Source organism: Cydia splendana, chromosome 12 (assembly GCF_910591565.1).
Source record: "Cydia splendana chromosome 12, ilCydSple1.2, whole genome shotgun sequence".
In the NCBI taxonomy this organism is placed as follows: domain Eukaryota; kingdom Metazoa; phylum Arthropoda; class Insecta; order Lepidoptera; family Tortricidae; genus Cydia; species Cydia splendana.
Genome location: NC_085971.1, coordinates 4671596 through 4815774, shown reverse-complemented (window position 1 = coordinate 4815774; position 144179 = coordinate 4671596). Strand labels below are relative to the sequence as shown.

Here is a 144179-nt window from a genome sequence, read left to right as displayed (position 1 = left end):
GAGGGAAGCAGAAGACAATACGATCGATCACTCAAATCGTCTTTCGTTACCGGCTGCTCACAAATTGCATGTATCAGCTCCGTTTAGCGCTCGCTTAGAGCGATGAGAACAAAAGTGGAGGTTGCTCTAATTGATGACCTCTCGCCGTAGACGTAGGCGGCAAACGGTGGCTCTTTAATAGACACTGAGGGCCTACCGCGAACCACATTCAACGTGTGGCCTTCCTGCCACACTTACGTACGAATTTACTAGTACAACAGAGAGGCAACACGTCGAACGTGGTTCGCGGTAGGCCAGACCCTCTGCTCATTGTGTTTTTTGGCGATATGGCGGACATAGGTGTTATCAGAAATCGTTGTAGGTTCAAGAGTTCTTCCGATTTATTTTAGGTTAGTTCCATACAGATACATTAGATATACTGAAAACGCTCAAATTCAGTTATGATTAGAATCCGATATGAGAGGACAGGGCTTACGATGCATTAAGTTCACTGGTTCGCGGTTAGTCTGTCTGTGTGTGTGATGACGGTGGCAATTCCAGCCGTAGATATCTTCATCTTTTTCTTTTATTTTCTATATTTTATCACGTAAAGCAACGCGATCGTAGTATGCCTATTGGTGTTTCCGGATGATGTATATCTTTGTATGATCGTGTGAGAACCCTGCTCGTGATCTAATGCCGGTGGAAGCCACACACCGCGGCGTTTAGCCATACTGACGTTTACCCCCTCAATGAAAACTGGGTCAGTATTCAATGGAAAGTCAGCAAAGTCATTTCTATACAGAGTAAATAACTTTGCTGACTGTCTGGCTGAAAACCTGTTTTTATATCCCAGATTTGATTATAATTTTTTTAGTTTATATTTAATTTTGTTTTAATCTTTATTTATGTTTTTAATCATGAGGATGATGCTGACTCACCCAAATACTAAAATTGTAACGGTTTACCGTTATTTCCAATTAAAATTCTACAAAATAAGAAATAAACTTAAACCTAAATATAACTATAAACTACTATAATACACATTTCATACTTATTATCAAAAAAAATATACACAAAAACCTTGAAAACTAATATATACAAAATAAATCTACGAACAAACAGAATTGACGACTGCATTTGCTATTAGGTAAAACTAGATGCGAATACAAAGGACTACGTCACCCGGCTCGCGATAAGCGATGTGAACCGGCCAGCTAATGAGACACATACGCGTCCGAGACATTGCTACCACGGCTTTGACAGCGAGAGGTCAAATCGACTAAATTCAAAGATACAATTTTACAGTCATGATGTGACAAATTTTTAATATGGTGTAAAATTTATTCTAATATTAAATGTGTTAAGTTCCAGTATTTCCCCAAATAGGGTGAGTGTTTTGAATATTTTGTAGTTTTAAGAGAAAGGTAACTTTCATAGTAGTAAATTAAGGAATCATTTTCTTCTTGCCATCACATTTTCATTTAGTTCTTTCTGGGTACATTTGGCTATCACTATCTGCTTATTAACTGTAATTTTCCTATAAAAATAACGCTGGAAATAACAAGCTTCTCGAACCTTCTGGAAATATGAGTCTACCCACTTTATAAAAATCTTGTAGATTATAATCAAAGTTAGGCTTAATTCTAATTTAAATGTATAAAATTACATGCCAAATTGTAGTTGACATGCATTAATAAAGCTTTTAGTTGTAGAAGTACATTTAGTAAATTTAACTTCACTTTCTTCTTTGTTTTAAATTTAAAATGATGATTCTACTTGTGACTGCCACATCATTGATCACCTTTTAATTCTTTGGGGTTCACTACACCAGCCTACTTTCTCATTAGCGCATTAATTTGGCCTAAAATCCGGATGTCGCAGTCACTTGTACAAAATTGGACTTTTCTTGAAATGGCCATTTTTACCGGAATTCCAGGGACCAAGTCTGGGGTTGGAGTCGGAACCTACCAACCTGAATTCGCATGCTCCGCTTCGTTCCGGAAGGTTCCCGTGCTGGATCCGGAACCCTTTTTTTTGAAGACGGCCACCTCCAAGTTCGACGTTCTGCGACGTAGTGCAGGGAAGTGACCCCTATCAAGGACTCGTTTCACCACTGTTAATTGCCAGCTCAGAAAAGATCCACGACCTTGTCTTTCCTTTAGTTTTTTTTATTTTTTTAAAATTATATTTCGTAAAATTTACTCTGGTTAGTTTTCTTTCGTCTCATTCTGCAATCTACCTACTTCATGCGACGCTAAACGTCACAAAATGACACAGTGATTTCCACAATTGTATGTATGACTGATCTGTCATTTTAGTACAATATTGTTACAAAAGTAGGATAATTGGCTTGGAAAACTGACCAATCGTAAAATTTATGACGTTTATATGAAAGTACACTCCTTCACTTTTTTCTGTTCAAATCGTTGCAAAGTAGCTTACACGGAGTCTATGTACATACATTAACTACTATGACACGTCTCACTGACGCTATTTTGACCCATGTTTTCATTTTCCAGTCGACTCTTGTTATTTCAATGGTGGATTCCAGTAAAACTGTCAGAATTTAGTGCCCCAAATACCTTTTTCCAGCCCTTTCGGCGTACGAGACGTCAATTTGCAATCGTTTAGGAGCTTTTTACGCTCCAAACCGCAACTGACGGTCCACTCTTATTGGATATTACTAACCTTCTTACCGTTTCTAAAACACTTAACAATCCATTATGATGCTTAGCACAATGTAATAAGACACGGTTATGATTTACGTGGTTGTAGCGTCAAAATTGTTTTTAAATGAGTTAACACCGGCAGATTTGCGGTTGGATAAGTGCAATTCTGGTTTGATTAGCATCACTTTGACGCTTAGGTCTTAAAGAATAAGACACATCGTATTTTTAAGGGTCGGCGCAATGGGTGAATGTGTAAGTTTGTTGAAAATATATACGATAGACGTGTAATAGCAGGTAATTGTCATCAGTGGGCTCGCCCTCGTTCTCGTACAATTTATGACTATATTTTGGTCACGACCTTAAAGTAATCGTTCAGGATCGTCTCCAAAGGCATCACGATTGGTTTGATTTGTTGCCGCTCGATACCCTTGTTTTATTAAAGTTTAGTTAAAGGGCAAATTAGAACTGATGGAACGATTCATAGCCGAGTATGGTTAGGTTAATCTGTTACAATAGATTGTTCAGCTAGACTCTCATAGCAGGCACATATTGTAGTGTTTACTCCAGTAAAGAGTTGTGATACACTGTCGTCATTAGATAAGTGTATATAACAGGTGTAGTTTCTGTGGATAATTTTGTCTGTGTTTGATGGCATCTCTAGCAATGTCTTTTTATGTTTTATTTTTGAGCATTTGGCCGCTACATTTTGAGCAAGAAAGGAAGTCCCCACAATTCCTCGAAGCTCGTGTGCAGACTGTAGGTCCCCCTAGGTAATCTGACAAATCACAGACACGAAGTATATTTTCCATGAGTTGTGAATGTGGTGCTAATTTTATGTTTGTGTTTCGAACGAGAAAGATAACTGGCCCAACGGACCGATCGTAACTGACGAGGGCGTAGAGCAGGGGAGCACAGAGGCCAGAGACTACACGATATTTTGCCTTAAGGATGACTCACACTATAGTCTGTATCTTGATTACACAGAGGCCTACTGCCACTATGGTCCACTAGTTCAACACGTACACGTACAGTCGACGTCAAAAATATGTTTACACTTTTGCACCTTACTCCTTTATAATAAGGCAAAAAGTGTAAACATATCTTCGGCGTCGACTGTACAAAAATAATGAAGTATCAATACCAATCTTCTTTTTGGTGTATCCTAAGATTGTTCTTCCTTTAATGATTTTTTTTCCTAAAACTGCAACACTCAATTAATTTTTCACGTGATAACGTCTTATAAATCGATGAACACCGGTAGCATGCACGAAAAAGTGTCACCTTGTGGACAGATTTCCATGGTAACGTAGTGGACAGATCTCCATGGTAACGTTACGGCCACGTTTTCTTATGACGTTATCACGCAAAATTATCGTCCGTAAACCGACTTTATAGACAACCATATTTTTTACAGCAGAATGAAGATATTCTAATCAGTGTTGGACCAAAGTTGGGAGGTATTATGGTACATGTATTTTCGATGTTCTCGGCAGAGCCCTCTGGTTTAGCGCGAAGATAAAGGGGCTCTCTGGCGCACCGTAGTCTAGATAGCATCTCATTACGGGCGATCTCGGCGACGCAATAATGCGAGCTATCCATCAGCGGGCACAGGCGGGTAAAGGACACGGCTTTCTCACTGCCCTTGCGCGCCACAGACTAAACCAGACGTTTCTTACGGCTCGGCCACCACATCGCGCGGCGGCGTCAGCGGCAAGCGGCGGCCATAGGTTAGAGCGGGACGCAGCGGTCGGACCTTTCGTTCCCACGTATGGTTGCCGCAGCCGCCGGTCGCACAAAGTCGTGGCCGGGCCGTTAAGAGGATAGTGGACGCGACCACTTCTGCATACAAACGTAGGCCCCATTTTCCTTCCTGGATATTACATTACATGACATTATGGAAAATATTTTTACGCGACTTCAGCTACTTTCGTCTTAAAGCATGTTTTTGTTGACACAGTTTTTGTTTTTTTTTCAAAATGGCGGAAAGCGGAGGTTCACGAGGTCTACAGCTCACAGAGCCACTAGTATACGAGTATATCATCAAGAGTATGCAAAAGTTGTGATTCATAAACGCGCTACAAGCCTCAATTAGTTAATAATCGTTTGTCTTTATCTGTCATTTTGACTTATGTATTTGTAAGAAAGGGATAAAACATAATTTAAGTAAATCAGGCCCTTAAAGTTTTATGAATAAGGGGGTTAGTCTACACAATACACATATAGTATGGGGCATAGTTATGATCAATATACAATAATTTTTGTAAAAATATTTTCCATAATATAATGTCAATATCCTGGGACGAAAATCGGGACTACGTTTGTGTGGCGAAGCCACCGGCCACTTGACTATCGTCTAACCCCCTTATTCATAAACGTTTACTATAGTTGACAAGCCGATAACAATCGTTTGTCCCTTTCCGATGTATTGGTATGATGGAAAGGGACAAACGATTATTATCGGCTTGTCAACTTTAGTAGACGATTATGAATAAGGGGGTTAATATCTAAGTACTGTGTATTGTCAGATAATGCACCATCCTTTATAAGCTGCGCCCGTCGCCTGAGGCAGGTCCCTGCGACAGATGAGGCTAAATCCTTTGTTGGCTGTCAACCGCCCGTCATTTGCGGTCAGAGGTCGGCCGCCATGCAAATTGCAGATGATGATTTGTGACCACTTGACAGCGCCTTAAGGTTTTGTTTACATTTTTATTGGGGCAGTGATGTATGTGGGTCTACGGAAATGCCCCTATTTATGCTATAGTCCCAGGGACTATAATTTTATATAATTATTTATTTATAACATTATTACATATTTAGTAGCGAGGGAGCGGAGGCTCATGATTTCACGTAAATTTATAGAAGTTATTAGACGCAGTCATGTAGTACGTAAACTTTCACTCCTCATGTTATTATCCTAGAAGTGGAAACACAAGTTTTTATGTGCCTACTAAAAGTACTAAATGTAAAATGAATTTAAAAAATATATTTATTTTTATGACAGTATTCCCAAATTAAATTGAAATAAGAGCTCCGTGAACAAAGTTTTGTACGGAGCTCTAAAAAAAATATTACAGTTCAAATATTTTAACGTTTCACAGTAAAATATTACAAATATAAAATATACTTACTATCTGCAATAATATACAGGATGATTCATGAGACGTGAGCAGGACTAATCCTGCACACTCAGTAACTGATAATTGATCGATCACCGTCGTATTTAGGAGAAACAACCACACTTTTTCCTATTTTTTAACTTTTTGATGAGAGCAAATTTAATTCTCAACAATCATGGTCACCCTACAGGACCTAATTAATAAACATAAAACCTCTTTAACCGTAATGGCATTTTGATTACGAAGAAAATAAACTGTCAAACTTGAGTGAGATACGAGTTTTCAAAAGTAACCAGACCGTGATGACAGTGATGACATTAAATTTGACACAGAATATCGGTAGTTTAGTATTCTAATTTTAGGGTGACCATGCATGTCGTAAAAAAATTAATAACTTTTTTTTTCAACACGACTAGAAAATTAACGTTAACCTCACTAATACAGATACGAAACAGTTGCTTATAATTAACGATATGCGCAGTGTTAGTCCTGCTCACGTCTCCTGAATCACCCTGTATACATCTAACAGCCCATCTGTCTCCCTTGATCAATTTTCTCAACAATTCCTTTTTAAGCGTCAAGTGTCGCTTGGTCGTGTTCTTCAGAATTTCGCTCCGAGTATGGGACGGAGACACTAAAAACTAATGTCTATCAGTTCGAAGGCAGATTAAATTGGAATCTGCCGGGGCCATAGTAGGACGAAAGGCTTGTATAACAAATTGCTATCGTCGATGAAAATGTCATATTAGGTAATTGTATTAAAAGTTTAAAGGGGATCGGACTTGGTGTACTCTAAAGGTGGCCACTGACGAGCCTTCCAACAGTCCAAATAGCGTGGCTGCAATCCAAAATCGGTCCGTGCATGTCAAAAACGTACAATGTTTAATATTAGAATGCCGTCCATTTGGATGAATCCATTGTAACTTCATCCATTTGGAAGGCTCGTCAGTGGCCTGCTTTAAAGTTCGTGTAAGTTCGTATGCCAAACACGCTATACACGGTGGCTAAAAAATAACTGCATTCCCGTTGCCAGGGACGTTTTGGGATTATACTGAGCAAGTTTTACTACGAGACCAAGCCCGAAATCGCGAAAAAAATGTATCCTCCCATAGAAAATGGACCAGCCAAAATGTATGAAGCAGTCAAATTTTTTTCGCGATTTCGGGGTTGGTCCCATAGTAAATGTTACTTAGTAATATAATCCCAAAACCTCCCTGGCAACGGGAATGTAGTTATTTTTTAGCCAGCCTGTATATTACAGACATAACGCTTCTGTTATCCTCTTTCTGTTCGGCTTCCTCAAATTAAATACATAAAATATCCAGATCCAGATGTTTTCAAAAAATATATTGACAATTTTTTCATACAGATACCTATTGTCAAATTTGTTTCACCCTAAACAATCAAATCGCTAAACGTAGCACTAATCGCTTCGAAATCATCACCGTGGGAAAATGGCAATAAATATCAAACTAAAACTGTGCGTTTGTGTGTTAATGGTCGTCTCCGTTAATTTAGTTATTATTGAACAATAGTGTACCGTTCACTATGACATTAATAGCCCCTTAATCGATCGAAACTGTACGTCCACCGTGTCTAAGGTAAGGACAATCAAACAATCAGAGAAAATAAGCCAATAATATGACGCGAATCATTAAGGGCCGAGAAATATAATTCCTAGGGAATTATAAATTTTTCGGTCGTTCGTGACACGATAGGCATATAAGCGGTATGATACGTAGTATGTTTTTTTTTTTCATTTATTAAAGTTCTAAACAATTAAATGAATCGCAGAGTTTCATGTTTCTTAACTGCTAAGCCAAAAATGGCTTGTATACAGCTAGAGTTCGGACTAAATGCACTACATAGGTATGTTATGAAATTGTACACATGTTACATTAAAGTTACGTTTTATAAAATATATTCATAATTACTAGATGATAACAGGTATTTTTTTACATCTTTAGTTGATTCAGGATTGGTTAGGTATAAATCTTGTAAATGTTTCGGAAGGGTGTTTAATATTTTTGGAAGCAAATAATAGTTGGTTCTCATGCCGTAGACATTTTTTGTTGGTGGTAATATAAATCGATGTGAGTTAGGTAAACCTCTTAACCTACTGTTACGATTGTATTCTTTTAAATCAGATATATCCTTGCAATTTTCTTTAAGCATTGCTAACTGGACTAGGTTTTGTACGGGAAGTACGTTACAAAATTGGAACAGGTGGGAATAGCCATCACTATTTTTGTTTTTATATTGTTGGGCACAATGGTTTTCAACAGTGTTTTCTGTAGGTTATATATTTTAGCAAGATTGGTTTTATATGATCTTCCGTAACTGTTAAGCCCATATCGTATTACCGATTCCGCCAGAGAGAGGTATAACATTCGTAAGGTGTTGTATGGTATCTTATGTCTTAAAATTGTTAGCCTTCCTAGGACAGATCTAAGTTTATTGCATACGTATTCAGTATGTGGCTGCCAATTGAACCGATAATCAATTAATAAACCAATGTACATATGTTCTTTCACAAAATCTATAGTAGGGCAGTCGCAGTTTATGTGTTGTATGTGTAGGCAACTGTGTGAGTGCGCCTTGATTACTGGAATGAAGGAAAATTTGTTATGTGAAGAACGTATGTGCATGGCTTTCGTTTTATCCGCATTTAGGACTAGGCCAACGTCATGTGACCACTTACAGATGGTGTCGAATATATCTTGAATTTTTTGTGAGGCAGTCTTTAGATCCCTATCCGCAACCACTATGCAAGTGTCATCGGCATTTAAACATTGTTTTATTACATAGGTTTATTATTCACGCATGCCATGGAATTTGCATACCAGAATTGTTCAAGCAAGGTAGTGTACCTACCTACCGCCGGGCATTAGATATCCTTCTTTGGGCATTTTGTTTGCGGTTTCACGTTGACGACGACGCAGCCGTAAGGTGCGAGGTTGCGTACACGCGTACAGTGAGTTTCGTAGTAATATTGCTGTATTTTGTTGTATTAACGACCGGTCTGGCCTAGTGGATAGTGACCCTGCCTGCGAAGCCGATGGTCCTGGGTTCGAATCCCAGTAAGGGCATTTATTTGTGTGATGAACACTAATATTTGTTCCTGAGTCATGGCTGTTTTCTATGTATATAAGTAGTATGTATTTATCTATATAAGTATGTATATCGTCGCCTAGCACCCATAGTACAAGCTTTGCTTAGTTTGGGGCCAGGTTGATCTGTGTAAGATGTCCCCTAATATTTATTTATTTATTTATTTATTTATTTTGGTTATCAAACTCCCGGTTGTGATGAATGTTTTTGGACTGTCAAAACGACTGGGTTATTTTAAATATTTAAAAGTAGTTGAAAGTAAAATTGGCACGTAAATGCTTTAGAGGTTATTCTTATTGTTAATAGTACACGGTGTCCTACTGCTAGGTGGAAATCGAGAGGAAAGGCCTAAATATGTATCTATGTCCTTCCTCTCGATTTCCACTCGTTGTCTCTTGAAGAAACTGAAAGCTTTCGTGATATAATTACAATGTAGGCTGTCCCATCAGGCCATCACACCACCTCAAACCAATGTGCAAAACTTAGTTAAATCGAATATCGGTAAAAGTAAGTAAAATTTACCTGTCAATATTTGATTACTAGCACCAAGAAGAAATGTGACGTTCCACGGCAAAAGGTACCTTATGGCGGCTGGCGCTTACGTCGCATAGCACAGCAATAATATTGGAGCGGCGTTAATAATAGCGTAAGCGCCAACCGCCATAAGGTACCTTTACCCGTGGGACGTCACAAATAAACTTTGTAAAAAAATGAACAATCTAATTTGGAGCTGCTATTTTTGGATTAATTGATACATGTGTTTATGATTGTGACCCCAAATAGAGGTAGTGATGAATGAACGAATAAAATATCTACCTACAGAAGTGGATGTTCAGAATGATGGTTCTTTTAATTGTAGTACGAATTAGGATGATGTGAAACGTGGGCGGAGTGTAGAAACTTATTTACGTATATGTAATTTATTCATGATTGATTTGTCGTAAAATGACGATTCTTTTTTTATGCTTGTGTCTTCTGTCAATATTTGCTTACTCGTATGATGAGGTAGTCTTTTATTAGTTTATTTCTCTCAAGTGTGAATAACAATTAAATTATAAGGCGGAGAATCCTATAAGTATATGCCTTGTTTATTTGACTTGGGTCAAGGCGGGAACAGTGGTTCACCGCAAACAATGGCTCAGTCGTCCAATTATCGCTACCTATACACTGTAGCACCCGTACGTGTTAGTGTTAGAATAACCATTGATTTTCCATTTAAATTTTTTCAATTACTGAATGTTTCTGTTTTATTAGCAATTTAGCAGGGAAGCAAAAAGCGTCTCCGGTTTTGAATTTAGGTTGAGTGAGACACTGTACCCGGCTATTTTTTTCCGAGTCACTGTTCCCTCCATGACCCTTCATGATTCTTTTGAGTACCTATAAGAGAAATATAATTTTTGATGTTAAATCAAAAAAAACATTGCGGTTAAATATTTTCAGGAGCAAAATAGTCAAAATACCTATAGTTCGACAACTCTCAACGTGCATTGAAGACAAATGTTTATTCTGCTTCACAAGCTCTGATAAAACAAGCTTACATAATTATTATTTATCTACGCATACAAAATACTGGTGTAGGTATCGCTTTAAACTGTTACTTCTAATCTAATGTAACTTTGGAAACCTCGACAACAGGAAGAGTTTATTGACCCGAAAAAGAAAAAAAACTTGCGTGTCATGAGTTTTCCTAAAACGTACGGTCGAAAAGCGATCTGTTTTATCAGTCAATTAGGGCACGTCATCGGCCTTCTCTGACAAATGGGGACCATTTCTCAAACTGAACGAGATCGCGCCGCGACCTCCGAACCCATCTATACATATATTTGTAAGTTAATTATTGTAATAGGGTTCGAGGCGAGGCGGTAAAAGGAGGTAAGATATTTTCTTTTTTCAGTTATTCATTTTTGAAGCTTGTAGTTGTATTATCTTGAATTTGGTTAAAATTATTATTTATCAGTGTTTTAGCTCTTGTTGTATGTGATTCATTGATGACCAATTTGTGTTCAGTGCGATAAGAAATAAATACGCGTTTGTACTCTGTAAAAAAGTGTTGTAAGTTTAAATAAATATATTTAAATAGGTACGTTTTAAAGCTTCAATCGCGGCCTGTGCAACACTACAAACAAATTGAAATAATTTCAATATCAAACACAAAAGCGATCATCTTACAAGATACTTCATTGCTATTTTTGGCAATAGTGTCCATCACGTCAAGCGTCCTTACTAAACGGTCAAGTTAATTCAGCTGTTCAATTAACAACTTTAAGACGTTTGCTTAATGTTCAATATTGTTTAGCTTAATTGTTATTTCACGGTTTAATTCGAAGACTCATCTATCGGTTTAGAAAAGGGGAGTATAGTACATTCATCTTCAAACGTACTTACTGCCTTTTACTTCTTTGGGGCAGTGACGTTAATTCTCAAGAACAATCATAACTGTCCAAGAATTAGTAAAATAACCGATCGATCTGCCATTTACCGACAAAACCGCATTTTATTGCGAGAAATGTATGCCGTGACTAAATACATGAATAATTCAAACAGCTAAACAAGATTTGCGATTTTTTTGTGCAATTTTAGAATTATAAAAATTCGACTTAGGCCATTTCGCCTTGGCCGAATGATCTATCTATCGACTGGGGTATAAATTTCACCGGCTTGATAGCTCAATTCAAAGACGATAGTCTCATGAATAAAAAATACATTAAGCCGATATAGTAAGATAAACAGTCCAGAGCTGTTATTCCAACCATTTAATGAGCATAATGCCACTTTTGAACCAGTATATCGAAAATTTTGAGATTCCTAACGATTATTTGTTACCAGAGGTCACGTATACTAGTTCTCCTGAGGCGGATAGCATCAGGAATTACTGCTCACCTCAGTGCGTTTAAACAATATTTACACAGAATTTACTAAATTGAATGAGTTTAGCCCTAAACATAACATAACACTAAATCAACACCCCCAATCACGTTTAAGTGAAGATTTAATGTTATGAAATTTATATTTTAAAGTATAAAATATTTTAAATATGTGAAATTTATAAATATAAAATATTTGTTAGCAGTAAAATATTGAAATTGAAAATCTACCTATATTTATGAATAAAACTACTGCAATGTCTTTTTAGACACAACCTAAGTCGTAGAAAGTAGAAGCTTCAAATTTAAAAACACATATTTTTTAAAGGTTGAGTAAAGGTGAACTAAGAAATTATTCCAGGATGGAGCTGAAGGGGGCAGGGAGTTGGAGCTGACCAAATATTACACAGCTACAATGTACAATGTATGCCCCCCTCCCCTCCGTTAGGCGTTCGGCGATATCAACTTGCCCCCCCTGGTCCATAGCTGGCGACGCTCTTGAAAATGGGGTCGAAAGTTTTAAACTCTTACGCCGATGAAGTCTCGTGCGGAAGCTACTCTCATAACTCATAATATGCAATATAACCGAATTTATCGCCAGTGCTACTTCCAAGGAACGTGTAATATGTCACTGATAATCTAATGAAGATGGAATCTACCTATGCGTCAAACAGTGTCAAAACAAGTTTCGATTGATCATGCTTGGCTGTTGTCAGTATCTTAAACTTTATTACTGACCAGTGACGACGTTTAAAACAAAACCAAACAGGCAGAGATTTTTTTTAAAGTAACTCTTATTACCCACAAAAACAGTTTTGATTTCAATGTTTTTAATTCGTAGATTGGATGTTTTGATATTATACCCGGATGCTGGTAGTAGCTGTAATGAGCTCGGGCTTCGGATCTAAATCTAATTAGATAATTGTTGCCTTGACCCCGTCATGTGTCAATCTGTTTGACAGTTCCGTGCTAGCTCAGAACATCTTGACATTTGGAGCGTGCTCGTGAGCTCACAATGGTTGAAAAACTAAAGCATCGTGTCATGAGTTATAAATGAAAGGGATAATACGTTAGTCATATAGTGTATATCAATAAAATTGTACAGACGCAGTCTGAACATACCTAGGTACAGGTATTTATCTTTACAAGCAAGTAACGCCTATAAATTGTATACGAGCAATGATTGTAACTATTAAGAATACGTAGCCGGTTAATTAATATTGATGAAATTGACAATCAAACATTGCCACTTACCCTGCTTTCACCTTACTTAATCAGGAGGATCGCGTATCATTAGTAGGTTTTCCTCAGTCACCTAAGAGCTCACGATCGTCGCTCTCAATAACTAGTACAACCCCAGTCGCCGTGGCCGAAACCGGCCAGGACAGGATGATGAAAGGGTTCAAAACGTCGGGATGCAGTATGAATTCAATTTACGCGATATAATCCGTTTCAATCGTTTTATTTCAAAATTAAAACTGTTAGTTATACTAAAGTAGGTTCTACATACATTTTTATACGATCACAATTGCCTTAAAATGTAGTAATTTAGTATCTATTTTTTTATTAGTCTTGAGTGTCCCACTCCTGGGCAAATGCCTTATTTTCTCCACTCGAGTCTGTCGTTGATATTTTCTCACCATTTCAGGTAGAAAGTCCAAGTCGTCACGTCATCTCCTTTTCGGTTACTATCCAATAGATTCTGTGTCCTCCAAAAATACCGTAACAGTATCAAAGTATAGTGTTATCATTATCATAAGCACGGAACTCTATCTGCTACGAGTATGAGAGCTGGCAGATAAGGACCACACACGGAGGGCCGGTGAAATGGTATAGACTGAACATCACCACAATCTAATATGGAATGAACAAATATAGCAGCACAACAATAACAAAAGAAAGAACAAATACCTATGGTGTAGTTTCCTTTGTTTCATTTGAAAAGGTTTAGTTTAGGTATTAGACTTTCAAGATTTAAAGTACTTAAAAACATTAAGTCTTAACGCATTTAATACTCTTATTCTTTAAGTCCCAAACACAATTTAAAATATTATTCTGCACAATGTCAAATATTCGTTCCGCAGAAACACATTTTGAAAAATAATTGCACGTATTGATGAATCCAACTTGTATGTGCGATTTTGTCTAAGTACATCTTGCTTGCTGAAACAATTTTCTTTCCTATGCAATTTCTTTCAATAACCATGGCAACTGTGTATGTTCAAGCAAAATAAATAAATTGAAATTTGAAATTGGTATATAATGCCATTATTCCGATAGGTAAGTAAATACTCCAGCCTTCGGGTGCATTAAACATTAACACCTCATATCGATAACAGCGGCTAAATGAACATCGTTTATGTTCGCGTCATAAATGCCTACTTTTCACAATTTCATTATAAAACTCGTTACACACACATTATTCAGCGTTGATTATTGTACGTATCTAAATGTCTATTAAAACTTTCCCATATCAACCAAACTATACGACCTCTTATCACATTTTGCATTCATTTGAAAATCATCTCTATGTATTATTACTAGAAGGTTTCTTTTTATTTCAATAGTTGAGGTAGATAAGAGTTAGATGAATTAGTGGATATAGTATACAGTTCATTAGTTGAGCGGTGAGTGACAGGTGTCTAGAATTATCGAAATCATAGTTCGTTAGGGTTCTGCCGGTAGCTTGTATGGTAGCTTCTCACGGCCCACCCATGGAAGGTTTTATCGATATCATGTGTATTTTTTAATGCACGTGTAGAAGGTTAAAATTAGTCGAATTGCAAAAAGAGATTGTTTTGCATGCATATTTATTTCGGACTAGCCTCTGCCCGCGACATCGTCTGCGTAGAGTGATGATGATGATTGATAAAAACTATGCTATGTACTTTCCCGGGCCTCAAACTATCCAAAATTTCATCTAATTAAATCAGTTCAGCGGTTTAAGCGTGAAGAGGTACCTAACACATACACAGACAGAATACCTACTCGTATTAGTAGGGAATCCCTACTAGGGACCTAGGGATGAGTGTAATGGTCTAATTAATCCCTTTGCAAATCCAGAAATAAGAAAGTATGTGTTCTAATTTACTAATACTGGGGGAATTAATAATTAATATAACTAGTAAAACGGAGGATTGAATCAGCCGAGCAAAACGGCGAGAGGAAAAAACATAGGTACAGCTAGCTGCAAAATTGCATGGCCACTTCATGAATAAATTCATTTATCGTAAACAAGTTGTGTTTTATACAAGTATATTTCAATTCACGAGCCTTATGGAAATCGAACCCCAGACCCCTTGACCCCCAGTCCACATATAAATCACGAATGGTGTGTAATTTGTTGTTAATTACTAATCAAGACGTTCGCCATGTGTTTATTACCGCGGATGCGAACGGTACACTCGTTTTATGGACCGCCATTATGTTGAGAATAGATTCGACTACGGTTTTCAATAAATTGTAAAATTAAAATCTTGATTTAATGATGATTTATAAATATGGTTGGATGATTCATAAAAGCATGACCTAGAAAGGCAGATTCTCTTGGGTCAAATAGATGGCAAGCGTGCGCCAGGAAAAGCACCCACGAGATGGTCTGATGTTGTGAAGAGGGTGGTTGGCGGCAACATGCAGTGTGTGGAGCACCACACTGTGGAGACGGATCACACATGGTCGCGATCCTCAGCAATAAGGGACCGAGGAAGAAGAAGATAAATATCGTTCGATGGACACTGAATATTGCAGATGTTCGAGAAAATTACTTACTTCAGGAGAAAATTCGAACCTTGTCCTACAAAAAACTCTATGAATTCTATCGGGTCTTAGATAACGTACCTATATGAAGTACAGTCGACGTCAAAGATATCTTTACACTTTTGCATCTTACTCCTTTGTAATAAGGCGAAAAATGTACTTAAACATATCTTGGACGTCGACTGTACCTCAATCTGTACTTAAATACTAATACGAGTATATGCAAACTTAGAGAAATTTGTCAAAACTTTCTAGTACTGGAAATCTTACTTTTTAATTTATTAATTTACATGGACGCGGACAAGTGGCTTAATACAATCAAAAGTTATTTTGCCTTTGGTAAGTGTTAACAGTAAATATGCCTGGCCCTCTATGATACAGGTAGTTAACGGGACGTTAATAGGTATGGCTTTTCTTTAAAAACTTCATTTTCCTAAAACGACTAAGCGGTAGAAAATAAGTTAAGCGAGGATTTTCACTTTTGAAACCTAAACTGCGGAATCCAAAAAGTAGGAAATGATCTGGACATTAGGTAATTTAAGAAGTTTTGAGAGGAAAACATGTTCGCCACAAAAATTATACGAAATTTATCGACAGAGTGTTGTCAGATCTTCATCTACATCTCAATGGTGTATTTGAATACCAAAGTGACAATGAATTAGCTAAAATCCCGCTTGGAATTCTATAAATTCCTTCCCAACCTATAGCTATGAGGAACTTATTAGAATTAAAATATATGGTAACGTAAACGAATGACATGGATTTTATTAAAAACATCGAGAGCTAGACGCTTAATAAAATCGACAGATTTTATCGAAAAACGTAATCTGAGCATTATTCAACAGGTTATGTACAGAATATATGAACATCGGCACTAATTAAGTATAAAAACGGTAAAATATACAAACATTACACTGATATTAATCGGTGAAATGAAATGGCCGATTTGTTTATAAGATTAGACATAAAGATAATATTTCTTACAATTCATACTAATCTAGTTGAGTCACCTCGGTTAAAATTGGCAATAAATAATTATGATGTTCTCCGTTAAAATCAATAAAATAAATTAGAAAACTAGTTGTAATTTGATATAGTTACGACTACTTCAGAATTTATCTGAGCTCATCTAAGCTACTCGCGTGTTTTCTAAAACTATTTTAATTTTAATATGTATATTAATTTCATTTGCTCTGGATGGTTTAGAAAACTAATTAAGAAGACTCATTTCAAAATACATCTGTAGGCGTTTTTAGAATTTAAATGTGAATCGATTTTTAATAAACTTTGGACACAACTTTTTAAATATTTACTTATATTATAAGGGTCCTTATGCTTCAAGTACAATAAGGTCCTTTCCATCTGAAATTCCAAAAGAAATGGAAAGGCACATAATATGTGCCTTATAATATTATTATAAAACATGTCGGAGACAAACCAAATTGAACAGATTGAATCGAATTCAAATAATTTGTACTGAAATTCCAAAAGAAATGGAAAGGCACATATTATAAAACATGTCGGAGACAAAACAAATTGAACTGATTGAATCGAATTCAAATAATTTGTAGTACATATTTTCAATCACATTTAATTTTAGAGTCAACTCAACTACCCTACCCATAACTAAGCAAAGGAAATTAAAATCTATAACTGTCATAATTAGCTTACTTGGAAGAATTGAAAATTAAATCTGAAATTATAAATCGGTAGCCATCTGCACATCGTTTCATGTTTAATTATTATTTGTCTCGGTAGATACGAATTGGCGTATGTCCTAAACATTTAGCAGTTCATATAACCCTTTAGTTTCAAGGACCAAAATGAAAACTAGTTTTACGAATGGATATTGATAATATCATTGGTTGGTTGTAATAAAATTGGCACAGTAATTACAACTTAGCAAGTTTATTAGTCTTTAGCCCACCGTGTTTGTGTTTGTATAAGATTATATCTTGTGTTTACACTTTTTTTTACGAAATGCTTGTAGCAAATTGCGTGTGAATATTTTATTCGGGGTTATCGGTATTTAGATATCAGTAAGTAGAATTTACTAGTAGATTATTAAGAGCGCTTTCGCAGGAAAAGTCGAAATAATGCAAAATTGATGATATTCCTTGATGAATTCAGGATTTACGCTCATTATTAGAAACAATGAGTACTTGTTCCAGTAAAAGCGTCTTCTTATCTTTAGGATTTTCAATTAATAACTGCAATATGAGTAACGGTCGGTGTAAATTTCTTTGAAAATCATTGCAGGGCTACACACCTAGTCGAAACAGTACTGCTGGATAGGAAATTTTTGTGTTTCTACTTTCTTTCTTTGATTATAAATACTATCCTCATTCCTGCCCACAATAAACACAGTACGATCTCCGGAATCTTGTTAAGCAGCCCATTACGATTTCCTCTTCATTTTTTGTAATACACACCGGCTTTTTGCAGTTGTGCTGTTCTAAAATAATGAGTGGCCGCGATCGCGCGCGCAGCGGGCGCTGAATTATGGCGACAGAACGCGTAGATCACCCCGTAAGAGCCGTCGCACACGGCGACTTTTTGCCGCGATGCAGGCGCGATACAGTTGCGATGTAGCTGCGGGGCTATCGCGTTGCGCTGGTCGATCAAATCACCCACGTAGTTTGTATGGCTACTACAATGCCATTAGTGACATTTTTTGCCACTTTTGTGTTATTTCTAGTCAGGATCGCGAACACTTTCCATCCTTATAGGAGAAAAAGAGTTTTCAAAAAATTTCCATACATTTTTCAAACTTTCCATTTTGTTATCGCCATACAAAGAATATGGGGAAATGATAACACAATAGGAAAAAAAAGTCTGGGACATTTTTTTATCCCATTAGGATCGTAAGAGCTCGTGATTTTGAGTAGAAATAACACAAAAGTGGCAAAAAAGGTCACAATATATGAAAATAGCAAAAAATAAAAGAAACACTCATTAAGGTACATTATCCTTTTGCCTGCATCTCACTAATGGTTGCATGGCACCTTCAACCTTATTTAATGCAGCAGTGCTGACTTTCCTGCAATAGGATAAACGACTACAATTGTCAATCTTGAGGAAAAGGACATCTAACAAATTCAAGCATTTTTGAAAGAATATAAACCCGCTTGTTTTTAAGTTACAACCTTTCTTACTCCTAACTGAGATGAACATAACAAAATTAACTATACACATTAAATATTTTATTTCGGGTCACTCACGTATTTTAAGTCGAAGATCCTCGAAGAAGAAGCTCCGCGTTATGGAGCGAAACATGTCGAGCAAACTTCGACTTAAAATACGTGAGTGACCCAGTTTATAAATATATACAGTGAAACCTGGTTAAGTGGGACCTGGATAAGTGAGAAACCTCTATAGCTGGGACTCATGGTGCGGTCCCGACACTTTAGCACTGAATTACCTCTGTTAGTGAGATAAAACGAACCTCTATAACTGGGATTAGTTGTTGTAATTTTATAGTCACATTTACCTCTATAATTGAGACAGTGTATTTTACCTCTTTTACTGAGACTATATTTATAAGATTACATTTTCCTAATTGCTTTTTTAGAATTTTATACGAATTACCTCTGTATCTGAGATAAGGTCAATCTATGACCTCTCTAACTTGGACTTTATTGATCTATTTCCGTATTCTTACTAACTCTTAGTCTATCCACAAATTCCGCATTTGCTTAATTGTGTCTAAACGACTTCAAGTTTCATTTAGTTACTTTATGTAGTTACAACTATCAAAACGAAAGCTGAAATCTTGATAAGTAACAAGAATAAACAAATTTTCATTTAATAAATTTCTAAGACGCAATGAAGTCCGTGTTGATTGAAAAAATCTATCCTTTGGAAAATCATTCAAAATAAATTCAAAGAAATATTAAACAGACTTAAAAAATATTTACGGACAAGGATTATTTTACCTAAACATTTAAAGATAATTACAAAATACCTTATTAACCACCTCTATAACTGAGATATATTCTCTATTCTCACCTCTATTAATGGGACCCTCTGTAAATGAGACAGAAATTTATTTGTACCTGGCTAACTGAGAACCTGGGTAAGTGGAATACCTCTTTAAGTGAGACAAATCTTCTCGTCCCTTGAAGTCTCACTTATCCAGGTTTCACTGTATATTTTTTTAGTAGCCTATATTGTGTCCCACTACTGTGCAAAAACCTCCCCTGTCTTTCGCCACTCGTCACGGCTTTGTGTATGCTCCCGCCAGTCGCCACAGAATGAGTCCAGGGGGCCGATTTTTGAATTTCGATCGCTCGATTTCGTCACTCGAAAGTCGGTGGAAAATGGCGAAATGCTAATTTTTGAAATACGAGCGATCTAAATTTGGAATCTAGTGGTATTAACCACTCGATTTCAATTATATTAGTAGAATTTAAGTGCCTAGTATTGGAGATATTATATTTAACGAAATACACGAAATCGAGTGATCGAAACTCAAAAATCGGCCCCCAGGTCGTTTCGCCATCTCATTTTTGGTCTGCCTCTGCCTCGGGTGATCTGTGGTGCCCATTCGGTCGCTATTTTGGCAGTTTATATTTATATACATATATTAATATGTATGTTTACATACGCGAGCTTGTGAAGGCCCTTTGCACCTCTGGGTTGCCATAGGACAACAACAACAATATGTATGTGTCTCACGGAAGTTTTGTTATTAAAACTAAACATACACCTTAAAATACAGACCAAATACAAAATTAAAGAAAAACTTTATATCAAGGTTGATTTTATTTAGAGAAGAACTCGTTTAACAAAATATTGACAGTTGACCGTCAGAAATGAAACTATTAATTAAAATTACCTTGAGGTTTGATGGAAACTTACAAGTTTGTAGATAAAGCAAGCTGACGACTATTCATAACATAAATATTATGGTCCTTGTAAAACAAGAGAAAATATTTCTAATAATTAAATAGAGTTAATTAAATTGGCATTCATTTACGATGGTATTTCCAGTAACAAGCTTTCCTGAAACAGGCACCTGACCAAGACGTAGGACGTATTGGTATCACAATTACATTTACTTAAATGTGATACCAATTTGATGTTAATATGAGTCAGCTATGCCAAGTATGAGCGCGCTAGTGAGAGCAATGAGCTAATTTTATAAATCTCCCTTTTATTTATGTATATGCCCTGTGTTTTAAATTTAATAATTCATTTGACAACGCTAGCGAATACACAACTGGGGTATAGCCATGATGCCAATCGTTTGTGCCGTAGCGAACGAAATGAATTTGTCTGTCGCACTTATACGGAGAAGTGATAGAGAGATTTTCTGCCCGATTCGAACTTTAATATACGTCAATTAATATATCTCGAAACGATATGGATTTGATGTGTCAGTGTCAAAAGTGACGTTTTTGTTTGAAGGAACGTCACATTTGACACTGACATATCAAATCCATATCGTTTTTAGATCTATTAACTGACGTATCTTATATTAAAGTTGAAAATGTTCGAATTGGGCCGTATATCTTCGCAACGGCGCAAACGATTGGCATCATGGCTACGCCCTCTGGACTGTAGGTATCTAAGTATCGCTAGCGTTTGCAATAGAGATATTACCTAGTTTCTACAAAACAGAAAACATACATAGATCACGACGTTAACAGTCGGCGTGTCTACTAACGCTGAATTACGTCGCTGGTGCGCAACGCCGGTTATTAAAACGTATTCGGTCGTAAGGGGAACGTTGTTGCGAACGTTTGGTGAGCGCGGGCGAGCGGTTGTCTCGCGATAGCCAACCGCCAACCGCCAACCGCCAACCGCCAACCGCCATCGTTGGCGGTTGGATATTGCGAGGCGACCGCTACACCCGCCTAGCATACAAGGGAGTTGAGATCGAGACCGACAGGCTGATTCGAACGTACGCTGACGTCACAATGGCGTCCAAATGATGTCATTTAGTTACCTTTCTTTTCGCTCGTACTTATACGTACATTTAATGGCGCGAGTGAGACGCGCGATAACTAAATGACACCATTCAGATATCATTCTGATGTGTACGTTCAAATTGGCCTGCGAGACTAAAGAAATACTTAATTGACAAGTTATTGCTTTATATCAGTGATGTACCGTCTATTGATTTGGCCGACTAGCCGACTAGCCGACTAATCGGGGCTCGGAAAATGGCCGGTTAGTCGGCCAGATCATTAATTTCGTATAAGTTCGGATGCACTTAAAGAACAATCGTTTTACCCCTTTCGTCGCGCTATTCATCATAATTAGGTATAAATAGTAACGCTCAAAAATAGAATAATCCTAAGGCTATATTTTATTCCACAAATCAGGCAAGAAAGCGATCACACGGTCAATAATTCGACAAAAGTTTTCGTACGCACCCTAAATAGGAATTTGGGTAAAATAGTCGGCGACTAGTCGGTACATTTGAATGTGGTTACTGACTACTGACTGACGTCTGACCGTAGGCGCAGTAAGCGTTATACAGCGACAGATATCAGTAGGAATATTATGGTTGCGCTTACATTGCGTAATAGGTATTCGAACTTACTTACCTACTTTTTAGAACCCGAATTTAGAATCCACAATGACAGAATGACAAAAGCGTGAACATAAGTAAGCCTGTTCAGAAGACATTAAATTACTTAAGTCTTATGAATCTTATGATCTAAGTCAAAGAAATTAAGAATTTTAAAGGTGACCTTAAGAAGTGTAAATAATGAACTTACGTCAGTCACTTTCTAATATAAGAATTCTTCTCTATTATGTTTTTAAAACTATAAAAGTACCTATATCAGTAGGTAAGGTTAGAATTAGAAGACTGAAACCAGTATCCCCTACCGGCTCGAACGAGACGAGCGCTCGCGAAGCGCGTACATTAGAAGCGCAGGTCGCGTTTGATAGGTAATTCTGTGAGCGGCGATCCTTGACCCGCAGGCGCGGGCGCATCTCCGCGACGGCCACAGTGACGCTGGAAGAGACAGTGCAAGCGAGTATAGTTGGAGTCTTTGTCGTTACAAAAATAGTGTGGGTTCGGACTTTACCCAAAAGGCTTGTGTAATACTAGGTATACCCAGGTAAACTTAAGTTTACTTAACCTTCTAGTATTGCTCGTAACATTCAAGTAAACCTAAGTTTACCAAATTAACCTTAGTTTTTTGGGTAAAGTCCGAAAATTAAATCAACTTTAATTTGAATTCAGCGTTTACCCGTATACTCTAGGTCTACTCGACGATATACCTACGACGAGAGGAACGCACTCACCTACAAATGCGACTCCAAAATTGTATAAAAAGTTGTGCATGACTGCACAAATTTTTATATAATTTTAGTCTATGGTTTTTTATACTGTTTTTGTCTATTTTATTGATTGACAGATTACATTTTGTTTTTCACCGAAACGAGTGTCTGTTATTTTAAGGTCTAGTATGTGTACTCGTGTAATAATTAATAAATATTTATATGATCATTGTCACAGTCGCGTTTCAGCGTTGTGTTTAGTAGACAAACGATTGAATTGCATTGTCAATGCTCGAGCGTACTTGCTCACCAGTGCAGGCCACATCCGTCCCAGATCTTTATATCCTTGGTCAGCAGCTCGTCGCCAGTGGAAGCGACTTGTGTAACAGTAGTGCACAACAACGCCGTGTTATAGGTCACGCCCAATCCTACAGCCTTGTTCGAAAACATGTATTTTCTAACAAACAACGTACCGTCACTATCAGATATATCTGAGCGGCTAAGGCGCTCACAAATATCTGAACACGCTTCTATTGTCAGGGCGTTAGATTAGAATGCGTGCTCAGATATTGTGAACACCTTGGACGCTCCGATATATCTGATGGCGACTGTAAATGCATAGATACAGGGTTGAATATATGACGTAGTTTCTTTGATTAAATTACGTAGTAGTTTTGGTAGTAGGTACCATTTTTTTTAATTTAATCGTGTAAACGTGTTTGAGAAGGCATAGCCATTAAATACTCGTAAGTAGGTAAGTATTTAAAAAAAATTGAGTCGGGTCTGGAAGGCAAAGCAATAATATTTAAATGGTCTTAAGACATAAATACATGTTAAAACTGCAATATAATTACTACCTAAACATGTCTAAATAAAGTAAAATATGTTACATAGACCGATATAAATTGGCTTTGAACATAATAATATACCTAGGTACAATAAAATTATGATATTTTATGATAAACCGAAAATAGTAATTTTGTTCAAGACACAAAAGTTTAACTGAAAATATCTGACCGATCGCAGAGTCGCATAAGACTAATCGCATAATATTTAATACATTTAATACGCGCGTACAATATTACTGCCTTGATCCCTTGACTCGCGCACGGGCCCCGACAGCCGTTAAAATGGATAATTGTATATAATTGATAGTATAATAAGGCCTATTTGTGATAATAATAATAATAATCGAGAAATATTATGATGTTGGGGATTAGATAGGCCTGGTGATTGGAAGTCAAGCGGTGACAAGATTATCGTTTTTTCGAGGGTTGATTAGGGAACAAACATACGTAGGTTTATAATAAAGGTAATTTCTATTTGTAATATTACCGTGGGCTTGCTATATTTTTGACATCTATTAGTAACAGAAAAATGACAAGACTTTTAAAGTGGTGGATGAAGTAATTAAAATCAAAGAAATTAATACAATTTTTTTATTACATAATATATCTAATTGTGAGTTCCTGTCATTGGCTCTACATATATCTATTTAAGATTCCATTGTTATTTAGTTAGCTGTTGGATCTACTTATGTAAAAAAAAGTGACAGTATTTTTCCTCAGCTGGTTTGATAGTGAAAATGGAATGAAATTAGTATTAGGTACCTTGGGTATCGATATCAATCTTCATATGGCATGTGATTTGAGCCAAAGTTTTGTTTTATTGTAAGTTATAAACAAGTTCATATATGTGCATTACTTATAATTATTGAAATATAATTTGCTTTGCACGAAGCTCTTGAACTTTTATGGCGAATCGGTGCAAATTGTATTTCGTCAGCTATCTTTCTTTATATGGAAATTTCCCACATCTCAAGACATTAAAATAAAAGCACTTGACAACTTTCTGTATACAGCAAGATCATTTGTAATTTCCGTTTTTAACATGCATATCTTAATGTTTCAAGTAATTTGGGTTTCGATTTGGTCTTTGCTGCTAATAATTGAACCAAATTAAATATGTAGGTATATCTTGTCAAGTGATATGCCTAATTTCCATTTTTACTTATTACAGTGTAAAAGAGGCTCTTAGTAAGTGTTTTAACCTCCTAAGTCCCTGCGTACATTTTTTTGTACATATTCCAAAATATATTTTGTACTTTAATTGTGTAACTAAGGGTTCCATTTTCAAAAACAAAACAATTGCTTCTGGGTGTCAGGAGGTTAAAAGCGGAGATACGCCGTGTCAGACAACACAAATCGACAAAAGATAATCTATCATCGTCCTTTAAGATTTATCAACCGATATGCACAATCTGTAGTTACAGAGAACTATATAAAAGAAGACGCATATTATTAGAGATGCCCCGAATAGTGGTATTGGCCGAATAGCGAATATTCGGCCCCTCTCTCGGCCGAAGCGCCGAATATTCGGCATGACATGCGAACATTTTGCCCTCCGGCCGTTTTGGCAAACAAGTTTCGCAACTAGTTGTTGAAAAAGAATAACATTTGTCCTACGTTTAGCTGACCTTAGCTGAAAGAGTCTAACGTACGAAACTTTCTTTTCAAAAAACATTTCCTTTACAACTTAACTAGACGGAGCCCCGCTTCGCGGGGCTCCTATTTCTGGGCGGTTTGCCCTTCGGGCATCTGAAGCTACCTAACGAACCTAACCTACCTACCTACCTAGGCTTTTTCCCCCAAAGTATACTATTTTCACGGACGTCACACTAAACTAATTCAATAGGTAGGTAGGTTAGGTTCGTTAGGTAGCTTCAGATGCCCGAAGGGCAAACCGCCCAGAAATAGGAGCCTCGCATAGCGGTCCGTCAACTCTCGGTAAGTAGGAAATGTTCTCGGAAATATTGATTTAAAATATTTCTACGTTCTAAGTGTCAGAGACCTATTCTTCAATGGCAACTGGATGTAAAACAGGAATATATTTTCTTCTTGGGCAACTAGTTGCGTAACAAGATTATTAATTCTTTTTCAACAACTGGTTGCGAAACTTGGTTGCCAAAACGGCCGGAGGGACATTTTGAGTCGCAATTATTATGAAAACTGTTCCCCAACAAAGCACAAGGTTTGCTAAGATATATTTTTTGTTGAACAGAATTAATGAAGATTCGGCCCCTCTCTCGGCCGAAGCGCCGAATATTCGGCATGACATGCGAACATTTTGAGTCGCAATTATTATGAAAACTGTTCGCCAACAAAGCACAAGGTTTGCTAAGATATATTTTTTGTTGAACAGAATTAATGAAGTAGATATTGTCAATCAAACCAGACCCATGAATAAAAATAAAATATTTTGTAATCAACAAATGCTCAAAAAAAGGTCTTCGTATTTAACAACTTTCCAAGAATACATTTTAAATATTAATTATACCTAGTTTTTGGTTATCTTTTATTGTGTAATTTTTCTTTTTAGGTACCTACCTAGGTAGGTGCAACAGATATTCGGTATTCGGCCGAATAGTAGGAACATTCGGCCGAATACCGAATGTTCGGTAAAGTGACCGAATAGGCCGAATAGGTACCTACCGAATATTTGCCGAATATTCGTGGCATCTCTACATATTATGCTCATACTTTGGTAATATCGACTGGATAGATGCGAACCTGTCTCTGTATTACCAACTTACCCAATTGAGATTAATTTACAAATTAGTGTTTAAGGACCTGTATATATTCATGATGATTTAAATTACTTTTTTTATTGTTGTTGATGTCCGAAATATATAAAATAAAATAAAAATATGGTTGTAAATATTATTGCTACGGTAAAGGTCGCTCTACTAATTTATCTCTTCAACCGACAGTTGTCCATGTTAGATTAGCATATCCGATATTGGGCACACACAGTAACTTGATCGGATGTTCACCCCGGTTCAACGTTCACCAGTCCATATCCTCCTAAGGCCCAATGTCCTACCTATAGTACCTCTTCAGTTCGATGAAATTTAAATTCTATTCAATTGGAACAGAGTCGCTTTTGCTTTGTTTCGTCAAATTATCCAACAACGAAAAGTCAACTCTATTTCTTACACTGTAGGTTCATATTTCAGTGGAAAATTTTGGATCTGTCATTTGTATGGCTGGACCTGGATATTTATATTTAGGAGGATATACCTGGTATTTACACTATAATTTATTAATAAGGATGAGTCACTTGGATTGGAAACTGAATAGATCATCCAATATGGCTATCGGAGCAGAAGCAGGACCCTATTCTAAATTATTAATAATAGTTGATAGTGCTCAGAGCATAAAAAGGTCAACAACGGCGTTGCATGAACAAGAGATTTCCTTTGGCAGGATTGGTCCTTAGGACCCAAGGATGGATTTAAGAAGTGGAGCCACCCAGATTTTTGAAGCAGGTGAGGGGGTGGGGGGGTTTTTAAGCGTCTGCGACGTCTGAGGTTATAATTCTTTAAGTTTAGGTTCTAAGTCAAGTTTAGTATCATTTTCGACTAAATGAAAGATGTAGACCTAGATTTCATCCAAATCGGTTCAGCGTTTATTGAGTTCCCATACAATCCTACACCTTACCTTTCATTTTTAAGTGATTATTTTTGGAATAAAAACTATCCTATGTTCTTCCCCGGGACTTAAACTATCTCTATACCAAATTTTATCTAAATCGGTTCAGCGGTTATTGAATCCCCATACAAATTACCACCTCCCTTTTTACACCTTTTAGGGATTATTTTTGAGATTAAAAGTATCCTATGTTCTTCCCTGGGACTCAAACCATCTCTATACCAAATTTCAACTAAATTGGTTCAGCAGTTTGAGCGTGAAGAGGAATAAAAAATAATGTATTTTTTTCATATTTTATGTGTTTTTACTTCGGAATGGTGCCGGAATGATATCATAAATGAATTTGGCATCCCCGATTTATACAAAAACGATACCAAACTTGGCCTAGTAACTAAAATGATATAGATATCAAGATAAAGTTGAGAGCCCCCGCCTTAAAAATTAACATCAAAAATCTCGGTGGCTCCACTTCTTAAATCCATCCTTGGGTCCTAAGGACCAATCCTGCCAAAGGAAATCTTTTCTTCATGCAACGCCGTCGTTTAGGGCTTCCACCCTCGACTATAATTAGGGCATGCTCCCGGGAATTCCCGAGACTGATTTTTCTCGAGAATTCCCGGGAACGGGCACTTTCAGCCAGTATCGGAACTGGAGACAAAATTCCCGGGAAATATCGAAATTTCGGGAAATTTATAAATGTTATGTTATATCGATTTATGTCTAATTGCGAATTGGCTACAAGCCGAAATTATGTTGTACATATATATATTTTTTCTATGACAATACTTTGTTCAACAGAGCAATGGTATAATATGGGTACGTTTTCTTCGACTGGTTACATTTGTAACCAATTAAGATCCAGTTTAAGTGACAGAGTTTAGATACGATCAGTTATTTACCCTCATATTACCAGCAAATGAGAGCTTTAATATGGGAGCAAGAGGAACAGCCACACGAATGGAACGTCGGTGTCATCTGTCCAGTCCACAAAAAAGGCTCGAAAAAGAGATGCTCAAACTATCGAGGAATCGCTTTACTCACTACAGCGTACAAAGTTTTGTCCAACGTACTGCTCAAGAGGCTGGAACCATATTCTGAAAGAATCCTTGGGGATTACCAATGTGGTATCCGCAGAAACCGCAGCACGACGGACCAGATTTGCTTGCTGCCAGATTATGCGGAAGAAGTGGGAGTACGCCCAAAGCGTTCACTCTTTGTTTGTGGACTTCACTAAGGCCTATGACAGCATAGATTAGGACGCTCTTTATGCCATTCTTGTAAACTTTAACATCCCTAGAAAACTATGTAGTAGCCATGATCACTACAGCAACAAAAGAGAGTAGGATGCGTGTGCGGTGAGCTGACCGAGGAATTCAAGGTGATGACCGGTCTACAGCAGGGAGATGCCTTATCACCCGTGCTCTTCAACTTAGCCCTTGAATATGTTGTCCGAAAAGTGTTAGCGTTGGACATAGGGCTGGAGATGAGCGGCAAGCACAAAGTGATAGGGTACGCCGACGACCTGGCTTTATTAGGGGAAAGCAGCGAAGAAGTAGTACAGGCAGCCAGTGTCTTGGAGCGAGAGGCCCCTAGGATAGGTCACAGGATTAACCAGTCAAAAACTGAATATATGAAGGGCTACAAAAATACACAAGTTCAGCGCAGAAGTCTCCATGTTGGGGGTACCGTCTACCATGTAGTTGACAAGTTCCGGTGTCTTGGGTGCACCATTACCGATACAAACACAAGGGAAGAGGAGATCAATATTCGCATCTAAAACGCCCTGCGATGCAGCGCAGCCCTCCATAAAGTGTTGATATCCAGGCTTCTCAGCAGAAATACTAAGTCAAGGATATATAAGGATCCGACCAATCCTTATGTATGGGTGCGAGGCCTGGACACTAACACAAAAAGAGGAAAGCTCCTGGTAGCGGAAAGAAAGATCTTTCGTAAGATCTCTGGGACCTATCAAGAGAGACAGCGGCACGTGGAGGATACGGAAGAACGTCGAAATCGAGGAGTTGGTGGCCGGACCCAATATCATCGGCGAAACGAAATCCCACAGACTTCGCTGGTTCGGTCACCTATTAAGAATGGGAGAGGATCGGGCTGCCAAGAGGGCGTACCTGGGAAGACCGACTGGTGGCCGCCCGGTAGGTCGGCCCAGGTACCGCCTGGGGAGACAGTGTGGAAGCGGATGTGCGTCAGCTTCAAGCCGATAATTGGCAGGAAACGGCGCAGGACCGGGAAAGTGGCGTGCTTTCGTTTCGGAGTTCGGAGGCCAAGACCCTCTTTGGGTCGCTGAGCCGTATTAGTTAGTTAGTTAGTTGATTCTTAGAAAACATCAGAATTTGAATATTGACATTTATTATAGATAGGTATATTTTAGTTAATATATCAACCGTTAAGTTTGATTTAGTTTAAAAACTAATAGAAATATTAATTAATCATTTGATTATAACCATTTCAATCAAAATAATAACTTTTTTAATTTTCCCGAAATTTCCCGATTTCCCGGGATTTCTCGGAACTGGTCCTGAGCCAATCCCGGGAAATTTGAAACCTTTCCCGAGACTGATATTGCATGCCCTAACTATAATATAGTGTATCTGAATTTGTGATAGTTCTGAATTTTAACATGGCGTCAGTTGAGAAAAAGGCTAAGTTAAGGTGTCTAAGTCATGAAGAGTTGTGCTAGTAACATTTGATTGATAACTGAAAATTAATATTTGTCTTATCTAGGTAAGTATGTTTTGTTCAAAACCTTGTTTAATTCAGTTCAATAAATCTAGCATTAAAATCATTTTTAGGTTTCTTAGCTTCGCATCAGGCGGTCTAGCATAAGTTGCGTACTCGCGCGCGAGTCCATACTTTAAGTCGCTGTATGGAGTCATGCTAGAAGCGCACACTTCTTTGCCACCCTCCTAATTTTTTTTTAATCGTTATCAGAAAATAGAGATTTTAGAACGACCCTGGATATTTTAGAATCTACGGTTCAACCTATGGTCAATTTAATCCATGCCGTACTCAAGGAGCCATAAAAGTGTAGTACACAATTCTTGTAGGCATTATTAATTTCGCACCAACTTATTACATTACTTATCCCGCTTTATTAATATTGCTGCCATAACTCTTGCGCACCTGAGACCTGCACCTTTGCTCTAGTCAGAACTAAAGGCCTTAACCACCTTTAAGTTTCATATGCATTTGTTGCCTTTTGGTTTTGAGCGACGGGCTAGGGTTCAGTGCACATGCGTGCTGGTGATAATAAATAAATAAATAACGTCGCACAGGACGGCCCTCTCTAGGATTCCTTGTCTCGGGAACAGTGTGCTTCCAAAGTGCAGGTCGTAAAATAGATTAAAGTTTTTGTGATACGTGTCTGAGGTGCAATTATAGTAACTAAATTTGTAGCCAAACGGTAAACATTGAAAAAGTTCATATTAAAATAGGTAAATATGTCTCATAAGGGCGTGAAGCCCTCTGTAAATGCGGATTCTAGTCCTGACCAAATCTTTAAGTTTTTCAATGGTTTCTATGTTTGTTTGATTATGCTAGAAATCGATACTCATATGCTTCATATTGAAGTAGCCAATGTTCCCTTGACAACTATTCGAAAAGGTAACAAGTGCCAGTGTATGAACAGTTAAGTATCTAACTCTCTTCCTATTCGATATGTGCTCGCACTGACCATGTGGTTTCATATTGTTTTTTAACAGGTCGGGACATCGCGATTCTGGTGACATAGCCGTACCTTAGGCCTTAAGGGACCCACTGATTAACAGTCCGCCGGACGGTATCGGCCTGTCAGTTAAAACAAAATTTTGACAGTTCCGAACAACTGACAGGCCGATACCGTCCGGCGGACTGTTAATCAGTGGGCCCCTTTAGGCGCATGTTCTATGACTTCTTGTATTTATTAGCAGCGCAGTACACCATAATTACAACCTACTCGTACTTACTCCTATTATCTCTATTTTACCAGCTCTGTGGTATAATCAACTTTTTTCTTTGTCAAAAATTTGCAATCAAGAAAGAACCCACTACAACTGTTAAGTTAATTTTTTCCGTAATTTTTAATAAACATACTTTAAATTTATGTTGAGTACTTTTAATTTGTAAATAAGTCTCTTCCAAAATATTGTAAATATTGGTAAGAAAATAGGAAATTATTAGATTTTTTAAAATTTGCTTTTAATTATGTAGGCTACAAACTTTTGAGAAATACTCAAGTACTCATTGGTAGATTCTACCGGTAATTGAATCCGTAACAAAAACTACTAGCAAATAGCAAAGGCCATATACTTCTCTTTAATTTTATTTTATTAGAATGCAATAGTCATAAATGATTTCAAGAGAATCGGCTTAGGACGCAGTTTTACATCGATAGCCTCCTGAAGTAATTTTATAGGTTACTTTTTTTGGCCGGGAATTTTTTACCATTTTTGGTATACTTCTTTGTGTATAGATTTTAAAATGTGATGATCATCACAGTTATTCTATTTAATTGGCTTAATTACATGAATGGTATGAAAAAATACAAAATCTCGAGTGCATCAATATTTTATTTTGTACGCTCCGCTACATCTCATTATTAAAACACGCTAACTACAATTATATTTACAAACAAACAAACAAGCCTATTGTCTCACAACAGTATTATATATGAGTATGTGTCTTGTGACTAATTTCACTACATTTGAGTACATTATCGAAGCTTCGCACGTAATATTGAGCAAATACAGGAATGTATTGTTCTAAAACATTACAAAGTTATTTTGGCCGGTGACGAAATTATTAACTAATATAATTACGTACTAATTTGAAGTCTACAATTCGATTACATCGATTGGCCACTGGCATAAATAAATTTGTATTGTTTTAACCCTTTTAACGAATACGTCATTTAGACCACCGCACGCGACATTGGGTCGCGTTAATGTTTACAAATCAATACTGCCTCAGACTAAGGTCTAAGGGTTAAGAGTTCCTATAGAATTTTTAGCACAGCATTTGGAATGTATAGTTGTACAAATAATATTTAAAATTGATTAAAAAAAACTTAAAAGTACGGATAGGATAGCTCACAATGCACCCGAAGTCTTCAAACTCACAAAAAACACTCCAAATTCTACTACAATTGAATAAATTATATTCGAATTATCCAAAAACATACGTAAGAATTTCCTTTTTACAAAAATAATGGAGCTGCCTCCATTTACATTATTAAAACCAACTAGTATTCTAAGCTTAGTTTACAAAATAATTTATTATTTACATTCGTTTTGTACAAACCGTTCGAGTACCAATAACATTTTAATTACTTACTACTTAAATTACGTATTTGGATAGACTCTTTCAAGCGATAACAATTTCACAAAACAACTGCCGTAAGTCTGGTCCTACTTATCTTTAAAATCACAATCCGATTTACTGGCCTTTAATTATTCACTGACGCTATTAAAGGTTACGACGGCACTAAAGGGTGAACCCTTCGAATCAGACTTTGGTGGTAAGGTCCAGAGGGTGGAGTTTAATCCTGTTGATTTCGGGGAATGTGACATCCTCATCCTCGCTGGCTGAGCCTGCGCCGCTGCCGGAGTGGTTGTCATCGTGATCGTGAGCTATCACTTCGCTATCGTCCGATCTTCGCCTCGCTGAGCTCGACCGCCCATCAGATTTCACGGATAAGTCCATTGGGTTTTCCTGTAAAGGAGATTCGCTTGTTCTCCGCTCAGCCGGAGGCGTAGGCACAAACTCTGCTTCAGGAATCACTTCTTCTTGGGGAGGCGGCTGCACTGACCGCTGTTGTTTCAAGATTTCATCCAAGAAGAAACGCTTAGATGAATCAGCGTTGTGGTCGTCAATTCTGACATCATTGTTGTTTTCCGCAGCTTGCCTCAAAGCTGCGTGGTCAAGCAGATGCCTTGAGTACAACGGGTGGAAACCTGGAGGGAACAGCAGGGGATGGTTAGCCGCGAACGGACTGAAAGGTGGCGGGGTAAGGAACGGCGAGTGGGGAAAGTGGGGCAAGGACATGTTGGCTAACGGCATGGGGATGAATGTGTCCCGGGGAGGCGTGAGTGGTCTTTCTTGTCTCTGCGTGATTCTATTTTTGTCGTCTAATTTAGGAGAAGAGCCACTGCGATGAGAATCGGGACTGCCGGAGCAGGGCGGCTTGTATTCATCCAGGCCTAGTAGAGCCAATTCTTCTTTTGTCCTCGGTCTGGCTAGTCCGGGAAATAGGTGAGGAGGGAAAGGCGGGGCTAAATGGTGGGGTGAATGTGGCACTCTGGGGGGCGATCTGGATTGCGCCGCTTGTTGCTGCTCTTGAAGGAGGCAATGGATCTTGAACCAGTTGGACCTCCTGCCGTATCTGGAGCCGGATTTGGACATGCCGACGAGGAGGCACTTGCGGAGCCGGCAGGCCTTGCACGCCGTCCTGTTCTTCTTGTTGATGACGCACTCGCCGTTATTTTTGCATTCCGTGATGGAGCCGAGGTTGTTGTACGATCGCCCGAAGAAGCTCTGAAAAGAAGAAACGCAGAGTTAGACAAACGACAAAAATTTGGTCATATACTTTGGGTGAAGTGGTATATATGATATCGTAAAATCTGTTGGAGTCTTTTTACTGTACTTTACATATAAGCAGAAATTAAATAAAATTTGCATTGCTCATCGCTTAACGGAGGTTTAGTACTTATGCAAGACGGTAACTATTGGATGAAAAGCCTGCAATTTATGAAATTATCGATGCTTTAAACCTATTACATCTTAAATATGATCCTATTAACTATTATTAAATCTACGAGTAAATATAACGATTATGTTTACGTGCATTTATTTTACAGTTGAGCATTGCCGGGTTTACGGCTTTTAACAGCAATGTTAAACTTGTCTTTATGACGATGAGATGCTATCTGGATTGCTACGTTTATTGATTTTGGAAACTAACTGCATACCAGCTCACAGGGTCAAAATATAATCAACCAATTTCTTAGCGCTCAATCGATTTCTAGCGATTCTTTTAGGAAAAAGTCATACATCAAGAACTAAATATATATCCTGGTCATAAAAATAGATAATTTTGAGATCAAATACCTTACTAGGACGTTGGAATTAAGTACGAGTGTGGTATAACAGTGTTGTGTGACAGTGTCTTAATTTTTTATCCATCCAGCCCTCGAACAAAGACTGTCACTTTAAAATTCTACTTATTCTATAACTTAGGTTCAAAAAGACAAAAAATACAACTGCACGATAAAGAAATTAAAAGTCCACCGAAGCCTGGCGACCTAAAGACACGTTTACACGGCCGGCTGCCCGTCGAGTAGCCCCGAGAGTGAAAATCCTAAGACGTCATTTCCCGTGGAAATGGGCCACGCTCCGGCGGTCACTTTGTTTCGACGACCTTGTGTTATGTAAGGCATGGCTACTGGTTCGGAAACGGTTTGGAATTAACAACATTGGGCCGTTTTTGGTTTAAGTATAGTCAGCAGACGCAGCGTCTATGTAGCGTATGGAACGAGGCTCCAAAAGCACGATTGATCTGCCAATTTTGAATACTTTTGCAACTAGAAGTAGAGATATGTCTCTACAGTTCGCGTTCAAAAATGTCTGCCACAATTTATTTATTTGCATATTTCTATACCAACCATATCTCTTTTTGTATTAGAGAATGGTTCAGATGCGTAGTCTCATCTGTTACTATTGATTAGATTGTACAGGTAATATTACATACATTACCTACATACCTATACGGGCCTGTTAGTCGTTTGGTGCTACATATATGACACATTTCTAATTTATTCATTCTGAGTCGAATATTTTATACCATCGTTACGAATTAAATATGATTCACTCATCATATGCATAACAGCGAATCAAGCTTAGAGCATTTAGACTTTAAGGCCCACTTGCACCATCGCACTAACCCGGGGTTAAGCGGTTAAACCATTAACCCAGTGTCAAATTGTACTGGTAACCATGGTAACTCCAGGTTTAACCGGTTTACCCCAGATAAGTGTATGGTGCAAGTGGCCCTAAGTATCCAAGACTTATTAGCCTAATTAGCAATAGGTTTAGATAAGTACAATGTAAGTATACATTTAATAATTTACATTATAATGTGTAATAATAAATTATAATGAGTGGCGGAAGAAAGGGGAGGCCTTTGCCCAGCAGTGGGACACAAAATAGGCTATAAAAAAAAATGTGTAATAAAAGATCACAAGGATAAAGTAATGTCTAAATGCTCTATACTTTTTAAAATCACATGATTTCCATTCCATTCGTACTAACATTTTATTAAGAAGATCCCACCGATTCGGTCAGTATAGCATTTATAGGCTAGCCTGTTGAAATAATCATAAATTGAATATAAATTACCTTACACTTGCATGTACCGAGCAAAACTTTCCCATCGTCACTTGACCTCTGGATGGCCAGGTCCAGTTAGGTACCGATAAAGTTCGAGAATTAATAATCTGGATTTAAAATAGGCTATCCTATAGACTAGTATGTATAATGATTTCACTTTAGTATGAAAAAAAAAATGTATATTATCAAATAATAAAAACTTTTTACAAAAAAAAGCAAACCGACTTCAAAAAGGATGAAATAAAATATTATCCTTTTTGAAGTCTATGCGTTACCAACTGATATGTTTGAAGTCGGTGCCAAGCCAAATTTTGAAGCATACCATGATTTTGGTGCGATTCGATAAGGATACCTACGTTGGATTGCCTTACACGACGACAATGAACGTACTTTCTGTAGGTACAGTCGACGTTAAAAATATGTAAATTTACACTTTTCGCCTTATTACAAAGGAGTAAGGTGCAAAAGTGTAAATATATCTTTGACGTCGATTGTATCTAAGAACACACCTCAGAACACACGATCAAACCTTCTTGGCGCAGTCTGTACCATGTTTGTCGGCACATTAGTGGAAATCCAATGCATTTTTTTTTTCGTCGGTTTTTTTAAAGAGCATTTCTTACTAATGCTCGAACAGTCTATAGCACGCAAGTGTGAGATTGGGACTGAGTAATTTCCCGTCCCTTATCCAGAGGACTACATTTCAAAATATAAAACAATTTAAGAAATTTACCTTCTTGCCAAATTTCACCTAAAGCGGTTCAGTTGTTTAGCCATGAAAAGGCGACAAAGAGGCAGACAAAATTACTTACACATTTGTAATAGTTATTAGTGCAGTTCTAATGGGATTTATAGCTATAAAGCTGATTATTTTGACTGGTATTGTTACTACTTGGCTTGGCACCGACTTCAAACATATCAGTTGGTAACGCATAGACTTCAAAAAGGATAATATTTTATTTCATCCTTTTTGAAGTCGGTTTGCTTTTTTTTGTAAAAAGTTTTTATTTTTCCATTTTTAGTTTTAACGCATTGTTAAGAGCGCGACGCATGAATGAAAAACAAGATCATGTTTAACACTAAATTCGTGTACCTATTACTTTAATAAATATGTATGTAATCAGGAATTTTCTCGAGTCCGTCTGGGAAATTATAATTCCTGTCACTACTACACTAAATCCATCCTCCGCCTCGCCACTGGCCCAATCCCTCAACGCCCCGATCACTCAACCTCACAGCACATCAACCCCTGATCCAGGAACCCCTCGACCCTGAACCAGGAATTGTATCGAGTCCGTCTGGGAAATTATAATTCCTGTCAACTAAATCCATCCGCCCGCCCCGCCACTGACCCAATCCCTCAGCCCCCCGATCACTCAACCTCACAGCACATCAACCCCTGATCCAGGAACCCCTCGATCCTGAACCAGCAACCCTTCAACCGCCATTCCCCGACCCGTTAATCTCTGACCCCTTAACTCCTAACCCTAACCCCCGATCAGTAGCCTTACCAGCTTACCACGAGTTTGACATTGATATATTCGCTAGCATGTGTGTAACTTACTTCCTATGCATCTCGCTCGTACTAACCTTAGTGTGAGCGAGATACATAAAAAGTTACATTTAGATGCATAAGACGTTAGCGAATATGTCAATGTCAAACTCGTGGTAAGGCTACAGTTGCAGTACATCAAATTGGTGGTTTTCGGAAGCAAATGCTCGAGTTACTTTAGAAAACCCCGAAATCACTTAACACGTGCCTTTAAAAATTGAGGAGTTCCCTCAATTCCTCGTGGATTCCATCATCAGACCAGAACCAAAAATAATACGGAAACACCTTGGAGGTAACTTCTTCCAAACAAAAAAAGAATTACTCAAATCGGATCACAGGTGCCAGAGTAATCGCTGAACATATTTACATTTAAAGAAATCATCATCATTATCATCAAAATAATCATCATCATCAGGTCTACTTCATCAAATTAGTGGTTTTCGAGAGAAAGTGCTCGAGTTACTTAAGAAAACGCCCAAAACACCATGCATGTGCCTTTAAAAATTGAGGAGTTCCCTCAATTCCTCATGGATCCCATCATCAGAACAGAACCAAATTAAAATGGGACCAACTCGGAAGTAGCTCCTTTCAAACAAAAAAAGAATTACTCAAATCGGACTACGGATGTCGGAGTAATCGGTGAACGTACATAGAAAAAAAAAAAAAAAAAAAATAGCCACAACCGAATACAGAACCTCCTCCTTCTATGAAATTGAAGTCGGTTAAAAAGGTGTGGTTTCGAGGATAATTACAAAAAATAAAGGTATATTTTTTTTTACGAAATGTATTGCAATCAAATATTAAAATATGTATTTATATTTTCACCTCAGCAGCTCGAACAAGGGTACTTTGCTTCTTAAAAACAGTGAGCAAAATGCGATTTTGCTCACTGAGTCATTTTGTCTCACTCAGTGAGCAAAATGCGATTTTGCTCACTGAGTGAGACAAAATGACATTCAAGTGACCTTTATAGTCAAATGTCATTTCAACATGCGGGGTCTAATACAAGTTCGATATACTTGGGTTCTATTATCTCTGTCCCTCTAGGTATGTTCTCACTGCTTAGGGTGAAAAATTTTGTGTACTACACGAGATCAAAGTTATTTACATCTCGTGCGCTTTTGAATCCCTTACTACGCTCAAGATTCTAAATTATAGAATCTTTCGCTTGCACGGGACTCAAAATAAGCACTCGAAGAAATATCAAACTTTGATCTCTTGTTGTACAAATAACTATTAATAAAAAGTTGTTCATTGTAAAGACACTATTAATTCTCTTAAAAAAGAATCTATGATAGTTCTAAATTTGACCACCGCGAAAACTTTTACTTAAAAGAAAAGCATCATGAGTCTTACGAATTTAATTGATTATACTTTAAATTGCTACTGTTAAGGTGGAATATAGATAGTTTTTCAAATGGAATCGTGTCTTCTTAGTTTTGTGTTGTAAAAGGCATTGCCAAAACAGTTGCGCGCGCATCGTTGAATAGCAAGTGGGATGCACCGGGCGTCATAGATTAAGCGTTTGAACCGAAACAATGCCATCTTAACTGCGCGTGAGTTGAATTTTATTGCGATTATTGTAAACGTTTGCGTTTTTGGGAGTGTTACTAACGATAAATACTAAACTGTAAAACGAGTAAGGACACCAAAAAGTGTCCAAGAATATAATTAGTCTGAGTTTCAAATACATATGTAAATGTAAATAAATGATTTTATTGTCATAAAAAAAAATAGAAATTCATTAATAGTAATTTTCAGCACTCAGGGGGCTTACTGACTGATAATATTAGTTCATGTATTTTTTTATATTACGATTAAGTTGTAAAATCATGACAAATAATGTAAAATAACCATCAAAGCGCGATGAGACTAGATATTTTTTGTGTCATAAAATAACTGTATCTACTAAAATGTCAACCTTATTAATTATTTTTATTTTAAATATCAGTTTCGATGTGCCAAAAAATAGTGTCCATTAGCTGGCGACGTGTAATAAAGACACTATCATATATATCAAGATTATCTATTATGAAAGATCAGTAGATTAAGGTAAATGCAAGTATTAATGGCGTCGAATGGGCCGCAATTAATGCAGATAAGGGCGCCGCATGCGTTATACTAATTGCATCATATGTCCAAGCCTTGTTAAGGAAATACCATATAGAGTATATACCTACCTAGCCACGAAGCTCACAGGCTTGTTATCAGTGTGTGACACGCTTTAAAGGCAAGTTGGTTTCATAGACTTGATGTTAATCAAAACAACAAGAATCAAAAATTATATTTAAGTACCCATAATTTAAATTTTTGATTCTTTTAAACTGTTTATTTTAGGGTTCCGTACCTAAACCATAATAAATCTGTACTTAGCGCCTTCCCGTAGGGACCCTGAGTCCTCGCATAAACAACATTAGGCAAGACGTCGCTAAAGTTACCCGACCTCTGCCCGCTGCTCCTTGCCACCTTTCATTATTATTCATTTATTGCCTTCGTTACTTTCCGCTAATTTACGAGGTTCGGCGCACAACGTGTGGTGACATCTATCGATTAGGCGGTGAATTAGTGGAAGTATTTTAGCGCTATTAGGGTTTCAATTGATTGATGCTTAGATAACAGGTAGCGGTGCCTAGTTGCCAGTGGAACCTGTAGAGACATCTGTTGGGAGTGAGTTCGCGCCCTTTTAGGATGTCATTGACGTTTTATACATGCAACAAAGTTTATCTAGGATATGGAGAAGATGTACTTTGTAATATGTAATATGATATTCGAAAATATAATTGTTCATTCATTAATAACTAGCAGTAGCCATGCCAAAATTGGTCTGTGTCATGTCTGTGATATGTCTCTTCTCTTCACTTCCAAAAATAAAATACATTCCAAATTTCGTTAAAATTTGTTCAGTAGTTTAGTTGTGACAATGAAACATGTTACGCTATTAATATAGGTGTAAAAATCATCCCATTTACTATCAGTTTCATGTACAATATTACGTTAAAATAAAACAAATCAGCCTCGAACTACTCGCAAAAAATACACGATCATTTTAATAAGACTTGTCACTTTATCTACTGACGTACCGGTCTATAACCGACCTTATTTCCGACGTGCTAGAGTGGATATTTGATTGTATTATGAAGAGGATGAGCAGGCGCAGAGTTGAAGGCAAGAACGATAAATTTCGCGTCGCCTAGGCAGCGACAAGCGGCCAGACACGAATATGTACTGACAGGGAGGCTGTGGCAATATTTGCTACATTATTAAACGATGCTTTATGATGTTTATTAATTTGATGTGGAAATAAAATTTGCATAGATTTTTGTACATGTTACTTGAAATGTATTCTATAATAACTAATAGGCTGAGAGTAGCGAAGGTTTCTGTTTCAGCTTGGTAAAAAATGCTTGTATTGAATTATGTTCTCTACAGGTCGTATTTTTCAGCCGCGTCTCTTGAAAATCTGTGAGGAAGTTTGATAATTGCATACATGTTTATGTCAAATCAGTTTTATTTCAAAATGTCGGGAGCCATGGTGGTTCGCAAGGTCTACAGATCACAGAGTCACTCTTGTATTAACTATGTCACATATTTTATTGAAATTTTAAGTGGTATTGCAAAGGTAATTATTTCTGAGGACATACTCTATTGCTAGAACTAGCGGTGGTTTATTCGCTGATCCCTATAAGACAGGTTTACCTAGTTTAGGGCTCAGGACACTATACCTAGGCTGTCTAACAATTGAATATGTACTCCTAAAAAAATAGTACTCTTCTACTATGTAATAAGCTGCATTTTTGATATCTAAACCTAAATAAATCAGTTTTCATTTTCATTTTTTATCATTTTCATTCTATTGATTTAATTCTCATACGAATGCAGTGACAGATGTTATAATTATAGCCACCATTTACACCTTTATAAATTGAATTTCCATGTTAACAGCTATTCAAGTAATTTAATTATGAATAAAACCATGACAGCGGTAGGTCCTTTTAATTGCTCGTTATTTGTCATTTTTGACTTATTTTATGTGTCAAACATTAGTTTATCGTAATAATTATTTATAGGCTATAAAACATCTGGATTTTATGTTCTGTGCTCTAGAATATGGTGATAACTGATAATGTATTATTTATTACGACCCAAACCAAAGATTTGGTGTTTGAATGATGGTAACATTGATAACAATTAAATTAATATTATAAGCTATTGTGTATAAGGTCTTCTTTTTGCATTAAGATACTTAAAACATTAAACTAACCAATGCCTTTTATCTAATGAGAATCATTCACCCAAACTAATCGAGAATAAGACTAAATACTGTATACCTACCACTTAACAAAACATCACCTTGTATTTTAGAATTAAGCATTCTTGCAAATAAAAAATCTTTATCTTTATCTTTAAGATTAAATTATGACAAAGTAAAATTTGGTAGGTACCTAAGATACAAAAATTTAAATAAAAAAAATCGCTACCCAAAATCTAGAAATACTAGGAATTAATAAAATAAAGACAGACTTTTTGCCAAGAACAATGTCAAGCTCCAGACACACCAGCATAGGTCAAATCACTAAACCTTATCAACGTCATTGCCATAAAAACCCGAGTAAGCCAAGATTTACGTAAACACCATAAAATTGCTTATTCGTCACTTACGTTATCGTAACTATAACGAGCATTTAGTACCGAGACGGCTACAAAGTAGGGCCCATAAAGAAGAACCCGCAACACCATTAGGACCCCATAAATGAGGGATAAAAGCGTGTTGCAGATTTTCTGCTTATTTTGCTGCGTTTACCTACCGCAGCGCGATCCGGGCTAGATTGTGGAGTAAAAAATGGAAGGACTCTCCAGGAAACGCTTGTCATGGCGCTCTGCTGAAAAGATTGCTTCCAGACTAGGTAGCAGATAGGCGATAAGCGTGTAGAGTTAGACCAAGAAAAGTCCGCATCGACTCCGACAACACACGCAGTGCAAGCGTCACTTTAAACTACTATAAAATTATGACGTATAGAATAACACTTGCACCGTGTATGCCAACAAAATCGCCGCAGACTTATCTTGGTCTGTCTATAAGTTTGTCCAAAGTTCAATAGGTGACTAAAGACTCGTCAGTTGTACGACCGTTGACGTCAGAGAATAAGTACGAGTAAGTGAGTATACGCGAAAACGTTGATAAGCTAAAGATAGTTTATACGCGGAGAAAAATACACGCTACCTACTCTGAAAGGTCTCTAACTTTCATTTGAAATTAAAATAAAATGAGTTAGTGTATATAAATAACGTGGCATCTTGCTATTCGTAAATTGATTAGGAGGTCGAAACATGATGAATTATGTATTGGGAATGTCAATTACTTGTGTGAACCTTTGATTTTGCAGTCTGGAAAATAGGCTGTTTCTCAGAGATGTCGCTTTCACATTTGAAATTAGTTCTCCGTTGATTTTAAATTGACATCCTTTGAAATACCAATTTTAAATACCATGAGCAATTTGCAGGTTCATTTGGCTGACAAATAGTTGGTATACAGAAACCCGACTCGTCCAATCAGCTAACCCACACAAACAGGCGTGAGAACACCATAGATAACAGAGATAACTTTTTTTTGACCTCCACAACGGTAGTACCAACCGTCATAACTTTACCATTTACACGCAAAATGCATTTAAATTTATTATCAGTGGCGCTAGCTTTAAGGTTGCATATTGACTGGTAGTTTTATCAAAAATGGAACAGAGATGGACCATAGAGAACGCGAGCGCTTGTCATCCTTAGTTTGCGTTCAGAAGCAGTGACCTGTACAGTTCTCGAGATGTTTTGATTGCGGCTGACATTCGAATACAATCGATTATTCGTGTTACCGATCATTCGACTAACGTGATTCGATTGCGCTCGATTTTCAGCCATCAATCAACGCGGAAGCGAATTTTGGCAGTCTCGGGCGATGATTGAAATCGTATATCATCGGATCGTTGATTGGCTATGGATAGTTGAGCAAACTGGAAATTCATTGTGAAATCTTGAAGGAGGATACATATATCTAAGCAAGAAACCCAAAACTATGTAGAGCTCAGAAATATTCATATATCTAGTTATCATCATCATCATCATATCATATATAGTCTTTATTTCGGAGTCTACAGTGAAAATTTCTTATTCCATTATATGTACATATTCTATCATTTGGGCCTTGGCCACTTTCTGTAGATCCGTTTGTCTCTCGACAAAGGCATATAGACATATTTGAGACAGACAGACAAATATCTAGTTATAGATACATATAATAAATATATCTTCTTATACATACCTATAAACTGTAATTGAAAATAGTTTTCAGGGTCTACAGCTGCACTAACGCCACTGTACAGTCGACGTCAAAGATATGTTAACACTTTTGCACCTTACTCCTTAGTAATATTAAAGCAAAAAATAGAAACCTATTTTTAACGTCGACTGTAAATATAACAAATTACCTATGTATTAGTTATATATAGCTTTATAACACTGCGAGTTTGCTGTATGCAAAAATAACGATTGTGACCATGACTCCGTTTTAATTTTATGATAACTTATAACCCAACCCAACGTTATGATACCACGTCAAACGTTGGATGTAACAGTACATACAAATAGTATGCTATCAAATTGGTCACCGCACTTAGATCATAGCCTACTTTATATCACGCGCGCTTAAATGCTACGCTTGTGATAAAAGGACATGTGTCATTATTAAATCTATATAGACATATGACGTTATTCCGCCCAGGATTCGAATAATCGAATATATTATGCAATACTAATCAGACGGTGCACGGACGGTGGGAACGCGCGTGGAATCCTAATGATCAGCCACAGAATGTCATGGCGGTTTTTTACTGGATCGATTGTAGATTTTATTAGATAGGTACAAATTAAGCAAGTGATCATTATTGCTTATCAATTTGTTATGGTTGGGCGCAATTTGTAATATTTTTAGTAATAAATCATTGACACTGTTACAGAACGGCATTATAAAAGTGAAAAAGCACTGCTTGGCATGTCTTATGCACGATTTCCTGCAGATACATATATGAATTTAAATACCAATAGACTTGATTTTGTATTAGCGTCAAGTACGATCATTATCAATGCCTTTGTTTTTATTTTATTTTATAAGTTTATACATTTAATAATCGTCTAATTCAGAGATTTATTGGCAAGGTAGCCAGACGTAACTTTACCAAAGACAAATGTATAGGACGATTTACCTAATATGTATGTATGTAGTTCTAGTTAGTTTGTTTGGCTACGCTCCAATAAGCGTGCGCAACCATTCGCGACAGTTTCAAAACAATATAATCATTAAACATACGATTTGCATCACTATAAGCCATAGAAGAAGCGCTAATCGATAATCGGGTCAAGGCAAAACAGTCTAATTAAACTCGATTAATCGATAAACCAACCGATGAATCGAAAAGACAAATACAATAAATTGACTCAATAATCGATTAAATTAACTTATCAATAATCGTAACAGTAATAAGCTATTAATTGTAACTAAAGTACGCAGTCGATTGCGATGACGACTATCGGCTGAGACGAATCGATTGGATACGATTGCCAACAAATGGTATTGTTTCAACGTTGCACCAAATCAACCGGGTTTTGATCTAGTTTTTTAATTAGGTTTTTTATCAAGGTTGTTGCAAGGGCGCATTGGAAAACTTAATCCGTAATTTAAAGTAAGTGCTAAATTGAACTAATTTATTTATTAGTTATACTTACAATTAGTTTAAGTATTTATATTTGAAATTATTAGAACATAATTTACGATTATAATACCACATATCACTTTTATTTTAAGCAGGACGTTATGTAAGTACTTTGGTAGTGTAGGTATAATTCCTACCTATTATAATACCTATTATCAAAATAAATAACACAATGGTCCAATTGTGAATTCGCTAGCTTCATTTACCTTAAACACATAAATGTTATAAGAATCTGATTACCCAATGATAGTATCTATTTTATTGAATTAAATAAAACTTAACACGAGAATCCTTCACTATCATCATTCCAGCCGAAATACGTCCACTGCCACACACCGTTAGATCTTAGCATCTAGCACATCCAATAGTTTCCTGTAACCTTGTTCATACCATCAAGACACCCATGGCCCGATTCGAACTTTAAGATACGTCAAATATTACGACTAGATACCATATAGATTAGATATGTTAATGACGAAAGTGACGTTCGTTGTTGTTTGAAGACACTCACTTTTGACATATCGTCATCTATATCGTATCTAGTGTTAATATTTGACGTAGGTACCTATCTTAAAGTTGAAATCAGGCCGCCAGTTGAGGGCCGCTAGGGTTTCAGGAAGGCGGTCACCATTTAACCTTTTAAAAGTATTTAGCTTAGTAAAACCCACTACCCCAATTCAAGCAATACCATAAACAACCTCCCATTACCCATACAAAGGCGGTTGTCAATTTGTCGACAATTAACCTGCCTTGGCGCCGTTTGTATGCAGATGCGTGCGCTTCTATTCAGACTTATAAGGCTTTTGCGGAATCCGATTTAGACGCTTTTAATTTCCTGCAGGGCTTAAAACTAATTAAGAAGACAGAGTTAAAAGTAGGCATTTCAATAAATGTTGCGAGTAAAAGGACAACTCTGCCAAGCGTCCAACCAAGCGGTTTGATTACGCCAACTGATTATATAGGGCAAACTGCATTTTATTGTTCCCGATTTCCAGTTTTTAAATAATATTAGTACTGTGCTTTTTTTTAAACCTAAGTAAGTAAATATTATTTAGGTATTGCTTCAATAACACTGTCAACTGGTTGTTTAAAATGTCGTTTCAGTTAAGAAATGTTCGTACATTTAGAATGGTCTGAGGTTTCCTACCTATAGGTATCTTATAAAATTGTGGGAAAAGATGAAGGACGTAGCAGTGGGAATTACAATTCCCAAAATGCACTTACATTTGCACAAATTTAATGCACTTACAATTCCCTTAATGGACAAATGAACAAAATGAAATGAATTATTTAAGGAATATACCTAAACTTAACTAAATCGGTGTTAATAAACAGCTCTAAATCCATTTAAAGCCATATTCTGAGTGAGGCAGGTTAAAACAAAAGCCGCCAGCGGTAGTTACGAGTAATGGCCGCATGATTGATGGCGACCGCCGCGGCAAAAACGTGTGAACAGCCCCAGTTACGTCACGTTCGAGTTCCGAGTGAGTTACGGGATAGTAGTAGCCCCTGCTTACTATGTACGCAGCCACGTGTATTACACTATTTACAATCATATATTTATGTTCGATAACATCAACTAATTGATAAAGCCCTAATTCAAATTTAACGTCGATTATGTGCATCTTTTTACGGCAAGACTCTCTTGGCTTCTGAAAGCCTATTCAAATATATAATAATGACTTGCTATGAAACGGTTATGGATATGATCATAAAAAGATTATAAAGTTCGAATCGCCCTCCTGGAAACTAATCTATGGTCGCATATAATATATATTGATCACTACATCACAGTAGATATTTATGACAAGCATTTAAGATCGGTAAAATTAAGTCTTTGTATGTGTAACCATTGTAACTCATTAATAATGAGTCATTATATTGTAGATGAGTAGGTACCCAAGAATGAGTATATTTAGTGGAAGACGGTACAATTAGCAGCCTATTGAAATATACAGCGTATTTATGGAAAGCATCGTTAAGTAGATGTGAAATAACGGGAACAAGATTGAATATCAAGTACGCTAAACGTATACAATCATACGTGTTTGGTAGTTTAGTATTAAAATTAATAGATTTAAGATCCGACAGTGATTAAAATTCAATTCATGGCCTTTACGATTATTGATTTTGTATTGCAATGATCCAAATACCTGTATTCTTTCTCTCGGTAGTCGAACATGAAATATATATATACATATGTAAGAGTTGAATTACTTACATTGAATGATTAAGAGCATAATAATCATTAGGTCAGGTGGGGTATATATTTATATAAGACTAAGTTGATAACACTCATTGTTTTTTTTTTTTTTTTTTTTTTAATTTATTTATATATTTAAATTTACAACTTACAAACTAAACATTTATATTCTCGCCAAACTGTTACGTTTGATGGCGAGATGCGCTCAGTTTTTATACACTTAACCTATTTAACTAATTATATATTTAACGTAAACTAACCGTTTCATAGGCCACACATGTAAGTATATAATATACAAAATACAAACTATTGTTTCGTAGAAATGGCAAATAATGTAAACAAATATGTCAGTATTTGTCAGCATTTGACATATTACCTAAAATTTTCACGCAGGTGATTTTCCCTGAAATATTAGTAATTAACATATGTTTTAAAAATAAATTGGTTTAAATAAAAATATTTAAGTGTATAAGTTGGTTTGTTTACATTATTTTTCCAGTTTCTAATTGAGAAGATATTCTTTTAATCTATTTTTTAACATGGATTTACTTAATTTAGGACTTTGTCTCAGTAAGCTAATTTTATTTAATATTTTTGGTACCAGGTACTTTGAGCTTCTTTTGCCATAATAATTTTTAATTTTCGGTTGCACTAGCTTTTTCTCTCTTACACTCCTAGTATTATACTTATTGTTAATTAATAATTTGTACTTTTCACTATAATAATGCTCTAATCCTATGAGGTATGTGACTTTCTTATCTACGGGTAAAATTTTACATAAGGGAAATAGTTTATCATAATCATTTTGACATTCTAGCTTAACTTTTTTACTAACTAGGAATTTAATTAGTCTTGTTTGCAAATTTCTTATATCTCTAATATATGTTATGAATGTTCGCCCGTATACAACTAGACCATAGCTAATAAGTGAATCGGCAAGGGCGTAATATACAACCATTAGTGTTTTCTTACTCAATGTTCTGTTTAATTGGTAGAATTTGCCTAGCACAGATCTCAACCTATTACAGACGTCGTTAATATGCGGTTTCCAGTTAAAGTTTCTGTCAATAATTAAACCCAAGTATTTGAATGTTTCCACATATAACAATTTAGTGCAACTACAATTATTTTTATCAGCATGCAGGCAATCATATGTATGTCCTATTATATCCAAATTTTCTTTAATCACTCTTTTTGCGACCTGGTTATATGGCGAGTGAATGTGCATGCATTTGGTTTTGTCAAAGTTTATGATGATTCCGTTGTCATGTGCCCACTTTGTGATACTTTCGAAGTCTTCTTGTATGCACTTTTGCACCTCCGTTATATCTTTCGCAGCACAAAGTAGACACATGTCATCTGCGTACATGAACACCCGGCACCATTTCACTACATTCGCGACACTGTTGACATGCATCACATATCCCACGGGACCATAGACTGATGCGGTAGGCACTCCGAGCTCCACTTTTATATGTACCCCACCTGACCTTACATCATAAATACTTGTTTTGCTAGGCTACGAATAAGTATTTTCAATTTATGTTTGCTGACTACAGCCAAGGTAGAAAATAAGATTTCAAAAAATACTAAATCTCGATTATCAGATGTCTCAACTCAACAAACCGATCCAGTCCGATAAGCAAACGGTCGCACGGACGAATTATATTCCAATTTAGCTCATTCGGTACACATTCAAATTGCGGTAACGCACGCGAGGAGAGGAAACAGATATTCGGGTTAAGCCTCGCTCTGTCGTAACCCGTTCATAAATCATTGCTTCTAATTTGTTTTTAAAGGTTTCTGGAAAGATGTAATCGGGTATTGTACCATCCTCTTTCAAACGGAGTCGCTGAGAGAGGTAACAGTAGTTAAAAAGGCCGCACGGCTATTTGTCACCAGCACAAAGAGAAGGAAACAAAGCTCACTAACGACCCTCTAATGTGGCTTAATTAATTGACATTGTTCGTAATTGGCCAGCTTTGTCGACGGTTAAGCGAAAAGGTTTTGACTCTATTTTGCCATTACTGATTTGAACAATGTCAATTGTTTCTTACCATCAAGAAAGCACTCTGAAAATACCTATAGGTATCAGAACTTTAACAATTCACTGTGGAACTGCAACAATAACAGTTCGTTCGTTAGAATAATAGAGTAACCGCCGTATTAAATCAGATTCAGAGCAACATTAACAAAAAACAATCGACAAATAAATCGAATTCTCATAAACTTCCTCATGGTATTGATATCGTTTTGTAATTGGCAGTTTTATATTATGGGTGTTAAAGTGAGATATTACTTTTTATTGTTTGTAATCGACTCAAGATCGAGATCGATTACTATCATCGATTACTGCCAATAAATTGTTATTATTATTAGTCTGTGCGTCGAAGAAGAAACTTTTCTCGTTGTTTGTAGACTTGTGAAGTATTGTTGTAACGAAATTAATTCCTGTACCTAATTGAAATATGTTTTGTCTAGTCATGTTATGTATTTATTTATTTCATTTGTTTAACATAAGTTTGTTAAATTAATTTGTAAAAGCACATTGAGAATTTGTTAAGTCGGTAATAATTTAACTACATACACGTTTGTCTGGTGATATCCCGTAGACTTCCTCTGTTGCAACATTTCTTACTTAAACATCAACAAGTCTGGGGAAGCTCTCGGGTCGACAATTTCGATATTTCGTCGGCGATTTTACGCGCCATGCGCCGGCGTTGGCCAACACCGTTCCGGCGTCAAACACCATGACCGGCCTTTTCGCTGCCACGATCATTGCAATACTGATAATGGACTATCAAATACAATACGGATTGATATGAGATTAAAAATCTTTGATGGAAATCAAAGGCTAATTTTGAAGAAGTCAAGGGAAAATATGGGGATTAGGTAAATTGAACATAAATAAGATATGTTCGGCGTTTATAATATTCAAATGGAAGATGGTCAGTTGGTATTGTAGGAACATAATTACAAACATGACAACATATTTACAGGAGTCAATGAAATAAAATAAAATGGAAAGATTGCTCGAAATTAATAAACTACAAGCCCTGAATTTAGTTCTAATCTGAGAATGTTAGAATTGAAAGATACAAGAAGTTGTTGTGGACTGCATTTCATATATAGCAATCGGATTGACTCTTAACCCATTCAGCGCTAATCACGACACGTTGTCGCCTCTACGTAGAATTTTCGCTGCATACCGAGAAACCCATGTTATCTGCCACGACCGTAGCTCTGCGGTGAATGTGTTAATCACAGGTAAAAAACTAAAAACTATTTTAAATTTTATCGTAAAAGCCATAATTAAAGAACCGCCTAACCAGGTCAATGTTCAGCATTGTCAAGCCGACAATGCCCTAGGTTCTGTTTCCCAACCACCATTGTTCTGATCCACTTGCGCTCATACAAATTGCCGGTCCGTTTAGTGACGTAACTCCTAATGTGATTTAAGGAAATAGCCATTGTGAAACTGTTTGTATTGAGTTAAGTTGCTTGTTTGAGTTTGCATAAATTGTGCGTCTACGACGTCTACGTCTGCCCTTGTTCTGATTGTTGATTTTGCCAGACTATTTGTAAGGTCTTGAATTGCCTGTTTTACTATAAAAAAAAATTTTTACTCGATAATGGATGGATTTTTACCCGCTGACGATTTTATATATATTTTTTATTTTTGTACTTTGTTAAAGATGTGATTCTGGACAAATGTATTTATTTTATGTGCACAACTAGTTGAAGATTTAGCTGCATGAAGCTGATTTGAATAATGTTTGAACCAACCGTTTACCACTTATCTATATAGTATTGTACACCTATAGTAACTTTTCTTCTACCTATAGATAATTGAGATAGCGCATCAAAATGATGAATTTCGCAATATAACGGAACTCATAAGATTAATTTACGTACTATTAACAACAACTATTAAACAAATGGAAACACGCTCAGGAAAGCCAAATAAGGAAACATAATACTAAAACCGATTAAAGAGAAACGCATTATTTTTAGTATTTGGTCTAATTTAGATTCGGCAAAAAATCGGTATCAGATCCTTTGCGTGTTGATCGACTTATTGAAGTGGAGATCCCGGACATGACCTTAGATTACCAACATCTGCTTACCGTTGGATACTCGTTATGGCTTTTAATATAAGGTTGGATATGCTTTGGTTCGAGGGTAATGGTGGAGTTTATATTTAATAATCAGTTGTAATTAGCGATGAACGAATTTTACTCTAAGAATTGTTATTGAAGTTAGGGGATTATTGCATAATAAGAAGAGGAATTAGCCGATTATAAAACGAAATCTATAATGCATGTGATTGTAGGCTGCCGGCATTTGATGCATAAACTTTAAGCGCACTACTATGTATTCATTCGAGCAATGAGTGTGGTATTTATTCATTCAGCATGTATAATATAACCAGAATAACACTTTTGTGAAATGGTATTTTGTTATATATCTTTTTTTTTGCTCTTGGAATTGAAGCTCTTCCTTTTTGTTTGGGAGGAGCGACTAGATTCAAAGATATTTTTAAATTTAATGCATGTTAATTATAAGATGTAACGGTTTGAAACTAGACAATTTAGGAGGGATTTACATTTCGCCGGTCAGAGGTGTAGGTTAAGAGCCGACGTAGCTTTACTTGATGTTCATAAGCGCCTTGTAATATGCTTACTTGAAAAAAAAAGTGCCTGAAAGCTTACCTTACAACCCTCACATGTGAAGGCCCCAAAATGGAAGCCTGCCGCCGGCTCCCCGCACACTTTGCACTTTTGGTTCATCTGTAACAAGAAAAGATCCAAGTTAGACAATGTTACGTAATTTCGTAGTAGAAAAAGTGCATTCCAATAAGAAAAATAGACATAATAGTGACATAAAGGATGTGAAAACTTTTCTAACTAATACAAGCGGAACTCCTTTTCTAATAAATGGAATTAAAAAGAGGAAGTCTCTTGTAATATTAGTTGTAGTTTATTATGCAACACGGCCCTAATAAGAAAAGTAAAATTGAAGTTAAGATTTTTCTAAAATAATATGAACTTAAACAAGCAAAAAATCTAGGATATAAAATAAATAAAATATAATTAGAAGATGAAGTGAACACTAAATGCAAGCAACAATATACCTGTATGAAGAAACAAATTAAACACAACAAATGAAGCCCGAGCGAAAACTAAAGAGAAATAAACCTTCAAACCGAGCAATATTGTCGGTGTTATCGGACGACATAAAGTGCGCGCGAACCCGGCACAGAAACCCAATTCACTATTAATACGCCGTGACCAAAACCGACCATTTTCCAATCAGTCATTTAGTTGTTAATTTCGAGGACCACAGTGCATGATATTGCTTCGATAAAATCTCTTGTATGTTTCAGTATCGTTATGTATCGATTACTATTGCGCTGTTTTTGTTACTTTTTAATCCATTTCAATTTGTCGGGTTAGTTTTGTGTAGATTTCTCGCATTGCCGATCGGTTACGTTGTTTAATTAGTTTTCGATTAATGTTTTTATAAGTTTTATAGCACTATAGTAATTGAGTAAGTGTTTAAAGGTGGTAATGCGATTATTGGACGTGTGAATATATAAAAATATAAATATATAAATATTATTATAGGATATTCTTACACAGATTGACTAAGTCCCACAGTAAATAATATGTAGCATTATTTAGCCCAAACAGCATTTACTGTAATTTGTAATCCTTGAATTTGAATGATTTGATCCGGTTTTAAGTGCAATTAAATCACTATAACTTCCATTACTCAGGATTTGAATAAAATTTTTGTTGTTATACATTTTAACACTCGCTCGTGCGATTAAGAAGCATATTTCAGTTTAAGTGTCATTTTGCTAATAGGACATAAATACTGGTTATAACTTTGTTTAATCCTTAAAAGATGGCAATTGGATTCTGGATCTGTAAAAGGGGTTTCAAGGAAACAAATATAGATTATTTTTATTGGGGCAATAATTATGTCAAATGATTTCTACTATTTTATTTTGAACTAGTAATTTTTTATTTAATTCCTATAAGAATCCAATAAGAAGTTTAGACAAACTTATTATTAGTTAACATTATTTTGTTAAGTCCTGTTAGATATTTTTACAGGTAATTTTCGACCACAAATTATATTGTGCTCTTGGAATAGGTAATTAGTGCAATAAATGATGTAATTATGCAAAAACATTGCACAATATCCTACGTTAAAACGTTTTACGAATTTGCAAACAATTTTATCCAAATTAGACCAGTTTAAAATGCATGAGGAAATCCACAAAGAAATAATAGGTTCTATATTCTATAAAAAATCTTCTCATCAGAAAGCTTGCTCATTAAGTGCTCATAAAAACATCATATGTAGGTACATCCAAAGGTAGCTGTTAATCAAGTCGATATGCATCGGTACACCTCAGAAGTATGAGATTTACTGGAGTGTAAAGAATTCCGTTGGATTTGGAGATATTTAGGAGCATTAATAAAAATGACACTTAAATTTAGATTTCGACGAGATATTAGTATTAGTTTTTGATTTAGCTACGAATATATAAATAAATCTCAGTACTAATCAAAATTAATAAAATTTGTTAATTTTTCGGAAATAAGTATCTTACAAAATATGTCCTATAAATTGTATCAAATTTTATTCTTAGGAGTTTCTATGGAAAAAATCAATTCAAAGAAATATTAAAATTTAGTTTGTCACTTATAGTAAATAACGTTTCAAACAGAAGGTATGATACCAGTATAGCATCTTTACAGCAATTAATATTTTAGTACTCAACAACAGAACATGAAACAAATGTGTGTAAGTACACTGTACACGGCAACCCTAGGCTGTGGGCTAGACGCCCCGTCACAGTCACAGGTCCCCGGTGACTCGGCTTGCTGCGTCAACTCAAACCCTAGTATGTACGATGATATATTCAATTTTTGCACGCGTAAAGCGAATCAAGAATCTACGTTGACCCTAAATTATCAAAAAATATATGTGAAAGTTCATATAAACCTTAAGATAACTTAACTTAACATAAGTAGTCTAAATAAGTGTCATGGCTAAAGCTAAGCAAATCGCATGAATGAGCAACAATGCTTTTTGCCGCTGCTAACATACAACGGCGTAAAAGTTTCAAAGATAGAACTTTAGTCTAATTTTAATCTTTGAAACTTTTACGAAAACCTATACTGTGTTGACCATACTTGGGAAAATTTATTATAAACCCCCAATGCATTTCAGCGATATTATGTGCTGCATGCTCGCCATTCATGAGTACAGCAAGTCAAACCGCAAGAGTCAATGGCTCATCGCCGATTCCTCGCTCTCTAGATTAGACCACATTTTCGACTACATATTAAACCTCTAAGAAAACTTATTCCAAACCCTACTGCATCTCAGCAGCATTACAACAGCCGCTTGGTCGCCCCGCCGCATGGAGTAAATCACGCCGCATGAGCCCGGCCGCTTATCGCCGATCGCTCGCTCTAAATTAGATCGAACACGATTCCCTACAAGCACTCGCTTGTTTTAAGGGAATGTCGCCCGATGATTTGTCGTTTTTATGATATCCGCGCTTGTTAAGGTCTTTTAACTTTTTTAATGGTTGGTAGTCCTGCTGTTTGGTTTTTTAGTCGTTTGGCCTACGATGTTTGTTTTACCTCTACCCTTTTTGTTGCATTGACATTAACCTAGTGAGTTATGTTATGAGACTTATGAGTGTTGTTAACTAAGTACAATGTCATTTCCAAGATTTTATAACATGAAACTTTTTTTTAGAAAATAAAGCATCGGCTCAGGTAACTTTGTACATATATATTTTTCTGAGGAATGTGAAAGCATTCTTACTCTGTCATATTGCATTTAAATTTTCTCCCCGGTCAACGAACTTGATGCAGAATGCCGTAACTGCGTTATCCGAATCAGCGTGTATTCGAGCATGTAACGCGATGCAGCGGATCGATTTTTACCTTACGACTTAATTAATTTGACTCCCTGTACTTTAATTTTTTAAAGCCATAGTGACAAACAAACTTAAACACTAATTAAATAAAGATAACGTTGAATATGGTTTGAAAGGTCCGCTGTTTATTCAACCATATAAACTGAAGGCTTATGACATGAGCACGAAAAATGGCGAGCCGAAAAGGTTGTCACTGGATAATCAGTTATCTGAATGAAATCTCGACACACAATTAGCATATTAATTATTTCATGTTGCATGGGATCGACTTTTTGTTCTAGAACATTTATTGGATTGTGTTTTAAGTTTGAGTCTTTATTTTTAAACTCGTACATATACTTTTAGTTACCTATATCCAACGTCTGTAAATCTTTAGGCCATAGATTTTTTGTCTTTTACACTTAAACAATTTTTAAGTCTGCAATCCACGTACTTTCGAAGGCAAAATATTGTTGAACATATTTCCACACTTCCATTACTTTTACTTTTGTAAATTTGGACGTCGATTAGCATAAAGGATCCACCCTCAAATTATTGATATCTAAATTGATATAAAATAAATATCTGACTACTTTTTTACAGAAAGTTTAAATTTTATTGATAGATTTTTGTACGTTGGATCGTTTTCCCTAAATTACGTTCGTTTTTTCTTAATGTCCCCTCTTTCTCGCGGTCTATTTATTAACTTTCAATTACAATCTCGTTCTTACATGATCAAGAAAATCATATGAAAAGTACCAGGCGGCCATATATCAGAGGAGAGCAAAGAAAGTTGTCCCTAGATTCCCACGGAGGTCACTCGGACGGCGTCGGCAACTCTGTAATGCCCGCCAAATGACAGGGCCGCGCGTTCACACGCCCAGGGAGTAAATATAGTAGGTGCAGTGAGTGAATCAAATGATTCCTATAGTTTTGTATTGGTACAGAATGGAGGAAATATGGAGGGCAAAGATGAAGGACTGAGTTTTTTAAACGAAAACTGGGCAATTTTCTTAATGTACAAGTTTAAAACACCTGATAAATTTTTCGAAGTCTACCAGATTTTTTGGTTACAAGTAGGTATAGTTTGTTACGCAACTATGGCGTCGACTATTATTTTTTCTATTAAAATCCACAAAAACTAAGTAGGCACCGTTTTCATTAATACAGGTGAACTGCATTGAGATGATAATATAGCACGCACATGTTTATAATATTTTGCGTCACGTTTTCCCCTATTTTTGATTTGCTTCAACTTCCTCGTTTTTCATAAAACGTGATCTGTTTACAATATGGGAACAGCACTAATCGCGGGCCGCGATATGGCAGTTCTCACAATGCCGACATAACTGCGGTGTCTATAAGTGAGCGCGACTAATTCGTAATGCCGCGGGAACATCGAGACGATACAGACTGCAAAAATGATCTATTTGATGCACCAGTTTTATACTTTTGAATCCCTAGTAACGATGTCATAAAGCCAGGAATATCCATGTGATTTTAATAATTTTATTACTTTTTGTGGAGTAGGAAAATAATTAAATTCGCTCGTCTGTACTACCTGACAATTTATACCATGGTTTCTTCAAGTTAGGTATGTGTGACTAGGCTTTTACAGCTCCAGTGAGATAATTTTTTGGCCTGTTTTTACTCTTCTAACTTGGTCTGGTTAATATGAAGTAAAAAGTGAGTAGGTATCAAATACGAGTACTTACGTCGGTAATTAAAGGTTGCATGAATATACGAGTATTATAATATAACTATGAATAAAAACTTAGAACTAGGAAAAAATTTTGAGCAAGGACTAAATTCAACTAGGTACGTACATAATAATTATTTTTAGAATAAGTACCGTTGAAAGCCGATGTGCAAAATTTTGTAAAATGTCTTAATTTACTCCAACATGTTACCTACCTACCTACCTACCTAGTACCTACGACAAATAAAACACTATCATATCGACGATTACACCGTCTGTTAACTTTATATCACAGAAGAAAAAAAATAAACGAATTGTTTTTATAGGCTAAAAAAAATCCAACATATTGACTAATTGTTATTGCATAATGCAAGTTGAGTTATTTATTATTACAAATCAATTTGCTCTTGTCATTTTAAATTCATCTTAACGTTTTTTTCTATAACAACTGAAAAAAATAAGGACGCTCAAGTTGACATTTAGTTTCCCGTTATTAGCAAATCGTATAATTTTGATATTGTGCTTGATTGATTCAAAAGGTTAGGTGCTAAAACAACTTTTTTTTTCCAATAAATGTCTTAACTAATTTGTCCATAACATCTTTTAGACTTTTATTAATGGCCAACAATAAAAGAAACCCAATTGACATGGACGAATAAGATAAGGTTTGAATTAATTTATAATTAACTGGATGTTTTTGGATTACACCATTTTGTTCAATATTTTATTCTCAAGGTATTTTATAATTACTAGCTTCAGTCCAAAACCACATTTATTTTAATAACAAGAAGTCAATAAAACTATGTGTAAACTTATGTTACTTAATCTATTTATCACCTACTTATTTAAACATTAAACAAACACTTTTAATAACAAAACTTCCGTGAGACAAAGACATATTAAATATATTAAGACCGGGTCACTCACGTATTTACGGCGGCGGCCCGCAGTCTGCGCCGGTCCGTAGTCTGCGCCGGTCCGTCACCGTCAACGCAAGCTCCTGATGACACTCCTCGGTACGAAGTGAAACATGTCGAGCGCGACTTAAAATACGTGAGTGACCCTGTCTTAATATATTTAATAAACAAACACATACCTACATATTGTTTTTATCTTAAATCAAAGCAGTAAACACTTTTGCGCACCGTACCTGCCTTGATTTAGTTTTGATAGATGTTAATTCGTAATGCCTCGTATTATGCATATTATTGCTTAAAAAGTCTCAAAAGATACTTCAATTACTTGAAACATGTATTTTTTTATTTCTTCTACATAAACCACAAATAAATATCGAATTTGTTATAAAAATTAGTTGTTATTATCGTCTTCGTAAAGTAACTGCTAGGCTTCGTATTATGTATTCTTCATTCGATATATTTGACCTAGAGGCGTATTCGGCTTATTGTAGTAACAGGTTATCAATTTGACCTAGATTTGTTATGGATATGATCGGTCAGTGTGAAAAGTAACGTTTTTGGCATTAACAAATCCAGATCAAATTATATCACAATCAAAATACGCCTCCTGCCGGCGTATTATGGATAGCTTTATCCATCTTTATCCACGTGATAAAATAACTGTCAATTTTTAACACCGTGGGATAGAAAGTGACGGACACTGTTTTTATCACGCTGTCACGTAGACATAAACGTGGATAAAGATGGATAAAGCTATCCATAATATGCCGGCTGGTATAGAGACGGATCGCAACTAGGTTATTTATAAGGCAGCATTCGAGCGGCTTGTTATTGTCTTCCTCATAAAATATCCTAAGTGCGCGGAAAGTGCGCAGTAAAAAGCGACCTTTTTTGTTATGAACCCATTTTATTGGAGGTTATCTTTTATTGCTCTTTAAAAGGGTTACTTAGCCTAGGTTTAATACTTATCGAGATCGCGGCTTTTCTATAAGACCATTTTATTGCTATTTTAAGTTTCCTGAAGTTTTACAACTTATAATAAAATACTGGCGGGTACCGCGTACTTATTAGGAATGAGAATTTAGTGAAGTTAGAAAACATGCGAGACTACAGCACGCATGTTCAAGAATTATTATGGAGATTCATGAAATAAACTGAGTTAATGTTTTGTAAAACAATCCACACGTAAGCTTTATAATTAAAAATATACAAGCTTGACTTATAAAATAAAAATAATGCCCATTTTTAGTCGCCGCTTTATCTACTCGTTAGCTCTATATGTAAATAAAAATGTGAGTACTGTCAAACAACCCATACTTAGTCCAAAATGGCATTTATATTATATGGCAAAATATTTGTAGAAATAGAAGAAATAACTAAAAAAAAAACACAGAGAATATTGGTAATTATATTTAATTACGGATTGTACATGTGGACCATAGTTGTGATACCTACTGGCCTATAGGTAGTTAGATCGTTTTACTGTAATATGAAATAAGTGTCCGTATCGTGCAATGACGTCGCATTGGAAACGGTACACAGTGTCCTTGGCACAGCGACGTAGAACGTCAACTGTTCACGTTACCCGTTTTATTTTTGCACACTGCACGCAAAATGTACAGGGTTTTGAGTTTCACTTTCACGGAAAGAAAACTATAGGATTCTTTAAAGTAAATTTTACAATAAACTTGAAATTAATTATTAACATTAATAAGAATTGGTTCATACGAGAAACACTTATAGACCGTAAAAAAACGTGTGGATCCGTTGAAAACAATCTACGTCCTACCTATAGAAACTGTGGCCGAGTGCATAACGTAGTGCGCCTGACCTCGGTCGAGCACGAGCGAATCACAACGACCTGCGACCTCCCGTACACCTGATTTTCGGATGCCGTGTGATCACGACTAGCCACAATACATATTCATGATTGCGAACTGCGAAGTTGCCGTAAGTCTTGGCGACGAAAGGGAGATTTTTTTTATGATATAGTTTGTTGTTAAGCAATTATAGACACCGTCACAGTCACCTGCAACTAGGGTTGCCATATGGAAGAATTAAATGTCCTGATAAAAATCCGGACATCACCCTAAAAATCCGGACATTTCTTGTAGCAGAGATTTGGCGTAACTTGAACGACGCCCCGGCGGCGCGCTGCTCTCTGCGGTGTACTGTATCGTGGATCTACTTTTCCCTTTCCCTTCGCCCGATCCCGTAGCCCCCTCCCCGGGCGCGCATTTTATTTTTATAAGGTCATTCCTAAAAAATCCGGACACGTGCCAAGTCCGGCCGCAATCCGGACAAAGGGTCTAAAATCCGGACATGTCCGGACAAATCCGGACGTATGGCAACCCTACCTGCAACACCAGAGGGGTTGCAAGTGTGTTGCTTGCATTTATGGTGGAAATACACTCTTTTCTTGAAGGTTATGACTTATGAATCAATGGATTCTTTGGTAACTCTATAACAGCTTTAAATGCTTCATCCCTGTAACCTCACTTGTTTCCGAAAGATAAAACTAAAATATTTGCCGAGACTTTTATTTTTATTTTTAATAGATCGCCTTGAGCAAAAGTTGACCAATGATCGTCAGATCAATCGATAACAAATCCACTGCAAATAATGTTGACTAAGTAGCAGCTTATAGTAACTTAATTTATAGAGGGAAAAGCGGTGTCCCTTTGTTTCCCATAAAGTTTTAAGTCATGTATTGTTTGTCATAAAACTGAAACCGTTAACTTTTCAGGATTTTCGTAAGGTTATTCTATAGATAGCTTAGGTTAGGTTTGTTTTATGGCAATCCACAAAAGGGGAATCCGCGTTTCTGAGAAAAACCAATTATGACTAACGAACATTCGGACAAACAATACATTATGACTTAAAACTATTTGGGAAACAATAGAGACCCGGGAAAAGCGGCTGCCACAATTTGAAATACATATAGTGCAGGTTTTTAGACCAGGTGAGTTTCTCAATTGTGTTTGCTTTTTGTTTAAATAAAAGTAGTTTATCATGCGTACGTACTGTAATTATGTCACATAAAGTAAAACCTTTACCAAAACAAATACGAATAGTGAGGTTCAATAAATAAAGCACAGGTGAGGGCTCGCGATTATTTTAATTGACGGTGGCTTAGGCGATAAACGCGACAAACGTGAATAAATACGCAATTAACATGAGGAATCCGCTCACTTAGCGTACAATCCAATTAGAGTCAATGTACAGTCAGTGGCGGATTTGCCCTAAGTCCCAGTAGGCCCGTGCGGCAAAAAATTATGGGCGGCAAATTGTGACAAAAAAATATGGTTGTCTGTAAAGTCGGTTTACCTACGGACGATAATTTTGCGTGATAACGTCATAAGAAAACGTGGCCGTAACGTTTTACCATGGGAATCTGTCCACAACGTGACACTTTTTCGTGCATGCTACCGGTGTTCATCGATTTATAAGACGTTATCACGTCAAAAATTCACTGATGATAACAAGAAATAACTTAAAATGTAGTCAATATGATGGGTGCTGGGAAAGGGGCGGCTATAGGGCCTGGGGCCTAGGGTGGCCAAGGCTGCCACTGTGTACAGTCAGCAGTTTATACCTAAACATAATCACTATTCCGTTGTTCAACACGTTTCTGGACAGTCTTTGTGATTGGTTGATAGTATTTTTAGTAGTTTATACCAAGACTTGTATCATTTTACGGATACAAATTATAAAATGCTACTTTGCTCCATTATTTGCTCCAAATTCAGGAAATTATGAATAATTTTAATATATATTACCTATATTATCGCATTATATTATCGAAGGGGGAGGCCTATGTTCAGCAGTGGACGTCTTATGGCTGAGATGATGATGATGATGACCTATATTATTATCTAAATACGCCTCTTGGTTATGAGTAAAGAAACTACTTATAAAATTATATGCTGCAGACTCTCAATAATGTAGCTAGATTATTTTTTGCTCAAACAGTTTCAAATCTGTATAGGCAATCCTTAATTTATCATTAAAATTTGTATTGCAATCAATGTGTTTATTCATTAATAGAGAACGGTGTAAGATAAGTATGCAACTGACTGTACTTGTACTTACAGTGCCTCCAATTATTTCGTTTGTTCGTATAAGTACGTCTTATACACATTTAAATTTATAGAACTATTCAGGTATTTACATGGTATAATAATATACTCCGCCTGGTACTCCATTCCCGTCTTTTCTAGGTCACCTAACTGACACGGGCTTACGTCATCATGCGACAGCGCTATATGATAATATGCGATAGCGCTATATATAGCGGCCATGTTGTTGTGACGTAGCCCCGTGTCACTCTGGGAATGGAAGACCATGTTTTATTAGACTATGGGTATTTAAACTTGTACGCTTGAAAAGAAAATTAGAGGAAACTAAAGGTGCTAGTGACATTAATTGCTCTAATAACATACACGGTCTTGTAGTCGTATAAGCGCGAGATAAAACTATTATAGGAATTTAAGTTAATTAAAATAGGCAATACGGAATGTTTACTTGATAAATACTATAATGAGAAGGATATTTTAACTTTAATTAAAATGGATTTAGTAAAAAATACTAAAACGTAATGGACCAAACCATACAAAATCTAGATATCTTATTTGCTTTTTGACAACGGTTGGTCAAAAATATTTAAACTTACGTTAAATTTGTTGTAACTTTAATTACAAAATAGTAATTAAATCAACGCCACGTCACACTAACTAAGTGTTAATTCAGTGTTAAATGATCTATTAATACGACGTTAACATAAAATAGATCTAGATCGTTTCGCGCACAATTAAGCGCGCATCGCTTTCGGGCGCATGCTCCGTGAAGCGCGATTAACATACACGTGTTTTTGTTTATTAACAGCTTAATAAGCGTAACTAATATGACTTTTATGTTACCTTTTTGTCTTAACGATGATAGAAGTTTTGGAAACTCTTAAGATTTTTGTTATCGTTGAATTATGTAAAGTGATACAGCGATTTTGAAAAATGTATCATCAATCAATAATCAAAAATGCGCGCCCCTTTTGGAACAAAATTTGTCCTTTTTTGTAATTTTTAACAATCGAATATTTGTCATTCAAAAAAGGCAAAGGATTCCGTTAGAGGATCGATCGATTATAGTTAAAAACGGATGATTTATTATATCTAATTGATATAATTCACGTCACTGCCCCTCGGGGGTCGCGTATGAAGTCATGACGCAACACATTTTGACAGACCATGACAAATTGTTGTGACAAAATATTTCAACAGTTGCATCAAACGAAACCAACCCTCATCAATGAATATGGAATGCATTCGAACAATTTCACCTTTCCAGTTAAATAAACAATTGATAAACCTTAATTCTAAACATAAAAGGGCAAAAATCAAATGTATTCTATTTTAAGAATTGCAAGTTGTGCCGTTTGGGTAACACAGAACGAAATGACAGTGCGTTCTTAATTCAAATTTGAAAATTGGAATGAATGATTCGGGTCCGAATTAAAGAAAAGGTTTTATCAGGATACGTTCTGAAATACGATTTGTGGAATGAGTTGGCGTTTTGTCTGGCATCTGTTGCAAATGTAAATTTTGAATTGAATTTGAATGCGAGGATTAAAATAAAGAAATATATAAAATAGAAATCCATTTAGAAATGTCAACGGATGCGCAATAGTCACGTAGGAAACGTAATATGTAATATTGTTTTATAATATTTGAATTATATTTTAGGAATCTTAATCTGTAGATCACATAGTCTACGCTTGATAAAAAACATATGTATCACGTCATCTGATATCGAATGACAGCTATAGAACAAAAAACATCTAATTTTTGACGTGACATATATTTAATCAAGAACCAATAATGTGCGAATCGTCGAACCGTTATTGAAGCTTACTATAATCGAGTTGTCAGTGTAAAATTACACTTGAATAGGTGCCAATTGATTGACAATTTAACAAATAATCATTTCCTATATTAGTTACGGATCTAAATAATAGTATGGATTAGAGATTTGTATGGACGGTGACCTATGGCCTGCCCTGTTACTTGTATTCCAAACGCTTATTGAGCGCAGGCGAGTTTTTGACTCAGAATAGTTGTAGGTATAAGTATGACCTCATGGTCCGTGCTTTTTTGGATATCTGACTTATGGTGGTTTGATTGAGTCGCACGTTTATCGAGCGATAGCAATTACAGCCCTGAATACCGTAGCGTTAAAATGACTAATATTTATATTTTTTTCCTCACACTTAAGACCTTTTTCGTATAAAGAATGCTCGATGACTGGCCATTGGGTAAGTACAATAGCATGAAGCTATCACCTGACTTTTTTATATGTAATTCTCCTATTGTTTGGTGTAAGTGATACTTTGCAGTTTAGGCCGGCGTTTCGTTGCTGCGATTCTCACGTCGAGATTCTTCGTTGATTGGTATATTGATTAATTTATAATTTCATTAGTTATACTTATAATGTGCTAAGAAAAGCATATTATTAGTAGGTAAGGTAGGTATATTTAATTACACAAACGGGTCTACCGCGATATAATTTCATTGTTTTTACCTTTAATTCCGACGTTTCAGCTGAGTTGCACCAGCTGTGATCACGGAAAGACTGACGTCCCAACAAATGTCAACAGAGATATTAATAAAACACCACTAAAATACCCGAAATTAGTTTATAAAAATGTTTGGGGTAGACAGAGAAATTGCAGCTTTAAACGCGAGAGTTTAAAGTGTTATGTGGTAAGGTAGGTAATTATACCTAAACCAAAAATATACAGGGTGGAACATTTCTAGAGACTGAGCTGAAAGGTTAGTGTTATCTAAGTGATCTACAATCGAGTTATTATAATCGTAAAGCTGGATTAAAAAGTAAAACTAAATCATTAAATATATATATATATATATATTTCATTATATATATATTTCATATTATATATAAATAAACATAAACATAAACCATTACAGAAAGTTATTATCATCACATCACATCACATCATAAATATAACTCCAAATAGGTACTTGAAAATTCTAAGCTATTTCTATATAGCTGGATAACTGCCTCTGCCGATTTCTTTTAAACTACATACCTTTGTTATTTGTACATTCTGAATTTTGTAAACAGTTGAATCGCGAGACTCCAGCGCGTGACAAATCTCCGTTGGCACGATTCTCCGATTAATTGAAATGTTACTAATTATAATAGTTAATTACGGATAATTAATCGTCGCTATAACAACAGCGGGCTAAGCGCGCGCTGGGTCACGCTATCTGACTGGACCATATTGAGGACTTTGACCATTCCACTAACCCGGGGTTAAGTTAACCGGTTAAACATGAGTTACCGTGGTTACTAGTACAATTTGACACTGGGTGACCGATTAAAACCGCTTAACTATATATATGTCTGGTACTAGTTTTCTTTGCGAGATATTCTAATATGTACTAAGAAATCAGAGCGAGTAGAAATTTTACATGCGAAAGTTCAAGAAATAAACCGTGATGCCGAGTACGATATATAGGTAGACGGCCGAGACCGAGGGTATGCTAGGCCGTTTAGAAATATGAATTTAATTGTAATCCATTCGATCCGATATTTCAGCCAGAGTGCTTAAGTGTGATACTTCTTAATTTATAAGAAAAAAATAAAAAAATATTTTTTGTTTTTTAAAATTCCTATAAAGGCTCGGATTCACATTTTTTCCAACATTGTAGTACCTAAACCTATAAAAAACACTACATAGTTATGTTGTCCGATATTAATTTACTGTAACTATAAAGAATGGATGAACACCTAAAAATAACGATACGTGTAACTGTCAAATGAGGCACCGTTCTGCTGTTGCAACATAATTAAGATACCAAAAAGCAAGTATAAGTGACATGTCAAAGAAAAAGTCTGTCACGTGCCATATAAAGGCGTAGCATTGTCAAAAAACAATGGCTTCCGATGCTCTAAATCGATCCGAGCATCGAATAACCATCGATCATATTTCTAGAACGTTATAACAACCATGATGATCTTTGGACATTCGTCTTTTCATTATGAGTCGTAGTATTGAGTACGATTTGTTAATTAGTTATTGTTTAACTTCAGTTAAATGTTAATTGATGCCGATGTAGGTATTAGACAGTTAGGTATTGTAACCGGGGCTTAATCGGTCAATCAACTAGGAGAACTTCATTTTCTTGCGTTATTATCGTACTCTCGAAGGCTTTTTTTAAAGAGGATTATTAATTTTCTAGATTAATCCCCAATTAACCCCATTCATAAATCTTTACGGGCCCGATTTAGTTACATTATGTTTTATCCCTTTCTTGCAAATACATAAGTCAACATGACAGATAAGGACAAACAATTATTAGCTAATTGAGGTTGGTAGCGGGTTTATGAATAAGGGGGTAAAAGTTTACCTAAAGCCTTGTTAGATTTAAGTTCCTAAACATTTTTATACTGATAAATGAAAACTACCAATAATACTCTAATGCGCTTCGACAAGTTTCTGATAATGAAGACATTTTTAATTATTCTTTTGGATTTCCTGTTGAATAACTAACATTTTAAATGCGCGTATTTTAAACATGCGGATACAAACAAATGAATTAATAATTAGTATAATTACCCACAATAAACCTTTTTTATTTAGCAACAACATAATAACTAACCTTTCAAACGGGCAAATCCCAAAATTGCAAATGGAAACAAATATTAACTCTTATCTCTCACTAAATATCTTTAACAATAATAGAAAGCCATAAGTATTTACTATGTAGATATTCGCATACGTCAGTGTTCGGGTCGGCTCATACCACCCAGGTATTTTATTGCAGTAATTAGTGAACAAGCGAATTTGCGCTAAAATGGTAACAATGAATACAATAAGCTATATGAGTTAAAAGGTCGTGCAATATGAACAGAGTTCCGTATGTATACCGAAAATATTGGAAACAATGACGGGAAAAGCTTTTTATCATGAGAGTTCCAATTAACTGAATTTCATAGGTAATTACTTAGAGTTAGACTAAAAAAAGCGTCAAGCGGACCCCAGGCTCCCATGAGCCGTGGCAAAATGCCGGGATAACGCGAGGAAGAAGAAGACGCAGTGCCTGTGTTATTTATATGTTATCATTTCAGAGAAGTTGCACATTTAAAACAACACTTGCACTGCGTGTGCCATCAAAATCGTTGCAGACTTATCCTTGGTCTAACTCTAATTAATTATTCTATTTTATTTCATAGATGACAAAAAAGGTAGGTACAATATTTGTTACTTCCTTCTACAAAGTTTCTAGTTGAAGCCTTTTAAGTAATCTCTAGTATGATCTTTGTAGCGATATACGGCTTTTTATTGGAATAGGCAAACCAAAGAACATGCATTTAATTCGGTTTGTTGGACCTTTCCTATGGAAATTCATATCGGTCATTAACAAGTCGTAAAGTGTTTTTTTTTTCTTCAGAACTGTTTTCTACACTTCTTACCGAACCCTGTGCTGAGAGCAACAAAAACCGCGTCGGCGCATGAAAGAGCCGCGAAACAATAGCGGCCGTAAAACAAAACAAAATCAACTTTGCACTCTAAAGATCACATGTTACGGTGCAAATTGGAATGCTCTTGTCTTGTATACTTTTAGTGCTTTTTCGCTCTGAAAGGGCGAGTCATAAAATCTATTCGCAGAAAAGAAATTTGCACAACCATTGTAATGGTTAGGCTAGGATTTGCAATAATGTAGAAAAGTCGTAGTTCATTATGAAATATGTAGAAGATACGATGTTTTGTCGGATGTGATAGAGTAATGGTTAGAAGGTTTAGGGTTTGGTGAAGATAAAACGAGCATAAAATGTTTTGACAGCATGTTCTGTTATTTTTAAAATATGTTTCGTTGAGTGAATTTTACTGACCAATGCAATAACGCAAAGGTACTTTTAAAAGGGGTGGACACGTTTCAACTTAAAAGAAGACCGCAGCAAAACAGCACTGAATATCCTGTATCTTGGTGTTGGTTTCTGGTTGATATCTAAGATGTCCTATAGGATATAAAATAACTTTTTACCACTAAAACTCTACGGAAAAGTTTACTATTCTGTGCTTATTTAATTTTATAATAATGCAACGCATCTTTATCTGGGGTAGGTACCTATTTGTGCAAAAAATATGGCTGCGTTCATTTTTCTGCAATATGAAGGGAAGACCATGGTCTAATAAAACATGGTCTTCCATTCCCAGAGTGACACGCGATTACGTCACAATAACATTGCCACTTTATTTCAACATAACATGTTACATGGGTACATTATACCTATGGTTAATAAGTTAAAATATTTCTTTATAATTTTATAATTTTCATTTATATGTATTTTAGCTTAAATTTTACAATAACACGTCATTTTTAATTACTCGTTAGCAATATCTTCCGATTCACGAAAGAAATTTCAGACTTTCGGGTAATTCTGTTTATACTACTGGCACCACAGGATAGCGCTGTGGACATTTGACAATTCGGATCTAGATAACTTCATGCCCTGACCGTCATCCTTGTCGAACGCGTGTTAATTGTTATTTCCTTCTCGCTCAGTGTCAGCAGTCGCAGTGTTTTCCAAACTTTTCACGTCGTAAGCTTGGTAATTAATGTGTAACTGTGAATTAGTTTTTTAAACGTTTGTCTTGTATAGATAAATAAAGTTTAATTTAATACATTAGATTTGTTTTATTTTACTATGTTTCTACATAAATAAAAAACTAGTGCCTTCGTCAATTCTTGGGATTAGTTGTTAAGCGGACCCCAGGCTCCCATGAGCCGTGGCAAAATGCCGGGATAACGCGAGGAAGAAGGAAGGAAGGAAGTTTCTACATAAATAACTTAAAATTAATGCCGTTAAAATAATTTTCACCGTTGGTTAAAATTCTCCCACATTTCAAAGTTTGAGAACCTGTAAACAGCATGATGACGTAGGCGCGTGTCAGTTAGGTCATACGCGAATCTCGGAATGGAGTACCAGGCGGAGTATATTATTATACCATGGGGAAGACGAATATTTCGTTTGGTGCCTGCAATACGGCCACTTTGGGCACCAACATTTTTAAAGGAAACTTAACTTTATTATTTTCAATTAAGATTGAATCTCCAATTATCTTAAATTTTGAGACATGGCCATATTGCAGGCAAGCGGCGATTTAGGTAAAAATATGCGTTGCCGGCATACGTTCCAATTTGATTTGATGATGTATCTTTTATCCGTTTTAGCATACGCGAAACAATTTCAACAGTCAAGTTGCCTTCTCAAACACACGGAACATTATCTCAAATACCTACCGTAACGTTCTAACAGTGACACTGATCTATATATAGCGGTGTGATACAGATCGGTTCCATTGCGCAACAGTTGGGCGGAGCAATGGCGACCAATCAGTCGGCGGCGTTTACGCATGCGCGCGCTCGGCGGTCCCTAACGTCACATGTGGGTTCCAAATTTGAATTAAGTTACGGCTTTATTGAATTTTTGATAACTGACTGTTAATAGATGATATGTGTGTTAGAAATTGGAACTGAGTACGGGTATCGGAGATGGATATGATACATTATATCATAATACGGGCCAATCATGAACTTATGTGGTCTTTTGGTGTACCTTTATTAATGTTGTGTAAAGTCATCAAGTAAATCAAATAAACATACTTAATTATAAACACCAATTACCTACATTCACGACAGACTTTTTTTAATTTAACTCGGTCTGCTTAAGATTGTGTTACTTACATATATTATTGAGAATTGTATGCAGTTTACCTAGTAGGCATTTTTAGTATATTATCAGGACCAGTTGACATATAATAAGTAGATACAATACCTACCTACTTACAGTCGCCATCAGATATATCGGAGCGGCCAAGGTGTTCACAATATCTGAACACGCGCTCTAACGCCCTGACAATAGAGGCGTGTTCCGATATTTGTGAGCACCTTGGCCGCTCCGATATATCTGATGGCGACTGTACATTGCATTGAGAGACTACTAAATGTAATAAATAGTATTACCTACTTCAATGATTCATCTATTATTATCTTACCAATGAGTATGTATGTATTTTCTCAGATATACAAATATGCTGTCCTGTTACACACTATTTATGTTCTAACTAATGTGTACTAGTTGGCCGTGGAAGTTAAGATGCATCTATTATGTATACAGTAATTGATATTGTATAACTAGATAACACATGGGAAACATCCAATATGCGATTATTGTAATTAATGACAACTTGTACTTAATTCGCCAGATAAGATAAGTACAAGTTGTTGTTAATTACCACTTTGTCTTTGATATGAAGTCACTTTTACAAAAAATAAAAGGGGTAAAAAAAATATGTATTTACGATACAAGTGCGAAAAGTAGGAAATTCGCAAGGAGTGGCGATAAATTGAAACACGACCGAAGGGAGAGGGAGAGGAGGAGAGGGAAAAATCGACACGGTTGCGAATTAACTTTTCGCACGTGTATTGTGCAACGTTTTACAGTACATATGGCCCTTTAAATTTTCGAGTGTTTATACACGTATTGTGCCAATTACCGCACTAGGGCGGTAAATTAGCACCATATATACTATAAATGATGATTTCATTTCATGTTTTGTTGAGCATCGTCGCAAAGTTACAGGCCAATTCGAACGTACCTACACTGATATCAGGATAACATCTAACTGATGTCATTCAGTCTCATCAGTCATTTACCCTCCCATAGAAAATGGACCAGACAAACTGTAAGAAACAGCTAAATGTTTTTTTGGCGATTTCGGGGTTGGTCCCATGATAAAAGTTGCTCAGTAGGTATAATCCCAAAACCTCCCTAGCAACGGGAATGCACTTATTTTTTGTTCATCCTGTATACTGTATAGTGTTCGTTAGAAACTGTTATTAACCTAAATAAATAAAAATAAAAGTATTCAATACTCAATGTTTTTATTGCTAATAAGGAAAAATCTATGCAGGACTTAGTGGATACACAGTATCAAACTAAACATTTCAAATTCATGTAAATGTAGGCATATTATAAACGTTTTGTTCATACATATTAAATACCTAATGATTTTCCTTACTACCTAGATCTAATATTTCTTTTACTTATCTACCTTGTTTTACGTGGTCAATACGTATAACCTCATTTTCAAGGTGTGTGAACACATCGATGTGATTGTATGTTAGTACATAATTATTATTAACTCATTGGGGATTGATACCTAGATAAAGAGAAGCTTCGCTTACATTGGATCTTGAAAATCTGGCTTTAGAAAGATACCTACAACACAATTTGCTTTTTGTTACCTAGTATTTTCTTGATCGTAGTTACGTAGGGGAGGTAGGAATAGGGTTGTAAAAAAACGGTTTTTTTTTCTGACTTGAAAAAAAAACATGAAAAAAAACCGTGAAAAAAAACCGTTTTTTTTCTGGAGTACGTTTTTTTTTCAAAAGTATGAAAACTCAAAATTTGCAAGGCAGTTAATACTTTTATACGGTTGTTTTACTTGTTTTAGACTTTATGTTAACCATTAAACCAGTTTAATTTAACAACTTTGATTAATAACAACATAAATGAAATCTGTAGTGGTAGTTATCGCAATTTTCTATTTTCAACCCTAGGTAGGAAACCATTGGGCATCCGGGGGGCTCGGGCATCCCCTTGTAAATCAGGACTTAATACAAGGGGGTGCCCGAGCCTCCCGACTGCCCCCTCTCCCCCTTGGTCCCCTATCTCCCCGACGGGTAAATTGTCATGGGTAAACAACAATGTTCTTATTTAACGCAAGCGTCATTACGAGAGACCGCAGTGTGTCTACAGACCTTTCGCTTACTTGCCAGCGACACATTAAAAAAAACTGTCAACCGTGAAATTCCCGTATAATCTAAACCTGCCGCCCAGGAGCGCGCGGTATAAAAAGCGATCCACTTCCCACCGCGCGCGCAGTTGAAATGTATTAGATTCATCACGGCCGGGATTAGGGGATCTAGATCACACGGCGCCGACGCGAGCGATGAGCACATTGCCTGTCCGCTACCGCTTATGGGAGGTGTCCAAAGGCAAGAAAGCGACTAACGTTCGTCGTAAATTTTCTTGTTTTAGAAATATACGGGTTAATGTATCCCTTGTAAATAATTGAGATGCATAGGTAAATTTAAAATTTATCTTTGAGCTCTGACTGACTCATCCAAGAGAAAACACTCGTACTAGCTGAAGCTAAAAAAGCATACTTACTAACAAATCGTCAGGTGACAACTAAAACTCACTAATTATTACTACCACAAGTTCAAAGCCATATTGAACAGTACAGTCGCCATCAGATATATAGGCGCGGCCAATGTGCTCACAAATATCTGAACCCGCCTCTATTGTCAGGGCGCGAGATAGCTTGTTTACTTGTTCAGATAATTTGGAGCACCTCGACCGCTCCGATATATTTGATGGCGGCATTGGCGGCTGTAATAAAACAAGATTGATTTTTGTTTATTTTTTTTTGTAATTACCGAGTATATTTGTTACCTGACGAAATATAGCTCGGTATCTGAATACAAAACAATACTATAACTATCAAACAACCTAAATTATTACGAGTTAAAATCTGCATGTAATTCAAAACATTTTAACCGACGCCTATCCTAGTCAATGATAGATGCATGCTGTTAAAATACTTTAAGAGTCATTTTAACATAGGTCTTTGACAATGTTTAGATACCTACTAAACATTATCACAATTCACAAGCGTGCAGCGGACGATAATGTGCACGCACCCTCACCCGTCGATCGATCGTCGATCAGCGATCAATATGGATGAGGATCGCATTCAAGTGTCAGCGCTGCGCACGCGATCAGATAGCCACTTTGTCGGCGCATGGCGGATTGGTGGCGGCAAATATTGATATTGGATGGTTAGGTTTTAACAACTAGCCACGCACTGTAAGTGGTGCAAGTGTGTATAAGAATTATACTTGTGAATGCAATTTATAAATAAAATAATAAATAATATTTTCAGCCTATAAACGTCCCACTGCTGGGCACAGGCCTCCTCTCAGGCGCGAGAGGGCTTGGGCTGTAGTAGCGTGCTAGCCCAATGTGGATTTATATGTGACGTCCCACGGTCAAAGGTACCTTATGGCGGGTATGGAGTTATGCATACCCCAGTAATCTACAATAAATAAGCTATCGATAACACAAAAGATCAACCTTCTAGGTTGCGTAGTTACAGAGATATGATTTTTTGAAAATAATGTTGGGAAATGAGCAACTTTACGATAGAGAAGTTTTAAGTTTAGCCGCCTAAAAAACTATGTTCCTGAAGTAAGTTACATAGTTGACTACAAATAATAATACCTTATATATCTGAGATTAAAAAAATATTGCGACTTGTTCTGTAATGCGAATAGAAACTTTTGATATCGACTGATTTATGTGTATACTAACCAATCTCTTGAAAATAAAGTTTTATTTCATTTTCACGATTGATTGCAATGAGCTCTCAAGATATAAATTTTATCTATTAGAAAACGACACTGACAGACAGTTTAAGCAATAAACAATACCGATTTAGAGGTGAAAATGTATTTTCTGACTTTTTCATATAAAATCACAAAATTGAATATTTTTACTTTTAATGTGACACACAATCAATTTTTCTGAGCACATATGAAAGAAATTCTGCCATTCAAATGAAATAAATCCTAAAACCCCAACTAAATACTATATTTAACCCCTTATGCCACTTTAAACTTACATAACAATAACAGTATTTGCTCCATACATTTACGAAAAGGTACCTTATGGAAATAAATCTAATAATACATCACTACAAAATATCAATCATATTACAGTTTATCTTTTATGAATAGAAAATATTAATTTACATTAAACTGCCCCCAATTTAATTAGTTCTTCGTCATAATAATCTTAAAAAAGACCAATAATTTGTATGTAATGAAAAGGTACCTTGTGGTCAAGTTACATGATGAGGCATGATGATGATGGAACAGTTAGGATAAACTAATAATATTTTGAGGTTAAGATGGTATAAATCGTCTATTTCTTATCAATAATATATTTCGGTTGCTATTGAAGATAAGCGGCATTGAGGTTCAATGACCTCAGATATTCCATAAGGTAATGCGTCGGGTATTGGCATTTTTCAGCAAACCAATGGCTGATTTACTGCATGCGACCAAACCAAATGAAGATTATTCTAGTTAAGAAAGACTTGACGAGAGTAACTTTGGTATAATAGCAGTCTACTTGGATTTGTGATGTCGGTCTATGTACGGTTATAATATTTGCGAGGCGCCCCAACCAGAACTGAAATTATCAAATTAGTTTTGCAGAATGCTAATACAGTTCTCTACCAAACTTCTTTTCCCGTATTGGCTAGTTTTTTTGGGAATTTTCAATCTTTTTTCCATAAGGTACCTTTTCTACTAAACTCTGAGACGACATTACTAGGCTTATAACTAACTTATAACAAAAATAAAAACAGGTAAACAAACGTTACGCATTAAGGTTTCAGATCACACAATAAAAAAAAATTGAGCATTTTTTCACCTCTTTACAAAACATTTAAGATCTCCGAAACTAGAAACCCTCATAAGGTACCTTTTCCCGTGGAACGTCACATATGTTTACAAAAATATGAGCGCGGTAAGAGCGTGCGACTTTCAATCCGGAGGTCGCGGGTTCAAAACCCCACTTGTACCAATGAATTTGATATTTACCACTAGCTTTTCGGTGAAGGAAAACATCGTGAGGAAACCTGCATACATCCGCGAAATTCAAAGGTGTATATGAAGTCCCCAACCCGCATTGGGCCAGCGTGGGGACTATAGCCTAAACCCTCTCGTACTTGTGAAGAGGCCTGTGCCCAGCAGTGGGACGTATATAGGCAATTTTTATTTATATGACATATATTTCAGTTTATATTTGATACAAATCAAAATATTTAATAAAACTATGTGATATGTTACCTAGCTCTTACATTTTTTTAACAAAGGACATCAACGCGATCTTGCAATATGGTAAAACGTGTATTCAATAAGCTATCATATCAGGTAATGACCACTTTTCTGTGTTCTGTCTCAATATCCTCTCGGGGGACCTTGGACGGCCGACCTTCCCGTAATGACGGGTCATCATTCACCTTGCGTCAGCGGCTACTGTGGAACATTTTATACACAATGATACAAAACTGTAACTCACATTGAACTACATATTTGATTTGGGTTTTGTCTACTGATTTAGATATCAATATGTATGTAGTTATAAATGTTGTATAAGTTTGAAAAGGCACCATTAAATTTATCGGATTTTTGAGCACTTCCGCCGCTCCTCTTTATTTGATGACAATGTAAAGTTTGAATTTTTATCTAAGTATAAACTCGTAAAAAATACCTCAAGCCACAATGATTAGGTTCTTCATAGAAGGCTTGTATTGTAGGTACTCAGGCAACGTTATATTACCTATATATAATATACACATAAGTTCTTAATTAAATAGAAAACCACTATGACTCGGGAACAAATATCTGTGATCATAACACAAAAAAACTAAATGCCCTTACCGGGATTCGAACCCAGGACATATTCAGGTCACTACCGACTAGGCCTGACCGGTCGTCAAAACTTAGTGTGACATATTTCTGTTTCACGGACAGATCGTTGCTTGGATAATGTTCAGTTAATCGGTCCGACCTCTGTGAGCCTCCACCCGCCGCGCCGTACGTCCGATGGTCAGTCATTAACCGACGGCCGTCCGGGATGTCGTGATGCTAATGTTAGATTTCACGCACAAGTCACATCGTGTTCCCAAAATACATGTGCAACAGATTGGTACAGTTTCTTGATAGTAACTTATTGTGACATATATCTAAATTTCAAGGACAAATCGTTGCTGTGATAATGTTCAGTTAATGGTTCCGACCTCTGCGAGCCTCGACCCGCCGTACGTCCGATCGCCAGTCATTATATGACGGCCGTCCGGAATGTCGCGATGCTAATATAATGTTAGATTTCATTCACAACGCACATCGTGTTCCCAAAATACATATGACAAGTATTACAAAATAAAAAATGAATACAGTATTAAGTACCAACATAACTAACTCGGTCAGGATTTGAACCTGCATTGACATCTACGTCTCAATGGCTTAGATTGCTTTACCAATTACTGTACTTTTCTTGTAAGACTAAACTAAAGGTGGTAGGTACAGTCAACGTCAAAGTTATGCTTACGTCTTTCTCCTTATTACAAAAATAGTGCAAAAGTGTTAACATATATGTATTTTACGTACGTTTAATACTCGTCGTACATAATACGTCATTAAAAGATTTTTTTGCAAATTTTAAAGCAGAATAATTTCTACCTAACAAAAAACCTTGCAAGTTAGTAAAAAGTTTGCAATAAATTGGTTGTAATCTTGCTTCTACTACGAAACGTTAACGAAAATATAGTTTAGGGGCAACCGAATGGTTCGGCAGCATTTTGGTCGAAACATGATTTTTACGACGAAACCTGCCGTAACCGAAAATTCGGTCAGACACTTAGTTTTATTAGAGTCATGTAAACAAAGCTACTGAATCACGCTGTGTGCCGTCAGCCTGTCACGGTGTCTGCGCTCGGAAGTGAGGCAACGGCGCCGGTGCGACACACTACCCCACTGTCGACTGTCAATTGACTTCAAAAACGTGCGGTTTAAAAAAATACCTAAATATTTGGAGATATACTATATTCGACGATATACATAATACATATATTAAACACACAAATAAATGCCTTTACCAGGATTTGAACCAAATTTTATAGGCAGAGTCACTACCGAACTAGGCTAGACTGAAATTCTTAAACCGAGTAAAAGCTATTTTGTTTGATTTTGTCAAGCATAGGTAAGGTAAACGTCGTAAACATAATATGTAGTGTTAAGGGGCCCACTGATTAACAGTATCGGCCTGTCAGTTAGGACAAAATTTTGACAGTTCCGAACAACTGACAGCCGATACCGTCCGGCGGACTGTTAATCAGCGGGCCCCTTTAGGCAGTTTAATTCCAATAGTTGACAGTCCGTTTGTCATTTTGGGACAATGTCGAGCACTGGGATATTTAAGTTACTTAAAGCATAGAGACAAAGCAAAATTACGTCCATTACGAGTTAAAAAAATCAACACAGGCAACTTGAAAAGCCTAATGGAAAGAAATCTTATAGAAGAACATAATTAAGTAATATCTCAACAATTATCCGAAGCATATGTAATGAACTGGCTTTAAAACGAAATCAAAATTACTATTACTTACTCAACCAGACTCAAGGGTTATTGAAGTCAGACTTTCTAGTTCAACCACTATGTCCTAGTCCTTATTGCCTCGCTATACAACCCGTATTGCTGTAGCACTCTCACTAGGTTCTTTATAAATTTGTAACTTTACCAGCTTGATTGTGAACCTTAATATTATACAGTTAGGGTTGTTTTTAGTTTGGCTGCGTCGGAGCGAACCGATGCTACTAAATGGTACTAAGGTGCGCTTTCTGCAGGTCACGGGATGAGCCCAACCTTTCACGCGTGGTTTGTTCTACAATGGTTCCGCGTCCTTTACAGTACTGAGACATTGGCTATAAAATCTACATAAATTGAATGGTTGTGTTGAAATGTAGACTTAAATTATTATGTAGAGTTTTTTTTACCCACTGTTAGGTTTTTGTTATATATTTACATTATTTACGTGCTAGGTCGTGACAATAACGTGACAACATAACATATACCTTCAATTAACTATAACGACAATCTAGACTTTACAAAGTAGTCGTTGTACAGGAAAACTAGTTCCCGTGTCAAATTGCTGCAAGCGATACCGACGACGGCAAGTCTAATTACTTGTCGCTTGACACAAAAACCCTATTCTAATATATTAATCTTATACTTTTAAACGAACGATTCTTGTATTTATACACATATTTATTTATGGCTACAAATATAATGACCACCAAAAAATACTTTGGTACCCTAAATAAAAAAAACATGCTTACCAAAAAAAATTACTGAACACCAAAAAAATAAGGCCTAAAAATACAAAAGTACCACCACTTTAATTACGACTGCACTTCAAATTGTATTCAAATACCAAATATATTGAATGATCACCAAAAATCATTAATGATCACCAAATCTTGAAGACCAAATTAATGCGATATTTTCACCTAAATAAATTACTATGATTACCAAAAAATTTATACATATTACCAAATAAAGTAAACTGATGCCAAAATGACTAGCCCCTCCCGCTCAACCCCCCGTAGCCCGCACCGCATACCTATCTAACCTAATCTACTTTTCTAGTAGCATTTCGTTATGCTACTAGAAAAGTAAGTTAAACTGCTATCAGTTAAGTGGGTTAGGTTAGGTTAGTACTGCGACCCTTACAGAAACGAAATGGTACTAGAAAAGTAGGTTAGGTTAAGTTTCAACTGCTACCCATACAGATACGAAACGCTACTAGAAAAGTGGGTTAGGTTAGGTTTGAACTGCGACCCTTACAGAAAAGAAATGCTACTAGAAAAGTGGGTTAGGTTAGGTTTGAACTGCGACCCTTGCAGAAAAGAAATGCTACTAGAAAAGTGGGTTAGGTTAGGTTTGAACTGCGACCCTTACAGAAACAAAATGCTACTAGAAAAGTGGGTTAGGTTAGGTTAGAACTGCGACTGTTACAGAAATAAAATGCTACTAGAAAAAGGTGACGAAGTGGATTAATTAATTTAATAGGATAACGATATATTAAATGATTGCACATTTTTAATTAAAATGTGGTTACAATTTTGTGATCATTTACTATTTTTGCGTTTACAATGATTATTTTGGAGCCATTTGCTTTAATAGGATAGCAAGATTTAAAAATTTGGTTATCATTTTACATTAAAATGGAGTTCTAATTTTGGTGGTCATTTACTATTTTTGGGTTTACAATGATTATTTTGGTGTCATTTTCTTTAATAGGATAGCAAGATGTAAAAATTTGGTTATCATTTCACATTAAAATGGGGATTGAAATTTGGTAATCATTGACTATTTTTGGGTTAATAATGATTATTTTGGTGTCATTTCCTATAAAAGGATAGTAAAATGTAATAAAATTGGTAATCATTTCACATTAAAATGGTGTTATAATTTTGGTGATCATTCATGATTTTGGGGTGGTAAAATAGATTTTTTTGGTATTAAATTTTATTCAATCTGGTGATCAGTTAAATAGCAGCCTTTATTTATTTCGGGGATCTTAGAAACGGCTCTAATGATTTCGATGAAATATATGGGGGCTTCGGGGACGAAAAATCGATCTAGCTAGGTCTAATCTCTGAGAAAACGCGCATTTTTGAGTTTTTATGTTTTCCGAGCAAAGCTCGGTCTCCCAGATCTTAATTATTTACCAGCAATTTTTTTAATTTCTGTATTAATGCTATTAACATTTTCTTAGTGTGCGAATCTTCAAAAATTTAAGCATTTGGATGAAAAGATTTAACCAATTAAAAAAAAAGATTTTTTAATATCGAACCTTATTGTTATTTCTTTACGCATACTCTGAACTTTTTTCCAATAGTAAATGGTAAGTATGTATTTGAATATTTTGGTAAGGCTGGATGCGACCACTGTGGAGCGGCCCGGCTGGCATTCTGTGCATTTCTCCCATCTCCCGTTTAGTATCTATTACTATCGTACATTTATTGAAACGGCCGCGGATTGTATGTTAATTTTTGTTGAACACCGTTGGAAACCTACATTTTATAACTTGACAAGTTAACGTTGGAATATTTACGTTGAGGGACGACACACATAATTACGATGCGAAAGAGATTGTTATTATTTAGTGTAAGTACGTTAGATATCGTAGTACGTACACATATATGACGCACACGTGAACGCGTCATCTTGAGTTCCTTGTATGTGAAAATATTATGTTTAATGTGTGCGTCTTTATTTAAATAGAGTTTTAATTTGGCAACTTTTTTTACTCAACACCGGTATGTATTCACGCCCGATCGGCCCGATACAGTTTTTAAGTGGAATAGAATTACACAATTAATGGTAAGTATTTTTTTTTAATAATTATATATACTTTAATTGAGCTATAATTTACGCCGTCATCGAAACCTTGAGAGAAAAAAAAATATGTCTAGATTATAAATACAGATTAATAATTTTGAATTATGCATAATATTGCTAACATGACATATTGAAACTATTTTTATCATATTGGATTAATTTATATGTGTTTATTAACATACTAAAATAGTTGTTGCAATAGGTACCTATTTTATAAACATCGTGAGATTTACATTACATACATATGTACAATGCCAAACAATACTATAAATCATATAAGTACACATAGCCAATTTAACTAACGTAAACGGTCCGCGAACATAAAAATATTCAATGAAATAATAGTTTCATATACATATTAAGAAAAAACACTAAGACATAAAGCGCAAATACTAGCCAGTACGCGTTTTAAAAATACATTGGAAACAAAACAACGTTCGATAACTCCGCATTATGGCGGATGTATATTGCAATGATACTGGAGGTAATAATTCTGAAAATAATTGGCTGCGAGATGTAGTGTAAGTGCCCCTGACCTGCGTACACACTCGTAAAGAATACACCTGCGTGTGACTTAGTGTTCTATGTTGCTTATGGGCATCGAATGGGCTAGGACAGGGGTCGGCAAACTTTTGAGAAGAAGAGCCAGCATTACCAGTTTAAGCAATCTCAAAGAGCCCCAAATGTTGTTCTCAGTGGTCTGAGAACTTTAAATGCAATTTTTTTGGTTCCTTGAAGAGTCGTAATTGTACCTGAAAAGAACCCCATGCGGTTCGACGCGGTATGTCGTAAGATAAGCGTGGTGCTATGTAAAAAAAAACATTCTAAATACTAAAACGTTAGGCCCTACATTATAAATCTTAATATTCATACCAAGCAATCTGTTTAAATAAACTAACAGAATTTAAAAGCAATCCGTATCGGAATTCAAAGTAGTCAGCGCGTTCTTAATTCGACTAGACAAAAACGAATTAAAAAAGCAATCAATATTTTGCTACAAAATATTGTGGCACTCCCAAAAAGTAGAACTACGAACCGTCATAAACTATACCAACAAAACGCACCAATAATTTATATGGAATTTCATCGCGATATTATTAACTTTATTGCGATTACGATCTTGAGAATTCATTTTTGACATTTTTATTCGAATTTATGCGGTTCCTTACAACGTATAATAACCAATTTAATGTGTATGCCGATAGTTCTACATGTATTCTTAAGACATTCACAATTAGGTTCAAATTAATCTGGCATTTATGAGAATGAGTGCATCAATAATTTTGTTTTTGTGACGCGGTGTGACCGCTCTAAGATTTTATTATTTTAAAAATTGATATTTTATTTTTTTAAGTTCAACTGCTAACGCTCCCAGCGGGTGGTTTCGCTTGTCATTTAAAAGTAGACTTTATGGTTGAGTAAATAGGATATCCTTTTGGTTGTCGTTTTATTTTGCCCATTGAAGGGATTCAAGGAATCGCATCTCGTATACATTTCAGCGTTTTGTTTTCTCTGTTGGAAGTTTTGATGTGATCTCTAGAAAATATTACAAATAAGTGAGCGAAGATAACTGGGATTCAATTCCTTCGCCTGAGTTAGGATAACTGGGCTCAGTTGGAATGTTAAGGTCCAAACATTTGAAAGGAGTTCAATAGTTCAAAGTACTTATTACATTTCTGCAAGGAACAAGGTTTGTTTTGAACTATTGGATACGCTAAAGTGATTTCACAAAAACTAAAATATCATCTAATATATTAAAATTATATTTAATGTCATGTCTGTCAAAATGGTATGTATTTAAGAGGAAGTTATTAGTTATTAAACTTATACAGTTGAAGTTATGAAATTTCGAGCTTTCATAGGTAATGGTGTCTTTTACCATCAAGTAAAAGTCCATTTGTCACCAATTCTCGTAAATTAAATATTCTAAATCTAGATGAAACTAGTATATCCAATCCTTACCTATTCTAAAATCAACCAATTACGATATATTTAACATCTTACATCGGCCCAGGTCGATAAAATGATAAAAACATGATATACACTCGCGGGCGAGATGGAATCAGCAAATAAACACGTAGTGTTATGACGGGACGCTTTGTCGATGGTTATCGTTACGTCCACCGTTTAATCGCTAGGTGGATAAGTTATTGGTCAAGCGCGAGTGGCTTGGGTGGCAGGGGTTCTGATTGAAATGTGAGGTTGGGATGTTTTAAATTGTTGTGGCTGAAAATGTACATCGCTTGATTCCAATTGAAAAGAAAAAAAAATGTTTTGTCAATTAAAATTATGTACCAAAATTGGTTTATTTGATATCTTTTTAATACAGGAGGCAGCAGTTAAATAAAAAATATGTAAATTTTTTGAGGTCTGTGCCGTTGCTTTTGAGCTGTTATCAAAAGTAATAGCTACCTGCTTTATAGACTACTCACAATTTTATGCTTTTGCTCATTTTGTGCTCTGACAATAGAATCGAACATATACATATTTGTCAGCATTTCGATCCTTTCGATATCTTATGGAGTCCACATAACTTTTTTTTTACTTTGTAATATACTCGTATGTTGAAATCTATAAAGTTTCTCGAATTTAAACTGTTTTGAGACAAACTATCATTGAATAATTTTACGGTTTAGACTCACACCGAACGGAGAACGGGGAACGGTCGGTCGGTCGGTGTGAGTCTTAACCGTAAGATTATTAAATATAAAGTTTCTATATTATTCTTTAATTTCAGGCAGTTTCTATTAGACATGCGGAACGCTAAAAGCTTCCCGAGATGTTATAACCTAGTTGTAATGTAATGAGTAAGGTATGCCACGAGGCTAGTTGTAAAATTTACATGTGATCAGAGAAAGATCCCAGCGGGGTCCGTATGGCCGTAATGACAGGGTATTTCAACTTTAGAGCCTTTTTTATGGCGGTCTGGTCTAGATTCTGCATTGATCTGGGATAAGATCTGGATAACTTCGGAATTGAATGCAAAAATAACAGAAGTCTTTTATGAGCCGCTATTTACTTAGTTAACGGAAAGAAAATATTGAATACTTTTGCCTATCGCCACTATTGAAAATAAGTAAATGAGTTCAGTATTTATTATTTTAGAGCTGCAATTAGATATATAAAGTTAACCTAGATTTTCTAAAACAGATACCAGCGAAATATTAGCAATAAGCACGCTCCATCTCTCCTAAGAATTTTCTGTCATGCATGCGACATTCTTCACAACACAAGCCTTATTGAGCTTACTGTGGGGCTAAGTCAATATGTGTGATAATGTCCTATTAATATATAACCAGTTTAAAAAAGAAATTGTGTCCTTTTGACAACCATGTTCCATTTGTAATGTAGCCTATTTATAGTACGGGACGAAAAGAGAACATTTTGATTGCTCTCTGCAAGGGCGGTTTATAGTCGAGCGAACGTATACTCTTTCGGTACTGATTGGTAAGCAATGGCCGAAGGATACAGAAACCGCGGCTACTTGCACTTACTGAGAAAAGAAATTGCTCAAATTTTTGTTATGTATTTTGTGGGCTGTACTAGTATTCTGCAATAAATGGGTCATCGATATGCGAATTAACTAAACTCCTGTCGTTGTGAACTCTCCCATACAACTACATACGTACATCGTGTGCGCCTCGTGCGTGGTTACACGTTTGGCTCCGAGCGCGTCGGGTATTAGGGCATTAGAGGTTCTTCGAAGCGTTTAGGGGTCGAGGGATCGATCTGGAGGAAGAACTGTTTGTTTATCTACACTAGGAATCGATGGAAATGGGTGGTTTTAGCTTTTATTGGGGGTTATTCTGGCGAACATCGAAATGTATATGTTTTATTTTCGTTACTGGAAATTTCGTTGAGGTGTCTACTCTAAACTAAACCTAGGTATATCCACTGCTAGAGAGGTGTTTAAACTATCGAAACTTTAGCATACCATAATTAGCTAAAAGAGAATATTATGCATATGGCGCGACGGTATAATTGTTGGTTTTTATCTATAGGTAATTCTTAAACAGTATAGGCCTTCCTGCGTGAGAGCATTATCTCTGATATAGAGCTATAGAGATTCTTTAACTGTATCCACTTCTAATAAAATAAAACAGTAGCTGTTGACATATAATCCTATTCCAGAAATATAAGGTACCTACCACTCCGCATATCTACATTGGCTAGAAATTAACCAACTAAGCACGTAATAATTATGGACTTACATTAATTCCACATTACCCTCTACTCCGGTCTATACCTAGCACTATCTCTATGGATGGACGGACAGATTATAACTCAAGATAACTTTTATATATAGTTAACGTAACAGCCTTAATGGACATGATAAAGATAGGAACGGAAACTTATATTAAAAGTACATGAAATTGTTTATGATTATGGCACTTTTTGAAATTAAAATTACGCGGAGGAATGCGAAAGGGTTAGTACTGGAGCGTGCATCTGCTATTTAACAGTCGTTTACTAAATTAATGATTATATGCACATTTATACGCTTTTTGGTGGAAATACGCCGATAGGGGCAGAATATGACGCACTTATTGGAATTTGACCATCATTGTACTACCATATTCTAAGAAATAAACATTTGTATTTTTTTTTTTTTTTAATAAAACGCGAAACGTGCAGCGCGCCAGATGGAATAACAAATGATGGTCGCGTTATGAACGAAAAAGTGCAAATTTGACAATAATACCTACTAAAACACGTTAGATTTAAATGCCATTATGGCTAAAATGTATTTGGCATATCCTTTCGACCAGATTTTTGACAAAATTTACGGAGTAATTTTTTTTTTCTGATGGTTTTAAAAATAGAATATGATACGATAAAGTCTTTGAAATTGCCTTCCCGATGTGTATAATCGGTGTAATTCGGAAAATCGCGGGGCACTTTTGGATGAGACTAGCCCAAGACCGGGATAAGTGGCGTACACGAAGAGGGGCCTATGCTCAGCAGTGGGCGACTGAAGGCTAGAATGATGATGATGATGATGATCATCGGTATCATAGAAAATCGGTATCGGTCGAACCAGTGACCTACGGCCCAGGTATGTTAGGCTACACCTATACAGTGCGAACGGTATAATCGTTGGGAGTTATAAATAATGCGCGGCGCAGGCGCAGGCGGCGCGTGGGCGGGCGGATCGTGGGAACGGCCATTGTATCGCCCCGCGGGTTTGCTCGACTTTGGAAACATTGTAATCTATATGCTAGATAGTATTGGGAATTATATCTATAAGGAGTCTGGGGATGGATCTCCTGGCTTGCAGCAATAGGGAGTATTACTGCAATGCTCTGCCGCCAGAGTGCAGCACTAATTTGTTTAGTAAACCACAGAGTAACTTATACATACTACGCCTTAAACAGTTTTTTGACAAGTTTTTGCTATGACATTGATGATGCATCAAGGCGGACAGGTGGCCTACCGCGAAACGCGAAAATCGAAAATTCGTTATCTGCCTCTCTATCGATCGAATAAGTAAGAGTGCTAAAGAGGCAGAAACCGAACTTTCGATTGCCGTGTTGCACGGTAGGCCATGTGATTGAGTTAATGACGCCCTCTATGCAGAGTTTTGCGTAATATTTCCTATTCAAACAAATAGAAATAATGTACGCAGCTTTTTAGAACAAGTGAAAGAAAAAGTAGGGGTCGTGTCGTATCAAAGAGTCAAAGAGCTGGCGCAAGATAGGGAAAGCTGGAAGATGCTTCACCGACAAGAGATTATCTCTTAAGTTAATGATGATGATGAATAATGTAGACGTCAGTGCTCGTCACTGTCCCAGCAAATGTTGACGTTAAGAGTAACACGAACCTTGCCGCCGCCATACAATCCTTACGCTCTCATTTTTAAACGACATTCTGAAATGACGTGAATTTGACATGAACGTTTGATAAATATTACTGTCTACTGTGTTCTTTTTTGTATGTGATAGCAAACGAGCAGACGAACCGCCTGATGGGAAGCGGCCATCGTCGCCCATGGACATAAGCAACATCACAGGAGCCACTTAAGTGTTGCCGACCCTTGAGTTGTTGTTGTTGTGTTGTTGTTGTTGTTCTTCTTCTTCAAGCAAAAGTGACGTTTTTGTTTGTCTGACATATTCGATCCCTATTGTATCTATAGCAAATTTTTTATGTATCTTAAAATTCGGATCAGGCCGTACACTCTAAAAAAAATTTGGTTGGCCCTATCAATATTTTGATAGTCGTAATCAAGCATCTTGATTCCATACGAGCCTAACAAGGACTTCAACATTTCAAATAAGGTAATTCTGATTGATTTTACTATTGTTATGTAACTGAGCCAACTAAGATCTTGTTCAATATATACATGAAAAAGAATTATGCTAACTAATTGACCCTAGTAAGATCAACTAAGCTTGATATTTATTGAATCAACCTACGTTACATAATTATGTCAACAAGTTAATAATAGATGCAAGGTATACAATTGTTAGGATTAATCAATACCTACTTTATTAGTTCAATCACAGATACACTTACTGTTTTAAGTAATCAGCTTTCATTGATTTATATAAGATCGTAATTGTTGTAATTAACTTAACGTCAACTAAGAAGAAACTGCTCTTAGTTGGTCTTCATTTTTTAGAGTGTAAGTAAATTATGATTTGAAAAGATAATTCATGCAATAAGGGCTGATTTAGACGGCGCGCGAACTCGTATGCGATTTTAGTTACATTGAGGACTATTGGTTACGTCTGATTCAGCCGACCAATCAAATACCGCAATGTAATGCAAACTCGCATGCGAGTTCTCTCACCATGTAAATAGGCCTTAAAGAGTTAAAGCTCCATTTCTTATAAACCAATTGTTGTTTCCTAATTTGCGGTTATCAATAGTATTTTTCTTTCATTAAAGTGTCATAAATCATTGTTTATTTGTTATCACTCACGTGGTATCCGTATTATTAATAATAGATAAGCGAAACAATGGTGCCCGGGCCTAAAGCGTGGGACGGAATATTTTAACCGTGATTCAGAGGTTGTTAATAGTTTTAATGCGATTCATTCACCGTGAGGCTAATTCGAAGTTTAAAAATCATAGTTGTTAGCGGGTCTATCGCGAATTCATTTTGTTTTCGTCGCTTTGATGCAGGATATTGTTATCAATAACTGGGAACAGCTTACTGTCAAAACAGACTTACCCAATGAAAAGTCCATGCCAAAGTTGGCGTTCTACCTCCATCACAAATTCAACATCATACTCTGATGCACAGCGAGTCATGTTCGTATCATATCAATAACAAGTCAATAAGTTGCGATTTTAAATTTCGAATAGGCCTCCAGGATAAGTGGCTATGTTCTTAAACCGTAATACATTGAATTATGGACCACTTTGTTTAATAACTTGTCTAAATGAGAATATTATAACAGTGAGACTCCTAAATATAACTGTCACGGCATTATTTTAGCGCTATTCTGATTATATTTTAAAGAAGCCCAGGATCACTTCAGATGCCTAGGTCCAACGTGGCGTAGGTGTAGGTACGAAGGTAAATAGTTGTTGTAAAAGCGACTGCCATCTAACTGATCTTAATCACTGTCAATTATTATGACGTATAAATAACACTTGCACTCCGTGGGCCATCAAAATCGTTGCAGACTTATCTTGGTCTAACTCTAAGTGAGTGCCGTCCTTAGTCGTATAGTTTCGCGACCGGTTAAAAACACATTTAATAACAATCAATTATTCGCGCAAGGCCATAAGTCACCTGGTACGTTCTATAACGTATCGAGTTCCATATAATCCATTTGTAACGTAATCTCTATATTTCAGGGTCGTAGGTCATCTACAAAAATGACAACGTAAACCGTGCGAGCGGGACAGAACATACGTTTAAAGTTAGTTAGAAAGAGACGGAGTAAGTCGTGCCGATCGCTTGAGGCGCCGCACTATCCGCAATGATGATATTACACCTTCTTTGGTTCTTGCATTTACCGTTATGTTCAAAATTAGTAAACCTTATCAGAAAGAACTAAGGCTCAGGGTTGTTTGATTGTGGTTTTGATAAGTGCAAATATATCTTTGTAGGTGTGCAAATGCATTGGTTTATTATGTGTTGAACAAAATGGAGGTTATTAAATATTTTGTAATACATGGTCGGATTTAAGTAGAGCTCGGAGTTAAAAATAATATGTAACGTGGGAAATAAAAATAAGTTGTAGTGGATATGTGATTATGCTGTCATGTGAGACGGGTCTCGTCTATTTGAAAGCTTTGGATTGTTAGTTGAGACAGTTTGTTCAATAGAAATGCAAAAGGTGAAATTTTCATGAGATATTAATCCATACAAATGATAAATTTGTTATATGCTGACAGGAATAGTTTATATAATAATGGTAATGGTTGGCAACGCGTTTGTACAGTCAGCAGCACAAGTTGCTAAGCGAGCGAGGTGTTCAAAATTACTTTGACACGCTCCTATTCTCTTAACTATAAAGTCGCGTCAAGATCGTTTTGAACACCTGGCCTGCTTTGCAACTTCTGACTGCAAGTAATACCTTCGAAGTTGGTACTTAGCCCTCATAGAGTGGGTATCTATAGTGTCCCATTATCAGGCAAGCGATGCGCTTATTTACCACCATAGTAGTATTTACAAAGTATTTTACAACGATATCTAAATGTATAGATAGGCAATCTAAAACTATCTTTTGTAATTGAATTTCTGTGTAAAATGCACCTTTTTATTTTAAAATTGAAAATAGAACTTGTTTCTAAAATAGATCCAACCTGCTTTTATTCGAATCGCCCATCAATTTGAAATACAATTAAACGTTCAAAAACCAACATCAATTAATTTCCAAAAGCAATAATTAAAAGTACTGGCTGTCGGGGGCTTAATGAAAACTTCTTTAATAACCGGCGTAATCTCCGTAATCGAGATTAAACAGAGACATTACGGGTTGCCTAGAGCTAAGGCTGGGTAGAGATGTAAGCTCACTGGATGGGGCAGAACTTTGACTTAAATTGTAAGTCTCTCTAAACGTTATCGTTAGTTTGAAAGTTTATTATAAAAAAAGCTAAATGCTCTGAGAGGCAGTATGTTTCTATTACATATTGATATCTTACTACATATCTCTATCTATCATATATACTTTTTATATCACTTGCAGAATCTTGATCACACCAAATAGCTAGATGCGTAGCAACCGATATCAAAATTGGTTTAAGTATTTTTTGTAAAATTTCAATCTTGCTCCAAGGATTAAAAAAATCGTTCTTCCAAATATACATTCATACATACATACATATAATCACACCTATTTCCCGTAGGGGTAGGCAGAGACCACGGATTTCCACTTGCTACGATCCTGAGTATCCTGACACCTCTTTCGCTTCCTTCGCTTCCTTCACTTTCATAACATTCCTCATACATGCTCGCCGGTTTAGGGTGCTCTTGACCTGGTCTCTCTTCAGGATTCCCCGATATAACACACAGAATGCCAAGATAGCTTCGTTTCTTTGTTACTCATTGTGACACATAATGAGTGATCAGAGAAATGGAGCTACTCGAAGGCGAAACTTCATATTTAGAAAACGAAAAAAATTATACCAATAATATGTCAGTAATCTAAGTGCATCCATCGAGAAATAAGTAACACTTAGTAGCACTCTCTATGGTGCATCTAACTTTAACTTGCGCTAATTATATGGTGCGAGAGGAACGCTGAATAAATGATGATTGATGAATGAAATGAATTGACCTACGCACTGTAACCAGTCTTTGTAAACCACGTTGCTCCACCCGTGTTTGTAATGGTTCGAATATTAAATTTAACTTCTAAGTACATCTGACTTGCCCCAATATGTAGTGCGAGAGGTACGCTGGAAGTGTACCTACGCCTGTGACCTGTTGCAAACCACGCTCGAGCCGCTTCCATCGGCACTAACTCCGCCCGCAGGTTTGTTTGTAATGGTCCGGATATTAAATTACCGGCCGCGGGTCAGATGCACATTATATCTTGATTACGTTTTAACCTTTACTTAATTACATACTAGATTTCTCTATTCGATTTTTGAGGCTACTAATCGGAGTGCGAATTTCTCTAGCCATTCGCAATGTAATTGTGATAGTACGGTTTCTGTTTAGCCCAATGTTTGACTGGCAGAGAATGCCTTAAGGCATTAAGGTCAATTATAGGTTAATTATAAGGTTAATTATACAATAGTAAAAAAAAGTTTTATAAATAAATATTGTGGGAGGACCCGGCATTAGGTAGGTATCTAGAAATGACTGGTTTACCAATTAATGCGGTATTTAAACCGTTATTACATTTAAAACGTTGATTTATTACCAAAACACTCTTAAAGGACGTAGGTAAAAACTAATTCATATTGCTTGTCTTCTTTCTGAAATGCGGAAGTAATGTGCAATTCTACTTACAGGCATTCGGGTTACTTCCCTGTAGTGTGGCAGCATTTTTATTTATTATTATTACCAAAAATAAATGTTACCTGTAAATCAGAACAATAAAAACTATATCCCCACGAAACCCATCAAAAACCCTAATTAGAACATAACAAATCGTACGTGTCGATATCCCGCCACGGTGTGTCCATCCGTCATAAAATTCGATTCTTAGATCGTTAAATAAATCGATTAAAAATCGCACCTCGCGTAGTGTGAACAATATTTCATTTCGAAAAAGGAACAGCGCGCAAAACAATTGAAGCATAAGTCTATCGCACTGACCCGGGCACGACCCGCGAGCCCATACGATACGCCCGCCCAGCCCCATTAGGAAAAGCCCAACTAATAAACTGATTTTATAATGCACTTAAATTGGAGCCAGCTTTAGCTTTGCGCATAAACTAAAATGGTCTAGGAAATAAATGAATCTGCTTAGTGCTTGCTAATTAAGTTTATTTCGCAAAGTTTGATTATTGGATGAAATGTAAATTAACCTAACCTGGTGATACACCGCGTTTCGCTTTGTAGATAGAAATAATTTTAGATTTCAAGACGCAAAATATTTGATACACTAAAATTTCAACGTGATCAGAATCCCAGATCAGAAATCAGATTTTTTTTGCTGATCTAAAATGTCACCGTTGACAGCCTGACAGATCAGTTCCATAACAGTTTCAGAACAATAAATCAAATTCAGAATGGGTCTCCAGTAATACTGATCATCAAAACTTTTTACCCCAAGAATTCAAGCAATGTCGGAAAGACATTTTTTGCAAAATTCTACTAATTTGTCAAAATCCTGGTAAAATCGTGCTCCACGGGACATCACAAAGTTAACCAGTCCCTTTTATACCTGAAAAGGATTTGTTTTGACTCACTTTACCGCAGATTATGACAACAAAAGTGGGACGTACCTGAAAAAACAAACAGATTATTAATAATTGTTAACTCAAACTCGACACAGAAATTAAAATAGAACATGAGATCCGCCTTAAGACCCGAAGGACCTAACTATGAATAAATTGACATTCCGAAAGCGACCGTATGTTATAAGTATTTAAAGTTGAAAATAGAAGTGGATATCTTTTAGAATCCGACACTATTTTAAAAACAGAACGATGACTAAACGGTAGTGACAAGTAGGGAATAATCCTTAGGGATTTGAAATCGATGAATGAACAATTGTTTTCCTTTTAGTAGCAATGTGTTATTTTTTGTTTTTGTGACAGTTCCCTTGATGTATTTATGAGATTTGGGGTAGCAATGACAGGATGGGATGGGATTAGACCGCATAATGTGACTTTCCGGGAATATCTGTTTTGCCGCAAACTTACCAATGCAGAAAAAGTGGTTTTGAGTATTCTATTTGAAGCTGAGAATGTGTAAACCTTTTTAGGGTTCCGTACACAAAGGGTAAAAACTGGACTTTATTACTAAGACTCCGCTGTCCGTCTGGCCGTCTGTCTGTCCGCCTGTCTATCACCAGGCTGTATCTCATGAACTGTGATAGAACTGTGCCGCTACAACAACAAATACTAAAAAGTACGGAACCCTCGGTGGGCGAGTCCGACTTGCACTTGTCCAGTCGTTTTGTATAATCCGAGAATAATCATGCAGAAAAAATATGCAAAATCAAACTACCCCTGGTAATAGTGCTTAACGATTTAAGATTGGAGTTGTCGGCAATATTCGTAGTTTCTAGAGTCGCTAATTGAATAACAAGCGCAGTGACTAACTCTAACTTGTTTGAGCCCTTCATATAATGCTATTGACCATTCTTCGACCATCATTGGGCAAACATTGGTATGCTCTAACTATTTAAGTGCATCACTAACGTGATCTCAATACGCGTACGCTTAACATGTCTACGAATAATGGTCTAATAACCGAGGGCCTACCGCGACCCACGTTCGACCCTGTCACACTTACGTACGAATTTACAAGCGTGACTGAGAGGCAACACGCCGAACGTGGTTCGCGGTAGGCCTTCTGTATGTAAAACATCTTAAACAAAACACAAACAGAACAAAGTCACTTTTGTTTATAAATTATTAAATACACGGTGTAACATGAGGAAACCGAATAATTTTAACCACGCATTTCTAAGGTCAAAAGAAGGAAAAAAATTTAATATGAGTTTAAGTCAATCTCACCAACAATTTTTTTTTCTGTTTTGTTTTTAAATTTTTTTGAATGAATGAAATAAATGTTATTGGTAAATGTTTTGAATGAAATAAAAAATAAATGTTATTGGTAAACTTGTCACTTAAAATTACTTTTACATTTTTTTTTTGTAAAACCTACTTTTTGCATAGTGTTACTTGTCACTTTTTGACATCTATCAATAAGGATATTCAGACTACGTCCCATTGCAGCAACATCACCATCAAAAAGGCCTTTTACACTATGTAACAATAACAACTTGTTTTTTTTTATTAATATTATCTCTGAAACTAGGCGTATTTCAAAAAAGTTTATAGAACATTTTTGTCTCTAAATATGATCAGGGATACGCTGTTAAAATTATTCGGTTTCCTCATGTTACACCGTGTATATTAAGTATTAGGTTACTGTTGTTACTAACATAAATTATAAGCAATAACCATGGTATAATAATATACTCCGCCTGGTACTCCATTCCCGTCTTTTCTAGGTCACCTAACTGACACGCGCTTACGTCATCATGCGACAGCGCTATATGATAATATGCGATAGCGCTATATATAGCGGCCATGTTGTTGTGACGTAGCCCCGTGTCACTCTGGGAATGGAAGACCATGTTTTATTAGACTATGGCAATAACTAACAAATGTATGGACCATATGTTGTCTATAAAGAAATTTTAATTTAATTTAATTTAAGAAGTTTTCATGCCTAATGCGATCCAATTAATGCCTAAATGGTCGCGCACATGTGTGCGGTTTAAAAGAAATTTCCTCCCGTGGAGGCTCCGGCTGGGGAAAGTGCTGCCGAGGTTTTCCCGAAGGTCTACAGTATGGGGTTCTTCAAAAAAGGAGTATACAGGTTTTAATGTGTCGCGCGTCCACAGACTACGGTGACTGCTTACCATCAGGCGGGCCGTATGCTTGTTTGCTACGGACATGGTATTTTTTTTTCAAAGGCACATATACATAATAAATAACGCTGCATTAAAAAACGCTGTTTACGGATTTACATACTTTTGTGTTTTAGAAACAACAGGAAGAACCTACCTATGTGTCTATTTTAACTTTTTGCATTAACACACACACAGCTCTGGTTTTCTAGGATAGCGGTGCCGTCATATATCGCGGTGCCGTCTCCATACAATATACTACTCCAGCCATATTTAGACGCATTATTTTTTATGGAGGCGACCGCTTTATGAAACCAGAGCTTAAAGATTTTTATTAACAAATAAATATGCTACGCCACTATTTTATTGTAACGGTACTACTATCCCAAAACACAAGTCTCCAATTCCTACATCCGCGGCCCACCCAATTGTTCGGAACTCGACCGGTCGCGGCGATAATCATCTCGCAAACAGCGACGGCGAAAGTAGCGAGTTTCCAAATTAACACTGCGACCGATTGATACTGCCCGAATTAGCGGGACTGTAGGGTGACAATCGGGACACCAATTTTGGGACTAGTTTTACTAAATATTTGTAGACTATACGGAACATCTTTTTACAGTTTACTTCAGTATTCTAACTATCGTATTGGTTCAATTGGCTCTTTAAAATATTTTTACTAGTGATTTGTTGCTTTCCATAGTTACTTCAGCTTTGAGCCATAATGTCTTACTTAATGCAATTTAATACACAACCAATAGGTATCTTTCTTTGTTTCTCTGTCTTTCTTTAATTTATTTGACATAACAAAGCAGCTTTGTAGGTACTTCTTAAGTGAAGGTAAGATATTACTTACATAAATATGCCATTTAGTGATTTCGTTTTGTATTACAAAAATGACTATCACTAACTTTACTTATAATTTTTTTTATTACCTATGAGTCTATGTATTGTCTCACAAGGTACCTATCTATTTTAAATTTCGAATTCATTTAAACTACAAGTTCTACTTTAACAAGAAGTACACGAGACTCAGTACTTTTAAAATACCGATGAGTGGTCACCATATCGTTTAGCGCCCGCGCGCGGCGGAACGATCGAGTTAGCGCCCACTTTTACGCCCCCCGAGTCGTGCGGCACTTAGCCTGATTTCGACAATAATGGCTCGACAAATAATAAACATTACATAAGGGACGGAAAATTAAATACTTAAACATCGAAAATCGGTGGGAAATAAAACTTAAACAAAACTTGCCCTAGTCGCTAAGAGCAGGAAGAAATATAGCATAGATTGGACCTGGGGATTCAATCCTTTCTCCTCCCTTTTTGGGGGGTAGGCACGGAACGATCTCGTGGCAATCGGGCCAAATCAGCTTTATTTGATCTTAGGAACCATCGTGCCAAGCAAAATCCCCTGAGACAAAAGTGCATACTCACTGCACTCACTTTGCATACGAATTCAATTAAAAAAATTTATAAATTTTGAAACTCCTAGATCTACAGAGACAATTGGTGTCTCGTATTGTAGCAAATATAGTCTACTTTAAAAACGCCTTGAGAAGATACTATCAAAAACTAGTCCTTTAGGGTTATAATCGCCCAAATCTAAAAAAAAACTGTAATTTTCGCGGTTTTTTCGATTTTTGACAAAGTTGCGTTCGGCGCTCGAGGTCTCAAACTTGGATTATTCATTGGCCCAACATCATAAACAAGTCTGCAAAAAATCAAAACTACCGGATTTGACGCAAACGAAAAATGTATAAAATTACTGTATTATTATTTCGAATTATAACTTTTCATATTGTATGTACTTATGTCTAAAACGTTAATATATTTTTCCTTTTTTACTGTGGGACGTAACTTACCACCATATTACAATCTATAAATTGTATTTGCAAATGTCAATTTCATTGTTTTGTTGTGTTGTGTTTCTTGTGTTTGTTGATTTTTTCATTGCGATTGACATCTGCATATACAATTTATAGTTTGGTCTAAAACGTTTATGATTTCTATGTTTTTAGCTGTTTATCTTTTTTTATTAAATAGATTTTTCACTTTTCGTTTTACTAGGGAAATAAAATTGGAATACATATTTTTTTTTTATGTGTCAAATTGGCGTACAATAATAATAATTTATTAGCCTGTTGTGTCCCACCCCTCTCTTTCTTCCACGCGTCTCGTTCTATGGCAATATTAGGCCAATCTTTCCGAAAGACGTCAAAATCGTGATATCACACGTGATCGTGTCCAAAAATATTATATGTACTTTTTATTTAGATTAAGCTGTAATTTTCTAAAACCAATAAAGGAAAGTGAATCTTTACAGGAAATCTAACCTACATAGTAACTATTAGATCTTGCTAAATAAACCATTACATCGTCGCGTATTTCTCACTGGGGTCAAATAATGAGAATAATAACGCACGCAAAACAATGGTAACTCAGTTTTTCTCTGCACCCTAATGTTAACACAATAAGGTTAAAAATTGCTTGTTTTTCGAGTAAATTGTTGTGGTTTTGGTGTAATCATACCGGGTCAACAGTAACAAAGGCCATTCTGACGTTTAATGATTAAAAGGTAACAAGTGACGTATTGGCTTCATGTAATCGTAATTCGTTTTTGTTTTGAGTAAAAGCGGTACTGCGTGTTGTCGATGAGTGATATGGAGCTTTATTTCACACAGAATCGAACAGTTTTTTAGGGTTACGTTGACTAAAACTTTAGTTATTAAATTTCCTAAATGTTGAATTTTGCTTAGTTTTTCAGGGCTCGAAGACATTTACGCATTAGGGTCAAGACCCAGGTTTTTAAACAGACCACATTTTTTCTTTTATAGGCTGATATTTTATTAAACATATATCTTATAGGTACTTACATATAACTTACTAGCAACCCGCCAGCTTCGCACGGGTTACACAAAATACTAACAAATTACACACCTAAAAGTTCCTCAAGAATCACTCTATCGATAGGTGTAAACCGCATGAAAATCCGTTTAGGATTATTCGAGTTTTTCGCGAACATACATACACACAAACGAACACGCGGCGGAAGACTTTGTTTTATAAGGTGTAGTAATTGTAAATGAATACATATGAATTTATCAATTCTTAAAATTTATAGTCAGTCTATCAAATACAAATTGTTTCTTAAGAATCTATATATCTAACTGAAGAGATTCGGGGAATCATAAAGCTAAAACTAAGCACGATGTAAATTAACATATCACACTATAGGTAAATAACTGGAATCTTAACATATCACAAATTGAACCATTCCTTTCAAGCCCATTCTCGTTCAGACCACTAAGATGACCGTGCAGATAAAGAAGGCTGTTACCGCTCTTTACGACTGTTCAAACATGTGTTTTATTATAATTATTAGCTGTAAAGGTAAGGCGCCATTTTGAGGCAATGGCGTGATCTATGGCTAGATAATTTTCACCATTTTATTGGTGAGATTGAATTGTGTTTAAATTTTTGTTTGTTATAAATGTTGAGGAATACCTATGTCCTTAATATTCTCTGTAAGTATTTAATATTTGATTAAATTTATGCGTACTGAGGAATATGTGTCCATCATGCATTTGATCCTGACTTCTTTAGGTTGTGAGGTTACAACAAAGAGTAGTGTGGTTACAAACTACAGTAAAACCAACCTATAATTTATATTTACCTGCGCCTAATACGCATTCATAATTCACCCGATATGAGCTAAAATAGTAACTTTTTCTCCTTTAGACACAGTGATCATTTTTACGTTATGAAGTATTAACAAGTATAGTTTATTAGCTGTATGTAGGTATATAATAGTTAGTAACTTCGTCTATTTGAACGGTTTAACAGCCAGCAATTATAACATTGTAGCCCGTAACGAGCCTAGACAATGCGGCTGTCATCGAAAAGTGACGGGACGCCTTAAAGCGGCATGGGTGTATCCAAGGTCTGTCCGTGGGAAATGACGTGGACTGTAATTGTGGAGGGTGTGCAGAAAAGCCTACTTAAACCTTATTATAGGGGCGTATTCCTTTATTTTTATCAAGAGCACAATAGTAAAAAAAGGAAGAAAAAAAGAAAGAAGGAAGGAAGAAGGGAGGAAGGAAGGAAGTAGGAGGAAGGGAAGGAGAAAGGTAGTAGAAGAAAAAAGTTCCCATTTTTTTCATAATCTACTAACGGTAGTCTTCTACTAACAGGCACTTAGGAAGAAATCGGGGACACTTTTTAGTCCTAGTAGGTCAATAGGTACTAAAAATAATCTAACATTGCTGAGAATATCATTGGCATGAACGTACAACAATAAAAAACGCCCGAAACAAAACTTATTTGACTTATTACAAGTTACAACACACCTTGTTTTAAGTTGGTTGCCGAGATATAGTCAAGGAATATGATTTTTCTGCTGTTTCGCCACAGTGACATTCAATATGAAAGCCGGTAAGGATGTCATATTATTGTGATTTATGAAAAGGTACTAAGTGACACATACATCAAATTCGTGTAGGTATTTACATAAGTTCATGCGTAAAATATCAAACGCCAAAAAGATTAAGTTATCAAGGGCTTTTAATTCAAGGTGAAGTCATCAAGCACCAAACACATTTATTGCTTAATAATCTCAATGTGACTTGACTTGAGTTTATTCAGGTGTTCATTCGACTTAAAATAGAACAGGTATTTGTTTGTAACTATAAAAAGCAACCCTATACCACATCCAATTATATATAAAAAATACGACACTTCAAAATACCAATACCAAAGCCTAAAAACGTTTTATGGATTAATTATTCAACCATTAAAGCGTGTAATCCATGACATTTATAAACATAACATTACGAAAATGTTTGAAATACGCCTCTATTAAAATCACGGTCCAATCAAGAAAACACACAGTTTTGGAATGGTTATGCTGGACAATTAAAACGACACGACTGCGTGACGTAACTATGATATTAAAGTACTTTGTCTCGATATAGACGCTCGAATTTGTCTCGAGGTTTCTTCAACACGGAAACGAGAAGTAATAACATGAAATTTGTCATGAACATTCAAGTAACATATAACTATGTCTCGTACTAGTTTTTGGTGCTAAAATTTGTAATACAAAGAAAATATAGCGAGTAGAAGTTACATCGTTTGTAATTAATACACGGTATGTGTACATAAAAAAAACTTCTATTCGTTCTATTTCCTTTACTCTAGAATTCAATTTGTACACAAACGAATTTTGTTAATCATTTAAAATACCGAAGTGTTTATCAATCAACAATTTACAAATCAGACATATTAAACTCAGTTATATATACATAAATTGACGTTTTGTTACGAAGTCAAAATACTGCAGATGTCATAATATTTGTGAAGTCATAGCTTGGTCGGTTTTTATGCCGTCTGTACACGCGATGGTTGATATGCTATCGGCACGGCAACTTGTATCGCTATTTAGATAATATGTATATTTTATATCACGCATTTTACTATATTGATATATGTTGATAATATTCAATACTAACCTCAAAAGTAACAAGTTTATATAACCCTCTGCAACTGTGGTGACTTTTTAGAGAGATTCTACTGATTATGATGTGGTGTCTATCAGATCTCATTTTCGTTAATTCATTCAAAATAAACAAATGGCAAAATGGTAACTATTGTTTTATATAACAATCAATCCATTTATAATTTAATATTTTCAATTGTAAAATACGTTTAAAATAAAATACCTACATAAGAAATATATAATAAATTTTAATGAGATCACAGTTTCTTACAATTTGTACTTAGGCTAACAAAAAAATTAAAAAAAAACTTAACAATCAACAACTTCAAGTAACTTCATTAATTTTCCTTCTTTTGAATATTATATTTATACTTTAAAAAAAAATAGAGAAAATCTAAAGACAGAATAAGGCACTAATCAGTCTTGAAGTTGGTACTTATTTTAAAGGATTTTCGTCGATCAACTATGTAAAATATAATTAGTTATGTGGTGATGGCTCTCAGACACTATAGAAACATTACTATTTTTGTGAGGTGACGTCTGAGAGACCCCATAATTACTATGAACAAGTACATATTTTTGTGAGGTGAGGTCTGTCAGACCCAGGACTTATTGCTGTGCTCACGTCTGTGGGACACCCGCAGCTTATATCTCCCGATGCATGCACCACATTGCCGCTCGGGCATCACTATCCGATGCCGCGAGTCGTTTGAGGAAGGTAATGAGCGAGACAGAACTATATCGCGCCGTACGCCGACATAGCAACAAAAAAAATATTTGGCGGTGTCTGATAGACCGCACATCAGTCGCAGAGGGATTAATTTTTGATTTGTTTTAAATTTCATGGCGTCTGTTCAAGAAGACCAATTTCTCAATCTACAGTCAATTGCAAAGATAACTGATCCGTCCCTGCACAGAAATTTGTTTGCAGGGTGGGTGAACTAACTCTGCAGCTGACTATACCTATATACAACTATACTACTGTAAGAGTAAAAACACCAGAGCACCACTTTATAACAATATTAAAGAATCATTTATTTACATACAATATATATACAGTGGTACTACTAAACTAAATTAATAACTAGCTTAAATCTAAAATAGGCCCTTGAGGCATTGTACCAAGGATGCTGGCGGCATTTCCTCGCTGTATCGCAATGCTGATACGTTGTGCGAGGTAGCCGCCAGCTCTTCGGTCAGCAGTTACGTCAACCAGACGCTTCGCGATTTCTGCGAACAACTTATGCGCGCTGGGACCCCATGTACCTAGAGTTTCAACTCCAAATGGTACAAAATGGTACTCTCTACCGAGGCTCTTATGTTTGTTACGTTTTAGAATTTCGGCGCTTTCCGCCGCTCCGCCCGCTTTTACAGTAGTCCGTTGGAGGTGGGACGGTGCCAGTGTGTCTGTCCATAACAATATTTATTAGGGAATCACAAATATGAGCAGTGACCTGACGGGGCGTAGGTCGGGTCAGAAGATGGCCGAGCTAAACGGTGGGATCGTCATTCATCGGTGTTTGACATCACTATACGATAACCGGCAATGTCACTCACTAGAGATGTCGTCCATCTTAGATTGGTTCTGCGCGAGAGCGTCGTCGCATATTATTTTCAGACCTGTACTCTCATATTTGTGATTCTCTAATAAATATTGTTATAAAGTGGTGCTCTGGTGTTTTTACTCTTACACTACTAAGGCCCACTTGCACCATTCCACTAACCCGGGGTTAACCGGTTAAACCTGGAGTTACCATGGTTACCAGTACAATTTGACACTAGGTTGACGGTTAAACCGATTAACCCCGGGTTAGTGCGATGGTGCAAGTGGGCCTAATGAATGCAACAATAAACTTAACTTCACCAAATCCGTGTTTAAACTGTTTGCTTAGAGGTGTGAATATGTGCGCTTGCGCTTCCAATAGCGATTAAGTTTGCGTTTCGGTTTCGAAACTATAGGTTCACTGTTTAACGTGGACCGTGGGATTAAACCTGTAGGGCTAAGATGGGCGGCTCTTTATCATTTGTCACCACGCCTGTCACGTTCTACGTTCACAAATATGTACGTGCGACTATGATACCGCTTCTGGGTTTAAGTAATTTTGTCACGGTGCGGTCAAACTTTTAACATTTCACAACAATTTATATAAATTATAAAATGTATAATTTTGCGGCTTCACTCATTTATTTTTCACACAGACAAAACCGTAGTCATTGACAAGAGTTCCTGGGACTCAATTACCAAGCAAGATTAAGTGTTAATACACTTTAGGTATTGAATACCCTTCGGTGCCCATGGCCATCGTATGATGGCGTGGCGGTATAAATGAATCTAATCACTATGCTTGTAGTAAGTAGATGCCTGGTTTCCTAAGGGTAAAACACTGTATAAAAGTGACCAAACCAAATGAAGCTCTCACAGATTTCCGAATAACGCTAATTGGCGTCTAATGCCCGTGTTACATCGTTTGTAACGAATGCGCTCAAGCATCGTTTGTGGACGAAGCGTGCATAGTTGGGATCATGGGAGACTACAATTAGAAATATCAGTTAGTACATGTTTTGATACACATGTTAAAATACCTACATGCTAATTAACGTTACAATGTCTACAATACATCATCGTCATAATAGGGTATTTGACTGTATTTAAAATAAATTATTTTACGCCATGCAAGAAATAAAGCACCAGAAGATTAATAGATAAACGTAGACAGCAGTTATTTTTAGATACTATTTATATTTTATAACCCGTATAAAACTATAAAAAGTAGGTATGTAATTTGATTGTGACGTCACATGCTAGTGTTTCATATAACCTCCATTGTAGCAAAATCGTTTTGACAGTTCGAAAAAGAAACTGATTTGACTAGTAGTCAAATACCCTATTAAGTAACAATATGTATATTATTAGACATAGTTGCAATAGGCCTTTCCAATGACCACCACTTAGTACTATTAGCTTTATAACTAGCCATTAGCTAAGCTCGTAGAATCTTCACCAGTATGGAAATAATTATCGCCATTGTCTACGTGACAGCGATTACATTTTCTGTTTCTTTCAGTCGCGCGATGTTAAGAATTGACATTTACTCTTAGAGCATTTAATAACTGGAGTCGCCTTTAAGAGCTTACCCCTCTGCCGAAAACCGTCACAGTTGCGCAAACTTTTGTATGAACTGACATGGCTATTTGTACTTCACGTAGAAATCATGTAGGAATAGCAAAACATTTGACGTCCCCTCCCCCGCAAAAATCGGCACACTTTTTTGTACACAAAATGCTCTAAACATTTACTTTATCACGTGGATAAAATTCTATTCATCACAAAATAAGTTTATAGAACGTTATATCTTGTCGGTTCCCTACCCTGTTTTTTATAATATTGGTATCTATTATATTATGTTAAATATATTTCATGTTTCTCGAAACCTAAGATTTTCGGAAGGACAAAATTCGGTGCAAAGACACTTTAGGACAATGACACTTGAAAAATATACGGTGTACTTTTTGTTAAGTATACATACAAGAATCGATTGAACAAACAGTTCCTCACTAATTCGAGCCTCACAAACATGTCACATACAAATTTATGCGCCCGCGTCCGTGCAAAGTTCAGCCGTGTTCGGTGCGTGTTTCCATGAGACGCCCGATATTTTGTCAATGATGTTAACATGGGTTCGATCACGAAGGCTCTGTTGGGTTTGATGCAACATGTGATATAGATATATTGTCACTTGAGCTAAACCATTATGCTCGTACAAAGAGCAACACTCTAAAGGGGCCCACTGATTAACAGACGGTATGGGCCTGTCAGTTAGAACAAAATTTTGACAGTTCCGAACAACTGACAGGCCGATACCGTCCGGCGGACTGTTAATCAGTGGGCCCCTTAACTGTACATCGGTGGACTTTATTACAAAATGCATAAGGTCCAGTGTAGGCGATGGTACGAAAGGCTCTGCTTAGCATTGAATATGTATTTTATTCTTAACTAAAATTGCTTCTAAACAACAGTTCATGATTTTTGCGTAAAATAACAAATGACGAAAAAACATTCTCTTCAGAAGGGAATTCAGCTATATTTGAAACTTGTATGTGTCAACAAATTAAAATTGAAATATTGAAAATAAGAATTTTGTCTTTTCTGTAGTATATGTACTTATTTAAAACATAAATATTTAATAGGTACCTAATTATTGCCGAAGTTGTCTTTGTTTTTGGTGACTATAACTTAAGTTTTTGCACCAGAATCAGTACCTAATAATAACACTAAATTTATATTTCGTAGGGTGACTACTATAGTTAATTATTGGCCACTACATGGTTATTAGCGAACTCCCACTCCTAACAATAAGGCTTCAATTGGCTTGTTTTTTCTGATTTGGCAGAGGTGGCCAATTACTATGTAGTGACCAATAACTATAACAGTCATCCTACCTAAAACCCATAAAAAGTTGTAAATTCTTTGAAAATATCTTATATTTTTAAAATCCGTATCACTCTGGAAACAAGTTAGTGACCCTAGAGCATTCGGAATGCAAACCCGGTCGATGAAGACGCCATACACGACCCATAAAACATTATCCAAGGAATTAGATCACCGTGTTCGGTGCTCGTGCACCTACTCCAGTCAAAGAGGCCGTTGAAACACGTGGAAAATTTGCACATTTGGAATTCATTTCATCAAAGAAAACCTGAGGTAAAATGGTTTGAACCACACGAAAAATATATCTGTAATCTAATGTATTCGTATAAAATTGAAAAAAAAATGTCTGTTGCTTGTGATTACATGTAAATACTTTCATAATAAACTGCTCGGGGATCCGGCAGACCTCGTCGGCGATGGCGGGATAACTTGGACTCCTTTTTAAGAGACTGGCCAGTTGTAGCTAAAAACCGGGACAGAGCATTTCTATTGATAAGAATTAAACAAGTACTTATGTGTTCATAATTGTCATTGCAGGACAAAAGATATGTACTTTTCTAAATCTAAGCGCCACTTGCACCATTCCACTAACTCGGGGTTTACCGGTTAAACCGTTAACCCAGTGTCAAATTGTACTGGTAACCATGATAACTCCAGGTTTAACCGGTTAACCCCGGGTTAGTGGTACAAGTGGCCCTTAGTTGATTAGAGTATTACTTTGGTAGCATCGTTTCCCGTGCATTTCGACTCACGATGCTATGAGTTTATGTGTTTCGTTGTTGGCTGTTTGTACGATACTATGCCAGAGACAAAATGTTTGCTCTTAACATGTTTGTTTGGTTTTCGAATCCGTGTCTTTTGAATAACGTTACGTAACGTTAGCAACTTCTAAGTATTTTACAACCATTTTTAAATCGTAAAAATAATTTATTTTTAATCTTGGTAACAAAACACAGAACATGTCATGTGTATGTTGTTTATGCATTATAAAACATAATTATTATTTGATAGATATTACTTTACAATTTAAATAGTTTGTAACATAAAAATGAGTTTATAATACAACATGCCATCATTTTTGGGCTTAATCAGCAGTTTCACTCCACCAACTGTCGCTTTTCGAGAGAAAATGCACAAGTTATTGTAAAAAAATTCACAGATTTCGTGCCTCACACGACTATCGAGCACATTGGAAATGAATCTACGGAATTCGAAAAAATATTGTCGCTGAGCGACGAGAAAGTCTGGATAAGGAAAAAGTTACAAAATAAAACTACAACGTTGAATGATAATTATTTTATTCTTAGACTAACACAAGTATCCTGGACATAACGCATGTGAACAAACAAATTGCAAAATTTCCACACGCGTATCCAAGTTTGAATAAATTGTCGCCGTGGCGCATAAGTATAGGTACATATTTCATTTTTCGATTAATAAGCAGGATATATTAATGTTCAAAGTACAAGAAAATTATTACACGGCAAATCCGTAGTCAACTCGAGAAGTGGTGATCGGCAGCGGCCCATTTGCTGCAAGATATGAAATTTTCTTGACAGCAGTTTGACGCGACGAGAGATGACCATAACAGCGTTTGTCTATGTTGCACCAAACCTGAGTTCCAATAGGTACTACCAGGGTTCAGCATCAGCTATCTTGGGTAATGCTCATCATGACGAATCGGGTGTCCAAAACAGCGTGTGCTTATGTTGCACCAAACCTGAGTTCCGCTAGGTACAACCAGGGTTCAGCATCAGCTCTATCTTGGGTACTACTCTCCTAAGTGCTCATCAAGACGAGTCGGATGACCAAAACAGCTTGTGCCTATGTTGCAACAAACCTGAGTTCCTTTAGGTACAGCCAGGGTTCAGCATCAGCTCTATCTTGGGTACTACTCTCCTAAGTGCTCATCGAGACGAGTCCGATGACCAAAACAGCGTGTGTTTATGTTGTATTAAACCCGAGCTCCACTAGGTACTGCCAGGGTTCAGCATCAGCTATCTGCTAGCAGCCGCCAGCAACATGCTGAGGTGAGACCATTTCGTGGCACTTTTTCTATTTTATGTTTCTCTGTATAAGTTTTTATTTTCTCCCTCTCCCTCTCCCTCTCCCTCTCCCTCTCCCTCTCCCTCTCCCTCTCCCTCTCCCTCTCCCTCTCCCTCTCCCTCTCCCTCTCCCTCTCCCTCTCCCTCTCCCTCTCCCTCTCCCTCTCCCTCTCCCTCTCCCTCTCCCTCTCCCTCTCCCTCTCCCTCTCCCTCTCCCTCTCCCTCTCCCTCTCCCTCTCCCTCTCCCTCTCCCTCTCCCTCTCCCTCTCCCTCTCCCTCTCCCTCTCCCTCTCCCTCTCCCTCTCCCTCTCCCTCTCCCTCTCCCTCTCCCTCTCCCTCTCCCTCTCCCTCTCCCTCTCCCTCTCCCTCTCCCTCTCCCTCTCCCTCTCCCTCTCCCTCTCCCTCTCCCTCTCCCTCTCCCTCTCCCTCTCCCTCTCCCTCTCCCTCTCCCTCTCCCTCTCCCTCTCCCTCTCCCTCTCCCTCTCCCTCTCCCTCTCCCTCTCCCTCTCCCTCTCCCTCTCCCTCTCCCTCTCCCTCTCCCTCTCCCTCTCCCTCTCCCTCTCCCTCTCCCTCTCCCTCTCCCTCTCCCTCTCCCTCTCCCTCTCCCTCTCCCTCTCCCTCTCCCTCTCCCTCTCCCTCTCCCTCTCCCTCTCCCTCTCCCTCTCCCTCTCCCTCTCCCTCTCCCTCTCCCTCTCCCTCTCCCTCTCCCTCTCCCTCTCCCTCTCCCTCTCCCTCTCCCTCTCCCTCTCCCTCTCCCTCTCCCTCTCCCTCTCCCTCTCCCTCTCCCTCTCCCTCTCCCTCTCCCTCTCCCTCTCCCTCTCCCTCTCCCTCTCCCTCTCCCTCTCCCTCTCCCTCTCCCTCTCCCTCTCCCTCTCCCTCTCCCTCTCCCTCTCCCTCTCCCTCTCCCTCTCCCTCTCCCTCTCCCTCTCCCTCTCCCTCTCCCTCTCCCTCTCCCTCTCCCTCTCCCTCTCCCTCTGTGTTATTCTGCCGTCATAATCCCGATAATTCACAACAAACACCGATAACGAACTCTGCGAAACATGAAGTCATAAATGTCCTGTGAAAAATGTCGTTCTGACTTTTTGACTATTTTAAGGTTAGGCTACAGGGCAAACCCTTAACCCGATCGTCTTTGTTTTAGGCTCAAATTGTAGCTGACTAAATTGTCCAGAGCCGTTTTTCTCAAATTTTTGATATCATTCTTCGTTTCCAAATTATCGAGCACCAAAATCAAAAAATCGGAAAAAATTGAATTTTATTTTCACTATTTCGACCATAACTTTTTTTGTTTTTGACTTTCTCGAATTATTATTTTTGCACCTTACAGCTCTCGTGATTATGCGTCTTTTGAGCCTATTTTTTAATATCATATCTTCACAACTTTCCGAGATATAAGGGGATCGCACTTTTTCGTGAAATCGGACCGTATACTGGAGCGAACGAAAAGACATTTCCAATGTCAAAACCGGCTAAGTTCGAGTCGGACTCGCGCACGAAGGGTTCCGTACCATTACGAAAAAAACGGCAAAAGACAGCGACAGACAGACGGACAGCGGAGTCTTGGTAATAGGGTCTCGTTTTTATCCTTTGGGTACGGAACCCTAAAAATATATAAATACTAGATATAGAGATTCATGACAGTGTGCAGTTAAAAAGTTCAGCCGGCCTAGCCAAGGTTACAATCGCTATCGCATCGACAACGAAAAGCATTACGTCTCTCTATCCCTCTTCCATATTAGTGTGACAGTGACAGTTGCGTTTCGATCGCTACGGAGTGTAAGCGATTGGCATGTTGGCTACGCGGCCAGTTCAGCAAGTCGGCTATAGTAATTTAAATTATGTCTATTTACCGTCTTTTTGTACGAAAGCCACAAAGTGCCCACTGTGGTCGATAATATTCTAAAGCGCGGTTTGGGCCATTGTTTTTATTAGTAAATGGGTAGGAAGTGATTTATTTTGATTCATTAACGAGGCGGCTTACCGCAAACCGTCATTTGTTTTAATAAAAGGTCATGGTGAAGATGAAGACATTGACATTAGTAGTCAAAATAAAGCAACACTCCTAACTGTACATCGGTGGATCTTATTACCTTATGTCCACCGATGTACAGTTAACATTGTGGGCGATGGTACGAATGTTTTAAAATACATACTATTTATACAACAAAATGATAGATGTTAAACGTCAGTTGCTTCATAGGCATAGCGCGCCATTTTCGACCGTTTTTAGGGTTCCGTTCCGTACCAAAAAGGTACAAAAGGAACCCTTATGGTGCGACTCTGTCCGTCTGTCCGTCCGTCTGTCACATCGCTAAATATCTCGAGAACTACTGAAGCTATTTAAACTCGAAGCAAGCCTTAATAGGCAATTTATTTAAGAGTGCCAATTCAAAGAGAAAATGTATACATTTAACTATCTCTTTAATCTTTTCGCTTAACTAAGACGGTTTGTAAGATGGAATTATGATATGAGTTGACGCATTTTTATTCAAGTACAAATTTACATAAACATTAAACAGTTTAAATTTATATAAACTACATTTTATTCGAAACGGAACTATTTAAGTATTCACCTTCTATTAGAAAACCACCGCGCAACTTCGTGAACCGTATAAAGTCATAATAATCTCATAAAACTAATGATAGCGCGATGCAGGATCCCTGAAATACCGCAAACGACATCTAGCGGTAGCTTCAGAAAATAAAAGAAACAAATGTGAGCGAGTAATCGTAACACGTTCGTAATGATGACGTCACGCGACTCGATCGGACCGTGACGACGCGTAAAAGTAAAAACATTGCTCCAGTTCTCACGTGCCGTGGTACAAACGGTGGGAACGGGCGGATTTCATAGGAGGGCCAAGATTAAAATATTATCTGCTTGTGGACGTTTATATTGATCAATTTAACCCATTCTATTCCATACGTAATGACATGACCACAGACCAGTATACATATATGGGTGTTGCGTTGCGTGATATATTTGTTTATTAAATCGGATCGAATAGAAGGACTTATTCGAGCGTTCATGTTGCCCAAAAAACATAATTTGAATAGTTTTAGAAATGAAAATGACATAGACGTGTTTTGTGACATGTGAACTAAATTTCTATTTTTACTGCTTAAAACCAGTCCCGATATTTGGACTATATTCAAATTTTGCTTTGTTTAATGTTGTTGTTAAGTTTAGGGTACAGAAAATATATATTTTACTTTAACCTTAAATCTGTGGCCATTATTTTCTATTTTCAAAGCTAAACCACTTGAGAGCTTTCTCGTTCAAATAAACTTATTAATTAAGAAATGGTACAAAATTGCCCCGCTGCCGCTCGTCGCTCGCGCCGCGACCTTGATCTTGCGCGTAATTAAGTGGCGCGGGCGCCTGACGTCACGTCACGGCCGCATTGTCTCGCTAATTGGTGCACTTGCTGTTGATTATGGTGTAAGTACTGTAAAGCCGCCCACTGACTAACAGTCCGCCGGACGATATCGGCCGGTCAGTTGTTCGGAACTGTCAAATTTTTGTTCTAACTGACAGGCCGATATCGTCCGGCGGCCTGTTAGTCAGTGGTCGGCTTAAGTAGTGTACGGTGTAGTTCTTATTGGTGTGTGTATTTTTCCTGAAAGAAGGCAATATGGTTGCTTTTGGTTCTCATCAGTGTTTTCTTACGACTAAAAACTTTGGCGAAACAAACTATTTGCGTGTAACCCGATTACTTGGTGCCATTGAAGAATAGAGTCTGTTTGGAAAGAGAAGAGTCGTGGAATGTATGCGTTGGGCCCCATACATTTCACGACTCTTCTTTTACCGCACAGACTTTAGTGTCTGAATTATTTTAGTACAGTGTGCACCTTAAGTAATTACATCATAGGCGACAATACAATATTGGTGTTCTTGCTGATTATCTCTGTCGTTCATGGTGTGTACTTGCAGTATTTTGTATGTAAGTGTCAAATGTTAAGTGTGAAGTGCTTAAATTGTATGCGGCTGATTTGACAGTTATCTATTAAGACAAACACTGTTTTATAAATTGTGCCGATGTAAACCTTATTGAGTAACTCACCACTCCCTCGTCATTCTCACTTTCTTAGTGAGAAAATATACATGCGCTAATTGGTTCCTACGAAAGGGGATTAAATAAGCGTAAGGACAATTTGGCAATCAAGCAATAACTGTAGGCCAAGAAAACTACCGAGTGGATATTAAACATAGCACCGCGTCACGGCAGACCTCGAAGGAGATGGCGGCACGACCTTTACGTCTTTCGGAAAGATTAGCCTAATATTGCCATACACCGAGATGTGTAGAAGAATGAGAGGGAGGCTTTTGCTCAGCATAATTGCAAGCAATGAATTCTGCCGAGGCCGATATTACTGTTAAGATTACCCTATATCACTTAAGCCGTTTGTCTTAGTCAATAGCCTATTATAAAGTTTACAGTCCTAGCAAAAGGTTATTTGGCCGAATAACATTCGAACCACGAATAATTGCAGCCATCAATGAGATTGACAGTCATGCGCATTGACAGTAGAATGCGCACAACTCCGCAGCGACGCCCGCGTCGTAAAATTGAAATTCAATAGCAGATGTCACAGATTTTATTGCTACTTATTACGGATGGCGATTCATATGTTGCGACACGATTTGACACCTTGCAATGCAACCGCGGGTTGAAACATGTTAATGTTATCGTTAGATGCTGAAATTGATGCTAAAATACTGAAAAATATTTGACTATTTTCTGAGCTGTGTTTTGTCAAATATTTCAGTTGACATAATGACATTCATCTATGTATGACTTCAAAGTAACTTAAACTTCAAGTGGTTTAAAATATGTATCTAAATGTATCATATGAATCATATGACATATCATACCCAAGTTTTTTCCAAACAGTTGGCGCTATTGATTCCAGTCGACAAATTGTAAAAAAAAATGCCGATTGCGGTACAAAGGTCAATTCTTCAATTTTAGAAAGTGATTATTTTAACTTTTGATTTTAAATACATATTTAGACGTATTGATTTTTAGTTATAAAACCTATTGTAAACCCACAAAAGCAACAAATAAATGAATTATGAATTAGGTCGAGCCTGTCACAAATACGACTTCAGAGACTTCATTTGAGGATAGATGTTAATTTGTAAAACTGGTCGTCATTAAATGAACATAGAGCAAAATAATTTGATAAATTACATAATTTGATAAATAAAATACGACGTAACGATTCCGACACGACCTTCCACACATCCTAAAACACCCCGAAGAATGCAGACGCTCCGGCGCCGCGAAAGGAGAAATGCATGTGCCGTTATTGTTGATGCACATTGCACATTTTAGGTGCATTCCACCGTAAAGTGCATAGTGGACGCGCTGTGATTGAATACGTTGTATTTCTAAATGATGCGCTTAGTCTTGAAACTATTTTAGGTGTCCGGTCAACTCATGTTATTGTAATTTAAGTCTTATTGCTTGCGGAGTAGAATTGATATTGTATTCTCACAAAAAATCAGGTAGGTAGGAATAATAGCTAGGAAGCTTGTCTATTACAAATGCTCAGTTCGTATTTTACAGTGGCATGTTATAGGTAGATTCATAATAACTCTTTGTAGTGGGTACTATTTTGTGCATAATTTCATTTCTATAAACAATTCGATTTGACAGTTGGAACAGATGTAGTGCATAATTGTTTTCCATCGTATTTTCTCGGAAACGTTCGTATTTGTCATGCTACTTCAGTCAACATCAGTACTTTTTGTACCGAGACTGAAATAGCAAGAAAAGTTCGTACGTTTCCGTGAAAAAACGATGGAAGATAAATTATGCACTACATCTGTACCTAATATGTAATTGCTGAAAGTTTTTGGGGTCTACAAATGATCAAATATTGATTAAGTACTTATCAGAAAGATTTAGTATAAGAAAAAGTTGATAGTACTTCACCAAAAATATTTTTTTGAATGCATCATCTAAGGGAACTTCTTAATACATGATATATACGTACTTCGTAATCATATCTTATTCAACTTAGTACGTTCGCTACTTACGTTCGAAAACTTTATTCTTTTGCCGCGTCATTGACAAAAAAGAAACATGAGCGTTGGAATCTACTTAAAACCTCTTCAGCGTAACTACAAACAGTTTAAAAGCATCCTCATGTAATTTGATTTCAATTCAACACTCAAAATCCAATATTGTAGAACGACCATCTTTCACCGTCCCACTCGACCGATAAAAAATACTTATAATATAACGCCTGCCAACGGCAACATTGACAAATTAAATATCAACGCTTGCCATATGAACTACAAAGTTATAATCGCAGTCCAAAAAAGGCTTTCTTATCTTATTGTAGAACAACTAAAGTCTTCTTTTGTTTAAATTCCGTTTTTGAAACGGTAGTCAAGCGGTAAGACCAAATTTTACACTCCAAAGTAAAAATGCAGTAAGGATATATGAAGTCGCAAGAACCGTAGTGTATTTTTCTTTTGGTTGTGTTGTATAGTAAAATTTTGGCGCATAGTAATTAGAGATGTGAGTGATGCAAGAGGTCATGCGAACGTGTATCGTCTTCGAAATTTAGATGGCGTGGAAATTAAGCGGTAGCGGAGATTGTTGTTTGGAATTTACGAAGATGCTTTCGACAGTACGATTTCTAGGCACCTACTCGTTTAATCTTTTGTGAAAAAATCCACTCAAGTCCATCGACAGTCGACACCGATGTTGGGTTTTTCTGAATAGCTATTGGACTGTGATTAATAATTATAATTGTTTAAGTAACAAGACTCCGTTTAATAACACTTAATTGCAACAATTTAGTTGCTTGAAGTAAGTATCTTAGTAGTGTCTAAGTTGAACGAATAGAATATAACTTATTTAAATGTAAATAAAAAAACCGGAGAAGTGAAAGTCGGACTCGCCCACCGAGGTTTCCGTACTTTTTAGTATTTGTTCCTATAGCAGCAACAAAAATAGATAATCTGTGAAAATTTCAACTGTCTAGCTATCACAATTCATGAGAAACAGCCTCGCGAGAGACAGACGGACAGTGGAGTCTTAGTAGTAGGTCCCGTTTTACGGTACGAAGCTCTAAAAAAGAAGAGTTAGTTCTAAATAAAAAATGTTGTAAGATATTTACTAATTTCCATCACTGACAAAACATAATCACCAAAATTAATACCTAATTAACACTATCACAAACTGTCATCTTATAATTATAATAACCTCTATTAATTTTTCATGATTAATAGATGTCTGCGTTCCAGAATCACTTGCTATGTTAGTTAGTTAGATTGATTAGACTCAAATCCGCTACCGCCTGTCGCTTCACACGGCCATTAGTGAGATTGGGTGGTAATTATAATTAATAGTGTGTAACTGACCGTCGTATTGTAACTAATGGTTTAGTTTGGGCTACTTGGGGTGTTTGGTAAAAAATGGCCAAGTTCGAGTTCATTAGAATCACTTTAATACTTGTGTTTAAGTTTTAGGGTTAAGAGTAGAATTAAATTATATTTAAGAATTAAAATGAATTATTTTCATGTGTTTTTACTATTTATGAAATGTTTTTGTAACTTATACGTACTTGACGGAATTTATAAGGAGTGATCGAAATCCTATGTAAAAAACTAATAGGTGTGCTTTAAGATTCAATAATGTTATTACTTTTTTTTGATTAAATCTGATTTTGATTGAGGCTTTGGACAGTCTAGGTGAAATTTCATTACCTATAAATGAATTAAAAACATCAACTTCAAAATATTAAATACGGAACCCTAAAATATACCGACCAGTATTATAAATTGTTATTGTTAAATGACGTGTCATATCAATTTATTCCTAAAGTTTACAGCCGATGATGAACTGACAGATCGACCTGACTTTTAATCAAATGACAGATTGCAAACGGTAATTTATTATATTCACATGATTATTTCTTTTGTAACTTCATCTTTTTCCTGTTTTTGTTGGCTATAAGGATCTTAAAATGTATCTTTTATTTTTTGGATAGCGGTGCTTTGTGCTAGTGGTTTGATTATATGAAATCACGAAAGCATTTAGACGTACAGTCTGCAATGCTATTAGATTAGCACCCCTGCGATATATACGAGGTGTACTTAACAAAAATAACGAGGATCCGATCGTGTTCTGATTAGGAAAAATTTGAAGAAAACAAGTTTTGACGAGAATTTTTTTTATGACGCGGTCATACTGAGTAACGTTTACTACGGGACCAACCATGAAATAGCAAAAAAATATATTTCGTCAGATAAACTATCGAGACAGTAGAAAACATCGAGATCTAATCTACCAATATAGCTATGTAATTATCATGATTTAGGACAACTTGTACCTATAATAATAAAAAAAATACTTGAGTACCTCAACCTGCTTTGTTAGTCGCTAAATAAGGCTTTCAAGTTTTAAATTCCAAACTCAAATAATAAAAAATAACAGCCTTGTAAAACTCCTAATTACCAGATTTCTTGATCATGTTAATTAGTGGGGAATAAATTTAACACGAACTGTGCGATTTGGTCACGATCATGACCGCTTAGGTTTCCTATATGTTGCACAAGGATGCATTGAAAAGGACATGTAGTTTTCCAATGTTGTAACACTTGTAACATGCTTAATTAATGTTTATTTTAAATAGTGATGGTATTTTTTGGAACGGGTTATTAATCTCAAATAATCTACGGTCATTACACATATAATACAATGTAACGTACAATATATTATAAATGCGATAGTAAATCTATCTGTCTGTTAGGTCACGCTTGAACCGCTGAACCGATTTAGATGAAGTTTGGTATGGCGGTAATACTTTTGAGGCCCGGGCCGGGGAAAGACATAGGATATTTTTTTACCAATTATCATCATCATTCCACGCAGGCGAAGTCGCGGGTAGAAGTTAGTTACCAATAAATAAGTATAGGTATGTTGCTGAAAAAAATAAAACAGCTGAATACCGTGATGTTAATGAATACTCGACAATAACTTCGTGTTACATTTAATTACTTGACTTTAACTGCAAAAATATACTTGGTCTTGGCTATACATTCATAAAGCGTTTCTGAACGCATATGAGATGTTTTCTGTATTTAGGTAGATTAAGTAGTCCTAGAGTGTAAATGTGTATGTGAAAATATGTATGCATGTTTATGGCCGTGACTGTGCCGTACCGATGTGTGGTACCGTAAAATACCCTCGCATATCCTAGTACAATTGTAGTTGCTATTAGATGCCATTACGGCTCGTGGGAATGGGTGCGGGCCGCGGGGAGCATATTATATACTAATATGATACCTGGCTCTAGCGGAATATGAGTATGTCTGGCATTGGTCTTGGGCGCGTTTTGTTGGATACAAATATCGCCTATTCTAATATTTATTTGAAATCAACAAAGAACGTCATTTTCAAAATGTTAAATTAAAAAAAATAACTATAAATGTTGATAAAAAAAAGAATAGATAATGTTCCTTTTTGGGATATTATTTTTGTATCAACTATTGTTGCTTAGCTGTTATTATTCTGTACATTTTGAAAGAAGAGTTCTGTTTTATGAAGGTATTAATAAGTTCAAGCCTTTAAGGAGGATTTATAATTTCATGTTTAGAAAAAAATATGTTTTTAAATGTCTATTTTTCAAAAAGTTGACGAAATATAAGCCAGTTGGCGAATTTTGATTGTAGTAACAGGTTACTGGCAGATATGGACATTGACAGATCATATTCATACATTTTAGATCATAGATCTAATTAGATCAAATTCATAAATGTAATTATAATCGGGATAAGTACTCCACCTGGAATGGTTTCCGCAGAATTCCTTAAAGATGAAAAATAAATAAAGTATGGTCCTTATGGTATGGTATCCTTTCAGTAAATAAAGTATGGTCAAGAGTACCTACATAAAGTAAAATAAGATGAAGTTACATTTAATTAGTTAGCGACTGAAAGACCAAAACTACATTTGCGGTGCAAGAAATCAAACGGGTTAATTCTTACACTTTTTATCACATCTCTGCTTTATTTAATTAATGCTTTTTAATTTCCATTTATGGCGGTCTACTAGACTAACAGGAGTTGGCTAAACAAGTCAATACGAAGCATTTGTCAAGCGACTTCAGTCCTAATTTCAATCAGGAAAGGGTTCAAGAACTGGCGCTTAATTATATGGATCCATTAGAAGTGCTCTAAATGGGTATTTTTATAGCACCTAGTTGTGAATAAGACCACAACAGTGGTGATAAATTTTTGCTGCAAATACTTGTTTTAAAACGGGAAATGTGCCTGTAGTTGACACTCGGCAAAAACATCAATGGAGCAATACATTAAAAGGCGATCAGCTTTTTAATTAACATTAACAGAAAAGTCAAACATTGCCACCTTTACCTTATTAAATTGATCGACTGTTGCAAATATGTATTAATTACCACAATTATTAACGATTTATTGCAATGAAACTTGAATCGATATGGAATGGTATTAGCTCTCAATGGCTACTATATTTACTGACAAAAAATTTATTCTTTTAAGGTAAAAATTTATTGAGGAATAAGAATATGAGTTTAGTTTCCAAATTCAGAGAGAAATTAAATATCGAATCGTTTTCCATAAACCAACCAATCAGTGCAGTATAGTTTTTTTAATGATAGTGATCTTGTGATCAGACAAATCATACGTAGATAAGTTATCAGCAAATACAAAAACGTTTACAGTTTTATACCCTTTACAAAACGGCGGTGGTGGCCGAGTGGATATGACGTCCGACTAAAAAGTGGTGGTGGCTGAGTGGATATGACGTCCAACTTTCAATCCGGAGGTCGCGGGTTCAAATCCTGGCTCGTACCAATGAGTTTTTCGGAACTTATGTACGAAATATCATTTGATATTTACCACTAGCTTTTCGGTGAAGGAAAACATCGTGAGCAAACCTGCATACATTTGCGAAGAAATTCAACGGTGTATGTGAAGTCCCCAATCCGCATTGGGCTAGCGTGGGGACTATAGCCCAAGCCCTCTCGCGCATGAGAGGAGGCCTGTGCCCAGCAGTGGGACGTATATAGGCTGAAATGATGATGATGATGATGATATTACAAAGTGCACTGACACGTTACAATTAACAATGAAAGAAAAAACATAGAAATCTTTCTCCGAGAAAAAACTAACTGAACCAAGGGTTTGGTCATCTCGTCCGATGTGGCAATGGTTGCGACTTTGGTCCCACTAATTGGTCATTACCGAAGGCTAATGCGAAGCTGATGGGTTCTTGCCAATCTAGAATAGGTTTATATAATTTCACTCGGGGTTTCAACACTTTTACCAACGCACTGGCAACCAGGCAACCGCATGTGACTGTTTGCATGGAACGTTTTAAAAATTCTTTTAATCTTTTATGGGGATGGTTTTATAATTATACTGAGAATTAGTTCGTTGTTTAAATGATTATTTCTAATTACCTGGAACTGTGGTAAAAGTAGAAATAGGTTTAATCGATGTTAAGAAACTTTATCTTAATCCGTTTAAACATTTTTTTTAAATAGCCTATTTCGTGTCCCACTGCTGGACAAAGTCAAGGTTAAACAATGAAATGTTTAAAATTTATAAATTAGATCTATTACTTATTTTTCAAGAATTGATGACGTAGATATAATGGCTGTTCATCCTTTTTATAATTTACTTGGTTTGTCCGTAGTAATCTTTAAATCGGAAAATCCTTTCAAATGAAAATAAATGTGCCATACCTATACCCAATTTATATTGGGGTAGATATTTATTTGATGTATTTGTAACTCGCTAGAAGTTTTCTGGGTTTAAATTCAAAATGTTTTTTTACAAATGTACTGAGGTGACATCTGTAATTAAATCAAATTTTGAATACATTAATTTAAGACAACAATTATTCAGTTGCCAAATTCAAACATACCAACAAGTGTGAATTATCGAATTCAATTACAAACTATTGAATTTGAAAATTGAATTGTGAAAGTTTGAATTGATTTATTCAAATTTAAACTTGTTAATTGTCGGAGGATAATCTGACGTACCTTTCATAAACACTGAGCGTCGAATAGATAGCGATTAAATGCAAAAAGCGCGATTACCGGCGCGCGATAATTGTGGGAACCGCGTCGGTTACCGGCGGCGCGCGCGCAGCCCGTGCCGACAATTACTGTCGCTGGGATGAACGGGAAATGTTTAGCGGTTTAAACTAAGCCATTTTAGATTTTCGATATGTATCCTAAAATATACTTTTTGTCATATTTCTTGTTGTACCCGGAGGAAATATTTGTGGATTCGTTTTTAGGGTTCAGTACCTATTGGGGCAAAACGGGACCCTATTACTAAGACTCCAGTGTCCGTCTGTCTAGCTAGACAGTTGAAATTTTCACAGATTATGTACATATTTTTGTTGCCGCTATAACAACATACTAAAACAGAATAAAATAAATATTTAAGTAGGGCTCCCATACTTTATGTATTTGATAAAGTCGATGCAGCAATCATTAAAGAACAATGTCATCAAATAACTCACCTGCAAAAATTAGAGAGATCTAATAAATTGCGTCAACTCCAGAATTTACCACTGTACACGGTGCCGAAGGCAAATAATGTATGTGGCAAAAGAACTTGTTGGTATATTCTCCCAGATATATTATATAAATTACCTAAGGAATTAGTACATATATATAAGAAAACATAAAACCATCGCAAGTCAATAAAATTCTAAAAGAATATTACACAAATGATAATGCTCTGGCAAATATACTGAAAACTAAAAAAAAACGCATTAGCTAAATTAAGGTAAGTATAGATATTTATATACTGAATTACTCAATGTATTAGTTAGGTAACAAAACAACAGTACGCGAGTTTAGTGACCGCGCACATAATCTCATACTAGAGATTTTGCACACATCTGTAACATAGACTTAAGTATACCTAGGTAGGTACTTTTCTATGGAAATAAATAGATTTGAATTTGTTTTTTTTTGCCGTTTTTTGCGTAATGGTACGGAACTAGGGAATGCAAATCGGTTATTTTCGGTTATTTTTTGTATGGAAATAATCGGTTATTAACCGAAACCGCGGTAATTTCCGTACAAAACATAACCGATTTGCATTCCCTATACGGAACCCGTCGTGCGCGAGTCCGACTCGCACTTAGCCGGTTTTTTTATTTCGACAAGTACGACAAATGTTAAGCGTGGTTGGAAACTTGTCATTTCTTCCATTGACTTACAAATAAATAACTGTGTAAGTAGGTATTTTATTTATTTGAAATGTAAATTGTACTTATCCTATTTGCAGATAACACACACAGAAGATTGCAGATATTTTTTAATAACAATTATTTCCGGAAAGTTAAATGGACTTTCAAAAAATGATGTAAATAGCAGAACATTCGGAAATAGGTTAGTGCGGTAAAATGTTTACTTTAGTTTTACGTTTGTAAGTATATTTTCAGTCGATAGATCGCACTTTAAAGTGTAAAACGACTTTCATTATTTTAGATATCAGATTAAAGTTTCAACGTGAATTTTGCTCGTCGTCGTCGCAGTTCATTTTGAACGCACTAAAATAAGTACCCTGCACACTGTGACACATTCTGATGTCCAATCATTGCCAAATCCTGAGATTGTTAAAGATCAAATGCGGCTACTATTAACAAACACTTGCGAAAGAAGACCTGAATGCTATAAATAATGAGCAATATTTTTGTTTACATGTCTTTGTCTGGTTTTAGTATGCCAATAAAATACCATTGTTAACATATAATTAACACTTTAATTAAACGCTTTAGGTTAAAGCAAATAGGAAACACATACTAATTAAATATGTTATTATTAACGTTATTATAAATGTGACTTTAAGGGCATATAAAAATAATTTAATTTAATTATTGTCGGAAAATAAGACGTCAGTTAAAGCACGTCTAAGAAACAAAATAAAATAACGCAAAGTTCCTTGCCGCTTGCCTGTCTGTTTGCCGTAAAGTTGGAACATTTGACCAAAGACAATAAAGTCTTATTAAAATAAGTATCTGTTTATACTCGTATCAAAATAATCTTAAGTAAAGAGCGAGCAACTAGTAACAATCAGAATATGATACCTATGTTACACTAATTGATCTAAAGCATCTGGACTAAGTGGTAAGGTTATGAAATAATAAAAAAATATTACTTTCAAATCGAGTCACGTTACATATGTCACGAATTAAATAATAAAAAAATCTTATTCATAAAAAAATTGGAAGAATCTATTTAGAGTTAAGTATAAACTAAAAATGCTTTTATTTCTGTTAGGTATCAATTTTATTAGTGTATAGTCAATAGAACTTCTAAACGTACCTTGTCACATAAGTCACCGCTAATCTCAATAAAACCACAAAACACCTGTTGCCTCTTAAAATAACCAGTATCGTTTGACAATGGTGATTGTGTAGACATAAGCCCGGCTTTTTGCGATACAACCTTATCACAATCCACCCGTGGGATTCGTTCCCAGAGGGGACATTGTCTTGGCAAAATGCATTTTTATGCGATTTTTTACAATTATGCGCATAATGGTCAATTGTTCAATTGATAGGGTCAGCTAGGTTTATGTTTAGACGATTGTCCTAGTTACTCGACGGCATAAGGTAACGTAACAACTATTTAAGTGAACAATTCGCTAATATTTTAATTTAGCATTATCTTCAGCTTGTTTTTATTTTTTGTTTCTTTTAATCGTTTCTCACGTTTGTTCGCGGTTCGTCAGTCACCAATTTTGATTTTCCTTTACTCTTCTAAAAACATTTTTTTTCTAATTTAAGATGTATAATATATATCCTCGTCATAAAACTTTGACCTCTCTATAGCATCACATCGTATTACGCATAGGTATGTTCGCAGAAAACAGCCTAAAAATATGTTGATAAAGAGCTTCAAGGATTATTTTTCTTACTTACACGCCTTTTACAAAAGGTCAGAAAAATAAAATTACAATCATTTAACTAAAACACCTTCGCCTTTGTACTTACTTCTTACTAATTTTATGTTATCTTTAATATGTATTTTTTTACAATAAACAGTTTACTACTACTACTACTGCTAAAACAAAACGTATTAGCATAAAAAAAATTCTCATGTAGCTCTTAAAATTGTCAACAATGCGCAGGACTAAAAATTGACGATATTTTAGGGCCACCCTGTATGATACATATCTACCCGTACCGTTATACACGCATTCTTCTCAAGCTGTATAAAATGAGCTACATCAAAGCATTTATCGCAACTATACCGGGTGATTGTCGATTTGGAAATTGACATACAGTAATTTTTGGGTCTATGGGCTCGGCCTGATTCAGAACTTTAAAATACCTACGTCAATAAATTGCTAAAGGTCGTTAATCTGATTTTTGGGACATAAAATCATAGAATAAAATATAGAGATAGGTACGAGAACAATTACAAAATTAAGTTGATGATAAGTATATAAGTACCTACTTAATCCGTGGATCTATTTTATAAAATATAATACAAAACCCTTGATGGATACCTAAGTAACACGCGAAATTCAGAGGGATTATTATTTTAACATTTGAATATCTCCTTAAATTCCTATTATTACAGAATGGATTAACGGTAATCTGGATCAAAATATTAAACGATCTATTTAATACTCTTAGTTGGGTAATCCTGCTTAAATTTTACGCGGATAATCCTTATACCTACGTAGTTTAGAGGATGAGTAAGCCATGTTTCAGTATCTAGTAGGCATTTAAGTTGTGTTGTTTTTTGTACTGTACAAACTTCTCTTACATTGAAAGATTACTGTTAGATTTGTGGTTAGCAAACATTAAGTTAGATTCGTGCTAAGTATGTCTTTTAAGCGGATATTTCAAGCAATCATAATGTGAACGCAATGTTAGTTTAGCGAGGCGTTAATTTTTTTTATCTATATTTTTAGGGTTCCGTACCCAAAGGGTAAAAAACGGGACCCTATTACTAAGACTCCGCTGTCTGTCTGTCTGTCTGTCTGTCCGTCTGTCACCAGGCTGTATATCATACCGTGCTGCTGTAACCGTGATAACTAGGCAGTTAACATTTTCACAGATGCTGTATTTCTGTTGCCGCTATAATAACAAATACTAAGAAAAAATAGAATAAATAGTTAAGCGGGGCTCCCATACAACAAACGTGATTTTTTTGCCGTTTTTTGCGTAATGGTACAGAACCCTTCGTACGCGAGTCCGACTCGCATTTGGCCGGTTTTGTTTACTGTTTGTGTTACAATATTAAATTTATAGTGTATGGACAATGTAAAATAAAGAAATTATGAAATCAATACCTATATGACAAAGGTATTTAAACAGTGCTAGCAGATTTACGTATGAAAGGTGACATTTATGTTAACGACTTAAGGTGTATTCGGGTATTACCGAATGTCGGATAATTCCGAAATTCAGATGAAAATCACCCTCAATTCCATCATAATAAAAGTCTCTTTTCGGAAATATCCGACAGTTTTCGACATTCGGAATTACCCGAGTAGCAATAAAAATATTAGAATATTAGAACACCAAAGACATCAAATTACTACATCGGTATTATTCATATTTTAGTTCTTAAGGAGTAATTGATTAATTCATTTAATTTTGTTTGAAAATTGGTGCAATATAAATGCGCGTTTATTTTAGCGCCGCTCGCTGCCCCGTTGATGTCTTTTACAGGGTGCATGTAACACTATGCGTTTCTGATAAAAGGCACGCAGATGTAATTGAATTCATTGAAATTAAATCTCGTTCTTTTTATTGAATAAATACATATTGAATGAGTACAGATTAGGATACCTAAACAAAAAATTTATATAAGTAATTTTTTTTCCAGTTGCATGAAACAGTGTACCTATTCATGTGTGTGTTGTAACAAAATATGACTCACCTTTATAGTATCTTTGGCGCTAGATTAAAATAAGCTAAACGCAGCCGATGGTCTCCTTCATTAAAATCCCACAAACACTTCACCAATTTTCCAAAACAATTCAATGTCTAATATCACTCGAAGACGACCCGCATCCGCGGTGCCTCAATTACGAATACTATCGGTTTCAAATGTCACAGTCCAGTCACTTTCACTGAAAACAAACAAATTCAGGCGGCCAATTTACAGGAGAGCGCTAACTGAAAACGCAAACACAGTCCACAGTTTAACAAAAACGAAATAATGTAGACGTTAAATTTTATATAAAGTTTCGTAAAAGCTTACGAACGGCATTTTTGAATTTACGATTCCAAATTCAAAAAAATTCAAATTTAATTCGCGCGCGTGTAGTCGGATCGGCGTACGCGCACGAATGCCTCTGTAGGAGGATTCGGCGGGCCAAGCGAGAAGTGGGCGGGGCTTCTAACGCAACATCTATCGGTAGTTCATCTCCGTCGCTCGCGCGCCTGTGCGCTATTCGCGTCTCTCTCTCGTGCGTTATGGTGGGAGCGTGAACTTTGCCACTGCGCCCGCGATTGAAGATACGCGACGTTATAGATCGCGCGATTATCGTAATTCTATAGTTTAATGCGTTTACTTGTTTTTATGCGTGCGGCGGTATATTTAGAATAAACTAAAAAATCATCAAGTAAACCACAATCAATACACATAGTAACTTGTCAATACAAATGTCGAATGTCGACAATATCTAGTTGATTTTTAATGTGTGTTAGCTTGAACATACCTATAAATAAATTCGCACTTTTATTTCTCCGAAAATGTGTCTCAAACATGTTGAATTTACTTATACGTATAGGTAATTATTTAATGATTAAGTATTTATAAAAATATTTTATTTTTTGCAGGAAGAGTAGGTTCCTTAGTTTTCTTTTATCGTATGAAAACTGGAAAATTTGTCTTTTTAATTTCCTAAGGTAGTTTTAGTTTCCTCTATGGCAACTCCAAATAAGACACCATACAAAATATTAAATATTTTTGAAGATATTTATGGGTGACATTAAATAAACGGTGAACAAATGGAGCGTGTATTTTTGACACAACGACATATTATTTAGTTGGGTGAGGGTAGTTTTTATCAGGCCATAATGAATGAACTTTCATATATTTTACAAAAAAAATCTTTTAGTCAGCAATGTATCATACTTTATTTTCATTGCACTGACGGATACGACGTCACAACACTGTCACAAGTGTTGCTCGATTTTTTTCTAAAAATAATTAAATTCTGGTACCTAGTTATGGCTAAAAAAATAGGTAAGTACCTTCTAATCATTTCATAGCACTAAAACGTACGCCTCGTTTCAATTTGCGGTTATAAGTAGGTAAGTAAGGGCTCTTTCATATTTCAATTACCTATAATTACACTTTACCGAGCTTATAGTGTGTATTGCGTAATCATGTCATAACTTCTAAACAGTCCCTACTGTTACTATGTGGAATGCCGACTACGACTTAGAAATGGCTATAGCAATATCATATAGCTAGAGATAGCAATATTATAAGTCCACTGCCAGGTGGCTTGTTTATTGTTTATTGATACATAAAGGTGTTACAATAATTTCCAGTACAGTGACATGGACCCTGTAAGGGCACAGCAATTCTTATTCTAAAATAACAACTAATACTCGTATAATAACTAATTCTAGGCATGTCAAACAAATTAAATTAAAATATGTAATAACAATCAATGTTCATAAATTAAAATAACTAAAAAAGGTCAAGAACTATAATACAATCAAAAATATTTGGGTTCGACGACGGGTCCGCCCTTCCACACACCGACTGGAACCCCTTTTCTACCCTACCTATGTATTATCTACCGCTTTGCCTATGTACTTACTTTGATTGATATGATTTTTATTACTATATTAAATGGTTTATTATTTATATAGAGATAGCTCCGCAGTAATTGGTCCTAATATCACTCTTAACTAAAGCTTAAGAATATTCTATCTTGTTGAACATTCGCTAAAACAATACACATACGCACATTTCTGACCTAAATAACAGTAACACAAAAACAGTCCTTAATTAAAAAAAACTTAAGGTACGTGCTTCCTTAGCAATAGAAGGCCATTAAAAAAGGTCCACTAAAAAGGTACCAAACTATCCCAAAATAATAAAACTGTTACTTGCGCAACTACCTATGCCGTCCGGTCATAAAACTTTCCTTGCCGGTGCAAACGGGACTTTTGCAAAGTTTTTTTACTTATGACAGTCATTTGGATACAAAAAAACGAAAATAAAGGTGTAAAATACCACCAATAAGCCTCCGCGTAGCTGACAAGGTTTTTCCTGATGCGTAGTACGAGTAAGCCTGGAGTAAGCTCTATAGAGTAGGTACGTAAGTAAAACTCGACACATGGAATCAGTGACGGCATGTATAAGTATCAGACCAAGCTCTCAATACCTTTTTGACTTAAGAAAAACGGTCCACATATCACGGACCACATATTTCGGTGACACTGAAAGTTATCCTTTCTCCTTAAATATACTCTGGGTTGAGTATTCAATATCCCGCTATAAAAAAGTTGTGATTGGCTGAAATATAATTAGACATGTCAACTCTCTTTGTGCGGCTTTGCAATATTTAACTTTGTCAACATTCGCGTAGTATGCGCAGTATGTACAAATGAGGCACATTCCCGTGGGGCCATTTTTGTGCTCTAGTCATACATACCTACTTCTAAAGTTATTACAAAAAAATACATTTTTAAAGTCACAATCGTTCAAAAGGTATCGTAGGTAAGCCCAAATCCGCGTAGTTTCATGCATAGGTATTTGCATATTTCTCAAACGCATATCAAATATTTCAAACAGGCATTGAAAGAAGGAAGAATTTAAATAATTGGAGGTCAAAGGCGCAAGAATGAAGATGAAAGCGCATTGATGTGTGATTGTGTATACTTACTTTGCGCGTTTTTAGGGTTCCGTACCCAAAGGGTAAAACGGGACCCTATTACTAAGACTTCGCTGTCCGTCCGTCCGTCCGTCCGTCCGTCCGTCCGTCTGTCACCAGGCTGTATCTCACGAACCGTGATAGCTAGACAGTTGAAATTTTCACAGATGATGTATTTCTGTTGCCGCTATAACAACAAATACTAAAAACAGAATAAAATAAAGATTTAAATGGGGCTCCCATACAACAAACGTGATTTTTGACCAAAGTTAAGCAACGTCGGGAGTGGTCAGTACTTGGATGGGTGACCGTTTTTTTTTGCTTTTTTTTAGTTTTTTTTTTGCATTATGGTACGGAACCCTTCGTGCGCGAGTCCGACTCGCACTTGCCCGGTTTTTTATTTTATATCATTGTGGATAAAATATAACAATTAGGTATATGGACGTTAGAATAAAATGAACATATTAATTATGTAATTATATATGAAGCGATATATCGACGATTATTTAGGTACTTACTAGTGATATGGGAAGCTCCACTTTAACCAAGCAATTTACTTATTTGTTAGCTTTTAATTAAATCAATACTATTAAACTTTAACTATATTAATTAACATTAATGCACTATAAATATTCCAAGTTTAATTAAAGATCATGCAAAGTGAGCTAAGTGAGATCTAGTACATAAACTAGTATATAAGTGGAACTATATGGAAATCGAGGAGAATCTTTGATGTATGAATCAATTTGCAGTACTCTGCTTATGATGTATTTAAGATAAGCTTAATAGTACAACTTTTCATTATCACAAGAGACTACTAAATATTCAAACCTTCATACAATCAGTGCGATCAGTGCTAAAGCATACCTACCTAAGACACTTGTACATATAGACAGTAGGTGTCCACTCAACTAATCACAAAACTACATTTTAAAATCAGTCAAAACGGAACTATTTATCGTCTTGTCCGTCCAATAAAATCAATACTAATTTTACGGTAAAAATAAAAACTAAAAACATTTGCACAATCTAAAAAAACCCTGCAAAGGGGCCGACACAAGCGCCGACGAATTCATAGAAAAGAAATTTGCACAAACTGTTATGAGAGCAAATATTGTAATTGTTTTATTGCTGGACAGTTAACTGTTTTAAATAAACGTCCGTTACCCCGTGACGTCAGTAACAATAGGTTTTTTTTATTTGAGCACGGGTCGTGTTGAGAAAGGTTTTCTGTTCTTGTTTAGTAACAGTTTAATAGTAAAAAAAATAACGACGTTTAAGGTTTGCTTTTGGTATTCGTTCTGGTACTTTTAACACAGACGTCAAATATTGATTGTTCTTTTATTTTAGACAAAATCTTGGCACGTCGTGTTAGGTAATCTGACAAACTAAGTTGAAAGCTGTTTATCGTATAACTTTGTTCTTTTTATGTTTGTTTTCACTGTAATCTATCGAAATGAAATATATTTAGAAAGAAAGAAAATACATTTATTTACGTCAAACCAAACCAGTTAAATTACATACAATACAAAACATAGATCAGATGGACGTTAAAAAGGACCCTCACTCAGCGTAATGCTACGGTAAGCCGCAGCGCTGATTTTCAGTGGGGACCTAACTTACCTATAGGATATTTATAATTTAGCACTAAGTAATAACAGAAACCACCACACAAAATCATGGTATAACACTTTACAAAGATAAGAGTACCTATGTAGGTGGGTCAGTATAATTATAACGTTATCCTATAAGTTCCATAGAGGCATAAGATACAAAGATTAAGTCAAATTATTTAAATTTCAAAAACTTGTTCCACATACAAAACTAGAGCCGAACTAGTTCATCGTTCCCATCGAAAAAAAACTCAAACAACAAAAATAATCACTCTCTAATAGAAACGACATTTTTTACCCAAAATAAATCTTTTAAATGTATAAATCTCTGGTCGGAGATTAGATCTACGTCTCAATATGCTGGTGGATTTATCGGTGCGACTGTACGCCGGTATTTATTGGTACAGTCGTACCTAAATACGTCGGTGTACCAGATAATAGTATTGAGTAACGGGTATTATATTTATTTGTAATTTTTGAGGTGAAGCGCGTTCCGCGTTATAACCAGAGGGACCCTTTAGTTGTAGAGTTACAGATTTACAGTATCATATCGGAAGCAGATCAAATAACTAAAATTCGAATACGCCTGTTACTTAGAATATTAAATACAGTCCTACAATAAAAAAAATACAGTCCTACTGTTATATCAAGATTTTTTCTAGACTTATATCGACCGCGATATAAACCGTGATTACCTTTTGTATTGTTTTCGAGCTCCCGATATTTCTACGCAGTTACATCCATCTCCGGTCGATATAAGTCTAGGAAACTAACCGTGAATCATTCAAAACGATTTTTTCTGTTAGCCATATGGGGAAATAAAAATTATGTGACAGAAGGGCATAAGGTATAAACGCGGAGGGTTGTAAGAGGTGACGAAAAAGCTGAATAGATTGTGTGAGAGATGAGAACACAAAAGGAGTGATAATGTGACGAGGCATAAAAGAAAAGAACACGCAGTGACTCCAAATAAACGGAATAGAGGCAAGCTAAATAATGATCCGTTGGCCAAAATACAAGGACTGGCAAAGATAAACCGTCGAAGATCATGTACTTACGATTAAGTACTTAAGTACCTAACGGTATATGTAGGTACACAAGTATGAACTAGGAAAAGGCGGCACAACAGTTTTAAACTCTAGTGTGACAAATAAACTAATGTTGAAAGAATTGAACGATGGATTTCTTCATAATATGTTTTGGAATAATATTTAACATCTGGGAGACCGAGCTTTGCTCGGAATACATATAAAAACTCAAAAATGCGTATAAGATTAGCTTTAGTTTATCTTAAGGCTTTTAGTAGCTTTAGTTATTAGCAGTCACCCTCATGATCTAATCAATAGAGTTCAATAAAAACATCATGCAAGTTGTTTAAGCTGTTTAGATGACAACTGTTTCACTCACTTGAATTTTTAGTCGCTATTGGCGACATGTTTCTGGCCTGTCGGGAGCCCGAAACATGTCTCACGAAAGTTTAATTTCGATCATGCAAGCGGTTAGAAACCCTTCCAGTGGAACCCTACCAGCAGCCTCCGAGCATGTAAATTAACACGTCTCGTGAGATACGGGGCCCGGGACGTTTAGTGCCTGTTAAGCCGACACCGCACTTTGGGCGATTTATTAATATGACCCTTTTTGATAAATTGCCCGCTGCTACTGCGGGATGATCTAATAATTTTATGGTAAAAATACGTTTACGTATTTCTTAGCCATATTTTATTTGTAGTTTACAATACGTACCTAACTTTATCTTGAATGAAAATTGTATTTGTAAAAGTCCGCGTCGGAGATAAGCCTTTTTTATGTAATTGATGATGATGCTTTCCTGACCGATTTCGGCCCCAGCGACTGTGTGCTCTGGACTAGGCAATTTTTAGCTCGTGTTATTAGAGTGTAGCTGATCCACTCTCTGATGCGCTCTTAGGTGGCTCACGTACCCTATCTTCTTGCTAAATACTCGAGCGCATTTTGGGCACGTCAGCACACCACCTACATAGTTGTAGGAAATTGAGGTTGGCGGCCGAGCCTTAAGCTCATCACGTTTTTTGTCGAGCTCACTGCGGCGTTCCGTCTCAAAAATGTTAACTCTATCATTAATGAGGCGCCGCCATTCGGGCCGCTGCGCTGCCTTCCGCTCCCAGTCAGAGGGCTCTAGTTGGCATCTCTTCATATGTCTTTTCAGAACATCCTTATATCGTAAGTACTGGCCACCGCTTTTACGCTTACCATTCTGGAGTTCTGAAAAGAAGATACGCTTCGCCACTCTGTCTTCTGACATCCGAGACACGTGCCCACACCACCGCAGCTGCCGCCTCATCAGATACACCTCAATGCCTCCGACATTTGCGCGCCTCAGGACGTTTGTGTTTCTGACCCGGTCCGTCCATTTGATATTCATAATATCTCGGAGGCATTTAAGGTGGAATCTGTCAAGTGTACGTATATGCTTACGGTAAAGGACCCATGTCTCAGATGCGTACAGCAGGTTCGGCAGCACCGCTGCCATGTATACACAAATTTTAGTGGAGAGCTTCAGGTCATGGGAGCGAAATACCTTTGGCCGGAGTTTCCCGAACGCCACAGCTGCAGCACCAATTCTAGCATTTATTTCAGCATCTAGGTCGTACTTTGCTGTTATCGTGCTACCAAGATACCTGAACCTCTCCACCCGCTTCAACATTTCGTCACCGATACATACACTCGCATTTGGTTCGTTGTCAGGGACGTTGACCATGACTTCCGTCTTTTTGACATTTATTTTAAGACCAAATGTAGTGCAAGCATCATGAAGACTCGACATTAATCTTTGTAGACCTTCCGCTGAATTTGAGACAAAGCATAAATCATCCGCGTACATAATTTCTGTCATGACAGCATAGGATACTTTGGTACGGGATCTTAACCTTGAAATGTTGAAAAGTCCTCCATCCATGCGGAACCGAATGCCTATGCCTTCTGACAAGTTTTTCATAGACTCCCGAACAACAAATGCGAAATAAAGTGCAAACAGAGTCGGTGCAAGAACGCAGCCCTGCTTGACTCCGCATGAAACGGAGAAAAGCTCAGACTGTTCGCCGTTGATAGTAATGCAGCACTTCATTTCATCATGTAGGAGTCGTAGTAGTTTCACAAACTTGTCAGGGCATCCAAGCTTTGTCAAAATTGTCCAGAGTGCTTCGCGGGGGACACTGTCGAAGGCTTTTTCAAGATCTACAAAACATAGGAACATAGGTTGTAGTTGCTCTCTGCTTTTTTCAAGCAGTTGGCGAACGGAGAAGATGGCTTCACATGTCCCCCTATCCGGCCTGAACCCAAATTGGGTTTCGGGTAGTATAGTTTCCGACAATGGCAGTAGGCGGTTGAGGAGTATTCTAGCGAACACTTTTCCCGGGGTTGAAAGTAACGATATGCCCCTATAGGAATTACAGTCGGAACGGTCTCCTTTGCCTTTGTACAGGGAACATATTCGGGAGATCTTAAAACTTTCTGGTACATGCTCCTCATCCCACATACGCACAAAATATTTCCATAAGGTGTTATGCAGATTGTCACCTCCGTACTTAAGCAACTCTCCGCAGATATTGTCAACACCTACCGCCCTTTTGTTTTTCAATTGCTTTATAGCTACTATAGTCTCCTCAAGCGTCGGTGGATCGGCAAGCTCTGTTTGTGGCGGCGACTGCGGTAGTGAGTTAATAAATTCAAGATCTGCTTGTCGATCAACGTTAAGCAAGTGACTATAATGCTGTACCCAACGATTCATTATGCCCGCCTTGTTGGTTAGTGAAACGCCATCACTCGATTTTATGGGAACAGAACAGTGGCTTGCTGGCCGTATCAGCTTTCGGACTTCGCCATAAAAAGCTCCCAGCTGGTTGGTATCCGACAGCCATTGCAGATGTTGAGACTTTTCTTGCCACCATTTATCTTTGGCATCCCTGGTAAGTTTTCTAATTCTAACGCTGCTCTCTTTAATGCTTACGAACTCTCCTACTTGTCCGATACCAAAACTTTGCCTTTTGAGAAGCTCTCTGTGTTTGTTAAAGGCCTCAGTGAACGTCTCGTCATACTCATCAAACCAGTCCTCCTGTTTATAGGGTTTGAGACCCAATACCTTAGAACTAACTTCCATGAGATTTGTAGACAGAGTCTGCCAGGATATTTCAAGAGCTTCACTTTGAACATCAACTGAAGACATAACTTCATTTACGGCTTCAATGTATACCTCTCTTGTCGGAATGCATTGAAGGTTTTCTATATTCGTGCGCACAGTTTTTACAACATTGCGCCTAGAAGGCCGACGAAGACTTATGTTAATTTTAGTTAACACAAGTCGGTGATCAGTCCAGCAATTGGCGCCTCTCATGACGCGTGTAATATTGACTTGACCAATATCTCGACGTCGCACAATGGCATAGTCAATGAGGTGCCAATGCTTTGAACGAGGATGCATCCAAGTAGCCTTGTGCTTAGATGGCAGTCGGAAAAAGGTGTTAGTTATAGACAGGTCAAATTGGGCACAGAGGCTGAGTAGAAGTTGACCATTATTATTCATATTCCCGATGCCATGTCTACCGAGTACGTTAGGCCAAGCCTCGTAATCACGGCCAACTCTAGCATTGAAGTCACCCAGTAGCAATATTTGTTCGCGAGATTTGACTTTAGAAAGAGCTTGCGTAAGTTCTTCGTAGAATTGATCCTTAATGTCATCGGATTTATCTAGAGTTGGCGCGTATATGCTAATGACATTTAGAAAGTTATTATGCTGCAGGTGTACTCGCAGTGAAATCACACGGTCCGAGGTGTAAACGGGACATTCTTCTAAACGCTTAGCTATTTCATTTTTTATGGCAAATCCGACGCCTGAGCGTCTGGGTTCATGCGCAGCGGTACCTTTCCAAAAGAATGTGTAGCCGCCGCCCTTCTCCACTATCTCTCCTTCATCAGCAAGATGTGTTTCGCTGATCGCAGCTATGTCAACATTGTAGCGGCGCAGCTCTCGTGCCACTATAGCTGTTTTCCGCTCCGGACAGGAATTACAATCACGATCGAGAAGAGTGCGCACATTCCAGGCACCGAAGATAAGGTTGGTTGATTTAGGTTTATTGGTAAACTTATTTTTCGTATTTCGACCACGTCAATAGGGATGCACAGGCAGCCGTGGTTACTACCTCCCTAAGTTAAGATGGAACAAGCAGTTTTTTGGAGCACCTTTTCTAGCTCCCTCCTCGGCTGAGCGAGGAAAGCAGTGCCTCCCTAAATAGGGCTGCTTTGTCGCACGGGGTGCTGCCCAATTCGCGCTGTTGTTCCAGTGCAGCGCAAAAACGACCACTCTCCCCGTGCCGCCTGTGTGCAGGTCTTGGACAAAGCCCGACTTGCAAAGCCAGACCTTTCTACCTCAACCCATCGCCACAGGACTTTTCATGTTCATTTTGCCAGTACCCAGAAACAGTCCGCTGCGCAGGATATATTATGGTGCGTAAGTGCTCGCGCAAGCACAGACGCACCCTCTTGTCCCTACCCCTCTTGTTCCAATGGAACGGATAGCCGCTACGATCGGAGAGAAGCAGAGATGCAGTATCTAGGTAGCGATAACAGGTCTCCTATCGCTACCCTTCAGGCCATCCACAATTGCCTAGCTGCCTCGCCACCGGTGGTGGACTGCTACTCAGCCGAAGCAGACACTATGCACTATGCGGGGAGCGACCGCAAGGCTTAGGTGCAAGCACCTAAACCCCCCTCTACCAGGTTTGGCCCACGAGTCGACGTGGTTGCCCGGGGTGTGGCAGCTGCATGCAGACAGCTACGAGGAGCCACTGGTGAGAGTTCATGGGCATCAGTGATTTTAACTAGGTTGTCCCCCGCCAAAAGGCCGACTGGGTGGATCCGACACTGAAAGCAAAGGCCTCCCCTATGATATCCATAATGCCGAGCCATATAATCGTACAATGCCCAACATCGCAACATTCGCAACTCACATCCAATGAGTTCAAGCGGTCTTAGCCTGGTAGTGGAAACCATCCTGTTGCGTCTTTGTTAAAAAAATACCTAAATAATATCCAAGAAAATTGCGGGATCAAAATAAATTTCTCATATCGCTGGCCCAATATTACAGGGTTCTATGTTACATTTTCATGATAGTTGAAATTCGACTTATATCGCTATGACAATGTTCAAATTTCAGTTCGATAAAAGTGAAACATAGAACCCTGTAATAATGGGCCAGCGATATCTTAAAAATAGTGTCAGATTTTAAAAATAGTGTGCCGATGACATTAAATTCTACTAAAATAATCTACTCAAAACATCTGTAATGTTTCAATACTTCATTCAAAGTTTACCAGTAACTGTAAAAATCTACCGTTGGGATTAAACCACCCAGTTAGCTTATTACTATCCAAACCGCAGAGCAATAATCCTTCCTTTGTTTTCTATTAAAATATTTAGATCAAGAAATAATAGCAAGGAGAAAAAAGATCAACTGTCTTTCTGTCATCTTTTGTTTAACTTTAATCCTTATAGGGGAGTGTTTTGTACTAAATATACAGTTAAGATGATTTATGATTGACTTTATTTAAATATGGTTTAGTTAGAGATTTTATTTTCAGTTTTTTTGTGTGTTTAGCAATGTTTTTGGAAGTTACAGCATATTAGCCTAATAATCTAAAAAATCTGACGAAAAAAGCGACCACCCATATTTAATTTAATTTTTCTTGTCGACCCTTACTCCAAATTTTAATAGTCATAAGAATGTCAACTGAGGAAGTAGAAACAATGCAAAAAGAAAGTCAGAATATCAAAAACATATGATGTAGATACATATTTATAACTATACGAAATCGAAAGTCATACCTACAGTCCGTCTTGGTGATCAAATTCTTACAAAAGTGTGAAATTTCACCAGTTGCTATAAAATTTTATTAAGTAAGTCTTATAAGCAAGTTCTACGTTCCATTGCTGAATATGCATTGATATATCGCCAATTTTTGGCAAATGCAGACACAATATTTGTAAGTGTGATATGTGGACATAATGTAATTTTACTGCCTAGGAAATAGAATCGGCTAGATGATAAGGAAAAGCACATTAATATAATATAGCTACTAATATAAAACATATGGTCATTTCCATTCGTGCCGTTTTATGCAGAGAAATAGCTAAAGTCAATATTAATACACAAGATATAGAAACTAAAATAAATGGGAAAACTAGGTATTAGAACGCAGCGAAACAAGTCCCCTGACAACGTTAAAGGACTGGTTACGATCACGGGACACGGTTAGATGAATTGGAGGTCCTTGTGTGGGGTCTTGGTCTACTACCTACCTATATTAGTACTCAGCAGCAGCAGTCGTCTGATAGTATCCCCTCAGGGGCCCATTTATCGAACGGTATTAGTCTAATATTATTAGTGTCTTCTTCTTCCTCGCGTTATCCCGGCATTTCGCCACGGCTCATGAGAGCCTGGGGTCCGCTTGACAACTAATCCCATGATTTGACGTAGGCACTAGTTTTTACGAAAGGACTGCCATCTGACCTTCCAACCCAAAGGGGAAACTAGGCCTTATTGGGATTAGTCCGGTTTCCTCACGATGTTTTCCTTCACCGAAAAGCGACTGGTAAATTCAAATGATATTTCGTACACAAGTTCCGAAAAACTCATTGGTACGAGCCGGGGTTTGAACCCGCGACCTCCGGATTGCAAGTCGCACGCTCTTACCGCTAGGCCACCAGCGCTTATATTATTAGTGTGTTGCCATGCATATAACTATGTATTTATCTATATAAGTATGTATATCGTCGCCTAGCAGCCATAGTAGTTTTGCTTAGTTTGGGGCTAGGTTGATCTATGTAAGATGTCCCCAGATATTTATTTATTTATGTATATTTTTTTTATGGTAACCAATACGATTTGACAGTTCGTGGACTAATAATATTAGTCTAATACCGTTCGAGAAATGGGCCCCAGGTGGCTAGAAGCTGAGAGCAAGCTGCTCACTAGCCCGCCATTAAAAAAAATAGCGGGTGCGCCGTGACCTCTGACGTCTGTACAAATTTTCAGGATGCGATCACTATGGATTATAGGATGACTATAGGCAAACAACATTCTATTATCTATCCATAAGTTAATGTTGAAATTGTAGAAAGATGCTCTTAAGCGTTAACGTCTACAGTGATATTAAAAAGTAGCAAGATACACTGATTTAAACTTTCACGATTATTAAACATTATTTTGCACAACGGGACTTAAAATACGCTTTAAATACGCGATTAAGTCCCGTTGTGCAATTTAAGGATGACTCACGTTAGACCGGGCCGTGTCCGACCCGGAGCTTCCGGCGCATAGTTTTCTATGGAAAGCATCACGTGATCGCCTGTCATGTCATAGAAAAGTAAGCGTCGGAAGCTCCGGCCCGGACACGGCCCGGTCTAACGTGAGTCATCCTTTAATAAGTATATTCAGTAGTCGGCAGTAGATAGTACCTTGAAAATATATAATCCGATTCAGACATTTTTTCGTGAGAAAAATGTAGTTAGAACCATGAAAATAAAATTAATATGAAATCCGATGCCCGCAAACGTCAACATATTTCTACTCCTCAATAGCAAAGTATGAATTCGCTAGGTACTTTAAGTTCTGTCTATTTCATAAAGTTAATTAAAAGACAACGGTTTCAAATGACCCTAGAATGCCTAAGGTCAAGCAGTTATTTCCTATTTTATCAAATTTATATCAACCCTTAACCTTTCTAGAGGTTCATCTTAATCTATTCACATTCATCGACGAACTTAATACTATAATATTAGGACAACTCCAATACTCATATGCTCTATCCAATTAAAATCTTCTTTCCAAAAATGTGCTTTATCACATGCGTTTAAAACATGAAATTCTTTAAAATTATTTTGGCATTTACGGCTTTTTGCGTTTGGATTGGCCAATTTATGAATGGATGCGCAAATCTCCCGCGCACTCTCATAATAGGATCCGTTAGGTTATTCAATATCACAGGAATGTTTAACTGTTTGACAGTGCAGACGGGCGGTTTTAAAAATGCTGACTGTCAATTTTGTAATTGCACGGTGGCAATGCTTTTTGAAACATTGAGCATTATCAGTTGAGTTCAGACTCAGTTTAGTTCGTAAATTTAATGTAAGTACATACTAGTTTCTAACTAAAGAGACAAATTTAATTTAAAGCCTTTAAGTTTCATATGACCGCAGAAGGTATGACCGCAGTAGCTTTCGTAAAAACTACTACCGGCCCTACTCGAACTTTAAGATACGCCAGTCAATAGATCTAGAAACGATATGGATTAGTCATGTCAGTGTCAAATGTGACGCTTCTTTAAACACAAACGTCACTTTTGACACTGACACTTCTAATCCATATCGTTTCTGGATCTATTAATTGACGTATCTTAAAGTTCGAATCGGGCAGTACATGTGTCAATTTTTGAGATTAGGTGCCAAGCAGGCCCCAGGCTTCCTAAGCGAGTCGTAGAACAAAATTGAGCCGGGAGAACGCTAGAAATGTTATGAGCATTGTAAGTTATATTCGTTACGTTTATGTCCATTCTGTAAAGCTTATTTCGATGAAATAACAGGTTACGTTTCTGGTCAATTTTGATGGACAACTCATATCCATAACCAATCCAAATCAAATTCATAACCTATTAAGCCCACTCCGCAAAGTCGATTTCGCAGATCTGCGATCTCGACTCCACACTCGCGTTCGCGGCTTCTCGTCGCGATTCGGGCACGAATGTGGAGCGGGCTTTACAGTTAGAATAAGCCTCTGAAATAAATATACCTAACAATGAAATTCAAGTCGTTTATTTTCCGCCCGTCTGTCCTGGACAATCGCACTCTCCCAGGGCGCGTCTAATCTGCCATTAAGAGCTTGACACTTATCCCAAACAAACTAAATATTTTGATACAATCTCCCTGGAATAAATGTCCTCTATTTATCAACTCGCGCGCAGCCTTTATACAGACCCGCTGATAAATGCCTTTATTTATCTTAAGATTATCGTGACGTCTATATTTCGGTTAGATTTTGAGCGTTGCTTTGATTTTTATGTAGATAATATAGTTTAAAAGGCGTTCTTAGGTACATACGTGTTTATATTACTTTATAATTATTAAGAGAGTGTATAAGGGAGAAGTAGAAGTGGGAGTTGGAAGGGGTAGAGCTCCGCAGACTTTCTCTGATCAGGTCAGAAGGTCAGTTCGAGAGCACCCTTAACCAGCGAGCGTGTATGAGGAATGTTATGAAAGTGAAGGAAGCGAAAGAGGTATGTCAGGATCGTAGCAAGTGCAAAATCCGTGGTCTCTGCCTACCCCTCCGGGAAATAGGCGTGATTATATTATTTTTTATAATTGTTCTATTAAGTAATTTATACATATTAGAAAAGGTATACATACCTATATATTTATACATATGAATGTGTGTTTTTTTAGGAAAAAATACCCAGTTTGATATATTTCACTACATAAAATAATGTCAATCCAGTGGATTTAGTTAGACGCAACTAAGAGGAGTTGTAAGAATATTCTTACTTAGGTAATTATACTGGAATCTTAGGTAGAAGGTATCTTCTCAATTACACTAAAATCCAAATTATCAAATTTGAGTGGAATAAAATTGCGCTATTCCTTACCTCTTTACGTCTTTAGTCTAATTGCTTATACTCACCTTATACTGATTTGGCAACATTTCTTCCAGTACGTTTATATTGTGCAACATACTCGTCCGATAAGCCACCAATTACAGAAACATAATATAGGTACAGTCAGCATTAATAGTAGCGGATGAAACAATGGTCCAAAAGTATCTGCCATCATGGAATTATTATCCAAATAGAGATATATCTCTTCAGTTCGCGTTTTAAAAGTATCTGTCACACTGCCCGACTCGAACATTAAGATACGTCAATTAATAGATCTAGAAACGATATGGATTAGATGTGTCAGTGTCTAAAGTGACGTTTTTATTTGAAGAAACAAACAAACTCTAGATCTATTAATTGACGTATCTTAAAGTTCGAATCGAGCCGACAGTCGAATTGTTCTACATACAGGAAACTATTATATTTTTGTTAAGCCATTAGATAATGCTTTTAACGCGTTGTCTGATCCGTTATTTTTGATACTGACTGTACATATTTTCAACTCTCTGGTATCATTTTAGGAGCTAGTTTTATTACAATGTCTCATTAGTAAGATAAGAAGGGAAAACCTGCACAATTTACAACTAGTTTTGTTTTCGGCAGCATTTCGTTGAATTTGACTAGAAATTCTTAGTAATATTAACGACAATGAGTCAATTTGCATTGCAGTTAAAACGCACTATGTCCGAATAAAATCTCATTTCAAATTGAACTTAATCACAATTGTTTTAAAGTTAAAAATATGTTAAGTAATAACTTTTTAGAATTGCATTTCGTTTTTGAAGTGATAATAATTATAACAAAGTTTGTTTAAAAGCTAGAAAAATGTTGCTTTATAATAATCCCATACTAAATCTGGTTTTCTTAAGTTATTCGCGATTTAACAATAGCATTTATAATTTTGTTATACGACTCAGCTGTGAAGTGATTAGAGCCCAGTTAGTCCAGTTTATGTATTTGTTTAGGCCACAAATGTGGCAATTCTGGCAAAACAACGTTGTAGGCACGGAAATGGTGTGCGTGATGTTATTGTCCAGTTTATATTAGACTAATCACCTTGTTCGATGCTAGAAATTTCTGCAGTATTTATGATACACTTCTCAAACGACGAGGGAAGAATATAAAAACATTTAACGTCAGTATATTACCACAAAAACTAAGGAGATACTTCTGCGGAAATGGCGCTGGATAGTACATGTTTTACGAAGGCCAAACAATCACCTATCCAAGCAAGGGCTGACCTGGAAAATTCCCGGAAAAAGAGGACAAGGTCGCCCACGTACCACCTGGAGGCGCACAGTGGAAAAAGAGGCGGCATCAGTTGGCCTCGGCTGGGCGGAGCTGGAAGAGGCCGCGCTGGACCGCGAAGAATGGAAATCCCTTCTGAGAGCCCTATGTCCCTGATGAGGGATAACAGGATATCATCATCATCATCATCATATTACCACAAAAATATACTTTAGGTACATATTTCCCTTTTTAAAATGTATTCGAATACCTAGATTTTTTCGTAAATACAGGCGCCGAGTGGAGAAAATGAGGCGAGCCTATTGCCCAGCAGTGGGACACGTGGGACACTTAAAAGAGCAGGCGCCTGTATTCAGCAATAGCTAATACAATCCTTCAAGCTCTTACATATTATTGGTAACGAGTAAGAGCGAGTAAGCACATAAACATAAGCTGCAGGGGCCCATCGAGTGCGCCGACTTCTGGCTGAAGGGTGTCGTGTTTCGGAGGTTCCGAGCAAACTGCCGAATCCGACACAAGACCAGACGATTCAACGGAGCCACGCCGTTTTGTCGCCTAAATAGTGTTTAGTTTTTTAAGTTTATCAAAATGCATATGTTAGTCTGTAAGGTATTTGTAATATGGACCTTGTTGCCTGATTTAAAATGTTAAATAAATAAATAAAATAAATAATAATCATAAGGGAAAAGCCCTCCTATTTTAGTTACGTTACTCGAGCATTCGACATACTTACCACCCATATATTTCTGAAACATCTTAAAACAATAACAAAATCGAAACCAGCTAAAGCCTAATTCACACTTACACGATAATCGATTTCTCCCTAACCTTTAAAGTTAATGTTTGAACCGAAAATTAGTCCAATTTAAAGTTTTTGTTCAAATCCTGTTGGTTGAAATCCATTTGGATATGTTAATTGATTTGCGTTTTTGGGTATGTAAACTAAATGTGAATCATTCACAAACAAAATGAGGTTAATTTCGTTCATTCGTTCGTCCATTGTTTTCGTTCAAATTCATGTAGGTATCAAGTGATATACATGCACTTTCTTCTATCCAAAAATAAAAACCACAGAAAGTAGGCGTTTCCATGTAAAATAGACCTTTAAACTCCAAAGAGAAGGAGGCTGATTCTGATTTAGCAATATGTTGCGGTTTTGATCTTGTTTTGATACGACCTTGAAGATCGCTCACGCTGTTTGGTGCACGCGAAATAAAATCAAAGTCGTGCATGAGATGCGCACCAATCATTAAGACCGTCGACAAGGTCATACCAAAACAAGATCATAACCATAACATTTGACGACCGGTCTGGCCTAGTGGGTACTGACCCCGCCTGTGAAGCCGACGGTCATGGGTTCAAATCCCGGTAAGGCCATTTATTTGTGTGATGAACACAAATATTTGTTCCTGAGTCATGAGTGTTAAGGTGGCCACTGACGAGCCTTCCAACAGTCCAAATAGCGTGGCTGCAATCCAAAATCGGTCCGTGAATGTCAAAAACGTACAATGTTTAATATTAGGATGCCGTCCATTTGGATGAATCCATTTGGAAGGCTCGTCAGTGGCCTGCTTTACATACATACATACATACATACATACATACATACATACATACATACATACATACATATAATCACGCCTATTTCCCGGAGGGGTAGGCAGAGACCACGGATTTCCACTTGCTACGATCCTGACATACCTCTTTCGCTTCCTTCACTTTCACTTTGCCTGCTTTATATGTATATAAGTATGTATTTATCTATATAAATATGTATATCGTCGCCTAGCAGCCATATTACAAGCTTTGCTAAGTTTGGGGCTAGGTTGATCTGTGTAAGATGTCCCCAGATATTTATTATTATTTATAACTAATAGTTCAATCTGAATTCATCATCATCATCATCATCATCATCATCATCTCAGCCATAAGACGCCCACTGCTGAACATAGGCATCCCCCAATCTGACTCAAGGCAATCTGAATTGGCCTCTAGAAACTATCATGCATTTAATATCTTTATAAATGTGGCTACCTCTCACTATTCCTGTGGATGTCGCCGCTAAGTCTGCTTGTAAAACTCGTTCCCTAACGATTCCTAATTAAACAAAACATAAACCAAATTAGACATTATTAATTTTATAAACAGGCACGGATGCAACTTTAGATAATTCAAGTAAGTATAAACCTTAGTTAGTTTGTTTAAAGTTTAATTTAGCTTAATGTAAGGTTTTTAATATGACTTGGCTGGTTTTGTAATATTTCAAAAATGTTTGTGTAGTTGATTGCTAAATATTTTGTACAGATTATTAGTATTTAAATACAAATGCAACCATTTGTCCCTGAGTTATGGATGTTTTCTATGTATAAGTATAACCTAAATAAGAATTTATCTATTATATGTATATACAGTCGTCTAGTACCCAAAACCTAATTGAAATGTAGTTAGGGCTAAGCCAATTTCAGTCAGATTGTCCCGTAATAAAATTTATTTACGTATTTATTTGTATTACGTTTTTTACACAAAGGAGGAGGTTTTGCTCTGAAATAGATGAGATGGGAGCTTAGTTATACTTAAGGATGACTCACGTTAGACCGGGCCGTGTCCGGGCCGGAGCATCCGGCGCATCGTTTTCTATGGAAAGCATCACGTGATCGCCTGTCATGTCATAGAAAAGTAAGCGCCGGAAGCTCCGGCCCGGACACGGCCCGGTCTAACGTGAGTCATCCTTTAGTCTTTTGCTTTGCAATGGGACATTATACTAAATAATACGATTCAAATATCATTTCGATGTCTACTTTTGAATTGGCCTGTTAACCTTAGATCAACGGCATATAAATAGTCGTTGAAGACCGTAAATAAAGTTGATATTCCTTATCACAGCTCAAATGTTTGAAGTCTCCGCTAATCACTTAGATTTTCATAATTAAATGTATTTAGTATAACTGCATAGTTTAACTGCGCAGTATTATGAGTATTTTATTGATTACACTTACCACTTACGCAGGAGGGCCATATAATTAATATTAGTAGAGACATAAGTTAAGTATATTATTCTACAGTTGATTTGTATCTTCATAACTTCGGGCAACTTATGAAATCTTGCTGGGAATGTATTGCATTAAATTAGTGTTACAGAGGTAGGTATTCATATTAATTAGAAGTAAAAGATACAAACCCTAATTGCTTATTTTTATTGTCTTGAAAAAAATTGTAGTTTAGAGTGTTTTAAGGTGTATTCGTAAGGTGTAAACGACTATGTAGCTACCTACTCTAAAAAGAGTAGGGAGCTACATAGTCGTTTATGGCTGACAATATTGACTCACCTAAGAAATCAATAGTTTTATAGAAACTATCAATATCTATGTAAGTAGCTGTATCTAATTTTATTACCAAAATATCGATAACCTAGTTCAGACTCGTACTAGTTATCTATGCGGAAAATTTAGTTCTAATTAAGATTTTTTGTACGTGCACTAACCAAATTACTAATTATGAAATGAAATGAAAAGAATTTATTTGACACAATAATCTTAAGATTAACAGATATGAAATACCTATATGACATAGTTTTGTACATTGTTGTCTCAAAGAGGATACCACTCAGCATGTGTCGGACATAGTGCAACGACGCTGATTTTCAATGGACCCTTAAACTTATAAAGTACGAATGTGAACAATGGTATCGATATGTATCTTAGCAATTATACTGCATACATCATCTTTATATATAAACGCGAGCGGCTTTGACGGTAGAAACAAATTAAATTATGCTCAAACAAAAGAGCGTAAAAAAATAACACTTTTGAATCGAGAACATATATCCGCAAAATTCGTATTGTCGCGTATTTTGCATTTAAAAGTGAAAAAATTTCGACAAACAATACTAAAGGCTCAATTTGTTGGTTGACATTTGACAGCTATGCGTTGCGTTTAGAAACTGCAAACATGCTTACAAGTTAGGTTGGTCGTTTTTTTTTTTAATAAAAAGCAAGACGAATATTACTGTTTATTTGATGACTTTCCGGTATGTATAATGGTTATTATTTGCATTAAGTTTCGTTTCATATGGATATGTATACCGGTATAATTATTACATAAATTTGTTTTTAAGCCAGAACGTGCGATAGTCTGTTACGGCTTTTAAGACGATAGCAACACTGCCTAGACGTCAACGACGGCTGTTATTCGAAAATACTCTATCCGGTACTCCAGACGTGATAAAAACCTGTTAAATAGTGTATTGTGTGTGTTAACAATAAAAAATAGTCACCGAACATAGTGCAAAGTGCAAACGCCATCGTAAAGTAACGAGATTTGAACTTCAAAGCGTTCCATGGGTGTATTGTGTTTAGTATAAACATCGGTCTCTCAGTTGTATTTTAATATTTCAGAATGATTCCAAATATTCTTACATGTCAAGGCACTACTAGCTACCTGGAAATGCAAGCGAAAGCAACCTTGAAGCAGCTGTGATAAACTAATAAGTGAGCGAGATGAAAATGACGTTGTTCAAAGAAACTTTGAGTTAAGTGCCAGCTGACTGTGACTTAAGTACATTGCCAGTGTGAAACAGTGCAAAAAGCTACAGTGTATTGTGGACATATTTAATAACTGTGCTTTAGACTATGAATCAAATTTGAGGTGTATCGGTGAATTGGAAAGTCAACTGCATAAAGCTAATAAGTTATCTCCGGAGTCAATGTAAGTTGAATATAAGATTAAATATAATAAGATATATAGATAGTATATATGTCGCAGTCAAAAGTGTGAACTGGTCAAAAGAACTTTTAACCGACAAAAACAGGCAAAACTGCTTTTGACTGAGCATGTTGGTCAAAAGTAGTTTTACCTGAAAATCATTGGTTAATAGTAATTGTGTTGTGACTGTTACTATCAGTCAAAAGTACTCGCAGAGATAGGTAGGTTAGGGTTATTTTTTTGCTACGCCCAAAAAACGAAACTGTTCCCAGAGATAGGTAGGTTAGGGTTATTTTTTTTTTTGCTACGCCCTAAAAACGAAACTGCTGCCAGAAATAGGTATGATTTTCAGGTAAAACTACTTTTGACCAACATGCTCAGTCAAAAGCAGTTTTGCCTGTTTTTGTCGGTTAAAAGTTCTTTGGCCAGTTCACACTTTTGACTGCAACAGGTTGGGCTGGACATATGGCAAGGGAAGGTAAAGATAAGTGGGATAGAGAGGAAGCGGAATGGTATCCTAGAGATGGAAAAAGGAGAGAAGGGAGACCAATAATGAGGTGGTCGGATGACATAAAGAAGCATGCGGGACCTAATTGGATAGGGACGGCAAGGGATAGAGAACTGTGGAGAGAGCTGGGGGAGGCCTATGCCAAGAAGGCAGACTGAAATAATTATTAAAAAGCAATGACATAAAAATTATTTAATAAAGTTACTAAGGAAAAAATATTGAAACTAATTGATATAAATGAAATGTGAATTTATTTAAATGTAATATGTGC

General features: G+C 36.6%; 1 protein-coding gene across 1 annotated transcript; it reads right to left on the bottom strand.

Annotated features, from left to right (window-relative positions):
* Nucleotides 1-31774: 31774 nt before the first annotated feature.
* Nucleotides 31775-122635, bottom strand: LOC134795311 (knirps-related protein-like). Its single transcript, XM_063767129.1, has 3 exons — nucleotides 122204-122635; nucleotides 51831-51908; nucleotides 31775-33755 (listed from the first exon to the last, which is right to left on the bottom strand). Exons 2-3 carry the CDS (start codon nucleotides 51906-51908, stop codon nucleotides 32727-32729), a joined length of 1107 nt encoding a protein of 368 aa, XP_063623199.1. The 5' UTR covers nucleotides 122204-122635; the 3' UTR covers nucleotides 31775-32726.
* Between the last annotated feature and the right edge of the window lie 21544 nt (nucleotides 122636-144179).

Bases quoted from the DNA above. Each gene is read 5' to 3' on its own strand.
- LOC134795311 (XM_063767129.1), bottom strand. From the start codon at position 51,908: ATGAACCAAAAGTGCAAAGTGTGCGGGGAGCCGGCGGCAGGCTTCCAT. The intron at 33,756-51,830 runs GTAAGCTTTCAG...TCTTCTTTTCAG, and splicing joins TCACATGTGAGGGTTGTAAG to AGCTTCTTCGGGCGATCGTA.